A 102,474-nucleotide genomic window follows, 5' to 3' on the forward strand; every position below is an offset into this window, starting at 1 on the left:
TTCTACGTGTCGTGGAGACCTTGATCATGATCAGTTGTGACACCAAAGTACATCGAAGTTACGTAATTTCCCAGTCCTGATGAACCAGAAATGTCAACAAATAATCTCTCTCGAACACAAACACGGAAATCCCCCTACCCCAACTTCATCCGTTGCCGCGCGTTTATCTTTCTCACTACAGGATGGAAGTCGAAAATGTTTTGTCTGGAATGAATCGTTCTCAGTGATAGCATACTGGTGTGAACGTGATAGGGGAGTTTGGCGCGTTTCATGTTTTTTTTTTTCAAATGGTTTTGGGACAAGTATCTCCTAAAAAACACCTGGCCATCCGCTGCTTTTGTAGTAATGCAGACCTTCATAGACATGTAATTCATTTTGTTTTTCTGTCATTGTTGTATTTACTTTAAATTGTTGTACCTTCTATAAGTAAGCCTGTCTTTTTTAATCGCTATGTACGTGTGTTGTGATGTGGGTGACTGACGTTGTATGTGATATTTGCACATGTTTCCGTCACCAAAACTTTTGTATGTTCTTGTCCTTTTATTGTTTACTTTGGATAAATATGATCTTCTTTTTACCTCCATGGTATACAAGGCAACTAAAGTAAAATGAATACATTATATGATTTAGGCCCAGGCCTACACAACAGTATTTGAGTCGGTATTTGAATCAACGGTATTCACCACACGCTGAGCACGCTGACAAACGGCCGGTCCGATGGCAAAGGCAGATGTGCCCCCTGGGACGTCCTCTGCCCCCTCCTAATCCTTCTCTTTTCCCAGTTACACACTTACCGTGCACCGTTCCCCTGAGAAATTACGAGATGACATTATTTTGCATGTTACGGTTTCACTTATTCTGTTGTCATTTGTAAACGTCGCCAACCATTGTGCGAACGTGTTGTGTATGCATGCAGAGCTCTCGGGGAACGCAAGCACCACGGTTCCCGTATCGCGTGCTTGCGCACTTGAAAGACTTCACTGAAATGTAATCGAAACAGGCCACAGATTTATAGACCGCGAAACGGCTTGGATACGGCACTGTCTCTCATGCACATTTGTCTTCTAGATCTAGCTAGCCTGTTCAGTACACTGGTACATGACGTCCAGTTTAACCATAACATGACCCGCAAATTTGCATTAGGTCAGTAAAGGGATCCCAACCGAACTACATATATCCAAGGGGTGTGATGTCTCCCTTGCCCAGTGGCGTTCGATAAAACTTTTATATTTTTCACTCAATATATAAGAAGAGCCCAACGATATTGATATTTTTCCGAATATTTAAATCGAAGTGTCATCAACACACTTGTTTCTCCTGAGTAACTTATTGTAAACCAGTAACATAAAACATAACACATCTCCAAAACTTTGGAATATCCCAGTCACATGGTATATGTCGTCATACATTTTCCGTGGACGTGAAATAAACACCGTCTCCGCGCTAAAGTATTCCCATAACATCATTGCAGGTACGAGCTCGTGAAGAAGAAAGCAGCAGCAATTTTCTGTTAACTGTTCGGTTAAGTCAGTCGCTTTTGGTCGAGGGTAGTGTGATATCATCCCTACATGTTGTCAGCTATTCCATTTGTCTGAATGTAGGCCATATTTGGATCGGTAAGTGCAGTTTTTTCTTACGGTACGAAGTACAACAGATTGCATTTGTGATGTGATGGCAGACATGTCAATTCGATATCGTGTTATTTCGCACAGCGTGTCTTTGTTCAGGCCCGTTTTGTTGTGACGGTACATATTTCGTTTTTCTCGGGGTAGTAACTCTACTAAAACACCTACATATTGGAATATCGATGAGCTCGCGACCACTTGAAGTCTTTATCTTTGGATCACATTCGGTTGCGATCGTCGACCGCGCCGACCGTTGCCGAGAAGCGAGAACGAATATCTGCTGTCAGCTGGTGACGGAAACGGATTGCAGTTGTTGTTGTTGTTGTGATGAACGTTCACGCAGTATAGGGATTTTGTATTAGCCCAAAATTCGTCTAACGCATGGCTGTGCAGGCCTCACGTTTTTATAGTCAAGGATCACCCGTGATTTTCTACTCTGCCCAAACAAAAATAACCTCGATCAGGAAACAATACGCCAAAGTTTTGAAGGCCACAAATACAAGTGCCGTCCAAAGCGTCACAATAATAGGCTGGTTCACAACTTGAGTGTTTTCATAATATACAATTCACAATTCTTTTGACAAAGAATTAAAAATAAACCCTTTCATGTAGGAGAGTATTGTTCCCAGTTGAATGTTTTACAATTTTTATATCACAAGCAGTCCAGGGGAGTTTGTCGAGGTTGCAAGAGAGTCTGCTTGCCAGATGTTACAAAGGAAGAAAGTAGTCCATTGCATAGAACAAAGCAGTAGCTGTTAGATGTACATCTTGTCGTCATCGGTCAGCAAGGCAGAGTAATGTCATGTTTCCTGCCCGTTTTGATAGTGTGTATCCGTGGCTGTCTCTCTAGGAGGAAGCCCAAAGCCAACCTAGTGATATGATGAACTGGAATGGACAGATGAGGGAAGGGTTTTACAGCCTTGTGTCTACATTTGAATAATTTCTTTTGTTGTTGCAAGTATGAACAGATAAAATAATTTGTGTATTTATCACGTTTGCAGCTATGTTGTTTACGCTTTCGTGAAAATTCTTGTTGTTTTCTCTTCGAATCGAGCCATGCTATGGTAGTAGAGGTAGAGGACACTATGGGGACCCTTGTGAACAAGACCTTTGTTATTGATCTGGCGTTAGTTAAATATTAACCAGACTTCATAAAAGACCAGGTTGCTGTCTGAAAAGGGACCCTACGATTAAATCCTATCGAGAAAGACCCTGTACCTTCGTCACACGCACTCATCAATATTTTGGTGGTTACTCTGATGGCTGCGAAGAAAAAAAGGAGAGCAGTATTGTTGTGTCAGTATAGTGTCCTCTTTCTGGACAGCCACTCGATAAGGGTCGCAGAAAAACACAATGATGTCATAGGGTTGAACAGTGCAACCTTATCAGTGTCATCCATCTAGGGGGAAGTTCCCGGTGACTGGTCATTGGCTGGCCTAAAATAAATACTCCAACATGAAAAATTGACTTGTTTACCTCGGAAACATATCTGATGAATCTCGCATTATCAGTCAAAAGGGCAACCTTGTCTAAAACATTGTTGTCTGACCTAGCAAAGTGTCCGTACAAATATGATTTGCATTTTTTCTTTGATAAGGAAAAAATGATGCAGCTCACCATGGCCAGATGGTAATAGGGAAGTCAAGATGCTCAGGTCTATCTATCGCATAGTTGAGCTTTTCATGAATATTTAGATTGCATTAGCTTGTTTCGTGGTTGCTTTCAAGGCTTATTTGAGATTGTTCTGTCGATTGGCCCTACATATAAATGAATCAAGATATAAAAATTTGTTCCCAGAAACTACTGTAAGTCACAATTTTGCAGAAAAGGTGCAAAATTTTATAGATACATTGAACTGAAATTTTTTTAATAATTTATCTTTGGCAGTTGTGTATAGGTCCATATTTTACTGTTGAACACTTAAATATTTGGTCATTTGTACCATGAAGGTGGAAATGAGATATTCTTCAGTGCTTTTAGCAAATATTGGATCAATTAAAGTTTCAACCTAACTGACAGCAGGATGTAAAATATCTGTGTAAACAAGAATTAGTGCAAGAGCAAGATACCAGGACCACAACTGTATTATTTTGTCCGACAACTTCTCATTTTAGAAGAGTCATACAATTTTGCTACCAATAAAATGCAGAACTCTGGTCAATAAAACATGTGAATCTACCATGCCAAATTTCTATTTGCTTGATAGGGAGATAGTTAACTGTTTGTCATCCCAAGATGTTTTTTGCCCCCTCATTATGATAACTGTGGGTCAGCTACTCTGTGAAAACATTGGCCAGCTTGAGACTATGTAAATAACACCCTGATGAGGGATTTCCTGTGCTGAGGTCACAGGGAACTCATCTCTTTCCCTGCAGTGTGATCCATAACAAATCTTGACATGCAATCTTTTGGTGGCCTTTGCCAGGATAAAAGGTTCATGGCTTCTGGTGTTTGTTTTCAAAGAGGTCATTCAGGGTGATACAAAAATAGCTGTTGATCTATCCTTGAAGGATAAGATTGTTATAAACTGTCAGACATTTGCAACAAATTATATTATTTCCACAAGGTTGATTTGCTTTTGTCTTCCCAGGAGGTTTTCATAGATATGGGGCTGTGAAAGAGATCATTCTTGTATGTCATCTTCATTGTTATAAGCCATAAGAGACTTGAGGAAAAGTTATTAGACAATGCTGCATTAAATAATTTGATGTCAGAATGGTATTATTTTGAATGTTTTGAAGAAACAGAAGATCTTCCGCTAGACTGTCTATGATCTGATATGGTCCTGTTGAATGAGAAATACCGTGATCGTAGTGGAGCCATTTATCTAAATTCTTTTTGAATTGTGCGGCATGAGACTCGAGAGTTTCAAATTTGGCCATGGAATGGGATCTATGAATTCTGGCATCGAGTATCTTGTGTGACGGTGGGCCCTTTTTACCACAGTTGCCGTGCTTTTGAGAATGAAATGACGCTCGTGACCAAACAGTAAAGCTAAATAGCAAGAGTGTACTGTTTACAGGGGGTTGGTAGGTTTGACTTACACTGCCTCACAGTTTGTCAATGTACCAGCATAAAGGTTTGCACAGGTGAAGTTTAATGTTTGAAACAAAAGGGTTCAACAGTGTAGCAAGGTTGATGGCAAGAGTTGAAATCCATGCCCAAGTTGCAAGCTTCATAGCAAGTTCTTTGTTTGTCTTTCATATCCAGCAAAGGTCATTTTATTTTATGTCAGTCATGTGTAGGTAAGCGGTTACGTGGATTGCCCTATCTGATGACTTAGTCTGGTGGCACATGCCATGAAAACAGAGAAAAGTGCTGGTCAGACAGTCTGTTGTTTGGTGCAGTGTGTCATTGAATAGACAAGTGCCATGTTCAGACAGGCTTTGACAACCCAGAATAGATTGCCAGTCTTTGTCTGGGCTGTAGTCGAAACAAAGAGTTTCTGGCCATGGATGGCTGCCAGCAACAAATGAAATAGGTTGGTTCTTTTATTTTTTTGTCTTAAAAAGTGACAAAAGAAAGCAATGAAATATCTATTGAGTATTCCTCATTAAAATGAGATTAACCAATCTATCAGCCTAGATCTAGTCACCCAAGCATAACATGATCAATGAGCAATTTTATGATATTTTGTGATGAGTTTATTTCTTTTGTTGATTTCTTTTATCAAGTGGGAGTTAAAATATATACTGGATATAACAAATATTGCAACTCAGACCAAAAATATTTTACAATAGTGAAAATAGTTTACGGATCCCACATTTATTAAATCAACTGCCTTCAGTTTGGTCAGAAATTTCATCATATGGGCTGTATGAAGTTCAACTCCGATAGTTTTTTGTAAGAGTGTTCATTGTCCAATATTTGGTGATGGAAATAGGTTTTTAGGTATGTATAATTACATCGATGTGTGTGAAAGCGCTTGTAGTTGTGTAGATACAGGGATAGAAATACTTTTTTATTTCTTGTGGCAAAAGTTTGCCACCGGATATAAAATCAGGTGGCAATTATGAAAAATCTGGTGGCAGTTTAACACATCATGTGATCGGTATAGTAAAACATTTTGTCATTGCCACATACTCATTCTAATTTATAAATTCTTGAAAATATGGTGAGTACACGTCACAAAAAGTCAACTCATACTGCAGGCCTCAAAAAAAATTTTTTCAAACTTACTAACCGTGGGACACGTGAATTTCATTTTTACTTGCCCGAGAGGAAAAATTACTTGCCCTAAATTTCTAATAACTGTACCAGTAATTTGTAACAGAGAGCAAGAGTTTGGCCATATGAAATGAATTCAAAGAGTGAAAAAACAGATTCAAACATGAACTACATCTTGTTAAAATGAAGGAATATTACCAAATCTGAAATGTCGCAGAAGAAATATAAGAATACTTTAGTCCTTTCTATAGATTTGGCCATCTAGGAAACATCTTTGAATTTGGAATTTTTCCACAACCTAATCCAAATTAAGATCTTTGCATGATGAGATAATAAGATTGTGTGATTTACAATGTGCATGGCTAGCTGCTGCTCTTTATTATCAAGCTGAGATCACAAACAACTGCTCTGCTAGTGTTTATCTGCCAATGCATACGCACATGTACATCTGCAACCCTTTTACCTGTTTACATGTTTGCTCACCGAGCACAGCAGGCCTTCAAAGTTTTATTTTGATAAATGTATTCGTCAAGAGAGCAGATTCAAGTTTCGTTTTGGTTACTATTCAGTGCAGATTTGTTTCTCTAAGTGAGAGCCGATCCCTAACAACCAAGGTCACGTAATTTGAAACTGTCTGCATCTCACGCAATACGTAGCTGCAATATGTGGCCTCCTTGGTCGACTGAGCCCGTTTCGACTATGATATGAACTTGTACTTTTTCAACTGGGGGTTGATTTACGTTGAACAGTAAGCATTGCCGAGATCCATGGCTTCGAATAAGTTTACATCCATTTACCAAGCACATGGTGCAATTACACTATCGCGTGAAGCCGATAGACTGTCATACGACTCATACACTTGCACAAAGAGACTGTCATACGACTCATACACTTGCACAAAGAGAACGGCTACCACTGTCAAGAGCATACCACTTTACGGCACACATACAAAACAGTGAGTTCACTCCGTGTCGTCGGAGGAGAACATGTCGCAAAACTCTATTTTTATGACTTTTTGTGTTTTACAACAGCAAGAACGATCATTTTGCATGTCGGGCGGATGTTCAAGGGTTTTCAGAAAAAACTTCTGAAAATTGAAGGACTTACAATGATTGTAGGCGTGTACAAACCTAATGAAATACGTTTTCAAGCTTTTCAGAGCTTAGTCAATTCAACCGCTGGTGCACTTGCCCGCCGGACGGGAAGCATATTGATTGACTTGCCCGAACGCAAAATTGACTAGCCACGGGCGTCGGGTGATAGGAATTTTTGAGCCCTGTGCTGGCTAATGAATTGCAAGTATTTATTATTATTTAATTCATGCAGGCTGCAGTTTGGCTTTGTTTTCAAAATGTCACAACATGCTTTTATCTCATGCCGTATGACTGCAAATGCGGCTATCACAGAGGGCAACAACATGTCAAGTGTACAAAAGCTGCTGTCATCGATATGGAGATTAGCCAATCACAAGTTTGGATTCACGCTATGTTTTCATTCATGCCAAACTGTCGCAGTTAGTTTGGTTTTTTTTGCTAATGAGTTTTTCGCCGTCAGACAACGCGTGTTCCTTCAGTGTTCCTTCATTCAAGCCGTAGGATCGATGACATGATGACCCAAAATTTAGTGGCAGAAAAATACCACCAGAAAAAAATTTGGTGGCAGACTGACAGTTTTTGGTGGCAAATGCCACTATTGCCACCGATTATTTCGAACACTGAGATAGAAGTTACAAGTTCAAACTTTGCAAAATGAAGTACACATATATACAGGAAAATACCTGATGCAATTCACGTCATTACCATTTGCATATTATGACCAAAAGACTTAGTTCCACGGCCCCATTTTCATTCAGCATCAGTTTACGCTGTAAATTTGCAAAGAGGAGACACTGGTGGGTATTGTGAAGCTGGTAACAGATTTTGTTTTCTGAATCTAATCACATACTAGGGCAACATTGCCTGCAATAATGTATACAGGGCTTTGCTGGGCTTTTCAGCCTGTATGCAGAAACCATCAGTGACGGCAGTATAGCACATTGCAATTAACATGTTTGGGCCATAGACCCTCGAGGGTCTATGGTAGGGCAGACAATTTGCATACCTAACATCGATTTCTATCAACATGAAAAAAATTTCACAAACTTGGAAATTAATTCAGTAGTATGTTAAAAATTATACCAGATAATCGTGATGCTCTGAATCTACAACGCAGACAGGAAAACGTGGGCTGTATATTCACTAATGCTAATTAATAGGCATGGACAGGTAATAAGCCAAAATGTAGTGACAATCCTTTGTATATCGCAAGTGACAAGTCATATCAAATGAGAAACTATAATTATCTGTAGCCAGGGGAAAGGTTTTCTGAGGACGTCATTTTCTGTTTCATGTGAAGACATTATTGACATGCTTGTGTGAAGACATCAACATATATATGCATTATTTTCCTGGCAAATCTGATTGAGATGCGGGCTAGGAGGGACATTGTGAGTATGTCATGGAGTTTTCTTCCATTGTCAATAGTTTCACTGCATCAGCTGTTTGCAAATATTTCGGTGTCTAGTAATTAGCATGTAATGTACAGTGCTTCAACAAAGCACGGTTATTATGGCAATGTTGACATGTGACCAATTACTGCCCCAATTTGGTTCTCCTAATTGCTTTCATCTTCTGATGTTAATGAAGGGTTTGTTGCATGACTGACGCAAAGCTACTGATTAGATGTATGACGTAGCACTGAAAAGAACAAAAACCATAGGAAGTCTTTTTATAGGATTCAGAATTAATGCCCATATATGCATAGGGAATTATAGTGTCTTCATATTATAAACACTGATGACTGGAATGTATCAACTTATGCAAGCAATGATTATCGATTAAGCAAAAATAAACCCACTTCAAACAATTATAGAAATTAAAATGTCTACCAGATATACATGTAGGTAGCGTCTGAGAATGTATTTCTTTGTACTCGGTTAACCCATGACCTTCAGTTAGTATTGCTAGTGTAAAAATGTATTTTCATTCATAAGTCATGTACAGCACTTCAATACCGTGCTTCAATTCATGTTCAGTATTTCTTTATGGCACTGATGAAATATTTGAAAGCCAAGATACCAGTATGGAATTTTTCTGTGATGAAAAAGCGTCAAGTTCCGGTAATGCTTGTCCAGTGATGAAAGCACGGCAAAATCTAATATCTGTCAGTCAGATTAAATTTCTAATCGAGAAATCAAGATTTCAATTTCTAATTGAGAAATACCAAAGTCCATCCTGAATTTAAAGCTAATAGCAGACGTACATCTTGTAATTTAAAAAGAGGAAATAAATATAACCAAATATTGACCAGAGACACTTCTTGATTTCATACATGTTTAAGTTCTCTTTTCATTATTCCACCACAAGATTTTATGGTATGTTGTTTATGAATTTTCATTGACAGTTCTGCGTGTCTATCTTCATGAAATCTTTGAGAAAAAAAGGTTTCAGAAAGAGCATATCTCTCTATAAAGGTCAGTTTGTCTTAAGATTTCACTGACTTTACTTGCTGTCCTTTCACTAAAAATAGCAGTAAATAATCTTAATCCATGATCTAAGGCAGTCTCCATTTCTAACCAAAATATTTCTAGCTCCAGGCGTAATGTTTTATTTGTAATGCGTGGTGAATTTAGGTTATTAGTTCTGCAGTATAATCTGAATGTTAAAATGTATACAGTTTATGCAGAGTTCGACCATGTTGAATCAGCACTGTTGTAAAGATAACATTTTGATGAACAATTATTTTGATTAAAAATGTATTTCCAGAATGTTGGAAGAAATATTAGTGTTTAGTTAAAATATTTAAAGGAAGGCTCTCAGTTTATATTCAGGGTATCCAATAGAGATTAAGAAAGTGAAATATCTCATTAAAGGACTTGATCCAACCATCCTAACTCATAGGAGAAGCAAAATTATTCATGTACTCAATAACTATCATATAGGTTTCGGTGACTTTCATCAGGCAAAGGATTTTGTGATAAGAAAGTGGAAAAGTGTGATGATAACATTGCAGTTACAGAAATCTGACTGTAGATTACACTATAAGTATTTGGCAGAAAAGCGGTTTGAATATGCACTTTTGATACGATATTCATTTAAATGACATCCACAAATGCAAAATCTGGCACAACATTGAATTTGTTTGGAGTATTCAGAGACGTGCATAATTACGTAGAATATTGTGTGATAAAAAGAGAGAATGATTCTTTGTTCAAAAGGCGTATTGAAAATTGTTCTTAAACGATAACACAAAGTTTGAAATTTATGAGAGTGGTTCTGAAAATTGCTGTTGAGATTGAAAGCGTACTATTTTGAGCACAATTTGCTATACTTTCGCAAAAACTTTGCAAACGGGAAGTTGATTTTTGTCTCACTTCCTGGTGCCTTTCAAGGTAATTGATAACCTGTCGAAACTCCTTTATCCGTGTGACAAATCAGTTGCACATATTAAAATTTTACAAGTTGCATGTGGTAGCAGCATTGGAGATTATACTAGTTGTGTTATGAGCTCATCTGTGATCTTCTGATACCAAGATAGAGTTGATTGCATGAAAATTTTGTTCTGTGTGATTCTATAAAGTGCAAATTACGGGTTGCCTGTTAAGTTAGCCTACCAATGACAGGAGAGGCTGCGGTAAATATTCAACAGTGCACGGAGTGAATTGCGTGAGAACTGACAGCGTGGAAAAGGGTCCAGTAATTGCTGACCTTTTCAGTCTGAAGGACTTGCTGATTCTGTGGCAGTCTTTGGAGAAGTGAAAGTGATAGCTCTTAGGTAAAGGTCGTCATCCCGGGATAGAAGCTTTCCTCATCCCGTAGGCCATTTACGTACAAAAAGCTGCAAACAGCTATTTGAGCTTTTAACTTCATTGTGTTGTTGAATCTGCACATTTGGGCAAGTTGCTTTCCTCATTCCGTCAACAGAGGCAACAAGTTTAAATTGGATATTTGTCATGAATAGGAATGTCTGGAGGCTTAGAAACTGCAGATCTGTTGATGAATGAGAAAGCAAGTGCAACAGCTGATGCTGGTAGCAATTTTTTTACAAAACCTGTGTGTATTGGAAAACTTATTGAAAAGAGTGGAAAGCGCAAAGAATATGTGACATATGTACGTGTATCACTGATCGTTGGTTCTTGGCAGACCAGACAACCACAGCACAGCATTGGATTATGATAAGAGGGAATTACCCCGTAGTCTGGTGACTGCAGTAAAATCGCATGATGTCATTCATGCGGTGACTATAACCTCATGATATATGAAGGATATGTATGATACTGAGCCTCTTTGCAACCTACATAAGATTGTGTTTTTAAGACAAGACATGCGGCCAGTCGACTTCCTAAAATTGAAAATTTAAAGCTCCGTGATGGCACCAAGGTTCATTAATTAATGAGAGTATACATTGAAAAGGTAACACATGTGGTTGTCATGGTGATCACTGTTCTGATGTCCTTCTCCGGCAGTTGTGGCAGTCACAACGGTTGGTTATCATATCCTTGATGAAGAACGATTATTGGAAATATGCCAACAGCTGATAAAGGTCATTGGTGCAGAATAGCAAAAAATATGGGTGGTGTGATTTTTTTCTCAGAAAATTGATTAAATGGGACTGTCCCAGTGAGTTACTGTATGCCCGTATATTGAGTTTCACTCGCATTGTTTTACCATAAAATTTAATCTCCCTTTTGTAAACTGTGCAAGGAAATGTGACCATATATACTGTAATATTTATGGCGATTTATGCATTTACAGTAAATATTAATCGCTGCCTAAGTGAGATATTTACAGGATAATATTCAATGAACTGTCCAAGCCAACTCTATGAACACCACTGAATCAAGGCTTTCAAGTCAAGAAAGTCATGTAACAGTTGCTGGTTCAGAGCATGATTGGAAAGTATTCCTGGAAATTCCCAAATTTGCGCAGAGAATTCAGTAATCTAAATCAGAGGGCATGCTGGGATTGTACTTGACAGAAAAAATGACGCATATTTGTTTTCCTGAGAGTTGCACATTTTCAACAAGATTTCGTAACAAAGGAAAAGTGAATTGGACTGAATTACAATGACAATCATGTCATCTCATGGTCAACTCATCTCACTTATCACTTTTCACTGATGATAATTAAGATACTGCCACTGATCAGGTTTGCTCTGTACGTTCTCAAGGGTCAAATTTTATCATGCTTGGCTTGAAGTGTGCAGGAGGCATGCATAAATTTGTTTACGTGCAAACTGTGATACACTTTTTGCTCATCTGATTGTGACCTACTCTATTTTCTGTTGCTCTTCATTGTTGAAATAGCTGACGGCAGCATGAAAGCTTGACAATTTAGCCATGGATGACCTATGCTGGTATCTGGTAACAGGAGTCATGACAGATTTCTGTCTTGTGTCTTTAGTCTCCAGTCATTAAAGTCAAACATATGCTAGCTTTAGAACACAAAGATACACAATAAAATGCATGCTAACTGCTGACAGAAGCAGAAAATTTGATAAGACATCGTGGATAAAAATCCCTGTGTTGTCATGACCAGCTGGGCTGTTTCCATCCTGAGCAAATATTGCAGTTTCTATGAAACACCTATAATGACCCTTTGCAGTACTGGGTAGTTAAAGTCTGTAAGCTTGGTAGAAGAAGACTAATGTGATTTGCTGTTCTTGAGTTTCTGCAACGCAAGAATTGGTTAATTCTATATGTTTTTGGCTTTGCAAATAGTGTGTAAACCTTGTATTGCAGTTTCTGAAATGTTTCCAGCCAGGTCACATTGTGAAGCTCTTTCCAGTCATGAAAAAAGAGGAAGAATGTGATCTTTAATATCAATCCCCCAAATCAGTCTTGTTAAGCACCTACTCCAAGCCATGATTAAAACAAGTTAAAAAAGTTCTGCGAATTTCATCAGTATGGTCATTGCCATGGCTGGACCAGCATACACACTCAGATTACACCCACATTGTGCTATATTACCACTTTAACCTAGATCCCTTTGTACAGGTCCTCACCATTGAAAACCCACTCGGTATAAATTAATTGCATGCATATTGTCTCAATACTTCCTCATACTCTTTTCAGTCTTTCCAGCTCTCCCTTACCCTAGTTCCCTTTGTACAGATCAGTCAATCCTAGCTGAGAAAAAAAGGGCTCTACCTACTGGCAGTATGTAAAAAGTGCAAGGTGCATAACCCATTGTCTTCTGTGGTATTCATTCAAATGGTAAATTTTTTTCCTGGCAGGACTGATCAAGACAAAGGGATGCTGAAGGATTTCAGATCACTGTTTTTCAGTCTGTTTATTACTCCAGATATCCACCACTTCCTTTCATGCAATTGACTATCATTCATCTCCATGGCAATCAATCAGCTGGCACAGGGAGAAATACTTTCAGGTTGTCCTTACAGCATGAAACGTGTGTCCGTGAGCATTTGGCCAAAATAGAACATCTCTGTAATGGCAACCTTGGCTACATCCTGTCTTGTACATCATTTTAGAACCACAGAGAACATCATTCAATTAGTGTAGTGTATTTTCCATGCCAGATAAGCAAAAAAACTCAGATTCTCAATTCTAGTCAAGAGTGGATGGAGAAAACAGCCGTGATTATTATTGCAATACATGTACCTTGGAATTCATGAATTTGTCCAGTGCAGTCAGTTCTGATTTATATGTCATTTTCCCTTTCCATCCATACAGATCATCCGCCCATTAGCGTATGTGATTCATTGGACTGGTAATAGCCGACAGACGAGGTCGTCATAGTAACCTGCATCAGTCTATGTGTCATCTCTTTACATAAGAGGAGCCTTTCGTTTCAACTGGCTTGGATCCTCGACATACACAGGCAGAACCTGTGTTTAGCCTCACCTCAACAGAGGACAGAGCCTGGCGTGAGAATTTTGTTACTCATTCGAAGGGACAAATTAAAAAAAATTTGGGGTTTTAATGTTCTGCCAAGTTTAAGGTGATCATTACATATCAAGGTGAAGTGTCAAAATGGTGAAGAAGACATTTCAAGCTTACCTTCCTGAATGTCATCGCAAGTACAGCTGTGTTCACTGCAGAGCTCATCTGGCCAATCATGATGAGCTTATTTCAAAGGTGAGCTGAAGTTTTTGGGCAAAGAGCAAAAGCGAGAGAGAGAGAGAGAGAGAGAGAGAGAGAGAGAGAGAGAGAGAGAGAGAGAGAGAAAATTACAGCTGTAAAATTGGGCGAAGGGCAGAAGTGGGGGGAGAGAGAGAGAGAGAGAGAGAGAGAGAGGGAGGGAGAGAGAGAGAGAGGTTGGGGTTGGGGGATGTTGCTGAGAATTAGAGATGCAAAATTTCAACTGCAAAAACGTACTCACAGAGACTCTGAGCATGTATGATCAAGCTCTCTCATATCTGCATAGACTTTGTGTCAGTGTTACTGTACCGGTATATCAGTTCTAAACTGTGTATTTAATGAGCCGTTTGATTTGGCTATGGTGTAGTACAAATAGATACTGAAACTCAAGCCGATCAATAAAGAAAATATAACAATATGGAAAAGAAATTCAAATATTGATTTGTTGGCACTGTGTTAGGATCGCCATGGAAGTATGATATGATGGGCATTAGACTGGATTGTCCACATTGGCGTTGTAGCAGAGCGGAATGCTAGAAAGTATTTGAAAAACACATACCGATGCTAAAAGAGACAAAAGACAGATTGAATAATGTGCAGATATCAAGTACATCGTATGAGTCAGAGAATAGCAGAGAGTTAGAGATTTCTGGGGCAGTGCAAATAATTTTTAATCATACTGCAGAATGCACTTAGTGTGGTCATAAATTTAATGATTAATTTACCTTCGATGTCATTAAACCATCAATGACAAATTTCTGCCTGTCTGCTGCAAATGATAGGTTAGAACGGTTGTATGCACATGAAGCTGTGCATTGTAAAATCAAAACCAGTGGCAACATTGTGAGTGCAGCATAATTTGTAATCCCGTTTGGTTTAATATTATTAATGGCAAATATTTGTAAAATTGCTGTCTGCTGCACTATCCATTGACCTGTCGACTGCCTGAGCCGAATATGAATTTATTTGGTAACCCTGGCAACCTGATCACTCCACTGATGCCATCATTAGTGCTTGTCAAAGTTTACATGCAATAGTTTATTAACTGATATAAATAATACCGTGAACATTCGATACCGTAGTTTTGTAATGGTGTAGATGTCATCATGTTAACATGCTGTGATTAACCTGTAAAACATTTGTACAATGAAATGGTAATGTGCCTGGTACTATGTTGCTGTGAATGTGATGGATGATGTTTATATTTCATCTTTTGTGATGCAAATTACTGTTAACTTACAGTTTCTGTTTTATGCAAATTGTATATTAGTATTCGTGTCGCTCCTCCAGTGTCTTTTTTCGAAAGCAAAAGTATGAAATTTCTTTGAAGAAAACTGCTAAATAAAGGATAAGTGTGAAATTCAGAAATCATTCGACAAATTATTTGAAACAGTGTTATCCATGATGCGTTACTTGATGACCTGTTCATTCTGTAATTGGTAGAGGAATATTCTCAAATCACTGCATCAATGGTGAAGCTCCTCTCTCAACCATGATTTGTTATGTTGTGTACAGCTCTATATTCTGTACGTCTCTGAACAGACCATTTGGATTGTCTGTCTTAGGAGCAATTTTGTCAACAAGCGCTAAAATTGTTTGCAGCCTGTAACCAAGCAACATGTGTTCTAAGACTGTGTAAACATTTTTTCAACAGTGTACTAAATATTTTGCAAACATATTTGTGTCTCCACCAGATGGTTTTATCAACACCCTACAGTCTGTGTCACTGTTTTGAGATTTTGTGATTTATTTGATCTCAGGAGCAAATATCAAGGCTATTGTAACATAGCCAACAACTCTGCATGTGTCTCAATACTTGACAATTGTTAAAGTTAAAAATCACAAAAATCAAGAAATAATCAAGCCAAATAAGCAAAACTGAACGTAATACCCTCTTTGGTTTTTTGTTTGGATTTTGTTGCTCTGAATACTCATATTTTGTTCCAGTAATTTATTCACAATTTGATAATGAAGCAAATTTTTCTTGTAAAACAATATATTATGTAAATTATGCATTAGCATGCAACCCTGTTACATCTGCTTAACCTACTTGTATTATCTCGTCCGCAAAAATGCTAAATTTTCCTTGTGATGTAACAAGAAAACGTAGGGTATGTAATAATTTAAATGCGTTATAAATCTTTGCTCTTCATTTCTGTTTAAACTTAATAACAAAATTTGACTTAAGATTAATTTGTTAAGGGGTTTACAGTTCATAAGTACCATAAAGATACTGGATTTAAAAGCGTGATCAATATTTGATGTACATGCAGATCAAACCATCTTCCATAGTTTCATATTTTCGGGATGCTTTATTCCCATGAGCAGTGTTTAATGTGGAGCTTTTTCCATGATCACAGTTCAGGAAAAAATTCTCAGTTTCCAATTTTTGTTGTGGAGACGAAATTTCAGCAGAGTGCAATGACCTTTGCTCTGGCATGAAATTATTGATGATTGGATAATACCATCAGTCATGTCGCCCATGAACCTTTGTATGTTATTGCAGTCGACGCAGAAATGCACAGCCTGACTGGCCTCCTGTGAACCTTTGTGTCCTTTGAATAGTGTTGCATATCAGGGTAAAGGCTGACAGAGTATTTATGATATACTTGTTGCCAGTCAGTAATACTGTGGCCAGCCTAAAGTCATGATTACCTGTGAAAATTTGAAGAGACATCCGTCATCAGCAAACCAAATTCAGATGATTTTTCTCTGAAATGCGACGTCTGTAAATATATATATATATATATATATATATATATATATATATATATATATATATATATATATATATATATATATATATATATATATATATATATATATATATATATATATATATATATATATATATATATATATATTCATTCCGCAAAATATGATGTATGGTTCACAGTTTCTGCAGATTGTGAGCAAGACAGAAATTTCTGTGATTTCAAAAATTCAAGAAAGAGTTTATTTTCCCAAACAGCAGCGAAATCCTGTGAGCTTTTTGTGTGCAAGGATTTATGATTTTGAGGTTACTACAGTTGGAGACTATTAGATTTGCTGTTCAATATTCACTGAGGCTTGATCTGTATAAACGTGCCCAGAATCCCAATATTTGTTCTGAATACGCAGTGATAAATGAACCTGTAGATTTGTTTTCAATCTGTGTACAAGGGCATAATCTGAAGTGGGCACATTCAACATGAACAACACTACCGACCAGATGTTGTTAGTGGAGATGTGATGCAAATATGTACTGACTACAATTCAAATATGGTACACCGATATTTTATTACCAGCAGAAATATTTGTGTACCGCCTATAGTTGTCATGAGTATAAATGCATACACTTTAATTTTGTTCATTTGTTGTGTACACAAAGAGAGGTTGGCATTGAGTGTTTCCTTCTGCCTCAGACATAAAAGTTGAAGATATTTCGTTGCTGCGGTATTTTTCTATCGGCATACGATTGTTCTCAGATTGTGATATGAGTTAGTTTGGTTTACTGATCAGTTTTGTGATGTGCGTTGATTTTCATTGCTACATTCATCATCTGAATCAATTTAGAAAAGAAATACTGTGATACACATTGACTTCAAAATGCAGAGGGACATGAATATGATCAGGTTTGTTGTTTCAAGTACGGCAGATGCCGCTGACTTCCCAAGTCCCTGTGGATCCATTCCATCTGCATGGTATTGAGATATTTGCATATTGGAAAGTTACACCTGGGTTAACATATGCTTTGTGTGTGTCTGATATTTCTCAAGAGATACAGCATAATCACTGAGATTATAGATTAGAGACACAGTACTCATTCATATAAGTGAAACTCTGTGTTTAACATGTAGGCCATTGTACACAATTACATGTCTATCGCCCAGAATAGTGTCACTGTTTACAGAGAATTTGGGTGGACAGGTTAATATGTGGTGAGATAATTTACTCTAAAATACTCATCTATAATTTGTAAAATGAAAAATAGACAATGAAAAATATGAAGTATGTAAATTAAATCACAAAATTCTCTTATTTCAATATTAGATATATACAGATTTCAAAAAAATTTGTACTCTAAAAGAAAAAAACAATTGTATTAGATATTTGCTTGATTTTGGTCTTGAAAAGTAAATTGTAAAAGAAGATTTTTGAAGCAGAAAGAAAATTTGGAAATTTATGAAAAAAGTTTCAGTCAATGAAGGTTTCAATGACAAAGCAATGTTGTGCATACATGTATCATGAAGCACAGAAATGTCTAAAAATAGAGTTATTTAGACTTATTCACAATGATGGGAGAGTTTCCTTGCAGCAGGTAAACCTCTTAAGGCATACATGTCCTCAGCATTGTACACTCTCCAGGATTGTCTAGTCGCGCTGGCGTGAAGTATACTTGCGGTTGTGCACAAAATATCTTTTGATATGACGTATGCAAGCAGCTTTCATTGCTGTCTACAAGTTTTGAGATCTGTTGACGATAGACCATGGTTCATTTTCTCCCTTGGGAAAGGCTTTCACAATCGAGATATACAGTAGGCAGACCATATTCCACCCGGTACTTCACATGTATGGAGTGGTATGGAAGTCATTTCTGTAATGTGTAATTGCATACAGCCCGTTTGAGATAAGAGATTCATACAAGGTATCGGCAATTACTGAAGGCTTGTCCTAATCACCCTCTTTGTTTGGATGTTTTGTTATCTGTAAGATGATTTAAGATCCCCTAGTACACATTTTCCTCCCCATCTCGTTACTGTTGCTTCCTGTGCAGAAATTGCCATGGCAATAGTGGTGTTACTGTGGAAACAGATCGATTAAAAAGACTTGGCAATCTGTCTATGTCATCCATAATTGCTCGATCCACCCAGGGCAGGCTGTCTCATATGACAGATACTTGCAAGTCGGTATTGTCACCCCTGGACGGATACTTGTAAGTTGGTAGTCTCACCCAAAGCAGTTGTCTACACGTTCAGTGGTAAGCTCCCAACCCACCACAACCCTCACACAAAGATGGCAGAATGAAAATATGACAAGCCGATCTAGCTCAGTAGCTGTTACTTTTGTGATACATTGACTTCGTTATCAGAAGAAAGAGTATTTTGTGAGAAGTATCAAAGGTTCCCAAGACAGGCTAAGTTATGGATTTCTTATCTTGACCTTTTTGCCACCATGGTTCTGGTAATGTGCAGTGTGTCAGATGCCTGTATGTGACCAGTAGATTGGCATTATTCTCAGCAACTTACAAAGTCTGAAACTATGGCTAATTTCAACCTTATTGGCGTTTCCAATTAGCTACTTAGAAATAAGAACAATGAGCTTCAGCCATCCAACTGGCTAAAAGCTTCTGAGACGCTGCACATTAGTCGCGGTTTGGCTTAAAGCCGTTGTTATCAATGCTGTGAGTGTGGTTCTGTTTACAGGGAATTGGGGGTGAACAGGTTAAAACTGTATGGGAAAAATCCTGCCTCAAATGAACTTGTTCAGCATTTCTAGTGTCTTTCCCTTCAGAAGATTTTTCAGTAATTTCTTTTTAACTTTGAGAAACCCAACATTTTAACGGAGCCTATTAGACGAGCAGTCAGCATTGCAAGACCCCAGACATGAGTCTCACAACATTACAATGGCTTCCCTGAATTCTGATGTATGAGACAGAATCTGCCATCACCATGGTGACGGCTGAACGAGCGAGTTCTCTGTAAAACAAGATTAATACAATATTTTCCATCCCAAGGTTATGATTAAAAAAAAATTGCACATGCAATAAAAAACACTTTTTCTTGTTGTCATGGCAAGAAATCATTTTTTGCAGCAGGTACCGAGTACCATATAAGGTCGACTCATGTAAATTGTTTATGGCTTGTCAGTTTCATTATCCAGGGTTCACACATTTTCATTTTCACACAAAATAAAAAATAATTGACAGATATTCTCTAAAGAGAACATTGCGCCTGTACTAGTGGATTTCATTCTAAATATATGGCTTTCAATGTTGTATTGCAGACATCATCAATAATGCATGCATGCAATCTTTCAAACCATCGTTTTCTATATGCACATATTAATAGCTTGTCCCGCAAAACAGGCCCTGTCATTTCATACATCTTGTCCTGTCACATAGAGAAAAAAACACTCGCCAGATTGTCCCTGCGTTCATCTTTTACGCATTATCCATGGGGGAAAAATCTGAAATAATCCAGTCTGGGAAATGAAGACAGACGATGCAAAAACTAGTGAGAATTGGGATGCTTTGCAGCGTCGTAAACTGAAACCAAATCTCTGTGATACAGATGAGAGATGAGTTCAGTGACTCATAAAAGCAAATATGTTACTATGTGATGAGAATAACAATTGGATGGTATTGTCAGAAATAATTTTGCAATTTGTCAATATTTCAATTTTGTTTGAGTCCATGAGTCAACTAACTTTGAATATGTATATATATATGTATATATATATATAGAGAGAGAGAGAGAGAGAGAATGTCATGCATGCATTTATAGAAGTATACATGTACAGGTATACATATTGCTGTAATGTGAAACCCATAGATAAGCATGTATTTGTTTAAATTAATGAAGGTGAATTGATTTAGAACTCATCTACATGTATATTGTTGACCACGCTCTTTCAGAAGATTTCTCGAAGGGGCATATGCTGTCTTTTATTGTAAACCTCCCCTCTGACTAAGCCAATTCACACTTGTACATAAGTGGCTTACTGTGTTTATGGTGGGAGATTATTGTCCACTGAACCAAGACACTGTGACATCGCAGTGTACCAAAATACTGATCAGCTGCATATGATTGACGATAACACAAGTGTGATATTTGAGGCTGTTTTTACATCATCTAGTAATAACAAATGCAGCGTCCATAGTAGGCCTTATGTACAGGAGGTTTTGCTGTGGTACTTCCAAAAAAAACCCCGTAGGGTAACATTTTGATGAAGGCCACATATGCAAAGGAACCACATCTAGTATTTAAACCATAGACAATCTGTTATTCTACAGCGAAACATTTACATAACTAAATTACTTGATATCGAAAATGCTATGAATAAATTCTTATGGTAATAATAATCATATAATATAATAATAATAATATTAACAACAACAACAACAACAATAATAATAATAATAATTACAATAATAATAATCTTTTATCCTACAACCACTGCCCTTTATATGAGTGTTACTTGAAGGAATTGGCAGAAATGAGATGGATGTAAAACTCATTGCATTGTTTCCTCTTGTGTTGCACTGACGCTAATGTGAATCTGTAATAACAGTCAACCTACCCTCTAAAAAGTGGAATAACCACGATATAATTGCCCCTTTTACTCTTCCGTTTAACTGCGACCCATTTTGTTGTAGGGTGATAAATTACCAACAATTTTCATAGGCAGTTTAATTGAGATATGGCGCAGATAGTGAAAGTGAGTTACAAATTATACTTTTCAATAACAAAAAACAAAAACAAAAGAAAATCTGATAAATATCTGCACATCCTGAAATTTCAGTTTAGTGGTATAGTTGATTTGAAAATTAGGTCATATTTGATCAAAAATGGAATTCTAGAACACAAACGAATTTTTGACAGGAAATTTTTGGCATCGGAGAATGTCATAGTGGCGATGGCATGGGGACTAAAATTCCGTGTATATATTTCTGTTTGCATACAGTACAGATACATTACATTGAGCTGTAACTTGATATTGCAGACAGAATATGTTTACATGCAGAGATTCCGATTACGCCACCACCAAAACAAAGCCTACACCCATAATAACATCAATAATGATTAAAATTAAATTGCATTGGTAACTGTAGGCCGCAAAATAGAACATCCAAAATCTGCTGGTACTGAGCATTTTGTACATGTGAAAATCGATCATTGAATATAGGACATGCTGCACAATGTGTGGGATGGTTTACACCAGCAGACAAATTGGATTGATACTGAGCCTTAAGTATGCAGAAATGCTAAAGCTTAATCCCAATAATGCGTATGGTAGTGTGAATGTATAGAAAAACCTGTTGAAATCATGAAATTAAAATTGTTCGCAAGGTGGATCTTTACAAGCATTCTATTTCTAGTCAGTTTACAGTACTCTAGCATTCGGTACAGGATAAATTGATCGATTGCCTGTGTAAATAGAAACTTGTATCAGCAAAATATTAGTATGCGATCAGTTCCATTTTCATAGAATAAACACAGCCTTCAACCTACACACCTAAAGTGTCATCCATCATAGTCTATGTGTTGTCTTAGAGCAGGGAAGTGTATGGGAGTGTGTCTTATATTGTGTTTGAAAAATGTATCAAAGCTAGGAGATTGGAGTCTCTCCATTGCATTTCTCTGCCATGGTCATTCCACACACTGTGGTGTTGGAATATTTTATACAGCTTATCCAGAACATGGAAAGCAGAAAATCTCTAAAGATGACAGAAACAGAATTTTTTCCTGTATTTTTTAGATGGTTACAAAATTTAGAAATATCACAGAATCGGTCAACCTTTGGTTTAGAGTCATTCATGTGACATTTCTTGCATGTAAACAGGGAATACACAGTTTGTTTGGTAGTCATTCAAATGATGTGAATAGCAAAATGTGACATGAAATTTGAATGTTGGTAAAATTCCTTCTAGCAAAATATCGCATGTAAATAATTTATATTAATGTATGTTTATGATTTCAATAGTTATCCTGTATGCTAAAATTTTCATACAGTATTTTATGCATTATTCATGACAGCCAAAAATATCTCAAATATCAGCTGAAAAAGATTCGTAATGATATCTAGTGTTGTCTAGAGACAGTAAAGCCATAAATAAATAGCATTTTGAAGTGTGTTTGCGATGCAAAGTGTTAATCCCAGCTATAAAAGCTAAAATATCAACAGTGTAGCAGCCGTGCTATCGCTAAGTAAGGCATAAAGTAACACAATTATTAACTTAGAGAAAGTAGGCTAAAATTTAACACTTACATGCCAGGCATATCGAGCAGAAAGCCGTACGTATTTCACCTACTGTGCATAGTATGTTATAGCAGATTTAGTCAATAGAAATCATGTGAAGAGCATGTACATGTATGTTTTCAGGGGCCTTCAAATGTTAAAGTTGTTGTTAAAATGCAATATACGGGACATGTTGCACTTCACTGGTTTTTATGCAACTTGACCTGGTGGTGACTTATGAACTTGGGCAAAGGATTAAAGTATACAGGAGGGTATTAAGAGAGCATGCAGTGGTTTAGTTGCATAGCAATGTGATTAACAGCGACCTTTTTTTCATTTCTGTTGCAGTCTTTCCAGGGTAGTCAAGGTCGTGCCTATCTCTTCAACTCGGTGTAAGTAATTCAGCTAGCCTGTGTCTCACTTTGATTTCCGGTCTCCCCAGATCACACCAGTGCTCGAGGAACCAGGAAATTAGAATCTTGTGATTACAATGTGTACAAAAAAAATCCCAGAAAGGGAGTTCGATGAAAATGAGATCCCAAACCAGGGACTTTTTAGTGTTACGAGTTGCTGACATTATAAAGCAAATATATATTGATGTCACACCCAGAATCATTTGTTGTCTTGTACATGGGGTAATTTCATGACTTTTGTGCATTTCATAAGTACAGATGTTAAAGTCTCGATGTGATTAAGTTACCAACCATGGTACTTGTGTATTCAGTGAGTTATTGTCAATGTCAGGACAGCATTTATATCCAGGTGGTCTTCTAAATATGATGAATTGCTGCAAATTATGCAGACGCTTTTTTCCCAGGTGTTCTGAAATGATTTCTAGTTTGATACTGAACAAGCTGACTTTTGGGGACTCAATTTTAGTGTAATCACCGTCCCTCCACCATTGGTGGAGGGACAGTGGTGTAATCAAATTCACACATGGTTGTGCATGCAGCAAGCCGGCCAGGGGGTGAGAGAGCAGTCGCTCATAGAAGAAATTGTGGCAAACATGTTGCTCCAACACTCCAGCAGCAGCTGTTTGAACTGAGCAAATGAAGAATGATATGAACTTCAGCATTTTGGATTTCTTGACAAACACAAATTACTTATGCTCACAATGCATGGCCCATTGTCAGCACACAATACAAATAGACAGGACGTATCTGTTGCATAAAACTCCTTTGAAATTAACAGACATTTTGACCACGCAATTATAAAATACTAGTGTATTGTGAAATATTGAATTGAATATACTTTAGGATGAAGTCCACTTACGTAAAATATTAAAATACATGTGTAAAAGTGAAATAATTGTAGCATTGGTAAAAAAGTCATTTTCCACGTTATGGTAAATAGTCCATTAAATTTTGTATGTTGTTTACATTCATGTACACAAACACATATAATTGCGTGTGCATGTTGTTAATGACGAACCCAAATTTCTATTTATTTCTTTTGATGGCAAGCGTTTACTGTTTTGTTCATGTACGTTTTTGCATTGTCTTTATTTGGTCATTTATATCATCGTTATTCATTTTTTTGCATACAGAGTGAATGTTGGCTGTGGCCCAGCAGAGGAAAGAGTTCTTCTCACCGGCCTACATGCTGTTGCCGATATTTACTGTGAATGCTGTAAGACTACCTTGGGATGGAAATATGTAAGTATTCTCGCCAAATTTTTGAAATTGATGATGTCCAGTGTCAAGGGTCAGAGATCATACGATCAGTCATGCGTCTGTATTTCCACTTTCCATGTTCATGATTAAAGATGGTATCAAACATAAAGATAACTGTATATCATCTATTTTGAGAGTTTCTCTTCCTACAACATTCCATGTTTTTCATGTTTTCCGGAACTTTTTACTTGATCAATATTTGAACGGCTGCATTGTCCCTTGCCTGGTCAGGGATGTCTGAACTCAGTCAGGTCCGGGATCTCGCCTCAGGAATCTCAGCTGATTCTCTGGGACGAAGCTCAATCAGGGATCTCAACTCAGTCATGTAAGTCAGGGACCGCAGCTCACCTGATTTGCTAGCCTCTGTAAAGTATAATAAGGAAAAGAACTCCAGGAAACAACAACAATATTTCATTATCGTCAAAAAGTAAACAAGTATTGTTTTCATCTTTTTCCCCACCGCAGGAGCATGCCTTTGAGACCAGTCAGAAGTACAAAGAAGGCAAATACATCATCGAGTTGGCTCACATGATCAAAGACAATGGCTGGGATTCGTGAAACTTCCCACCCATCCTCCCAACACTGGAATGGCTACAACAGGAAACGCTCAAAAAAGACAAAGAGGACATTACTAAAGGAATTATGCCTGTCTGAGAGTGGATATTCGCTTGTGTTGACATTACATGTAATGTGAGTTCTGCCTGTCCGGGCTTTTGTGGTCGCTGTGTTTTCCTATGGTGTTGTAATGCCAGTACCCAGACATTACCTGTTGCACTGAAGAACCGCGATCACTGTTTGTCAACTGTATAAAAGGAGACTCAGAGAATTTTTGTCACCTTTTTTTCTTTTGTTTAGTTTTTTGCTATAAAAGTTTATTTATGTGAAGTTTTTAAAGAAGAGATTCTATTTCCTATTTATAAAGACAGTTTGAGAAACACACTGAGAAAACACACCAAAAAAAAAGGAACGTGTTGTTGACGTGCTTTTTGTTCAGTCATGATGACGTGATCTCGAGAAGTTGTCTGGAACACGTGGCTGAAAAAAGAATGTGAACAGAAACTGAATTATGAAAATGAAACTACCTTGAAGTGCAAATATTTATATTCTGTATCATGCAGAATGGATGGTGTCATTTACTTAAAAGAGACAGAAGTTAGCTTCAAAAATGTAAGCTATCATGTGATTGGTTGATTTGTGTAACGCGAAAGCGAGGATCTTTCAGCAGTAAGCAGTCATCTGATTGGTTGTTTGCTGTGCATCGTGCATGTCCATGGATGTGGACTGAAACTGGAAAATGCAAAGAAAGTGAAGTGGAAAGCAGAAAATGAAATGAGCTGTTGGTGTCAAGCTTCCGCTGAAGGTGTACTGTTGTCTGTAGCGAAATTAGCAGAGCCACAACATGTTTTTGAATTCAAAGATTCGGAAGATAGTACATAAGGGAGACGGTATACGAGCCAAACAAGAACCAGTCATGTTAAGACTGCGCCCGTATGCCACTTATAGTATCATATTTTCTTTGTGTATATATATGTAGTCTTTGAAGGATTGTATGATGGAGTTAGCCGTCTTTAAAGAAATAAGATACCTGTTGTACTTGATGTTCAGCCAGATTGCTATTAACCTCTCTGTGATCAAAGCTTAGGTTAAAAAGAAACCCAATTACCAGTGAAACACCATTAGCTGGACCAAATAATTTTTTTGGGAAAAAGAAAAGTTGGGGTATAGTATTCTGTGTTCATAGTTGATACTCTGTTGTGATTGTTACAGAGATTTCGAAGAAGTCTACAGGACGTTAGTGTTTTCTTCTGGTCACTGCTACATGTATGGTTATTTGTCAACCTGTGTTATGATCTTTTCAGAATTTGAGATATCTTGTTTTTCCTTGATTTTAAAGTCGTGCGAAGCTTGCCCATCGTACTCTGTCCTGTTTAGCTTTGATGCCGGAGACTACTCACTTGGATCGTGAAAGTTCTAACCCAATCTACATCTATGTGTGCTAATCTTACTAGCTGTGAAGGCTTTTTGTTACTCAGTGATGGCTGCTGTAAATGTCTTTTTCTCATATGAAGCATGTCATTGGTTGACCTTTCAACTCTGATATTTGATTGGTCCGTGAATGAGTTGAAAGGTCGTCGCACCTGTAATTCAACATTCCACTTTTCAAACTCATCCAATTTCAAAGGTGCTTTCTAGCTTGTAGGGGATAAATAGAAGTCATGGATTTGGCAGTGTCTTCTAGTTACATGTGCTTCTGTGTAATTAATGGAGACCAGAGTCAGTTAACAAGACCAGTGTAATTGAAATCTGTGCATCAATTATTTAAAATTAACAGATGTTTTACAGTTTGCAGCATCCTATGTATTTTTTGTTTGTTTCCCTTTTATCCATCTGTCATCCCAGTTTCAGACAACCTGCTGTAACAATAAGAACAAATCTAACACGTAGTCAGAGAAATCAGCTATATTCAACGTCAAACCAGACAATCAAAATATCCTTGTGTTTGGAGCTTGCTCTTCAATCCTACCTCATGTCAGATATTTCAAGACATCGAGATGTAACATTAGTTGAGGTGTTGATAATATTATTTACGAAGCAGTCGGCAACTATGGATCATTTATTTCTGAAACAGTGCCTGTTAGCTAAATTTCTGTGGTAGAGGCTGTCAATATGAATGCCCATCCCAGCAATAGATGATGCCTCTCCACACAGGGTCAGTGCACTCTGGACTGACGCGTTGCGTCTAAATTTATGTGTAGTGGTGTTGCAATTGGAAATTCTTGTACTCTGATAATGCCATTCCTTCTGTCCATCCATTGCGTAGTCAAACCCATTCAGAGGTATTGATTGGCTAACAGCTACGTGGATGTTGATGATTTCGATATTCGATGAGGCCACAGTGTGGCGTTTAAGATTGTTGATGGTGGCTATTGCTCCAACTCGCCTACGCATGGCGTCATGCACACAGATAGTCAAACATTCTCATAGCAACATGATCAGCTGAAAGAGATACTTAAAACAAAAGGAAGAATGTTGAACTGTAGGAACACAATTTATTCCCTGCCGTTTTATGCTCTCTTCCCTAACTGTAAATCTCTTCCCTAACTCTAAATTCCATTCTTTCAAAACTGTAGATTAGCTATTTTGGAATGGTGAAATTCAAATGATTCGTAGATTCGGGCTGTAGGTGTTCACCCTTTTCCTTGTGCAGAATCCAGCCAGTCATTTTGACAGTTGCTCTGATTCAACTTTTTTTGAGTCGACAGAGCCATGAGATACATGGCTAAATCATAGGCTATCCATTTCCATAAATAAATGCTCAAATTTGGTGTGATTTTCCCAAATTTTTGGTGATGAAAGTTTTTGGATTACATTCCATCCAAAACTGTAAAACTGGCATTTTTTTGAAATGAGGAGTTCATTGAGATGCAACAAGTACGTCTCCAACTTCATACCAACAACTTTAATCTTTAGAAGGCGTAGAAGAACAAAATACTTTCAGGAAAGTATGATAGACCAGGGTGCATTGACCGAGTCAGGCAATGTTTATTAGCATTCTGTGATGGTGATAAAGCACAATTGCATAACCAATGAAAAGCAGAGCCCAGCCAAGCCTATCTTTGCTTATGTGCCCTTCAGCCTTGTAACAACAGAATAGCTTCCTCCCAGCATTGTGGCGCATGTGTGCAACCATGTGACGGGAACGGTGGCGTTCTCTCTGTTTACAAGAGAAGAAGCCATTGGTCCTGCAACGTGACATGCTTGTCAAGTAGCCAAGGATAAATCAACAATGAAACTGGGCACAAAGGAACTTCTCAATAGTATGAATGGAGATGTGTCCTGACAGATGAAAGCCTCTGTTTACAATTGTCAGTTATTTTTTTTTCTCACCATTTTGAATACTACTATAAGTGGAACCGTTCCAACAGTGATTCACTTTGCGTTAAACATGTCAAAAGTGAACATGTTAGGTATGGTCAGTTTTACAAGAGCCTCAAAATTTCATTGATGAGATGTAAATGTGTAAACAGCTATTCGTCCTGTATTGACATTTTTTCCCCCACTTTTCGGCCAATCCAGGAAAACACCATGAAAAACATCACTGAACTACCGCTGACAGATTTTCTAAAAATGAAATCAACATTTCACTCGTAGTTTATTCTGAAGATGATTCTGTTCTTACTGACTTCAACAATTGCCATTTTGACAAGTGAGCAAACTTCTTTAAATTTTCTTTTTCTGCATTTTTTTTTTGGCCCAAGCTGCCATACTTTCGTGCTTCAAGACACCAGGGATGTAGAGACATTGTTGACGTTTATGAATTACACGATTACTCATCTTAGACTTAAAGACATGCAATGCTAACAGTACAAAATAACACCAGGAAGAGATTTCCTCAACCTAACATGATATCACTCCCACTTGCCTCTCACCCTTAAAGAAAAGGAAAGATTTTTTCAACTGAGCCTGACCAAGCTCTGGCAAATAAAGGGACATTTTTCACAGCTTTGAAAGATAATATACCTCGCTAGCTTGTCCTGACATTGTAAGATTTACATTTATTTCCTATTTTAGTGTCTTTCCCCAGAAACTAAACGATGGACAGCATTCTTTCGTGATCAGTCTGTTATATAAATAAGTATTTATACAATAGATGTGCGATTTTGTATGCAGTGAGTTAAAATATTTTGTCACAGTGTTTAAAGTTCTATGTTTTTATTACATTAATTGTTATTTTCCTTTTTTGTGTACATTCTGTTGTCGTTTTTGCTATTTAAGGAAAACTTGATAACTCCTTTTACGTACAATTGAATAGAACATTTTTGCTGTCAACATGTACGCAGTGTACCGAGATGTATGTTTACAGCTTTTATCTGGAATAAAAAGCCTTACATTCTCAAGTTAACCGAATGTTGCAGATGTTTTATTTGTAATTTGTACTTCTTTGTAATTCTACTGAAATCACAGCCGAAAGCATAATAGTGTATCTCGTCTGATATTGCTTTAAATTTCAATAACAAATTTGCAATAGTTTGTCTGGAAAATGACAGTTTGAATAGAAAATCATCCTTTGGAATGACATGCAACGAGCAGAGTTTCAACGTGGCTGATCACAGCGCCCTCAGTGTTAGTATTCTTTCGTTTTAATGGCTACCGAATATGACCGCCGCAATATTTCACACGTTTTTGACCGTCTCCTTGTCTGGTAATTTAAACAATTTGGTAAGATTGACTTCAAATACCAATGTTAATTGGTAAACTCTGTAAGTTCTTAATGTAAACCTAAAAAGAAGATACTTTTATCAGTGTGTACGTCAATGACTGCCCCCACACCTCACAGATACGGTCGAGTAGCACACCGCACTGACCAGTCGATCGGTCAGTGCGGTGTGGTACTTTACTGTCAGTGTGATCTTTCAGTACTGTCTCCTAGTTCGGGAAAATCAAGTTAAATGTCCTGTGTGCATTTATTCGCATATATATTGACCTTCGTGAGAAGGAAAGTGTTTACATTTGTGCGAATTGTCAAGTTTTAATTTACGGAAGGTTTCTCCACCTAAGATGCATGAAGGTCTATAGGCCTAGTGGTAATTCAAGTTTTTTTTGTCGACGAGGATAATCACTCGATTTTCTAATTCTCAAGTATTATTTAAACGAGAAACCAATGCGACTGTTTCATAGCACATTGCATATTTAGTCATTTTGATAAGGTAGACGTTCTTTGACAGACAATCCTGCGTCCATCTACAATAATGTGTCGAGCCTATAGATTCGGCCGTGGTAATATATCGAAACTTTCTTGCCTAGAACCTCTCGCAGTAGTTGAGTATCAACTATCATGCCAAAATTTAGCCATAGCATCTCATCGTCGTCTTTTTATAGGCTTCGTCCATAGGGCCTAAACACGACATCAAGATGTAAAACAAGCCAAAACTACGCCCTGCAGCTCTGCATGGCGTGGCAGGGCTGTGTAGCGGCTACGCCTAAACATCACAGATTACTTTGTTTGAACAAAGAAATTATTTTTTGTCAAATTTTGCTCAGATATTTTGGATTAAAATAGTGTTTAAGCTTAAACCTTGAACGGTCTCACTTTGTACTATTGTACATTGTTACTTTTAATAAAAATTTGTCTGGACGTTCCATATAGCCAATTGAAAAATAATAATAAATAAACAAACACATGTAACAAAACGTGATTTAAATTCCTTTTCTGATAATGTGAGGTTCACTCTCAACGTAAGCTTATTGTAGCAATAACGATAGCGATAAGCATATGAATCAAGGAGACGGCGCTGTAAAACCGTTCATAAACTGTCTTTTACATCTTTTACTTTTAATCTTTTTTACCTTTTACTATCTTTTTTTGTAATTTGATAATCAGGGGATAATTACGGAGTCCCCCGCTTCGGGTGATCGCGACGGTCAACGCGCCCGAAGTGCAATGGTCAGGCCTCGTCCTGAGGAACTTTTTCGTAATCACGCAGTTGTAGGGCTTCTTTTTGACTGTGGTTTCACGACGATGCTGAAGTTATTTTCGTATTCGTTTTCGTATTCGTTTCGTATTCGTATTCGTATTCGTATTGGAGTCACTGACAAAATTTTTTATTTTTAGTCCAAATTTCGTACGTATTATTTAAAAGTTCTGTCTTTACAGAAGTTACAAGTGCTTTTTATATGACAATATATCAATACTTCAATATTTGAGAATGTAAGTTGAAAAAGATCCAATCTTTTTAGGCCCTAGATTGAAAGATATCGTTGCTATCATTAGAGGAGAGATTTTAAAAACAAACGGCCAGTACACAGGCACTCCTTAGCTGGGTAGTCTGTTGAATAGATCGATTTTCGGCTCGATCTATCGATCCCGTAGTCGATATGCGCGCCATTGTAACCAAAATACTCACTAGGTTACAGTGGCGGGCATACTGACCACGGGATCGATAGATCGAGCCGAAAATCGATCTATTTAGCAGACTACCAAGCTATTAGCGCCTGTGGGCCAGTAGTAGTCTTTGGAGGAAAGATTTTTTAAACAAACATCATTTTCGTATTCGTATTCGTATTCGTTTTCGTATTAACTTCTATCACAACAACCAACTTCAACATTCTGTTGACATCATTAGTATCGATAATGGAAATTTAGCTGACCCGCCCAATTTGACGAGTTGTAAACTTAAAAGGTAATTTTCTTGTTTTAAACTGATATCTCTGAGAAAGTGATCGTCATAACGACAGTGAATGCAGGGCTCAACGTTATCGCATGCCCCTAAGTCGAAATTTTAGGGGCAAACCTTGGACCTTGAAAATATTAGAGGCTTTTGTAGTGTCACGAAAACCTTAAAAATTATATATATGACATGCTATATTTAGACTGCTGTCGCAAAGAAAATATCATCTCATATGATGTGGGAAAGCGTCATAAAAGAAAACGAGATGATATAAAATGGTATCATAGGCCTATGTCCCGATCTGTACATTTGTTTCCCTAATAAAGATTAAATTAATGTGTGAGCTGTTGTCAGAGTCTTTATTTGAGTACGGCCCATCTCTTTTTCTTTCCTTGCGTTTGCGTCAACTGTCATTGCCAGAACATGTTGATCAACTTGCGTTATGATAAGATACACAAGAATGCATGGAAATTAATTTGTATCGCGAAATATCGAGAAATACCTGTATTCTATGATAAATAGGCTTCAGCTAGTCTAGAAGCTGTCGCAACTGGCTCGATCGGTTTCCGTATTTGTTACTGTGCGATCCAGTTTTAGTGTTACGCAGTTTGCCCCGCTCTACAACTCCGTTTTGCAGCATGCAGGTCACTCCAAAAACTTTCAGCAGTACTACTTTGAGGGACCAATAAGCCGCTAGCCGTAGATAGCTACTTTTTTCAACAAAAACTCTGAATAGAAATGCAGCAGCTATCAACTTTCGATAGATATTTTGTAGGCAAGAGAACAAAACTCAAACGTATATGCGCATTAATCCTAGCTGTGATATCGCAGCGGTACTTGTGGCGTGTATCGAACTCGCTCGGGTCATTGAGGTCATCGCACAGTCCCATCGCATCCATCCATGGTCGACTGTTCTACATAATTGCAGTCGCTACCCGGCCAGATTTGCCATGATATTTCAACAAAGTGCTTGCTATTTTGGAAGAACGGTCACGACATGCGACATGCGACCTGCGACTTCAAAACTGCGACCTGCGTCCCGCGAGTTTGAAACATGCGACCTGCGACTTCGGCATTTAGACCTAGTGTAACCTGCGACTTCACAACAGCGACCTGCGTGTTTGTCAAACTGCGACCTGCGACTTCACAACTGCGACATGCGACAACAACACGTAACGTTTCATGGTGTTTTCCTCAGTATTAGATTGGAGGCGTCTTGCGTGAACTTTAATCCTTTGAGCGCCAAAGTCTATTTTTGTCCCCTTATATAATAAACCCCTGTCAATTTTTCTCCAATTTTTGCAAAAAATTGGGAAAAAACTGTAGCCAATGAAATGTGATGTCGATTTGCGTCCAAAATTATCAAAAAATTACAGAGAAAACTAATACATGGTATTTATCCTCATTTCACTGTGGTATAACCATCTAGCTGTCTGTTTAATTCATCAGTTGTCCCCCCTGTATCATAATTGCGTCAGTGTCATTGCAAACATTCGAATTTTCAGTTATTGTCGTTCATTTTCTAACATTTCCAGTTTTGTTCCAATTCTCTAGTGATTGATCATCGGATGTTGCCATCTTTTCGTCTAATTTCATTTTTACTTTTCGTCAAAAATCGAATTGATCCAACTTTTGTTCAGTTGGAAAAATAAAAATATTCTTACTGGTTAACTTCGGACTACATTTGTCTACACAAATAACATATGCAAAGTAAAGCAGTTAAAATAATACTGATATTGACAGAAGTGCAAACATATTTGCTAACCATGAATAGCCAGAGACCGACTCAAGTTCTTTATAGATAACGCGAGTTAAAACTGTAAAACAGGACATAATTAAACCCTCCTACAATCCTATTTTCAGTCTTTAAGCCTAATATGTACATACTATAATATGTACATATTATTTTTTGTGTGTATATAATATTTTAGATCATGTAGGCAGAAAAGTTCCAGAAACTATTAAACACTGATGTAGACGTTTAAAACCCTATTGCTATTGCATTATTTCAGATCGGTTTGCCTTTCGTAAGAAGGAAAATAAATTTGTGCTCTTCGTTTGTGGAATTCTCTACCGTCACAGCTTCATGCACTTCTATCGCTGGTTGAATTCTTTCGCTGGCCGATTTTTGCGTAGGCCAGCGGTGCGAAAATAATGCTCTGGTCGCGAGAATGCGGTAAACCGGCTGTTTTAATATAGTGCAATGGTGTCCCTCGTGTTTTTCAGGCTCGTGTTCAGAGCAATGGTGCGAACAAATCAAGACTGATATCGCAGTTTGACAAACACGCAGGACGCAGGTCGCTGTTGTGAAGTCGCAGGTTAGGCCTACACCTTGGTCTAAATGCCGAAGTCGCAGGTCGTATGTTTCAAACTCGCAGGACGCAGGTCGCAGTTTTGAAGTCGCAGGTCGCATGTCGCATGTCGTGACCGGTCTTCCATACTATTTAGATCTGGCTGAAAACAAAAACCTTTATGAAACAGGCTAATCCAGTACAAGCTTGATGAAATCGATGCTTTGATCTGCTTTCCAAAGGACGATTTCCGGAAATGGTCTAGCCGGTCACATGCCACTAACGCAAATATTCATTACGCACGTGAACGCATGAAACATGTTGCAGTTATGGTCTGTTCTGGGATATTTTGACAGTTCATCCAAGAAACATCAGCAGACACATTGGCAGCGCTGTGCAGTGGAGAGAACGCGCTCAAACCTCTGAGTAACTCCACTCAACGGCTATGCTTATTCAATGCGTATTTTGGGGTCGTGGCCTTTCAGGACAATGCTCCGTGAACACTGAGCGAATACAATTTGATCACGTATACGTATCATGTCGGTATGGAGAAATGTCTTGAAAAAATTCAGTCACAATCTCATAAAATTTGGTCGCCTTTGCGACTGAAAATGGTCGCTACTTTGAGCCCTGATTGAATGTATACATGAATATCGGTCGGTCCGGTTTTATGTTATTATTGCTCACATGTTTACTCTGAAAGATAAACTACCTATTGTCATTATTTCTGTTACTTTTTCCCCTGTAAGCAGCACGTACAACTTTGTCGTAACTTGCAATTTTGTAATTTTTGCCTTACCGCACTCCTGAGTTTTGTAAAGTATTGTATTGTATTGTTATTATAATTTATTTCAGGTCTACGTAGAGCCATATCAAAATCAAGTAAAATACTTGAAATACAAATTGTAAATGGATATGATCATTCTAAAGTGAGTCCAAAAGGATGACCGGATATAACAATTTTCACATTTTTTATTCAGATGGTTGTCCTGGACAAGTCCCCCGTTCATCATAGCTTTCAAACAGTCACCCGTTTGCAGCGCCTCACAAAAATCTGCCCTCCCCGCAAAACAATGGTACAGTCCAGGGCAGCTCCTTTGCATCCGCTCTCACGAGTCCCATTACTTGGCACTGACCACCTGATTTCGGGGTGCATCCAGCTGCCCGGTCAAGAGACATTGGCAAGCGAAGATGCGCCTTACCGATCCCAACCGATTTTAAGTATTTTTCAAATAACCGATTTTAAGTATTTTTTTTCAAATACAATGAGGTGAACAAAATTCTTTAAAATCTACAAATGCAAATTTATGTAAATTTAACCAAATTTGGCAGATGAAATTACGAATCAAATTATCACAATATTTAAACGTCAGTAAATATCGTATATTGCACGTTTCATATCTGAAACTGGACTAAAAATAACATTTTCTGTCAGTGACTCCAATACGAATACGAATACGAATACGAAACGAATACGAAAACGAATACGAAAATAACTTCAGCATCGTGGTTTCACGGTGAGTTACAAGTAACGACAACCACGGTAGTAATATACACTTCATGCAAACACGTTTGCGCGCTAACGGGAGGATTTTATTGGTAATGATGCCGTAGGAAAGTGATACATGAGGACATGTTATTGTCAGTATCAGCAATGATCAGTATGACATGTACGTCGATCGTCTCTTGTAAGCCGCAAACTAAACTGTGAGCGCTGGCACGGCGGCATGCCGGGCAAGCGCGAAGCGTGTGTTACAGGAAGTGGATTTTATACCAAAATTTGAATAACAAAAGGGTCATATTAAAAATCACATCAAGGGGGTTGGCAATTCTGTATTCCTATTGGTTGTCGTTAACTCACCATGAAACTGTAGTCAAAGTTTCAAAGTCTTTGAATAAGTATCGAATGAAGCCCTACAATTGCATACTTACCTGGCACAGAGGTTAACCGTGATCACGTAGGCGGTTCCTCCAGGGCGAGGCCTGTCCATTGCACTCCGGGCGGGTTGACCCTTGCGATCACCCCAAATGTGGGTGACTCGGGTGCATAATTTCTGGTAGTGGGGGACTGCGTTCGCGCTATCCCCTGATAATTAAAGCAAAAGACAGAACTTAACCCACTCAACTATCTCCACATTGCCCGTGGAAACTTATGGCGGCTGCATTCGCTTGTTGTACGTGAGCCTCACATTTTATTTCCTCTGAATATGGAACAAATCTCTGAGCAAAACGGACAAAAACTGTTCAAAACAAAGCAATCAGTTTTTCATCAGTTTTTCAACTGTTCTAACATAGTTCATTTTTTCTCGTTAGTGCTATGTACCTTGACATATTGTTCAAAGTTCACGTCTGAAGTTGAGAGTAAATGTGCATCTTTTCAAAGACATCTTCAAGAAAAAGCTTTCAAGCAGAACTTCTGCATGACCTCATGCACTCTATTAGCTAAAAATTCAACATTGATCATGAGCCATCGAATGTTTTGAAGTTTTGTGGGAAATTTACTTTTTTACATCAAGGGACAATTCGCTGAAGAAATCCGAGCGAGGCGACAAACAGAAAACAAGTGACGGTCAAACAATAATAGAGGGCGCTTCATGCTGACACAGGAAAATGCTCATCTCTAATACATGCAGGCCACTATACTTCTTGACAGGCGTAATGAAAGAAACGTGATTGAAATCATTTAGTCTTTCCAATCCTTTATGCTATTATCTATTTCTTTCCAGATGGTTACAGCTCATGCCTCACAAGTTGAATTCAGTTGAAAGAAGACCCTCTCCCCCCCTGAGATTGCAGTTCAAAAGCCTCTCAGAATGTTGGAGATCTATGATTCTGAAACATCAAAATTACTTTTAAAAGCATTCTCATCAATCGCATGGTCTTACTATACACAGTGATGTAATTTTCAAATTGAAAAATACACCAGCAAAATATACATCAAATACTGTACACACCTTCAAGCATCAAAGTCTCCGTTTGCGTGCCTAGATTTACTCCCAGGCTGGGGGACTCCCCATAGAAAAGGTGTACCAGTATGTGCTGCCCAAATGGTCACTTTTTCAAGAAAAAATCCCTAAACACTCGTCGATCTTCATCCCGTTAACATGGGTTGATAACGAAGCAAATGTCCCATGCATTAGGAAAACCTTCGCATCCTACAGAATAAAGGGTGAAAATTCCCCAAATTTGTCAAGGAAATCTGTAACGATGGGTCATATTTTTGGAATATACATGGGTCAATATTTTCAACTTTGGTGGCACACCCCCGTATGAAAATATCAAGAGTACCCCCTACCAGGTTTACTGCAGTAATGTTGAATGCACTTATACCCAGGACAATCAAACAGCAATCTCTCAAACAGCATTTCAAAGACAACAGCACACATATAAACTGAACTGCAGATGGATAAACCACAGACAATTACCTGTTCCCAGTGACAAATACAACTGTGATATTTGAAGAGTGTATAGGCACTGAAGAGCAAGTTTCTAGAACTGTCAGTAAATTTTCACTTTTGATATCTGAATTTATGAGGAACTTTACCCTGGGAATCCTATCATACCAATCATATTTCTCTCAGTGCATTTGATCTCGGATTTGTGGAACTTATACAGGGATCTTGGGAATAGCATGCGTTTTACAATGATTCAACTTGGGCCAGAGGATTGGTAAATTGCAGGTCACTTACAACGTATGACAAATCTTTGTTTGTTGTCTTGCGCCACATTACTGTTACACTGCATTTTGTGTGAGCCAACATTGTGTGTATGGTGGATGACCAACCAGAATCACCTGTTTGAAGCTCAAATGGTATTACACTAAAACTTCATGGTAATTAATAGAGACTAATTATTTAATATTACAAAGAAATGTATATTTCTTTTGTGTAAAGTTTATTTACTTCATAGGCATGAGAAAATGACAATGACATTCTCCATTACATACACGATGTCATTGCTTTAAATATTCTTTATTTCAATGACATTCAACCATAAAACTGAAAATAACTTGACAAAGCTATGAAACTGGAATGGCACAGATTCTGCGCACTCTTTTTTATTTAAGATTGATCCAGGTACACAATGTAGTTCTTCTGTAGAAATCAATGAGGGGTTAAAGGTCAGCTTTCAATCATTTTGACTACAGAGTGCTGTATGGTATTAAAGCATCTTCAGTCTTATCAATTGTGTATTTTTTTTTATCTCTGATGCAAAACCAGATTTTTTCTCCATAATTTAGCATCTCTGCTTGCAGAGAGAGTGAGTCAGTGTTGCCTTTAAAGGACAAAGTTGCTCATTTTTGAGTTTTTTTCATCAATTTTTTTTTTGAGGTGAAAAGTTGCTTGACTTCTTGAAACATGCTGAAATGATAGTCAACTGTACACAGTTTCAACTCTAATTGCAGCCAGACAAGGGTGAACATTCAGCGAAACATTCTAGTCTCTACCGTAAAGCAATTTCAGTGTACAACTGTCACCATGCGTGGCTGAACATACACTGTTACAAAAGTTTGAATATCATGCGCAAGTTTTTGTAATGAGATCTTGATTGGCGGTGCCTTTCATGTAAAGAAGGACAGCAGCTTTGATTTACATTGTGGCAATGTTTATTTGTCATAGGAAACCACGTTGGCATGGGAGAAGTTCGTATTGTCTCGACGTCACAAAAAATTCACTGTTTACATTTAGCAAAGAGGGAATTTTTGACAATTTTGCACTAATGAATTGTCGTCATTTTGTCAACCGAGTGACTTTATGTATTTTTGATATCACAAAAAGGTAAAAATGAGCAACTTTGTCCCTGTAACTGAGCAAACAATGACTCCCTAGGTCACTGTAAACAATGACTCCTTAGGTCACTGCAAACAGCGACTCCTTAGGTCACTCAAGTCACTTTTATGTCATTAGACAACCAACATTATCCAGGTAAACATCTGGGCTCTGACGACATCCATCTGAAAAACACCATACCAACCAGGCTGTATCCTTCAGAGAATGGAATGGTCCACAAAGTGTGTAACATAACAGGATGGGCTATCACACTGCAATAATTAGGGGTGTTTCAGATGATCATTACTCTGCCAGTGCTGTCCTATTGACCTGTTGTCCACTTTGCAATTGTGGAACTTTGTTCCGTTGCCGCAAATGTTCAATTGCAGAGTGATGCATTTGTTTTCCCGCATTTCCGTCCACGGGGATTGGTGGCGATGATTCCGGATTCGTTCCAAAGATGTTCTTCAGGGCCACTCTGGTTGCTTGATCTTCAGCTTCCAGCACAGACTCACCAGGAGCTGGTGTTTTGGGGGAAAAAGTTAGATAAACAATGAAACTTATTCAATCAAAAAATGTTTGTTTCCTTAACTTATCATACCTGGGGACCATAAGCCTCCTTTGATCAACAGGTTTTCAGATACTGTAAACTGACACAGGGGCTGACTATTTCTTCACAACTTTCACTAAAGCTATGGACATCAACATGGACAATGTCCTGAGAAGGTATGAAAGTCGGACATATTATGCTAGACATAGGATATGATTATTATAAGGAATTAGTGTGAAAAAATTACAGCCATATTTGTTTTTATAAACTATATTTTGATTTTCTATTTTATTGTATTACAATTCTTCAGTTTTTCACTATTGATTGAGTACAAACTTTTATCTCACCAGCCTCATCCCGATGAAGGCTCCTTGAGAGTTGCCAAAAGATCACTTTACAATGAAGATTTTCCAGACTAGAAACATGTCAAACTGCGTATTTATAATTTCAACTTTTCTGTTATGATTCTGGCGCATTCCCACACTTCCTTGACAACTTAAATGGTTGTGGTTGGACTGACTCTCCTTGGATAATTATTGAGAGAACTAGCATGGTCTACTAATAACTACGATGAGGGTTACCACTTACCAAAACCCAGCAATTTCTTGTCACTGTAAATTCCTACCATGTACATCCCAACCAGAGTTGATGAACCAGTCTGTCGTATCATTCTGTGGTTGAAGCAAAGGTAAGCTAAGTATTCTCATTGCACAGACATATATGGCCAAGAGAATGGGGTTTGATATAAGATTCTACATAATACATACAGTGAACAATCTATGGCCACACTTTCCATCAAAGCCAGACTTTCCATTTGCTGACTTTGTGTAAGGAAAACTTTGGCTAACAAAATTTCTCTGAGATCACTTTTATTTTCTCTGAGTTCTGAATTGTTACAGGTTTATTTATTATCAACTGCCCCTAATCTTGCACTATCTTTCACCATATACTGGTGCTACATTACTTCAATCCACACATACCTGGCTTCTGGTAACCCTTGACCTCTTTGTTCCAGGATATTCACCAGGATAGTCATGGGATCTTCAATTTTCCACAGGTCATTGATGTCCTTGCCGATCAGTTGTGGAAGGAACATATCACGAACAAACAAACCCGCCCTATCTGCTCCCTAGGATGGCAAGACCATGAAAAGTTTATGATCACGTCTTTAAATTGATGCTTACGTAATAATTGTAAACTTTCTTGATCATTTTACCACTGGAGTAGTAGCAATGCAAATTTCAAAATACTACAAGTGACAATAGACATAAATGGACATCTTTATTGATCTGACATCAAATGTTTCAATATGGAGTCTGTACAACTTTGGGTGGTGAGAAAACCTAAATCTTTACTTCTCAGAATGTTAAAAGATAGTGTATTAAACGAATTTTCATCGCAACTGCCTTTCTACTGGTACAATGCTTGGTGAAATTGTACCACCATTCACCTGAGTTTTGTCTTGACTGGCAATTGCACAAATTATGCATTTCGAGCCATTGTCGCCTGAAAATTTCTGACAGCATAGAAATAGCGCACAAATCACAGAAACAAAGACATCCATACATATGAGGGTGACTCAAGCCACTTTTGTGGAGTGACCATGCCCAAGTGCATAGTGTAGTGACCTGTGAATTTGCTGTTGTTTCTAGTTATAATACTCCCTCAGAAAAGACAAAATATCACCTGTCATACAGCTTTGGTGACATGCAGATTGTGGAGTATACGCATCCAAAAGAACAGCCAATGATGTGGTGGCAGTTCAGTCTCCATGGATACTAGTGCAATTTCATGTTCATGTTTTGTGATATGGGTCAAGTTTGAAAGCAGAACTTGAAACACTGTGTAGATAACAGGATTATGAAAAATCTAAGCGGATTGTGTAGGTGTGCTGCAGTGACGATCCTGATCGCAATAAAATGTAATCGTTTGATTACTGTAATGATATTTTGGAAGCGCTTCCTAGGAAGCCAAAATAAACATCAACAGTGACTGCCCAAGTGACAAGGTGTCGCCTTCAATGAACACGCAGAGAAAACACCGATTCACCATAATTATCATGTCAAAGTAATGCTGGAAGTTCATTTATTTTTGTAAGAGCACTCCATTACCTGCTCCAGAAGTGCTCCAACCACAGCATGTAGTGTTTTCTGTACAACTTCCCTGGGGTATGGATAGACCTTTGGAAACAGAAAATATGCAAAGTAAGACAACAGAAACAAAAGAAGCAAGTGGGAAATTGTTAATCTTCTGAACACAGGAAATTTCTTTTTTTTATATCGTGGAAGATATATCTAATGAGCAATGATGCAACACTTTCAGCTCACAATGTTTTTGTGAAGATTTTTGAACATTGTTGAATGGTTTGAGATCATCAGTAATATTTCTGCCTTGTTTTTGTATGACTGAGTTTACTGTATCTGCCCTGGGGAAGCCACATACAAAGAGCTTGAAACCCTATGCCCTATCATGACCAAAACACTAACGTAAGTTGGGAAATGTTATCAGAGTCCCCCAGTCATCTTTGGTACATCAATGCAATCAGATTGAGCTCCAACACAATCACTGTAAATTTATTGAATACAACACACAAATTCAGAGCATCAGTTGTTTTTCGTAGTCTTTTTTTCATCTGATGTCGAAAGGCATGTCTTTTGTACTTACGGGATACTGGATAAGATCTTCAGCTCCAAGGTTACTACCAATATGGGACGTCAACTCCACTCCAGTGAGGTGATCACTCACAGATCTGTAGGGGAAAATAGTACCATTTCCATTGGTTGTGGTCACTGCTGTGAAAATAAAGTCTATGCTATCCGTCAACCTTGACTCAAGCAGCCGCTATTGTTTTTATTGGCTCACACAGGATGCAATGTACACTGAACTGTTTGGCAGTTTGTGCTGAACAGTATGCCTACCTTAAACGGGAAGTTACAGGACCGTGGGTGCACAATAGGGGGATTACTGATGACGCAGTCATTTGCATACATGGGGGGGGGGGAGGTTTTGAATTCTCATACATACATAGCATTGCTTTGACCGTATGATAATTTGAATAATCATGATGGGCACTTTCGTGACATATGCAAAAAAGGATCAATTGGTCGTACAGGGAACACATTTTGACAAATGCGTTCTCCAATAAAAAAGAACATTTTTTCAGTTTATTTTTTACTCGTTTAGTACTACATATTTACAAACATCATTTGCAAGATTCGATGACGATGAATGCCTGAACATGGCAAAATTTGGGATTCTGGACCAAACATGGCATGTCTGATCAGTAACACGGCTTTTTTACATTGTGTGCATTTACGATAATCCGCTTTTATAGGGGAAGTTTCTGTTTTTTAAGGCTCTGGGTTGGTAGAACACCAGTGTTCTCCCTAGGCCCTTCAAGCATCACGTCTCCGTGACGCTTGCCTTGATTGCCGTGACGCTTGCTACAATGCCGTGACGCTTCAGATTTTTCCCGACACCCTTGATTGACAGCCCCACTTGACAGCTCAGTGTATTCATTGGCATGGAACATCTGCCAAAACTAGCCTTATCAACATCGTTTTTAGTCCTGAATAGACTTTTTCATGTCGATTGACGGGTTTACATTAATCAATTGACACGTACATAGGTGTTGAAAAACACCGGACGAGCAGCACATCGGTGTGGCCGTGACTTTGATCATGTTGGTTGAGCGCCGTGTTAATGGCCGTTTATCGTGGGAGAATTTACAGTGACGTCGACGCCGTGAAAATGCTGGTGGTCAAAGCTATCGGTCAAAATAGCGACCCTCAAAAAAGGTTTATAAGGCGTCTATACCTGATGACGGTTTGTCTACATGAAATCTCCATGGCAGCATTGCGAATGTAAATTTGTATTTTAATTATTTTCTGTTCTTGTTGTTGAGACAACGGTGAAAGTATCAGAGCAAGCAAACGGTAGAGGCTTTATACGTGTACGTCATATTACGCTACGCTGACTTGACCTAGTTTCGCGATGTTGGGGTCACTGTCATTTTACAAGGTTTTTTTTGGCTAATTCCGCAATCGTTCTTTTGCATTCTTGTCATCTTTTTTTTTATTTCGCACAAAGTTTTTAAAAAACATGAGTTTGGATTAACTTTTGGTCGCGAAATGATGTCTACTGTGCCATGTGACGTAAACAGGTCGGGCGATTTCCAAGATGGCGGTCGATGTGTGGGCTTTGAGCGTTTCGCGCTGTTTTCAAGTTCAGGTCTCGTTTCAGGTTCGCTAAGGAGGCAAGTTATTAAAACGACAGGTGTTTCATGATTTTGGTGACGATCATCCGTGTAAATACGTCTGAATTTTCTGTTATGGTAAACCGTAACAGTTCCTCTATTCATTGGGACCGTGACCGTAACGTGTTATATGTGCTCAAAAACTCGCTGGGGTACACAGCCCTGATTGTGTGGCTTCGTTGCTCTGTATAATTTCGTAAACAAGTGACGCAATGTTTCATCGCAAATGTTTCTCCATGCAAGGAGAGTACGAGTTGATTTTTACAACTGAAGTTGGACTGTTGTATGAATTTATTTCAGTTCATGGTGCCCCTGATATGTATGTTCATGCAGCAGTAAGTGAAATAAAAGGCATATTAAATGACTACAATTTGCAGTGACTGTTTTTATGTGTGTATGTATTTAAATATATGTTAATGTATGCATATTAATTATGTAAATTTTATGCAAATTTCGACATGCTTGCCCTTGATCCTAGGGAGAACATGAACACTGTGTTTTTTTCCAGAGTAGAACCATTACAGAGAAATACTTACTTGACACCCTCGTCTGGAAAATTTGGATATACCAATCTCAGATATGATTTGATATATTCTGAAGCAAAATCTTGGCCTGTGTTGAAAAAAAGAATAGAATACATTAGTAAAGTAGCATTCTTGATGTTGTAGTAGTTATTTGATTGCACTGATTGAGGGCGCTTTCACGTTCTTTCCATACTCAAAAGGGCAAGACTGGAGTTTGACCTACCATGAATAATTTTACGAATAAAAATAATCCTAGGGTGCATGACTATGGAGTGCCCCCTTGAAAACCACATTTATTTTCAGAAGGAAGAATGGCCCAGTCTCCTTCAGGTGCGTCCTGATGTGTTTGAAAGTTTTAATGAGACTCTCTTTATATTTCCATACTTTGGTACAATTATGTCATGCTGTTTTCAATGGTTTGCTAAGACCTTGACACTGAGAAAAAGGGGCCTTAGAAATGACTTGTGAGTACAAAGCTTACCTACTTCTGCGAGTTCTTCATTATCCTGCAAATTGAGTTCTGTTTGACTGCTTTCCATGCCTAATTCTCTCCTTTTCTCAGCTTCCTGCTGTACAAACTCCTTGTGTGTGAAAGCGACTCTCAGAGTGTGTTCATTGAAATCTTCGCCAAGCCTTTTGCCAAAGCCATACAATTCACTGTTGTAATCCCTATGGAAATTTATGGGATAAAGCCTTGTTAATGCCTGCCTGCCTTGATGAATTAATGTTTCATTAACATTTCCAGTTACACTTTGTGAGACAGAAATCACAGGCACATGCTGCCCTACATAAGTCCTATGGTTCCTGTCATTCATAGAGTTGATCGGTCTTCTAAGAGTCCCCTGAAATTCAGAAAGCGGCACCAGACTTTCTTTGTAGTCATCAATCATTCAAATTACACGACTTTCTGGCTTGATCTAATATTTCCTATAAAAGACCGACATTGAATGTTTTTCATTGGATGAACCAAGACCAGCATTACAGATTCATTATCAGTGATCACAGTCACATATTCAATGCAAAAGAATGGAGTTGCTCAATTGGTTGTTGCCATATCGTACTTGCACGTAAACCTCCAACACAACCCCTCATATTATACACAATCTGGCTACATGTGGCCCTGTCCTTCACCTTGTATTGGCATCTACAACTATTGAATTTTGTTTCATAGTCTGACTAAGAAATCTGCCTGTAGGCCTCAATGCACTGATCTGTTGAGGACGCACTGTTGTAAGGCTGAGATCAAGGGGCTTCCATGACATCATGTGAGAGAATCTAACTTCCACTCTACAACCACTTGATACTGTGTATCAGTAAAACAACATAAAGCTGAGTCCTCTGTCATATATGGATTATGTTGAACAGTGGTTGATTTGCAAGGATGTCAGTCATTAGTTTCTTACCATGGTAACTCTATGTGCTCTGATCTTGGCACTGGTGGAGGAGGTCCAAATTTCCTTTCATGCTTCCTTCTCATTTTCTCCAGATACCATGTGTATTTTCTCAGCCAGTGTGACACACTGCGTACACTGGGTTCTGAAAATAGAATATTTCACCCTCAGACTTTAAGGCATATTACCGTACGGTAGCTGTGAATACGCAGAGGAGCTGTCGCATATCTATCATGCTTGTGCCAGGGGTCATCGCCACAAAACCTCCGCGAGCAAACCCATGGGCTTTATCTGTAGTTCACAACGACACTGATGGGTATCACTGATTTAGTTCACAAATAATATAATTTAATTATAAAATATATATTTGTCGGAATAAATCAATCTGTACCCACTTTATCATTGACTACCTACAACTCATCCTCTACTCCTGCTAACTACCTTGACAAAAAGATTCAAAACTAGCTGTTCAGAAGCTGGGTTTAGGTTTAATGTATAGCAGTCTTTTTGCTCTCTGTTTCCGTGAGCCATTGATGGCTCAGGGAAATGGTTGAAAATGCACATTCTTATTGATGAGGTAGCTTGCAGGAGCAGAGAATGAGTCATAGACAGTCAATGATAAAGCGGGTACAGGTTGATTTATTCAAAGATTAATATATTTTATTATCTAACAAGCTAAATCAGCGACATCAATCGGTGTCCTAGTAAACTACCAATAAAGTTTATGGGTTAGCTCGCAGCAGTTTTTTTGCCGAGCATCATGGATACACCACAGCACCGCTTTCTCACAGCTATAAGGCATAATTACCTATGGATAAACTTATTTGATTTATGTCGTTCATTAACTCTAAGGTAAAGATAGCCGCATAAATTGAACTGTTTTCCTTATAAAACTTACAGTAAAAACAGTGGAATACTATATCAGTTGTTATACTACTTGTTTTTTAACCATATGACACAAGACCTTGCACTGTCATGGTGAACACATGGACTACTAGTATAACAACAAAACTTCAACTGGTAAAGATAAACTTTAATATTGGATATATATATATATATATATATATATATATATATATATATATATAAATGATCATTACAATTTACAGGCAATCATGGATGTACAAAAATAGACGTCCATGAGCCATTCTCCTTCTGAACAGCTAGTTTTGAATTTCAAGTTAACGAGAAATATAGATGTTCGAATCATACACTGAGACACTATGGAAGATGTGGTTGAAAAATGATACAATGATATAAAAGGAAGAATGATTTAAGTATGCACACTAGCGCGAGAGCATACTGAAATTTAGTGTACAAAGCATAGTCATAGAGTTATTGTATCAGCTTCAGAGCTTCAGCTGACCTGCCTCCCTCCAGCCAACCGTAACGGCGAATACAGAGTGCAGAATGGAAAAGAAAGACATTGATGCAACATTTGAGGAACCCTCTTTACCTGTTATTATCGGTTTAGATGTTCTCAGAAGTGTCCTGCCCAAGAATTGTCCTAAAACTGTGGTCCTCGATCTACAGACACATGTGCACATGATGGCAGCCATTTTGTAATGTACAACGCCCTCACCGGTCAAGGTAATCAACCAACTCCGCCGTCGAATTTCAACGTACGTTCAGGTATCATTTCCATTCCGTCAAAATCCGGGGTAAAATCACTCGTCCTTTTTTGTGTTATTTCAATATTTAGAACATTAAATATTTGCAATAAAATACTTTAAATTCGATTTGTACTACTGCAAAATCAGATACAAATACAGCTTCCATTTCATCAACTTTAGAACCATGTTCTGTCTTCGGTGTCAATTGGCTCTGGTACTCATTTTGATCAAACCGCACTCATTCACATTTAAGAAATTTTACTGAAGAATTCCACATGCAACAACGGAATTACCATAATATTAGATGATGAGATATGCTGTCCATACATACCATGGCATGCAATAAAGAAAGCTAAAGACCTAACACATTATCATTCGGTTTGTAATATTAAAAGTCTTGTAGAGTCCTTTTACAGGTTTTGGAAAACACAATCGGTATATGAGCTGTTACACTGTAGGATCATAAAGTTGGCAAACTTCGCAATAGAATTTCTTCTTAATAAACTGAACTTTTATTACAACGATATTGTAAACCTACTCAGTTTTGAATTTAATATTTCAACAACTGTGAGTTGATGATATGTAGGTCAAAGTCAGTTTTCTGAAAGAAACCTTTGTCAGGAGTCGGGGTGATACTCAGTGAACCATCTTGACACAGATGGTGCTGCAGAATATATGTATTCAAGACATCAAAGTAGGTGATCACTTCCTTGCTTTTCAGAAACACATCACATTGATTAGACAGTACAAAATCAAACACTTTTGTGTATCAAAATTTATTTATTTGGCATGACTCATCATTGAGTCATGGTTTTCATAAAGTCTTTATTTCTTTTTACACTACTTTAAAACTTGCCATTCTAGAACTAAATATATGATTGATCTGTACAAATGCAAAGGACACACAAGAAAATATTGCCCACTTCTCCTGGTAAAACAACAGACATAGGATCCAGCGTTCATTATCAAAGTTTGTTGGTTAAATAGGTCTGGCGCAATTCCTGTGGCAATTTCCAAATCATTTCTTTCAGTGATGTATTTACACATGTACTATAATAATGGAGTTTGGCATAGCTGTCATTGCAGAATCTATGTATGTTTTATGCAGCCATTTTCACAGCCTTCCTAGACTCACCAATTGTGGACATGACCCTGAATTTCAGATCATTAAATAATACGGTACTTTCAAAAAAGGCTAGAAGACTGCTGTACGCTTTACCAAACCTAGATTATAGAGTGGGGGACATGTACAGTGTTGACTTAATGGGTATCCACATTGAAAACTTAAAATAATTTCTTTTTCAGGTTAAGGTGGAGAACAAATGGTGTTGTCAGCATGTTGTTGTTGTAGCTGAGCTCAAAATAGAAGTATGATCCATCACTGTGTATTATTTTCACTGACAGTAATTATCTATCACTACTACACACACTGTATTACAATCTGCAGTGGATTCTGTACAGTAATGGCACCCTTTAACAGCAAAAATCCCTCTTCATAGAGAGATGTAATTTGTAGAAAGGTACAATTCTGTTAACCTTAAGTTTCAACTTTTAAAAAATCTGTCCTTACTGGAAAGTGTCCTGATTAGAGTGGTGTTCCTAAAGACAGATTTTTACTTTATACTCTGCTTCAATTGATGGTTAAAAAGTCATATATCCTCCCTGAATTATGTTTAGGCTATTCCAACTTAAACCAAACTTCAAATATACACTAATGACAGAAGTCTTGTGACTTTGATGGTACCATACACACCACACAGGTCAATGTCACAGCCTGTGTCATTTGAGGTTCACTGCATAATGCACTAAACCCATCTGAAACTTAATTCTCTCTTTCTTCTAATCCCTATTTGACTTTTTTCATGTCAGCTTTCTTGATTAGGTAGTGGCTTGTGCCAGTCTTCAGGTGGAGATGTACGCAGTTCCCAGACTGGAGGGCGTTTCCTCTTTTCCTCTTGTCTCTGTGACTCTCTTTCCATCATTCTCTCCTGTGATGAACATTTCAATCAAGGATTAATCAAATTTCATTAGAAAGGAGCTTCAACAGCGAAAGCTTTGAGCAACTTTCCATGCTGTGTTACTTCTTGCTTAATTGTGATGGTAACCTAAGCTACATAACAACATTTCCGAGGGTCTATTGGCCTGCTTGCAGCAGTTCCATAGCTCTCAACTTGACCTGGTGATCTTGGTTGGTCACCCAAAATTACGGGAGCAAGTTGATGGGCTGCAGAACTACAGCAATTAGCCTGCAAACACGTTTTCACTTAATTACTAACTATTGGGAACATACTCTACCACAAACTGACAAACTTACCAGTTCATTAGCTTAAAAATAGCCAAAGAGAAAGTTGAAGAAAATTAATTCTGGTTTGTTGAAATCCACTTATGAAATTCTTTGTGTTGCTATTTATAAAACAGCAAATACTGAAGAACCATATGCTAGGCATGTTTGGTGAATCAAAGCCCTCCTTTTCTTAAGTTCAAACCATAAAGTATTTAATCAAACGTTGTCTGAAAACAGGACTTGTAAGCTCACAAGTTAGGGCAATTCTAATAACAGATACACCAATAACTCATGTGTTTATTGCCATATGCAAACCTATTGGTGCTTTGTAAAATTTTTTACCTGAGCTTCTTCATCACCCGTCCTTTCCCATATTTTACAAATTTCATAATCCAGTTTCATTTGATCACATTCTGGTGATTTTCCGTACACATAGAAGGAATGGATCCAGTTCCCTATTGCTGCAAACATGCAAAGATAGGAAAATTTGGTAAGTACTACATACAAATGTGTGTGACTGTGATGTAAACTGTGCAAGTTGCTTGAGAAACTCACTTTTGTTCTTTGAGAGAGCCACCTACCATTTGGACAGGCAAATTCACCACAAGCCAGCATGTGTTCAGTAACAAAATACACCGACTGATTGATGTGAACACAGGGGAGAATAGCTGCAGTGATGTTGCTGTGACTTTTTCCTGGCGGCCCCGTTTCCCCCTCTACTAGCCCTGCGTATCGTGCTGTGTGTTCCCAGAGTTATGCGGCCTCCCACCACAGCCCTGCTAACTCTCATAGACAAATCTGGCGGACACAGTCCAAACTACCATTTCTAATTATTCGGCCGAAATCAGCTCAATTTCGCTCTATGCCTACCTGAATATCTCAATTGCTCGCAGACTGCAAAAAAATTTGCTCTTATGATGTCCCAAACCGTAAGTTTACCAGCGATTCACGGTGAAGGGTCCAGTGGCCAGTCATATCTTGCTAATGACTGGCCACTGGACCCTTGACCGCTTTACCGCTAAAACTAATGGTTTTGGGACATCATGAGAGAAATTTTTTTGCAGTCTGTAAACGATTGAGTTATTCAGGTATGCATAGAGCGGAAAAAGCTGATTTCAGCCACAAATAGTTAGAAAAGGTAGTTTTCGTGCGTGGTCCAAATCGGGACCGCGTCCGCCAGATTTGCCCATGAGAGTTAGCAGGGCTGGATAACGCCAGGAACACACAGCACGGTACGCAGGGCTACTCCTCTACATAAATATGTCATTGAGAATAGCAGGCTGGATCTGAGTTCTGCTGATCTGCTGATTAACAGGATAGATCATTACAGCAAGATACCAGTAGGATCTGATATTATTCTGTTGTGATAGCAATACTATAGCAAAAGCTGGAGATGATTTAATGTACTTTTCACTCACATTTACAATCTGTGAATCGCCTCTTGTATATTGAGCAAGGTAGAATTTTCTGTAAAACAATAACAATACCGTGGTAGTATAGATACAATGATCGTTAATAATCACTCTACTCTATGTATCTGAGTGACTTCTAGTTATATTCAGTTGGGATACAGTGGTCTAAAACCAGGGCTACTTGTAGTACTTTGTTTTACTTTAGGCCAAGGTTGTAACAGATATGGCTTATGCCTGCTTCAGCAGGTCTGAATAACAGTATTGTAGCCTGATGCACTACGCTTGCCTCCGGAGCGTTGAGTGTAAAGATGGTAGAAATACTGTAGACTAGCATTAGCAGCTTTCCTTTAATGTGATTCAAGACACTTTGCTGCATGCCACAATGCCGTAAGGGACTGGTCAGTTTCTTCGGCCGGGGATGGGGGGGGACAGGGGATTACTTTTTGCTGACATCAATAAGTGGCTGACCCCTATTCAAACTTTTGAAAACAGGGTGACCCCCCCCCCCTGCGCAGGGCAAAAGTAAAACAAAAGGTGGAATATAAATCCATAAATATATATATATATATATATATATATATAATATATATATATATATATATATATATATATATATATATATATATATATATATATATATATATATATATATATATACATATATATGAAATTATTGTTTTATCAGTTGTAAGATAGGAACTTAAAAGTGTCAATTCTTAAGTTTGAATACAGTATTTTGAATGAGCTGTGAATGTATTCCACACTTTTATGCATAACCAGATGTCAAGAGCTGTTGTGAGAAAAATGTGATGGTGAAATATTAGTGCATGTTGCTTTCTACTATTGAATTCTCATAGAGAAACAGAAAAGTATCAAGAACTTGTCATGCTTTTCATATGAACTGCAGATTTCATAATGATTAGTAAACTTTTCAAAACAGACTTTCAATTTACAGACATCACGATATTTTTGACATATATCTCTGATATATTAAAGTACCGCGACCAAAGGGTGCAACAAAAAGTATTAAACATCCAGATATCTCTGATATATATCTGATATATGAAAGTCATGTGGCTGAAGAGCATGCTGGAAAATATGTTTGATATTTTAAAGTAATGCACCCAAAGGGCGTGTTGAAATATTCTAAACATGCATTTTAGGCAAGCAAGTATGAGCCAGTGTCAAAAAATAAAAACACACTGGCTCCCTATTGGGCATTTAAAAAACATGGTGAGCCCTATAACCAAAGTCGATAACAGGGTGGACCCCACCCCCCCCACCCCCGCCGAAGAAACTGATCAGTCCCTAAACCGTGTACATGTCGCCATGCGCGCCACTGGCATGCACTACACGAAACTCAAGGCCGAACAACGGTACAATGCACATAAGTTCAACTTCAAGCGCTTGTATTACGCCGGTGTATGTAGTGTACCACGTCGAGTGCCTTTGATTTACGATATACCTTAGTGTGGACCGCGATAAATACTGTATCTAGTTAAAAGAAACAAACATCTGGCGTACCGTATGCTTTGCGTGTTTTTCACTGGAAGCTAGTCTGGTTCCCTGACCCATTTCCCGGTAGAGGGCGTGGGGAAATATAGGGTCAGGTACCGGGTAGCCATCTTGAACAGAATTTTGTTCAAGATGGCGGAGGTTAGTCACCTGACAGTCACCTGCTACAACAAATATGGCTGCTACCATGAAAACGCCGGTCAAATTTCGACTGGATCAGAATTATGTTCGAACACTGGTATCCGAACCAAAAACATTGGCACACGAGACGGGAAACATAAACTGAAAGGATTAATCCAGAAGTACGGGGAAATAGAGGTGATTGAAGGCTGGCTGTGATATCGCAGCAGTACTTGTTGCGTGTATCGAACGGTCATTGAGGTCATCGCCGACTGTGGCGTGACCCCGATGACCCGAGCACGTTCGATACACGACACAAGTACTGCTGCGATATCACAGCTAATTGAAAGCAAACTTTGTTGGAACTGTGAACGACGATTGATTTCGATGGATAGAATGGTGTCCGAATTTCGTGAAAAATGCCAGGCATCATGTCGACATTCTAAAAGTATTAAGAGGTGTGCTTACAGTGGCTAAATCATGGAGGTAGAAAGACTTTCTTTCTACCTCCACGGCTTTGTGGTACAAACAAGAAGTTGGTGTCAAGTGAGCCTGAAAGTGCGAAACCCAAGAAAGATGAGAAAAAGTTACAAGTGTTACTTTCATCCAATCACAGCTTGTTTTATTTTAGCCCAATAGCGTCCATGTTTACATTAGCCGGTACCTGACCCTATATTTCCCCACGCCCTCTACCGGGGAAATGGGTCAGGGAACCAGACTAACTGGAAGCCTCCATTTTGAATCTCGTGTTTTCTCGTCAAGGACTGACTTCCGGGTCGACGCGTCATCGTATTACATTTCCAAATCGTCCAGGAACTCGTAACTCGGACAAATACTGGCCAAAATTTGGCTGTACCATCAATTGACAGAAGTCTCAAAGGTACTTCTTGGTGAGTTTGTAACTTCCTCTATTCATTCTAGCGTTAAGAGTAAATGAATAGCCATAAATTTGAACAAGTTAGATTTTTTGAGTCAGTGTTTACGTGTACACTTTGCGAGACTCGGTCACTTTTAAAATGTACACTTTGGACTTTCGATTCTTCTTTTCTTTTTTTCTATGTAGTTTCAATATGTCCAACTTGTTATTGTTCACCAGTTAGTATTGACGCCAGTTTTGACATTATCATGTCAGTGTTCCGGAACATTTACTGTACACCGTGTTCAGTCATCTCATCAAATTTTGAGACCAGACGACACAAAACTCTTTCAAACGATGAACTGAATTAACAACTGCCACTATCTTCGAAAATTCCATCGCAGATGATGGAAGTCCTTTCATCCTATGTAAATGAAGTTAAAATAAAACTTTAATACATCGATTCTTGCTGTCAAAACTACAGCTTAATGGTCTGGGATGGTATGGAAATCTGTATGCTGAGGATGAGTTTTATAGTACCTTAAATAACACCCAGTAGAGAGGACTCTCTGTCCTGTCTTTGGTTGGTGAACTTGAAGCAGAAAGTAATTCCATGGGGAGTGAACTATAGCAGCAAGGGGAGGGGTCCACGAAAGATGGGGCTTTAGGAGCAATTACCAATAGTACTGAACAACGACATTTTTCAAAGCAAGAAAGCCCCCAAATTCTAGTCATCTATACTTGTTGAGCCAACACCTGTGTAGCTTTCGGGATCCAGCATTCAACCCAGTCCAAGCATAGGGGGTCCAATCTCCGATGATGACGATGATGATGATTAATATTTAAAAATGAAGATAAATAAACATATTTGGACTCAGTAAATTTGTTGTTATTGTTGTTGTTATTGTTGTTGTCGTTGTTGATACTATTTGCAGAAAAGAACAAAGTATGCGCTGCAAATTTCAACACAGCCTAACTATACATGTGCGTCGCAAATTCAATACAGCCTAACTATACATGTGCGTTGCAAATTCAATAGGCCTACAGCCTAACTATACATGTGCGTTGCTGCCTAACTATACATGTGCGTTGCAAATTCAATACAGCCTAACTATACATGTGCGTTGCTGCCTAACTATACATGTGCGTTGCAAATTCAATACAGCCTAACATTACCCAAGGGGTGTCACTTCATTGCCCACACACTTTTTTTCGATCGCCAAAAATGCACCTAGCATGCATCGAAATCGGTAAAATTCGACGTAGGGTCAAAGCACATTAGTCCTTCTCAATAATACTCCAACATTTTTACCTCTTACCGATGAAAAGTCGAGAAATCAGCAAGTTTTTCAGCGTATCTGGACGTCTCTTACATTTCAGATTTAAAAGGCGAGGCAGTGTATTGAGTCACGTGGGCGCTTTTCAAATCGAACCAATAGCAGAGCTCGCCAAAATGCACCCAGCAAGCATCGAGAGCGGTAAAATTCGATGTAGGGTCAGAGCCCGTACTGAACGAATGGGCCCAGCGTGAAAACCCGGCAGTAACGTAAGTTTCTCACGTCTTTGGAAGACTATGGGTGACACTGTCTGCGTGCGTCTGCATACGAGATTCTGGTAACAGTTCCAGTTCACCCGCAGCAAGAGATCGTTCTTTCCAAAGATGTGAGAAACTTACGTTGCCTCCGGGTTTTCACGCTGGTCCATTCAGCTCTGCTATTGGTTCGATTTGAAAAGCGCCCACGTGACTCAATACACTGCCTCGCCTTTTAAATCTGAAATGTAAGAGACGTCCAGATACGCTGAAAACTTGCTGATTTCTCGACTTTTCATCGGTAAGAGGTAAAAATGTTGGAGTATTATTGAGAAGGACTAATGTGCTTTGACCCTACGTCGAATTTTACCGATTTCGATGCATGCTAGGTGCATTTTTGGCGATCGAAAAAAAGTGTGTGGCAATGAAGTGACACCCCTTGGGTAATGTTAGGCTGTATTGAATTTGCAACGCACATGTATAGTTAGGCAGCAACGCACATGTATAGTTAGGCTGTATTGAATTTGCAACGCACATGTATAGTTAGGCAGCAACGCACATGTATAGTTAGGCTGTATTGAATTTGCAACGCACATGTATAGTTAGGCTGTATTGAATTTGCGACGCACATGTATAGTTAGGCTGTGTTGAAATTTGCAGCGCATACTTTGTTCTTTTCTGCAAATAGTATCAACAACGACAACAACAATAACAACAACAATAACAACAAATTTACTGAGTCCAAATATATGTTTATTTATCTTCATTTTTAAATATTTAATCATCATCATCGTCATCATCGGAGATTGGACCCCCTATGGTCCAAGTGATGACATTCTCAAAGTCACTTTTGTTCTCCAAAAATCTCATAAAATGCGTTAATATCACAGGCCCTCATTAGGTAATACATTAAGTATTAATATTGTAGAAAAACTTGGGAACAGCTGTTTCTTTGTTAACATGCCATACCATGTAATGACCGGTCAACACAACAAGTGAAAAAATAAGTCAAATTATACCACCATATTTTAATAATCATTCAAAATTAAAAATACTATGAAAACCTTTTTATGACAGTCACTCACATGTTTGTGACCTCCGTAAGCTTACTGCATGTTAAATGTCCTTGAAATTATAACTCTTCTCTTTGACATTTTCGTAAGAAATAAAAATGTTCATTGAGAAAACATTAAATAACTTCAAAGTAAATTGTATGTTTAATTTATATTAAACATGAAAACCCCTAAATATTTACACTGATACTTGTGATATATAAAAAGTGTTTATTTTAAGGTACATGTATTATGTGTCTCGAAATTGAAAGACTTTAAATATTGTTCAAACTTTCAAAAAGGGAACTTTAAACCACTCCTTTTCGAAATCAAGAATAAAAATCAGGACTCATTGTGCAACTTTCAGTACCAGAGAAACAAATTTCCCAATATTTTGGGACTCGTGAAATTCAAAATGGCTGCCTTTCCTGTATTATTAATTATAATTCATAATTCTATCGGGAAAAATGACATTTTCGATTTATAGTGAAAATTTTATTTTCTCCATGTGCTTCAAAATGAGCCCCAATAAGTAGTAGATTAGAGAAGGATTGTAAAAGTTTCAGAGTCAAAATATCTGTCCCTGAGGCGCATTCTACCTAAATGCCTGCCCCACTATATAAAAGTAAGCTTTGTATTTTATGACCCGCACCAAGTGTTTGGGTGTGGTTATAGAAATTGTGTCACCTGACTGACCAGAAACCATTCAACCAACATGTAGCATGGTCAAAGAGAGAAAAGCCAAGTTTCGTGTTCAACGCTATACTTATTTTGAATGGTTTGCCCTTCAAAAGGCTAAAACTTACGGTAATATGCATATCTTTAAATTGATAGTCTCAACCCTTGCCAAGATATTGCTAAAGAAAATACTGGTATGAATTATACCTTCTTACAATCTGTATGATAAGGTAAAATAAGAATTACCCTGGAACTTTAAGAGAACCCAATCATAAATTAACCAGTTCATACCCGTAATGAAAGAATTTCTGCTTCCCTGCTCAAGTAAAATTGTTGAAGATGTTCACGTATACATGCAGTTGAACTCCTTTTTTTCCATTCAAATTTTATTGTTTTCTTTACATTTTGTCAAAAAGCAAGCATTGTGGTAGTGACCAGTATATTTCTTTTTCTTGTCAAAATTATTGTTGTTAGGAGAGCACTACACTTATTTGAATCACTGCTTTTGCTACCAGTACATGTATTTCACATGGTACTTTGTATTTTCTGGATAGCTTTTGCCTGTCTCTAAGGAGATAAATAGTCACTCTACAGACGGTTGACTTTGCTGATATGTGCTTTGCATTCCTTGTTGTATACTTGGCAAATATAGACTGCCCAGTATTCATCTACACTGATGTGGACAAGAGTTTTTGAACCCCATTGTCAAAAAGTTGAAGCGCTTTTCAAGGAATAATAGTTTCAGAGGCTGTATGATAAGTATACCACCTTTTAACCCTTTCACCACCATAGTTTAGCCAAAACCCATTGTTGTCAATGATGATTGTGGACCCGTTTACTGGGAATTGGGTGTAAATAAGATAAAAATAGTTTTCAATACTATAATACTAGTTAATTCATAATACTGAATACTACTATTGTACCGTAATACTGGTTAGTTCATACCTCCTGACAGATAACCCAGGTGCACAGTAGATTCCAAGGTCTGGTAAGATATGCATTCAGAGAATGAGAATAGTATAGAAAGAGGATTTTTTCTCCAGAAACATAAACGATTATATATATAAAAGACCTTAGATACAATTACTTTTATTAGCCGTCACAATAATATGATATTAAATTATTGTGACACTTTGAACTCATTTCAAATTCTATTTTACTGCAGAAAGTTTTACGTTTAAAGATTCTAGATAAGTACTACCATAAACATAAACATAGCTGAAGGAGTCTTTTATAGAAGCCACAACTATTTGTACCTGTTGGTAGCAACAGGGTCAGAGTTATATTCTATCACAGACAGTAGAAGCAATCTTGCTTCTACTGTCTATGGTTCTATCCAGGTGAGAGAGTTTACCATGTAAGATGTGTCACGTACCCATTAAAAAGTCTCTTAATCATTTCAATCGTTACTGGACAAATCACAGGCAATTACAAGCGGTTGGCTCAAATACAACACTGTGTCTTGTCGTTGGTTGTTATGATAGAACAGCAGTCATTGTTATGATATGACAATGGGTTTTTATGACCTGCCCGTTACTTTGCTTTGTTGTTCACAGACCAGAGGGAATAAATGACGCACATTAGATCAGTATATATCTCTGGGAAAGAACTGAATAGCTGTCAGAGCTCTGAGCTTTTTTCAACAAAAAGTGAAATTATTTCAGTATTATTCACAAGGATAGGATTTTGCATGTCAGTGTTATAAACATGATGGAAGGAGAAACTGAAGGTGGAAGCAAAGTAATATCAGCAGTGTTCATAGCAATGCCATATTATTGACCTCATGAGTGGCTGCATTTGGTAATTTTTACCAATGAAATGTCAGCCTTGTACATAATTTCCTTGCTAATCAGCGTGACGAGTGCAATGAATGTGAATCCACCTTCTACAGATGATGTAACTGATCCTCAGACCGTTCTTGTATTGAATTTAAAAAGCAAATGACCATGGAAGGTTTCAGCGTGTCTACTACTGATAAAAAACTTGAAAAGGAAAATCACCCATGATGCATTTCTCTCTTCTCAGAACCAGACATTGAAATATGCAGACTGACTGTACTTTACTTATATCCTCATATGGGATCCAGCTTCTGCTCAAAGCTGGTTTACATTAAAACTAAATATAAAGAAAACAAATTTCTTTTAGCGTCTGGTGAAGTGCATGCCCTTTTAGGGTCACATAGTCATGCTAACCTCGATTAGGAAAAGTTTGCTCAGAACTTCTAAACGCTGCCCTTTGGCAACTAACCAACACTGACAGAATATCTGTCGGAGAAGTTCTGTAAGAAGAAAATACACAAATTAGTATGATGACCATGAAAGTATTGTCCTAATAGACATTTTTATAGCTCACTATTTTCAATGGTCACACATTAGAAATTAAGGTTCTGTCACAATATCTTCCCTACATGTCTTCCCTAAAAGCAAGGAGTCCATTGTATTTCTGAAGGGGATTTAGTTGAGTGAATAAACTAGCCACCATTTAGACAGCAACATAAGACATTTGCAGAAAGAACTGGCCATAGCAGTTATGTAACTACTGTAATACGGTAATACTTTTTTCTATATTGGTTACCTTCATCACAGGTTGACTCAAGTAAAATCTATGTTTTGTAGAAAAAACATCCATTTAGTTACCAACATATTCTGCTTGAATATGAATCTCTTTGTGATTAGACTTTTCCAAAATAAAGTGCTGCCTCTACTTTCAACTAGTGAACCTACATTTATAAAAGTTTTGATGGACTCATTATCAAAGTATACAATGCAAAGTTCACAATGTTCATGGATATTTGTCACTGCAGTGTGACAGAAAGTTGAAAATTATTGAATGTTCAACTTGTAGAGAGGATGTGACTCAGACACACTGAAGCAAAGTTGGTCATGCCTTTCTTCACTCTGGGTCAAAACACTTTGAATGAATTGCATGCTTTGTTTTACCGTTGTTGGATTTTCAAGTACAATTGACAGATTGTTGATTTAGCTGAAAAGACAGGGAAAGGTTTAAATTAGCTGCGCCTTAAATTAGTGAATAGATAGATTTAGCTTAATTTTCTAAAAACGGATACTAGTTACATGTAAAAAGAAGTGTTTGACAGGGCTTAGTAAGGTAAAGAGTACATAGAATTTCAATCAGTGTGGGTTACTCTGCATTTCATGTACAGATTGTAGGACTCACAGTGTATTTTTTATTTCCGTATGATTGCTATAAAGCACGGAAATTAACTGGAGTACTTAGATGAGTACAAAAATATTGCACTTGCAAACCTTAATTCATGAAAAAGTTACAAAGTTACAAAACCCCATGAAGGAACTGATAAGTTACATAAATAAAGTTATTAATTTATTTGTAATATAGTTTTGGTAAAGCCTGAGGTATCTGTGGATCAGGATTGTTTGGTTATTTTGTCTACCACATTGGTGAGCATTTTATCAGATTTGAAAATTGCCTATTTGGCGAGCCTTCTTTTTGCTGCAACTCTATATTCTTTTTTCACTGTTTTCTTTTTAGCTGATGGTATGGTAGGAGTGCCAATCTGCGTTCATGGCTGGGCCATGATGTGATGGACCCAGTGTACTCGTTGATCGAAGAAGAAATCACACAGGAGAGTGACAACACTTTACCGGAACAAGCCTTGCAGGACAGACTTAGACTCTTTGATGTACTTGTGCCTACGACACTGATATACAACGTTGGCACAGACGTCGGAGACAAAGCAGCAGCTCAGGAGATTCAGACACTGCATTGAATTCAAATATTCCGCATAGGAATCAGAAAATTCCACAAGCAGGGATTAAACTTGTGGAAAATTATAGCAGTTCCATTGGCAGTGATCATTTTAAGGAACCAAAGTCTGAGGAAACTTCAAGTGAAGCCGAGATAACTTCAAAGCACTTTGCTAGAAAAGTTCCTTCATCTCAACTTGAGAAAGTTGCTGAAAATTCAATCTCATTGATAAGAGAAGTTCAAAAGAGAACTCCCAACAAAACTGACATTTCAGGCTCTCTGACCTCCATTGACCCCAATAGTGTTGAGGTCAAAGGTCATATGTCAGAGGCCAGCAACCATACAGATAGTGATTCTGTGGTGAGTGGTAGTGGTGGTGAGGGTGGTTCTTTAGGTGTTTACCCAGGGTTTGCGGTTGGCAGAGGTCCTGATTCCCCTTCAGCTCACAGTCACACCAGCAGTACCAGCAGGAGTTCAACTTTTGGGTTTGTAAACTAAACCAGCCAGACAGCCAGCCAGTGCACTTTGACACCAGCTATTTCCCCCAGCGAGACCTTCATCACTTGGCGGAAGAGGTTAGAAGGAGATTGTCAGTAGAGAATGTGCGGCGAAGCTCTGTTGGTTCGGTAGGTAGTGGTGACGGTGTTTCTTTGGATAGTGCTAGAAACGGTGAGAGAAATCCACAGGGTAGGAGGGACAGTCGTGACAGCGCAGTTTTCCAACCCATTGCACTTCCAATCACAGAGGAGGGCGTCAGCAATATCACTTTAGACGGTGAACCGGTGGAACAGGTGATACCAAGGGACCACAGGCAACAAGCATCTAGGTCAACAGGAGAACCTAAAAAGCAAAGTGTAGAGGAACTCACGCAAGAACTCAGTGACTTGGAGAAGGAGATCAAACGTCTGGTTGTAGACTTGTCAGTCACTGAAACTGCATCTAGGGAAACAGAAATCAACCTTGAAATAGGTGGGATTGAAACAGGTGACAGGGAAAGTAACAATACCGCAAACAACATGGAAGCTGTTGTAGAATCACCAGGACAACACAACATCAGTAGTAAACTTAATGGTAAGATACTATTTATTTATATATTTATTTATTTACTTATGTATTTAGTTATTTATTTTATTGACTAAAATTATTTATTATTTTTCACCCCAGACCCCCTTGCATTCCTCTCAGCTGTGAAACCTCACTTACCCGTGATCTTCCCTATGATTAGAAAGTTTTTTTCAGGAAGTATTTTTCAACATGTTATATCCCACAACAGTCTTGAAAACAAAAAATGATGTAGTGTAGGGAGACAAGTATTTGTCTTCTACAGAAAAGGCAATCAAAATTTTTAGAGATATATTTTTCAATGTTTTTACATAAAGCAAGGCACAGGACAATGTGTGCTAAATTCTGTGACCATCCCCAAACCTATATTTATCAATATTACAGAAGAAGGGTAAATAAAGACTGGGAATATTTCTAGTTGACTTACTGACTCTGAAGACTGGAAATAAAATGATAACATGAGTTTGTATAGAATTTATCACTTTTCAGGATTGCAGTGCTATAAAAACATTGAGTTCATTCAAAATATGGCAAATTTCAGTTCACAAAAATCCAGAGGCTACTACTAAGGATGATAACGGTCAATGAGATCATGAATTTTGAAATGACCTTGATCTATTCTGTGGAATATCCATTAATTTCAATATGTGAAGTGAATGGCCAAGCTCATCAATGCCAGATCGATTGATAGTGCAGACACAGATGTACCCATTGATGCTATTTTAGAAATACGTGTATCGTCTATTGATTGATGACAACATTGCTAGGTGGGCCTTTCAGCTGGAGATTTGGCCAGCAGCTTGGTAAATATTTAACCTGTGGTCAGGCACCTGTTCTGTGAAAGCACTCAGATTTGAGTGTCAGCAGAGATCATCTGATCAGTATTTCCATGTTTTAATATGTTATATGCTGTGTTAAGGTAAGGTAATGATGCAATAGCAACAGGGATTACTATTGGTGTGAAACTTGCACATAAATTTAGATGCCAGCACTGGTAGTGGACTCACCATAGTACTGTAGTAGACGAATATTAATTGTATTCAGTCATATGTGTGTGCGTGTCTGCACAAAAACAGAGTTTCTCTTTCCAGACTGCTTCAAGCACAGCTTGATGTTGTTGTTGATTCGGGAATGATGTCCAAATTGGTGTAAATTATTTTAGGAGATACTGGTGCTGTTGGTCCTTTCATTTTACCAATACCCAGGATAAAAATAACAAATTTTTCAAAGAAGATTATAATTTGTGTATGTACCAGTACCATTGCATGCACATCTCCTTTGTTGACCCAATTTCTAAGGCTCTGAGGCAATATTGTCGAATATAGTTTTGATGATATGCGGGTGTGACGGTGTCTATATCTGGGAAACATGATTTGTTATGGTTTGTGTCAAAGAGTATACATGACCTTTCTTTGTACTGATGAGAGTTTCCAGTCTGAGTACTGCAAGATGGCTGTGGGTTATCTATGGAAGGGCTGTGTAAACAGAACTGTCCTGTATAAGGTTGGGAGTATACATTACAGGAACAGGTCTACAAACCTCAGCTGAACCAGAGATGAAGAATTTAAATTGAGCTGTGGATCATTAATTTAATTCTTCCCCATAAATTGACCATATTTTCTTCACTGTGGTAATTAAATTTTTATGGAACATCCACCGCAGACATTGTTTTTATTGTGAATTTGCATTTGATTGAATGTTTTTATCAGAGGTCAAAGAACTAAGGTAACAATCAATAGTGATTACATAAAAGAGTTCAGAGATAGTGCATTTTGCAGGACCAGAATGGAGGCATTGGAGTCTACTGAAAACCAAGGCATTGTGTCTTACATATCTTGTGTGTTCATGTTGCTGAGATTTTGAAATGAAAATACCCTTTTCATGGGATTTTGCTGAAGTCTTTGTCATTTGTCCTGTACCTTGGAGAGCTTTGAGTTGTCTAAATCTAGCACTGTACAGAAAGAAGATCTCTTTTTGTTCGTCAACTTCGACTGCCTGTATAGAACATGATAGGAGATATCTCATGGATCAAAGGTCTTGCTTGTGATTGAAAGGAACATTGGTGGATAAAATTAGCCAAAAGCATAGCTTTTTGACCTTCTTTTCCAGTGTTCTTATTTTTTTCTTTCATTTATTTTCTAGGTACTGAAGGTGACATACACAGCGACAGTGGTGGCCCTGAATCGCTTGATGTGTACAAGAATGCAAATGTAGACATTTCAAAACTGGTACACTCTGTCATTGCAGGTAAAGTATCCCGTGTTTTGGGAATGGAATTCAATTCATTATGCAGCACACAAATGTAATTCAAATACTCCCCTGTGAATTATGATATGTTTATTTACACACATACTAGTAAATGTATTTGGTCATTTTGTATGCATATATAACACATTCTGTACTCTTATTGCCTGGTGAAAATAACATTTTAAACTCCAACTTTCTGTGTCCTTGTTCTCATATTGATGTATATTGTACATTGTTAAAGTTTATGTTCAGTATTAATTGAAAGCACACAGTAGAGAATCTTTGCCTCACTGGAGCTTTGTAAAGACAATTTATTACATTCTATGTGAGCAAGATAATCTGTGACGAATAGCACTTCTTTGTGTAAAATATTTGTTACAGACTGTGATATTGCATGGTTTGTGAATGTTGCTATCACTGGAATGATGATTCACAATTCTTACTTGCAAGCTGAACAAAGAAAACGGCTAGTGTTTATTCAGACTGCAAACCAATGCACAGTGCATCCAGCAAATTGCACAAAGCCTGTGCAGTCTCTTTGCTAAGGGTAGGACTGATTGCCACCACCCCAGCCCAAAATACGGCAATTTTGAAGATATAGCTCACATAGGAAAGAATAGAAACTGTATAGAATAAGTCCTTTAGTCTACCTAAATACACAACAACATATAGGACAGTCTAGAAACATGTATTTGACAGTGAGAATGATCAGTTGTTTATCTCATTGAAATAGTCAAATTTATCAGGACATCAAAATATTTAACTTTACCAGTACACCAACTCTATCTCAGCAATGAACAAAAGTGCAGTCACCCCACCAATATTATTTCCCAATACTGGTATATGATATCTTTTTTTGTGTTTTTCTAAAAATCAACATGGAAATTTTCCTTTGAAAATATTTCACATTTTTCAACATTTTACTCAATCAGTGCCCCACATTAAACTTAACATCAGTAGTTACAGTAATTTTGTCATGTGTACTGAAAAATTCATTTCAAATAAAGGTATCTCATACTCTTATTTTAGTGACAAAAAATGCTGTGAATTAATTCAATGGAAACACATTAGTTTTTGTGTATCAGCCAAGGCATAATTTTACCGAATAAGTTCTACATGTACATCACATTGCTATGTTGAGTAGTTTCAGTGTTCAATATTTAATTCTTGGAATGTGACAGACTGTCATATGGTCTTTGACACCAACTGAACTCTGCATGAAAAGCTATTCATAAAGCACTAGCAAGATGAATACATTAACATCAAAAGGTAATGATTGGTGGAACAGAAGTATGCCACAAATATTCCTTTCAAAAACAATGTTTAAATTCACACATCAGTAATATTTCCCACCCAGCAGCGTCCAATCCCTCAGTAAAAATTTTAACATTGTGAATTTTACCACAGTTACTTGAATTAAGACTGAAATAGAAATGTGCCTTTCTGTCGCCTATGTGTACAATGTGTACGTGGCTGGCAGTTGTACAGGATTAGTATGACAAGAAGATAATCCATCAACAGATGATGACACTTGGATTGGACGATATGAAAATCATGCTTTTCCATATTATGTCTTTTCTAAATTTAGCTCACACCATCTTTCTAATATAAATGCGACAACTGAGTGAATGGAATCATCCTGGCTCATGAAAGATTGGCCTCTCTGAAATATTGCGGTGTCCCAATCAAAGATTTATAAGTGCAATTTACTCTTTATGCATGTCAAATGTTTAGCTGACATAGAAAGAAAAAAGAGCTGATATATTTAAACTTCATTCCAATGTAACCTTCCAGTTTAAATGTTGGTTTCCAACATCTACATGTACTAATAACAAAGTAAAATTTCAATGTTTATATTGTTATGTGATTTTTTAGTTTTTACCTTCTCGTGTCTATTTATAGACAGAGAAGGTATTAGAGTTGAAAACCAGTATGCTGCTGTCAAGACTTCCGTCTGTCAAGACTTCCGTCTGTCAAGATCCGTTGACGTCATGCCATTGTGATGGGTCATATCATAAACTGGTGGGGGTGTTCATGGCTCAGGTTGAGGTGTGGGAGAACTATTTTGAGCTGTGACAAAAATCAAAAGGGACTTAGCGGCATAGCCACAGTGTTAAGCCTTTCTCCAAGGTTTCTTAGTTGACTACAATCTATTACAGACTACTGAGCTGACGTTAGGGGTACTCACTTTGTGTTTGCTCACTCTGTGAGCGCTAGTGTTTGGTACTGAGTTGCTTGGATATCCCCTCATGGCCTCACGTGATATGGGCCTGTTGCATAATCTGCAGAGATGATCATATGCCTCCGAGTCTGAAAACGGTCATTGTGTAAGCCTGTCGGCATTTTCCTTGCATTTTTTCTCATTTAATTTTGCAAAACATCGGCGAGTACCTCAATATTTCAAGATAACCCTTTCTTCCCAATCATTTCCTGGAGTTTCAGAGTCATATGAACGAAAATGAGTGAAAGTTTTAGACAGGAAAATCGGACGTCGGCCATGTTCAATGTTTACAGTACTATCACGTCGAGGAATTAACCAACAAACACTGTTCATGATGCCCGCCCTCTAGAGGCAGATCTTCCTATATGAAGTACCACATTTGATGCTTGTGGAAAGCTTGACCACACAATGGAGCATTTAAACTTTTAGAAAATGACAAACTGAATAAGAAGGTATTCAGAAAATGTCAAATACTGAGGAAAAATGCGCAAATATTCAAAATAAACAGGTTAACTGACTGGTCAGCTATAAAAAACAATGAAAATGTTATGATCAAAAGTTTTTGAGATACGCACATTTTAACAAATTTATACAGAAATTATTAACATTAAAAATATAAGACCAAACTATTTTTTCAGGGATGGGACAGGTTGGAAATGAGGGGTGAGAGACAAAGGCACTCCTATTGCTGCATGTGGATGCAGCCACACCATTTCATTTACAGCATACTTATTCACTGTGTTGTGTTCAAGTTCCATATTGTACTGACTGTCATACAAGGATAACATAAGCAAATCAAATCAAATTAGAAAAGGATCAATGCTGTTGTGTGGATTTTGCTGAACATGGCTGATTTTAATATTTCGCCCTATATATTTGGTATCCAGCAAAGGCATATTTTGATGTAAAGTCAAAAATAACACTATATTGCTGACAATATATGTTACCGTTTCTGCATGAACTTTTCTTTTTTAAATTATAGTATATTAGTACTTCAAACAGATTAACAGTTATCGTGATGTCAACCCATAATTTTACATCACAAAGACTGTAATTCTGCCAATGTTTTTTGTTTTTCAGTCATTTTATAAATTTTGCACTACACAAGATGATTGAACAAATTGCAATGTTTGAATTTGTAAACTCAAAGAATAAAAATCCTTTGGTCACAGATTAAATTATTTTTTGAACACTTTTAGCATATATTCTTTACACGGTCATGTATTTCAAGGAAAATATGCCTATTAAAAACAGTAATTTCTTCACTTTCAATTTGTTTTCAATACTATGACAATTATCAGCCATGAGGTTATACAAACACAAGACCAGATAAGCGTTTTTCATCATTTCCACAGGACTCTTTGGAAAATCCATTAAAAACAGTTAAAAGTGACTTAAAATGATCACTTGGTATACATTTAATTTACAGATGCCAGGTTGTGTATTTCACATGCACTCAGGTCAGTAAGGAAGGAAGTGCGTCATTACTATTTTGGACTGTTAATTCTTATTTCTGAATAATTAACTTTTTTTCCACATTGAACTATCTTTAGGCAGTTTATACTGTAGCTTAGAATTTTTTTGAATTATGTATTTGATCATCTTTTGGGTTCTTTGGGTCCATATCCCACCTCATGCCCCTACATCATCACCTATTTACCAACACCTCCATGCCAACAACCAACTACCTGACCTGGCCACACATTAGAGAAGGTACAGCGTCATTGACGGTATTTTTAATCAAACATAACTCAGAATGTAATTTTCATTGTTAATGAATACACATAAATATGTATTCACATGAGGCATTTATATCACCTAAGTGTTCCAAGTGCAGATATTCAGTGAAGGTAGTTTATTCCCAATCCACAGTCTATGTAGGACTTGAAAGCTCCTTAAATTTTAGTACTTTTTTAACAGTTATGCCTCAAAATTGGTTTCCATCCACCTCAGGACTGTTGTCTTACTGATTTATATGAAATACAAGTTTGCCACAACACAATAACCAGATTGACACATATCTAATTTTTTTCCATTTCTTGTAAATGATGGTAAAACTGTCATCAGTCCGTTTAACCACAGACCCTCTATGGCATTTTGAAAGAACTAAACTTGCAAGGTAAACCTCAGTGAGATTCAAATTCCAAGCACAAAAACTAAACTCAGAAGAAAATGAGAGAACTGGAAAGATTGTTGTAGTAATGTCACTGTTCACTGATTTCCAAAGCAAATCACTGTTTCAGGACAACAAAAACTTGCAAGCTTGAAAAAAGGATTCATATTATAAGATCATGTCATAACCGTTTGCTAGGGTATAAATAGTAAATGCTTGAGAAAATGGAGAAATATATGTATGCAGCGGATTGGTTGGGTGCCCTATTCCCATTAGTCCTATCCAGAATGTGTAATTTATATCAGTATAATTCTTTCTAATTATCTCTTTTCTCGCAAATTTTGATAGGAAAATGTTTGAGGACCTTAGGAAACTTTGCTGAAAAATGTGCATGCAGCCTCCGAATGAATTTTGTGGGATGCCCCTATCCGCAACATGTAATCTATGTGAGGAAAATTCTTTCTAATTTTTCTCTTTTCTCATATATTTGTCATCTGAAAGGTTAACTCTGACTACATGTCACTACAATTTCCATCAACCTGACTAACAGCTGTCATTTTCTCTGTTCTATAAATACTCCCCAATTCTTCTATATGACGCTTACATTTAAGACAACATGAGATCTGGCGATAGTAGTCAGAGAGAAGAGCGCCCTCTATCAGCAGGGGCGACCAATGACACTCTGCAAGCCCTAGCTCGTACATCAGGATCATTAGCATTGCAACAGTCTTCCATAGGTAACAAAGCCACACTTTTCAATTAATTTCCGTCACATTGTCTCTCCTGTCTCTTCCAAACTGCTCTGTACAGTCATTAACATCATTGGATGTTTCGGATAGAAATTTGGCATGTGTGATCTTTAGTAGTTTAGTGCACGTGTGCATGCATTCATTGTAGGGTAGAACAGCCACACTGACATTCTTGTCAACATCAAGCACATTTTGTAGCCAACACACCTTATCATTCAGTCAAATGGACTTCATTCTGTCAAAAGGAACATCTGTGTGACGTTCAAGGAGTGCATTGGCCAAGTGGTGATAAATACAGTAGAAGGGTGTACACCATTGATGAATCAATACCGCAGATCTGGTATCACCACACAAATACCTTTTAAAGGCCAAAAAAAAAGATAGCAATGCTAAGTTTTCCATCCATCTACACAACTATCAGCTTTTATTTTGTTTTGTAGTGGTGCTCTTTCATAACAGTGAACTACTTCACACACATAAAATGAATAGTTTCAATTTCCTTGTGAAGTGCATTCTCTCTGTCATAAATTTGGCTTGACTCTTTGCTCACATGTTGTCTGATCACCATGATTTCATCAGAGCTTGATACTAGCCAGCCAGGTGGATAATTCTTGCCTAATAGGATGAGGTGCATGGAAAATGTTATGGATACATGTTATAGATATGATTAAAAAAAAATAGCATGTTATGTACCATAGTAATGGTTCCATTCCGGAAGAAAAAAGGACGCACTGTGTTCTACAGACTCAGTATGTCCAGAATATCTTGGATGGTGGTACAAACAAACCCATGTGTGCAAAAGCATATGGAAATACATGGATTTGCTTGTACCGTGGTCCATTTGAATTCCGGGTTTAACCTATTAGGCGTGCATGCTTTGTAAAATTAAACTGCTTGTACATTGAATACTGTGTGTTATAGCAGCTCTATTGCTGGGTTGCCTGGAAGGGGAGTAGCATTGCAAAATAATCTATCATTTACAGGTGCAGTACAACAGAGCTCCTCAAAACATGGTACAGCTCCTTGCCCAATCAATATTTCCATCAGAGATGAACTTCCAAATGTGTTGTAATATCCTATCATGAATACGGAGCAACTTTGCAAAGTAATCCTCGAGTGATGATACAAACTTTCTGTCATTGTTTAATTTAGGCACAGTTATGAACATTTCTTATTTATTTTCAATTCTTTAATCAGGTGTTATGCTTGTTAAAATGTTTGAGGGAACAACAAGGTGATGGCATATCACAGCTTTGCCATATTTGTTCTACTTTTCGGAAATTTAAGAAATATCCAACACAAAAGTGTTGCATAAAATCCTACATGTTTTCCGTTCGACTGAAAACTGCTCCATTCCAGACTACCATGGAATGTCTTTTTCAAGATGATAGAACGTACATGACCAAAATCAAACCGATGTCAAAAAAAATCTAATTAGATTTCTGTGGGACTTCATCCTGTAGGATTCCTGTGTGATATTTTTGTGAGGGATCTAAAGGAAGACCAGGGTCACTACAATCTACATTTCTTTGCAAACAAGTTAAATTTAATGTTAAAAACAAATCGAGTGAAAATGAAAACTGAAAATTTTGAGATAGTTGATACTAAAAAGGGAACACAGAATTTTTCGAAAAAAAGTACAAACTACAGCTGTTATCCTTGGACAAGATTTTCAAAACTAAGTGAAAATGTTTGTTAAAATTCATATCACTACATTTCTTCTGGTGTCAGAGAAATTACCGTCAGCTTGTGGCTTGCCAGTGTAGGCTTGCCGGCATAGAGTCTGTCAATCCTATGCAGATTACAGTGCATGTCTTTGTAGCACATCGCTTGGCACAGTAACAAGACATCACTCTGCCCAAAGGCTATATTGTTGCCAGTCTGTCAATAGCCCGTGGTGTAGAAAACATAACCTTTGCAAATGAAAATCATGCCTGTTTTTTATGGAATTCATATAGTTTTGCATGGATAAATATGAGTAATAAGAATAATAAGAGAAGCCATTACCTAGATTAATTTCACGATTTCTAAATTAATTTTACAATATTTATGGTAATTTATTAGATGTGATATATGAGATATTTGAAATATGGATTGGCATGGCGTTTTTGAAGTTTTGTTGTCATATAGCCCATAGCATTAATGATTAATGAGATTTTCATTTAAATATTGCTGAATAAGAAAATATGCCAATGTCGATGGTGCAGAAAATGTTGAATTGAAATCAGCAGCTTTTGTTCACCAAGAATACCATGCAGAATTTATAATAGTTGGTTGAAATATCAGACTAGGTAATATGAGCGATGGTCATTGGCACCTTTTTGATGCACAGTTGCTGTGAAAAATTTGCTAGTTAAGGTAGAATGTGCCTCGGGGACAGATGTTCAAGACTTTCAAATTTTTATACTTTTTCAGTCTACCACTTGTTTGGGCTCATTTTGAAGCTCGTGAAGTAACTAAAGGTTTCACTGGCTTTTGTGAAAATCAAAAACTGTATTTCTTCTCAGTGAGTTAACACAGGGATTGTGGCCATTTTGAATTTCAAGTATCGGTAAATATTAGGTAATTTACCCCTCCAGTACCAAATTTTGCACAGTGAGCCCCCATTTCTATTCCCAATTTCAAAAGTTAATGATTTAAAATTTCCTTTGAGAAAGTTAGAGCAAAAGTTTAAAGTCTTTCAATTTCGAGGTGCATACTACCTTAAACAACAGGTTTGAGGTTGTGTTCAAAGTTTTGAAGATACTAGAAAACAATCAGTGACAGCCTATTTACAACTCTAATTGTCTTGTTGTGTATGTTCTTCAGGTAACCCCAACATCAAACCAGCCACTGCTGAACAGATTGCCGTGGTCATCGCCAATGCAGAGAGAGAGTACAGGGAGAAAAAACAACAACAACAACAGACACTGCAAGGAAAGGAACCACAACAGCAGCAGCTGATAGGAGACACACAGACAGTGGCTGAAGCCGATAGCAGGACAAGCAATAATGAGGTACCATTTTGAGAAAAAACTGGCTCCTGTATGAAATACAGTACCTTTTATTAAATGTATTCTCAAGCCAGCTATGAGAAAATTTGTATTCCGCAGAAAACCTCATTTTGTGAAAGACTCACCAGTCATCCTAGTGCACCATAGTGAAGACCAGTGATAGTGTAGCCATCAACAAATGATTAGATGAAAATGTTCCATACTGTGAAATTGTTGTAGACTCCCTATACAGCTGTATAACAAACATTCTGAGAAACTGTCCCACCGTTGGTACCAAAAGTGATAGCAATCTCGATGCTGCATGAAAGATTGTTACATACACTTGCTACAAGCAACAAAAAGTTAAAATGGAAAGAAAGCAGAATTGCACACATTGCTTCACAATACCATCTTTCAATATTATTATCTTTGCATGTAAGCCTCATTTACCTGACTCGCTGTGCTTTCAAGACATGCAGTTGTAGTAACATGCCAATTTCCAGTCCATACCATTAATAGTTACCATTATTCATACAACCGTTCTGTTCACAGTTGGTCGGTAGTGTCCATGAGCCGCCAACCAAATTACCTGCACCGGAATCATTCAGACCTTTACAGATGCAAGTCGACGTCTCTCCTGGGAAAGAGGAATTATCAACAAATGCAGCCAGCAACAAGATGATGCAGACACCATCAAAATCACAGCTTGAAGCAAGTAACCAGAACAATCCGACCAAGGAGGAAGGGCAAGCAAGTGGACGGACGACGCCAAAAGCAGCCCCTGCCACCATGAAACCGACACCAACAACGTTAATTGGTCAGAACACCGGGCTTGCTGTCATGTCCGCCATGGGATCAAGGTTTCAACAACATGAGGAGAGTAGTGGTGCTCTCTACCGCAGTCCTGTCGAATCCATCATTGCGACAAAGAGCGTCAAAGACAGTATAATCAGTGGAGGTAAAGATTCTACTGAAAAGTCTTCCAAGAAGTCGAAAAAGTCTCACAAGAAACGCCTCAAATCCACGGAGATCACCAATCTTAATCAGGCTTTAGAAACTATGTCCAATACCAGCGATGCTGGCAGCCAGGTAGGGTCAACTGCGCCCTCTAGAGATAGCAGTATTGCAGGCAGTGCCCCTCACTCACCCAAGTCAGACAGCAAATCTCGGTCAGGGTCATTCTTCAGTTCGATTTTCTCATGGCGAGGGAACAAAGAAGAGGGGCAGTATCCAATGAGTCTTCCACAAAATGAAGCAGACAGACTATCAGCCGGAGACAGTGAGAGTAGTGAGAGACACCCAGTAGTGTCAGTAACGGATGGCAACCCAGAAGTACCACACAATGAAAGCCACAGTGATTCAGGAATCGATCTGAACCAAGCCAACACTCCAGACCACTCTGAAACCAGCTCTCACCCAGGTGATGGTGCTATGTCAACTCCAAGGTCACAGCAGCGATCTGGCTTCAGACACGGTCTTGGACCTGGACACGTCATCCCTGGACAGCGACTTTTTCCGAGTGTACAGAACACTAAACCTGGCAAGAGTGCCCATCCACTTCACACTGGAAGTGGATTTGAAAATCACAGTCAAGACACGTACACCCTGATGCGAGAGAAGGCCATGCTGGAGGGACAACTAGAAACTCTGACATCCGAGGCAGAAGGAGCCATCAAGGAGAGAGCCGAGCTCCAGAGTCAAGTCGCAGCTCTCAAAGTACAGCTTCGAAATCAAAGCTCGTCAGCCGAAAATGCAGCCCATGAGAGATCAGCCCTTGCTGTAGACTTAGAAACTCTGAAACAGAACAGAGCTCAGCTTCAGCAGAAGGTATTGGAACTTCAGAGCAACCTGGAAAATAAGGACAGCAGCATCAGAAAACTGACAGCAGAGATCAAGTCAGCACAGGAGGCCAATGAGAAGCTTTTCCAGAAATTAGAACAGCTACGGATCAATATCACAACCAAAGAGACGTCCGTTTCCATGCTGAAAGAAAAGATTGCCACACTACAGCATGAGCTTGCGGCAGCTCAACAAGAGTCGTCGCAGTCGGCTGGTGAAATTGCCTCACTGGAAACTGACATGCAGGCGCTGGTGAACACCAAGGAGTGGTTCCAAGATCAGCTGCAGCAGGCCCAGGAAGCCAAGGGAAAGCTACAGCAGGACCTGGCCAAGGCACGCACCAATGCAGTAACACAGGGAACAAAGATCGAGAACCTGAAAACCGAGAATGCGCGAATCAGGCAGCAACTCACTGAGACACAACAGAGGGCGCTGCAGGAAAAGGAAATGTTGGCCAGGCACCTAGAGGCCATTGAGACGGATATGTTGAACCGAGAAGCGGCCTTTGAGCAAATGCAACGAGAGAGACAGGCAGCAGAAGAAGCTGTCAGTTTGAAGATGATGAAAGTGGAGGAAGACAAAAACCAACTAACAAACCTGATTACGACATCAGTCCAATTGGAACAGCAACTGGAGAAAACAAACAGAGCATTGTATGTGAAAGAAGCAGCGCTAGCTGTGTTGGAAGAAGAAAAGAAAGAACTTGTCAAGCGATTGACACTAGCACAGGTAAGGAACAACTGTTTTGATTTTATGTTGCAAAACAATCCTATCAAACTTTCCGTAGAATGTTAGTTCCTCAATATGTCAACAGTCGATTCCACATCTTTAGTGTTGAGACCATGATTCAACTTTTTTTGTCTTTCAGGAATCAATCACTTCAAGGGACCACCAGATAGAGTCACTGGAAACCAAATGTGTGGATCTCGAGGTCAAGTTGAGGGAAATGCGAACGGAGACCTCCAGTCAGGATGAGCTGGTACAGCAACTGAAGGAGGAGAAGATAGCACTGGAGACAGCCCTGGCCACCGCAAACGAAGAGAAGAGATCGTTTGATTTAGCCTGTCAGAATCTACAGACAGATATGGTGAAAGTGGAGAAGAGTTTCAAACAGATGAAACAAGAACTACAAGGAAGGTGACACGGTTGGAGGAAGTGGAGAGAGAGAAGCAAGAGACCATAGTCAGATTTGAGGAGGCCAAGCAGCAGTTAGCTGAACAGAAGAAGACAGCTCACAGTTACAGTGTGGATGTACAGGGAAAGAGCAAGCTGGTTGAAGAGCTGAAGAATAGCAAGGGTTCGCTTGAAGCGGAAGTGACAGCCATGGGAAGAGGATCCAGCATCTGGAAAACAACTACCAGGCAGCGCAGCTGGAGAAAGAAAGCCTGGAAAAGGAGCTGCTGAGAACACAGGATGGAATTTCCGACCTGAAGTCAGAGATGCAGGCAGCGTTGGAAGGAAAGGCACACCTTGAGGACAGATTGAAATGATGAGTGCAGAGAGGGAGACATACGCCATTCTGATTGAGGAGAACAACTACCTGAAGCAGACACTGGCAGAGCAGCAGAGCAGCTCACACAGAGAGATCGCCGACCAGAAAGCACGGCTGCTCCGTCTCAACGCAGATCTCAACAATGCACAGAAGGAGCTCAGAGAGAAGCAGAAGTCATACGACTCCACTGTCAGCACGCTGACCAAGAAACTGAAAGAGGCCATGGAGAACAAGCAGAGAGCAGAGCTGGAGCTGCAGAGTGTGCACAGCCAGGTGCAGAGTGCAAAGGCCGACAAGCAGGAAATGCTGGAAGCCGAGGTCCAGTCCCTGAAGGTGGAACTGGAAACCGTGTATATCAGGAAGCAGACTCTGGAAACAGAGCTGCATGAGCTGCAAGTCAGGATGGTGGATGACACCAATGAATACAGCAGTAAGATTGCCAGGCTGGAGAGAGATCTGCAGACTGCAAGAGAACAGAGCGAACACCAGAAACGAGCCGAGGATTTCAACAGGAAAATGGCATTGGAATTAGAAAGAGAACGTGGAAGGTTGGCTGGTAAGACTCTTGTCTATTTTCTGTATCATCTTTAACCCTTTGAGCACCAAAGTCAACTATTGTCACCTTTATAAAATATACTCAAGTCTATTTTTTTCAGAGTTTTGACAAAATTTTGATCAAAAACTTTAGTCAATGAAATGTGATGTCCTCTTGGTCCAAATTTACCGTAAAAATTACAGTAAATTAATAAAAATTGGTGAAATGTTGCCCTAAAGTTTTGGTGGGAAAACATTAAATCACTCAAAGGGTTAATCCATAACAAACTCATGTGAATAGATATTTGTTATTCTGGAGACATTGTTAAAATTACATGCGCTAGCTGCTGACTGCAAACTAAATGTCAGAACTGATCTTAACTTTACAATAAATGTATATCAAAGTTTGTATGAGTGCAAGTGAAAGATAGACAAGTCCAACAAATTATGTAATACTCTTTGTCTACATAGTTTGTTTGTGTACATTGGTAAATGTATTTTCTTTCCTGTACCAATGCATCATTAAGTACATCAAGTAAGTAATGTATGATCACTTGCTCTTGTGTAATGGGATTATCGATATGAGTAATTGGGACAATTCTCGTCAAGAATTGTGGCAAATGACCTGTTCACCTGTCATTGTGCATCGTCCAATAAGTATTTCTCACAATCACTGATGGCCATGGCGGTTACAACAGTGCAGTAATTGCAGTGTTGTCTCTGATCATTACTCCTCTGATGTTGTGCACTGACAGGTGTCAAGCAAAGCCATGACGCTCTGAAGCACCACACATCAGTGCTGGAAACAGCGCTGGCTAGGAGGGAGTCCTCACTCACTGAAGTGGCCTGCCAGCTGGAAACTCTAAAACAGGAAAAAGAGGAAGAGGAGAGAAAAATGTACGAGAGACTGGATGAATTAGAGGAGGAGTTGGAGAAAGAGAGATCTGGTGCTTTGGAGTACAAAAGAAAGGTAAGAAAGCTTTCTTAAGCTGGATGAGGAAGGGAGTTAGAGAATAAAAAAAAATTAAAAAAAGGTATGAACATTGAAAAGTTAGTTGTACATGAAGACCTAGAGTCAGTCGAAAGCCTTAAAGTTGTGAAGTTAAGACTAAATGTGCCTGTTTGACTTAACTGTACAGCCATGCATGAAGTTCTGATGAAATCTTGTGAGTGTGATTTGGCAGTGAAAAACTTGCTCTGTTCTCACTCTATGAGTGATGCAATTTGTAGCAGTGTTCAACACTGAATTTTTCTACCCAGCTGACTTTAATTATAGTGATGTAATCCTGTAAACTTTCCATATCCTAATTTCTAAAGACGTTCCATGTTTTCCAGCTCAGAACGTTTCCCACCATGTATATTATACTGTGAGCAACATCCATTTCGGGAACACCAAGATCCTGTATTTTATTGAAATGAAAACCGATGAATGGCTTATTTTTGCACAGATGAATGTAGAAATTGATGAGAAGAACAAATATCAGAGGCAGGCGCAGGCAATGACAGCAGACTTGGAACAGTTACAGCTAGAGCTTGACTCCAAGACCAAAGAACTGCAAAACACCAAGGACAACATCGTGAAAGCAAGAGAGGTTAGAAATTTTGAGTATAGGTTTTCTGACTTTATTTTATTCAGAATCCGACGTGATCACATTCACCAATTGAATCCTCCAGCGACTATCCCATTGTCAGTTTCACTGGAGGATTGTTATCAAGATTTGTAAAAGACATGACAGGTTTATTGGATAAATTTTCCAAACCACAACACAGCAAGTTTGGCCAACGCTTGGGAAAATTTCCGTGTGGACTTTTCCTCAACAATTAGTCTCTGTCCTTTGGCAAGCATTCAGCACAGTTTGAGTTAACATCTCATGTAGTGTGCTAAATTTGTATACACACATGGAATTAAGTTTTGTAGGTCAGGCTTTGAACATCATTTCAGAGAACCGCCACTAGGGTAACTATGTTTCCGTCCAGTTTCCCATACAATTCAACAGAAGAAGGCCTTTGTTTCAGGATATTTGCACCATTGCCGGTGATGTCTCAGCCATTATCCTTTACTTTTTTGCCAATGTGCAGGGTGAGAGACAGCAGAGAGCTGAGAAGGAACAACTCCAACTTCATCTCAAGGGAAGCCGCTTACAGGTTGACAGAATGAAGAGACAACTGGAAGAGAAGGAAGCACAGGACCCTGTACTGCACAACCAGATGCAGGTAATCTATATCCACCATCAGTGATACTGTTTGTAAATCCCCTTGGCTTATAAAGCTTCTGTTGAAGTCGTGTGATCAGTGCATTTCAAAGACTATGACTGTGAGGGCGCTATATTACCTGTGATCTTACTCGCTGTATGTAGCTGCGGTGTCAGACCTGGTGACCTCTCAGGATAGGTCAGATTGTCTGGTGAGGAATTTTTCGCTGTATTGCTGCACATGAATAGAACCAGCAATGATAAATGAACTGACAGTAGGAAAATAAACATGAAAAATTCATTCTGTCATATGAAAATTTACCAATTTTTTCTTGCAGTGATCGAAACTGTATATATCGTATGCTCCCAAATAGCTCTATAGAAGGTGATATGAATTTTAATTTCATTGAAATGTGCTTCTGGAGGACTTTGCTTTTACTCGCTAAGCATTAAGATCAACTGAAAATTCATAGTACCAGCATAAGGGATTTTCTTCCAGTCAATTACACAGCTAGCCATGAGAGGAATAAGCTATTGACGTTGTCAGTCTGTTCTGTATTGTGTACCTTTTGTGACCATTTCTGTCGTGATCAGAGTATTTGCTCCTGCTTGCTGACATTCATGAATGTTGATGTGTATTTTTGTCTCTGAAAAGTTCAGCAAATGTCAGCCAACCCACGCATGTTTTCAAAGCAATGACTTGCCACTCCAGCATCAGTTTATCGGAGTATCTCTGAATATCATACAGCAAATAAATGCATAAAAACTGTATCATGTAATATGGTAGGTGACAGTGTGTTTGTAATTCTCAAAGTGGCAGCATTCTAAAAACAGAGCTTATAAAAAATGCTGTGCTCGCACAGACCAGGTGATAAACAAGGCAGTGACCTTGAAGCATCATTGTCAGGAAGTAGCCACTCTAGAAGATTGAAATTGTGCCCTTATTGTGAATGTACCCTGAATAGGGATGTCAAAAGCAAATAATTTGGGTGACTTTGCCCTTTCAGTTCAACCACACACAGTAGAGGGGGTTCCCCCTCTGCTGTCTATGGTTCAACAGAACCTGTTTATTTGGTATGGTCAAATGACTGTCCTCTGGTGTCCAGATATTACTGCACCTTGCTTTTCAGTAGTCTGACAAAAGAAAGCGAGAGAAAACAGTTCTATCAAGCACTATTTCAAGATGATTCCTGCATGTTTTCTCAAACACTTTCAGTTCTCAAAATGGTTGTAGGCAGAGTAAGAAATGAACACCTGTCCAGGGCAAGTACATTTGTGGCCAGGCAGGTGGAAATGTTTACAGTTAACCTGCCTAACGGGCAAGCCACAGCAATTGTCAGCTTTTGATTTGCTGGAGTCAGAGGTTAAATGTACTAGGGGAGTGTATGCATAACATTCTTATCAGGGCAGTTATCGTTTTTCTCAGGCAAGCAACTCGTCAAATTTAACTGCCTGGACATCTGCTTGTTATTTGCCACTGTTGTTTGGGTCCATATGAATTTACTTTGCTGTCCTAGTAAAGTGCCACAGTAAACAGTGGCGTGGAAGACTGACTGTCTTTGGTGCCACAAACTGATGATTTCAACACATGTCTAAAAAGAAAATTATAAAATCCTATTTGGCGTATCACCAGACTGATATAAAGCCAACTCCAAAAAAAATCACCACAATTTTTTCAATAAATTCAGAACTGCTGCAAATTAAGTGTAGTTCAGAACAGGGGGCATTTGTGAGTTGGTCACTGCAATAGTTGTTTGATGTAAATAAAGCCAACCATTCATCTGTCAAAGCGAAGATAGACAAACTAGATGTTACCGTGTCTGTGAAGCTAAAATGCTCTCAGAGACATTCAGACTCAAACTTTTACAATTATTTTCTGATCTACCACTGGTGGGAGCTCATTTTAAAGCTCATAAAGCAAGAACAATTTTCACCGTCATACTCTTTTTCAAAATCGAAATGCTGTTATTCCTTGTAGAGTTAACACAGGGACGGCAGCCATTTTAGGTTTCAAATAACGGTAAATGTCAGGTACTTTGTTTCTCTAGTACCAAACTTTGTGCTGTGATCCTTGATTTTTGTACTTGATTTGGTGAGAGAACAGTTAAAGGTTTCACTTAGGAAAAGTTTTAGCAAAAGTTTTGCATGTTTGAGGCCCATAGTACCTCTAAAAGGAATGTAGCATAAAATGACATTTCAGCTGGATAAAAGTTTCACAGTCAGTAACCTAAAGATGTAGAGTTGACCACAGCTTGTCATCAATGATTTTGTAATTTGCAAGTGGAGTGATACCTCTTTCTATCAGAGGATTTACGGTAAACTAGTGACTCACATTTTCATTTTGCATTTGTATTTTGTATTCTTTAGACACTGTCATGGGAGAATGAGCAATTTCAACACGAGGTGGAGGCACTGCGTGAACAGCTGTCATTGGCTGAAAAGAGACAGCAAATCGAAGTGGATGGCATTCGCAGTTCCCTGCAGGTTAGTTTCATGACACTAGTCAAGGAGTTCAGGGGTTCAGCCCCAAGGGATATCAGGTTTACTGTTAAATTTACAATAGGAACAGCCAGGAAACTGGCTTCAGTATATTTGAATGGGGATAGTATTATTGTGTAGATTGCAGCATAGACCCTCAAGAAAAACTTTATGATTGCAGTGGGCTTTATTGCTTGGAATATCATTGCTGTACTGGAAGCTGTGACGTTATATTGTACCCCTTCAAAGTCTACATGTACATAATTATATACAAGTAGAGTGGGAGAAAAAATCAGTTATTCCCAAACTTTTCTTGTGAAACAACGGATGCGGTGAGGTTAACTGCTTTTACTAATCATATCTGATAATTTTATGACAATGGAAAATAAGGAAATATACATCGCTGGAGAGAGACAAACAATGAATATTAATTTCGATAAATTTAATTCTCTTTTCAATGAAAATAGGAAACAGTTGTTGATGAAGTGTTTGATTCAAATAGATAATTAACTGCAACTTTCAATAAATTTTTTCAATATTTCATGAGGCTGTCTCACAATGTATAATAGAAACAGCATACTTCAAATGATACAGTTGCTGCACTGTAGAACGTCATATCCACTGGACTCATGCCAGCTACAGCTTGTCACTCAAACAACATTATGGAATGCATGATTGGGTGGAAAGAGGCTTGATAAGATTTCTCTGCAATAAATCGTAAAACCATTGCAAAAGTTATCATATGCTATTTCATGGGATTTCCTTTAAACATTTTTCCAAATCAGTAAATACAGTCAAACTTGTCTTAGTGGTCACCCTTACAGAGCAGTCACCTCCCATTAGTGGTCATCTTGTGGCAGTCCTGTAAACAATTTGCATGTTAAAGGCCCTCTACAGAACAACCATGTCTCTTTTGTGTGGATAGTGACCGCATGTATTCGCTCCCAATTTGGTACAAAACCTGTGTATAATGGTCAGCATATCTAACTTTGAACGAAGTCTTTAAAAAATTTCTGAATAATTTTATATCTGCATTAAATTCTTTCTGAAATTAAATGCTTTATTATTGCTATTACCTACTGTACCACTCGGCAAATTACCTACACTGTAATGCCTCACCCACCCTCTATGGAAAGGCCACCTCCATACAGTGATTGTGTTTTCTCGGTCCCTTGTGTGACCACTATACACAGATTTGACAATAAAGAAGATGCTGATTGTGGATTGTTAAAATTATGTATTGTTTTATCTGAACTGTGGCTCATGCATTTGAACGCATACACATACAACCTTTGGAAGGCAAGTATACATGTACAATCGTGTTTTTTCTATTTTTGATAAATGCAGATTTTGTGAACAGAAAACCTGAATATGTTTATCTAGATTGATTAAAAAGGTCCTTCAAGGCAAGAATAGCGCTCACAAAACTTAAAATTGTCATTGAAAAAATCCTTCCTTTGACAAAAAATTGTGGTTTCATTTTGAAATAACATGTTTGCCCTTCGGCATTTCCAACCGCAAAGGAACTTCTCCACCCACACCAAAACCTGTCAGTGAATTAAATACAATGTAGGTATTACTCTTTTGAAGATTTAGAAAGGAAATTTTTAAATGCAGTTTGTTCAAAGAAGGGTAGTGACAAAGGGATGAGGGAATCCTGTGGCACTGCCAACGTTGATGTGATTCAAAACATAGACCTGTACCAGTTTTTTAACGTCACTTAAGTTGCCAATTGCCAACTACTCACTAGTGTATTATGTATTCATACTGAAGAGAATACAGATGGGTTCATAATCTGACCTGAATTTGAAGTACTGTACAAGATATCTCTGTGAATAATTATACAACGAACTGGGTTATTTGAGGATGTATATTTATACTACCCGTGCCAAAAAAGTATATAATAATGAAATTTGGTGTTTAGAATGAAATTGATATCTATAAACTAGTTATTTACCGTATAACACCTGTTTTGTAAACCAAGGATGCCAGAAAAAGGTGCAGGAAATTGTACATTTATTTCCATGTAAATTAGTGATTCCTCTGTGGCTTTAAGTTACGGACATACATAAAGCTTTCAAGGTCCCCCAATTTTCATAGAGTATGACCATTACAATAGTAGCTCTAATCTTATTTTTGACAGATCGCTGACTTTTCTGCCCTAGGGGAGTCAAAACAAATCCTGTAGGTTTTTTGTATTGCTGGATGTGTATTGCAGTAATGACTATATCCAAGAAAAACAGTGCAGCCACTTTGTGATATTCTTTTGGTTGCTTCACCATCCTTCATCAAAATACTTCTTACAGGTAACTGTGCCGCCCCAGATTTATTGGCAGTGATCACAAAAAGCAGCATTTGCTCTTTTACTTGTCATGTTTTTCTCAAAAGAGTTCAACTTTGGAAAATGAACTAATTGTTGCTGAAGTTCAAACATGTTTTAAAACACACAGCCCATCCAACACTGCTCCTGGGTTTTCCACGCCATCGTTAATAGGGTAGCGTTTCAAAACTAATTTTCAACTGCGCTGCTCATTCTTACGTTTAATATGTGAAGTTCTTGCAAATTTTTTTTTTTTTAAATGTACAAGGGATACCACAGGTTTACCGTGACATTTAAATTTAAATCGCCCACATCAGACTGATGTATTGAGTTTGAGTACATTAACCCTACTTAAGCCATGAGCAAAAGGTTAATGTGACATGCAAAACAAACGTGTTTACAATGTAGCATCAAAATAATAGCCATGAGTGGTGCCTCTGCTGTGAGAAATGAATCCATTGCATACAACTCACAATGTCAATGTCATCGCCAGTGGCAAGCTGAAGTCTGCAATTTACTTGATGTTGAGTTTGTTTAGGTATTCAAAAAGTACATGGACTTGTGTTGTGAGAAGGTTTAGCATTCATAGGAAACAAATTCCTCTGAGAGTCTCATACAATATATCAGTAAGTTTGCTATAAAGTTACGTGGTACAGTGTTATTTCCAGCTTTCTATCTGCTTACATACCAGATGTCATAATTTGTTTATGGTCTCAATATGTGTGCATTGTACGTTTGTGTAAAATTGAGGTTTGAAAATAGCATAAACTGAACTCAAGTGATCATGACATGGAAAATCACTCTCTTTCAGAATGAAGAAAATTGACTCCCTAAGTTTGTGATTTGTAATACTAGAAAAAATGTTTGATGTTCTATTTCAGGGGAGTTAGAAAGCTCTACTGAATCCCAAATTTGATTGATACAGTGTTCCAGTTCAGTGAACTGTTTGTTAAGTCAGGCATTTTATTAGGAAGCAGACATATGCCTCCATGCATGCAAAGTTGTAGTTCATAATGAATCACAGTTGGTGGGTATTTTTGGTAATGGCTGTCATGTCTCCCTTGGTATATGCACTGGTCACCGCTTCCGAGAACAAAGTGGCTTCACCTTTGAGTTCGAATGCATGGTGTCTGTTCTATGCAGCCAAGCGTGATATAAGAGGATAAAGCAATAGGCGTCTGCAAGGCTAGGCATCTTTTCAAAGTATTGCACTTCTCCAGCAGCGTCTGTCCGTACGATCTAAGAAAGTCTTTGAATTTCAAGCCTTGTGGAAAGTTCGTGACAATGAATTTGATGTCCTGGAAAGACTTGAAAAATTGATAATCTACCCACAATTTTCATAATGACTTGATGATCAGTCATGATATCATAAAATTGATGCAGAAAATGATGTGCAAAAATACTCTATTTTCAAAATGATCAAAATGATATCTGGACAATGTTATTTTGGACTTCAAAAAGTCCTTGAAAATTTTAGTACCTGTCAACCTTGTTTCCCATGTAGTGTGGGGGTGTAGTCATGCAAAATCAGCAAATCTTTCCAAACTTCCTTGGAGTTTCAATCCTGAAAATATGATATGTGAAAAGCATTCTTGACCTTCTTATTATGGCATATGCCCAGAAGACATATTGTTTGAAACACTCGTATGTAGAAGCATTGTGGTTTCTCTACAATCACTTTACTGTCAAGAGGGGTTAATGACTTAAATTCTTATCACTTTTACTGTTGGTATAGCTGTTACTGCCTTCTCTGAGTTCACTTGGATCTCATTGGCACCAGAGAGTAACACATTCTCACTGACATTTTTACCTCTTCAGTTTGGTGAGTTGTATTTTCTCTTATGTGCTTTTTCATTTGAGGAAAATTATGGGTTGAAAGATTGAGAGGTACAGATTTTTATTGTTTATTTTGATGAGAGAATGGTTGAAAGTTTCATTTAGGAAAGTTGAACTCTTTTACCCCCATTTCCCTCTGTAGATGTCTAACTTTACCATAGGAAAGAATGGGATTGGTACAAACCATGGTGGTGAAAGGGTTAAACAAAGGTTTAAGTCTTTCACCTTCAAGGCATATACATGTACTACCTTAACACTTTCGTACCCCTGTGTTCATATCTCCAGCATAATATCTTCAGGATAGTCTGCCTAGGCATAGCAGTTCACAATCAATCCATACGTATCCACCATTGAATAGCAAACCCAAAACTAACATATATCCGGTAACATCATAAACTTGATTTTGAAATTTAAGCAGGAAGGACACAATTGAATACAGAAGAACTGTAAGTGAGTTAACATGAGGTGTAACTATCACTTGCGTGATTGTAATGTTAATATTGAAAATTGGAAAACTTTAATTTTGTCAAAGAACTGCTAATAAATTTTAAACCGATTTCTATGAGGATTCAATCTGTGATTGCAAGGGAATTACCATCTTCATGTCTGTCAGAATGTGACAAAGTGAACAAGTATTACTATTGTCAAAACGTTCTAATGCTTCACTTATCAATTGTTGACTCATTTTCAAACCTGTTGGGAAAATTTACTTTTCAAAATCTTTGTTTTCCTTCTTTTGAAAATCTGAAATTTAATTCTTCCATTAGTGCCAAATAAAATAATGATGTGTTTCCTAAAAAAAATAGCTTTGGTCTGAGGAATTTCTCTTTTTCTCTTTGTTTGCTGAGACCCATAAAATATGGCAAAATTTACCCGAAATTTTTTGGAAATGCGAAAACAATATCTAGGGTTGGCGGGGTTTGTTAGGGTAGTTTGGTTACTGGAAATATACATATTTTTTAATTGACCTTAAAGTTAACTTCAAGGAAGGCAGTTACTGGTAGTTCTAATCTCAACCATCTGTAATTTGTGGTAATTTGCTTCTCTCTAACCCTACACTTTGCATAGTGACCCTGTATTCTATTGATAATAGAGAGAAGAGCTGTTGTATTCAGAAGTATAAAATTTCAGAAATTTAAAATTTTTCACTGAGGTGTTTGTTAGCTTCCAAGAGCATTGAAGAAAGGAGTGACTTCCAGTCTAGACTGTAACATTCAGACATGAAGTATACATTTAGCATTAAGGTGTGTGTGTGCGCTGTCTTGTAATATATCTATGCATTGCTTCAAGTGCGTGGGTAATGAACCTATATTTCCATTACCTGCTTCATGCTTCAACTCATTCAACAAACGCATGCTAATCCTGATATTGTCTCCCAGAGGCCTGTCTGAGTCACAGATGTACTGTTAGAACATGGAACATCAGCCAGTAAATAGGACCTCACTTGTATCAGTGTAATCTAGTTTCAATTGAAATAACTTTAACCAAGACCTGAAACCCCCACCCCCTCAACATAGTATAGGGTAATTCAGGGAAGTGGTCAGAAAGTCAGGCCTGAAGAGGTGTAATGCGAATTTTATTTGAAATTTTGAGGTAGTGAAAATTCGTGCTACAAGCTCTTGTTAACCCTTTGAGCACCCCTTTATAAAATAAACCCCAGCCAATTTTTTCCCAGATTTTTGCCAAAATTTTGAGAAAAACTGTAGCAAATCAAATAAAATCTCCATTTGGTCTAAAATCATAACAAAAAATTACAGAAAAATTCATAAAAATTTGTAAAATGTTGCACTAAAATTTTAGCAGGAAAAAAATACAGCACTCTAAGGGTTGAAGCTGTCCTGTACATGGTAGGTTTCAACATCTTAATGGGGTTTGGTACATGCCAGAGCAGACTACAGCGTTGACAATTGGACTACTGGCATGAGGATTGTTACATTCAAAATGCGTACAAATTTCTTTCAAAGCTAACCATGGCATGCCAAACCGTAAAAGCAGAACTAATTGATTGCCCAGGTATTTGAGCTTATGGCTTTGTGTGTATTTGTCAACAACCAAGAGGGAATTGGGAAGCAAATGAAAATGCCAATTATGGACTTGTCAAAATCAAGCCTTTTGTTTGTTTAATTTTTTGTTCCGCTTCTGATGTGATTCAGATGCATTATTTGCAAACATATAATGCTACTTGAGTCGGGGACATGCATGTGTGTGAATATGAAGATCAAGAAAATGTGTGTGGAGAGAGCTATTCTAAATCGAATCTTGTATTTTCTCAATTTGTTTGTCCAGCTACTCTTATAGTCCGATTCAGTTATCTGCTGACATTTAACGCTCCTTGTGTGAAATGATGCGCATGTGTGAATTGAGAAGAAAAGGAATTCATCTTGTAGTAGCTATTCATGTTCAATTTCCATTCATTTTTTGGGGGGGCAAACACTCTTCAGATGTCATAGTGAAACTAGCTCATCAAATTTCATGATATTGTTCTCACCATTGGATTGTAGCCCACAGGCCAAAGTGGTGTGTTTACCCTGGTTGCAGTGATGTGATGAGGTTTTTTCTTTCAACTCTATTCATTGATAAAAAATCATTTGGAGACGGGCCTTTTTTAGCTCCGCCACACCCTCTTGATGTGACTCACAAATGTATATCCTGACAGCTGTGCAAGCAATCATCACTCAATACAGATAATTAATTGCCATTTCTGTACAGTCTGTTTTGATTACCACGGTAACAAGCCCTTGTAACCGTCATCGCCCATCCAGCGTAGGTCATCGATTGCACCTCAAAGGTGCTGTGAGGAAAGTCTTATCATATATTCATAGCCTCACATCAGGGAGGACGATATGGTACACTGTTTACTTATCTTACAACTTGGCTACTTTACTGTGACAAGATTAGAATCAATGTTTTCCACTCACAAAAGTTAAGAGCTATAAGATTAGAGGGAAAATCTGAATTTAAATAGTGTTTATAGCAAACATACTGCTTTCATGAGCTTTCAAATAACCCTCTGAAGTGACTTTACCAAATAAATCATGTTTACATTGCTCGATAGGGCCAAGTTTTCAACAGAGATACATGTTCTCACGTCACACCTGGCAATCTTTGAGGCATATTTTTGACATATTTATTTTCATACTCTTTATTGGCCTTTGTGTGTAATCTTTCCTCTAAATTTTATCACAATTCTTATCATGTTTTTTTTATCAGTTGATAAGCAGAACATTTGTAGATGCAAAACAAGAAACCAGGTGGAATAAGAGAATGCCCAGTTTCAGCCTACCATTTCTGTGCAGTATTCAATCCCAATTGACAAAATGAAAATAATTTTTTTTTCAATTATTTTTTTTTTTGTCTTTTCAGACCTCCAAAACCGAGTTGGAATCACTGCGTCATGAGCTGTCCAGCACACGTAAAGAGAAGTTCATGTTCCAGGCCAAGATGACAGAGCTGAAGGGCATCCTGAAGGCCACAGTACAACAGAATAAAGTATGCCAAGCAAATATCCTTGCTTCTTTGTGTAATGCTCCTCAGGGCAAATATTCATACTCAAATCTTAAATTCTTTTCTGATCTATCACTTGTAAGGTCACATTGCAGTAAGAACAATTTTCATCGTCGTATTTTTGGAAATCAAAAAAATTATTTTTCACCATAGAGTTAACTCAGGAATGACGGCCATTTGAATTTTCAAATATCGGTAACAGTTGGGTAATTTATTTCTCCTGTACAATGCTTTGCACAGTAACCCCTGACTTTTATTCTTGATTTGGTGAGAGGATGGTGAAAGTTTCATTGGAAAGTTTGAGCAAAAGTCTTAAATCTTTTACTTTCGAGGCGCATAGTACCGTAATTCACATGTGCACAACCGCCCAAGCTTTTCATCCCATTCTCTACATTTCACTTGAGGGGTTTGACCTAAGGGGAGTTACAGGAAATGAGGGATGCTTGGTATCATGAACAGTAATCAATGCCGTCAGTCCAGATGAAACATTCTACATGATATGTGTTTAACTGTCTTCATGGTCAGACCTCTGAATAAAATGTCTTTATAGCGCCATAACTTGTGAAGTGGTCCACAGCTATACGCAAGCAAAGCAAAACTTTTCAATACCTGTACACCAATGCTCTGAAATTTGTCACAATTAAACACTCCCATTGGATAAATCTCTTTCATTGACCTGAATCTTGAAAGCAAGCCCCTCATTAACAGGTAGGGGAAATGGTTTGACCTTTAAACAAGAATAACCTCCCCAGGGTGAATAAGTTAGGAAAATGTTATCAGTTTGAAGAGTGGTTGGGTTTTTATGTCGTTTACAGTTTGCCAGGTGTTCTTTCAGACAGGTTATTGGAAAAGAACCAGGTGTCTAGCATATACGCACTTCATAAACATGTGGCAGGATTCTGTGTTAAGCTAGTGACTTATGTTCAAGGTTTCACTTCCTTAAGGTAGCATGCGCCTCGAAAGTGAAAGACTCAAACTTTTGCTCAAATTTTCCTCAAGGGATCTTTAAACCATTCTCTCTCAAAATCAATATTATAAATCGGGGGTCACTGTGCAAACTTTGGTTCTGGAGAAACAAATTGCTGACGATTTACCATATTTTAAATGCAAAATGTCCGCCATTCCTGTGTTATCTCCATGGAGAAAAATTAAAATTGACTTCGAAAAACCAAGATGGTGAAAAATTTTTTGTACACAAAGACCTGTAAAATGAGTGCCAACAAGTTGTAGATCAGAAAAGAATTGTAAAAGTTTGAGAGTCTGAATATATGCTCCTGAAGAGCATTCTGCCTTAAAGTATCAAGGTGACATCTATTCAAGAATACTCTTGAAACTGTTATGACCCACTCTTTCTAAACTTTATGATACACATATCAACCTTGCAATCTCTGATTCACTTCTGAAAGTCTTATCTCAAGCAGTACAGTTACACATTCATGAGTTTATTTCCTGTTTACATGGGTTTGCACCAGCCACCCTATATCGCTTTTAAGTTTTATTACCTCAAAGCACAGGGTACATATGGAATGTCTTAACCCTTTGAGTGCTGTAATTTTTCCCACCAAAATTTTTTGAATCAGTTTTCCAATTTTCTATGAATTTTTCTGTATGATAATTCTGGACCAAATGGACATGACTTGTTATTGGCTACAGTTTTTTAGCTCATATTTGGTTTAATTATAAATACCAAAAAGAGCTTATATGATGAGTCTAAGTGGCGTCTGTATGTCTGTATATTTGTGGGTATGTGCGGATGTATGTCCGTCACACACAAAGGCTCCCATACCGCCAAAGCCACAGTCTCGGTATTTGGTGTACAGGTAGATGTAGGGGTTGAGATGTGAATTTGTTCAAATGAACGCATCAGTGTCAAAAATGTGCAAATGAGGTAAGAAAAAGCGAAATTCTGAAACAGGCTTGAAACAGGCTTACTCCACTGACTTGAGTCATTTCCTGTCATTGTTTATGAACTGTTACATATTAACAGACCTGCCCAAACCATAGACAGTAGAGGGGAGGAAGACCGTCAGTAGAGGGGAGGAAGACCGTCTATGGTCAAACTAAGGGGGGCTAGCTGCCTTTCTGCTATGCATGCTGCTAAAATTGACCTCCAGTACCTAAAGTTTCAGACCTTAATTACTTTTGTCATTCTTGTTTTTCTGGTTTAAATATTTCTTGTTGTTTTTCTGGTTGTACTGTGCAGAAATCATTGTCATAACATCAACGTAGAATTTTCCTGCACTGAACAGATAGAAACAACATTTATTGTTGATCTTTGGTACCCATACTGGTATGTACCAATTCTGATCAAATTTGAGCGACACCGTATAATTGCGGTATTTTTATCAAAATTTAGAGGGATCTGAAAAAAAATTGCCTGGAACGGAAAAATATTGTCTGCATTATATTTTATAAAAGCGACAAAATTTGACTTTGGCACTCAAAGGGTTAAAGTTACAGTTTTACAAAGCCTTCAGAAGGCATGATCATAAAAACGTTACATGCTGTGAAGCAAAATGCTAACCCTATGAGACTTTCAAGCTGCAATGATATCCTGGAATTTCCATTCTTTAGATTGCCATTAACAGCCGTGTCAGCATAATTCGGTGTACACTCTTGCTTACAAGTTTGGCACTGGCAAATTAGCAACGTATATATTCACAATGCATACATCACAGGTTCTGTCGTATTAAAATACAGAAAGATAGGTGGCCAGCCACATACCAATAGACTGACTAACAGGTACCACTAGCCAGCCTGACATGCAGGAACATACTGTCACACAGATCAACATTCAGACAATGAGATCGACACATGCAGGCAGACTAACAAGAATGTACAGAGAAATAGGCATACGCATGTGCGGGCAGACATGACAGGCAGGGGCTTACAGGCAGATGGTCAGTACTGATGACACATACAGAAAAATAGGTACATCCATTGAAAGACTGACTGACCTACACACAGTGGACATATACTTGTGCACTACAGACAAATAAACAGCCACATACAGCTTAGACTGGAGTGAGATATTCTTGGAGAACAAAATTAGAACTCCAGAGAAAAAGTTATGCAAATGGATGAGCTCTGCTCCCATATGCATCCTGTACAATGGGGTGATGTGCAGCGTCTCAGAAGCTGATATCCGATTGGGTGGCTGAATCTTACTGTTATAATTAAATTATACAAAAAGACTCCCTAAGTTGCTGTGAATAGTGACAATTGACCAATCAGACGTAACCTTCTGGGCGCTGCACATCAGCAGGGTACAATGTTCTTCACAGCTTGACAAACAGAGATGTGATCAATTTACAGAACACCGCATAATTTACATATGCTTTTATGGTGAAAATGCACTCTTTAGTATTGTCATTAACATATGAATAGAATGCTCCAAAAACAGAGGGGAGGCCCACCCCTCACATGCCCTCCTGGAGAACTCTTCATCCTATGTGAGTTTTGTTAACAAAATCAATCAGAAAACTTCATACCTAGCTGTAGTGTTTGCTGTAATACCTCAGTGATAAGCCATGTGATATAACATCATCGTACCATGTGAAATGCACTTTGAGAGCAAAATTGAATTATAGAGCTCTGTTATTATTTCCTAGATGTTGAAATCCCAGCTGCACAGTCAGTCTAGTGTGGATCATGTGAGCACTGGCACACAGAGCCATTTGCCACAAACCAGCAACCAGGAAATGCAGCATGATGGAGAGGAGAAAGCAACACCTGATGTCCCCGTGCCGGAGTTGACCTTGACAGCTGAAACAGCCCTGCAAGCAATCAACACTGACCAGCTCATCACAAGCAAAGATGACAGCAAGTAAGTTGGATTCTGAAGTGTCAAACAAAATTGCTGCCATCTTCTGGATCAAGCTTCAAGGGTTTCTTCAAAGAAGAGCAGCATTCCAGTCCATTCAAAGGCCTGTCTAAAACTTTGAAGTGTTACAGTCACAAAGCACTGTGCAACAAATTAAGGTGCAGCTGCATGTTGCCAACAGTGTTTTTCAAAGGAATATTTCTCATCTTAGATGACAAGGAAACCCTCTCATACTGTATAATTTAAAACAGCAGAGAATCTAAAGTTTAATATCATAGCAATAGTTTACTCGAAGGATGAAGGGGTGTATATTTGGGGTAAAAACCCTCAAGTTTGGTATTAATGATGAAACTTAATTTAAGTAAAAAACTTGATACTATTTTCTGAAATATAATATTTTATTTGAAAGAAGAGTATGTGTAGAAAAAAACACTTATTGTCTATCCTCATTCTAAAATGGCATGGAATGAAAGACTGACACTCAAAAAAGTTATTAAAATCAAGATTAGCAAAATTAAAATGGCTCTTATTCAAAATGTAAGAACTTTATTGCCAATAAAATAGTCATTTTTTTATAGCATTAAAAGAACATAGTGTGAAAATTTGAGAAAATTTGACTCAGCCAGGTTGGAGTTAAATTCTTTGGAAATATTGAAATTGGGAGAAAAGAGAAGCCAGAAAATTGGGTGACTTGCATAAATTTGCGTAAATTACCACTTCTGTATCACGTAACTTAAGATTACTGTAGAAACTCAAAGGTAAACCCTACAAATATTTTAATCTTGGGTCAAAAAATTAATTAAAATTGAATGAATATTTGCAAAAAAGTGATTTTGGATCAAAATACACTGTGTTGGGTGCAGCGCCCCTTAACCCTTTCACCACCATGGTTTGTCCCAAATCCATTGTTTTCTATGGTAAAGTTGGACCTGTATACAGGGAACTGGGGGTGAAATGGTTAAGAGTCAAATTGACATCAGATGAATATCTTTGCACTTCAAAAAACAATCTTGCCAACTCTGCTGTGTTCAAATGTCCAATTGCTTGGTTGTGCCAATTTCGTTGAAAAAATGCACTCGCAGGGATTGGGCGGTGAGACTATATTAACATATTGAACTCTGTCACCAGCAATCTCCTGAAGGTAAACCCTACAAATATTTAATCTTGGGTCAAAAAATTAATTAAAATTGAATGAATATTTGCAAAAAAGTGATTTTAGATCAAAATACACTGTGTTGGGTGCAGCGTCCCCTTACCCTTTCACCACCATGGTTTTTCCCAAATCCATTGTTTTCTATGGTAAGTTGGATCTGTATACAGGGAACTGGGGGTGAAATGGTTAAGAGTCAAATTGACATCAGATGAGTATCTTTGCACTTCAAAAAACAATCTTGCCAACTCTGCTGTGTTCAAATGTCCAATTGCTTGGTTGTGCCAATTTCGTTGAAAAAAATGCACTCGCAGGGGATTGGGCGGTGAGACTATATTAACATATTGAACTCTGTCACCAGCAATCTCCCTGTAAAAAAGGTCGTGTTTTCTTGAATATTTTCAAAATATTGGCAACTGTTGATTCCTTCACAACTTTTCTAGTGGATTTGCCATTCAGCCAAAGCTGGATTATTTCAGACCAGACATTTTTGTCAACTCTCTAGTTTGATGACATTTTTGCAAGGGCTTGACAAGACTACCTTTGGTTGATACCATTTCCAGTAGGGTGGAGGAACCTGAAATGGTGGTGTGAACAAATGGTGTATGCACTGATACCTTACTGTGCAACTGGCAGTAAAGTAAATTGATGAATGAGCACATGGAAAATAAGGGAAATGAAAAAATGACCCTCAACGAAATTTAAAAGCCATAAAAATATAAACTACACACAGGCACCATTGACTTCATAATAGTTTATTTGGGCATCCCTTGTAACAAAGTGCAGGTTTCTTGCCTTGTGAAGGCCATGATTGATCTCTTAGGAATTACTGAGCCTGTGCACAATCCCCTGAGGGACCACGACTAGACCAACCAAGAAAGTGTGCATTGCCCTTGCTGATTATTACGGTAATTGCATTTGAATGTGAGAACATCCCCAGCAGCTTTCTTATAGTGCTTGAACTTGGGTATAGTACTAAATATTGCGCCAGGAATAAAATGTGCATTTTGTTTCATGTATTCTTCCAGGCCGCTTCTAGCTCTGAAAAGTTGCCTGAGCTCTTTGAAGGACCAGATGTCCCTGTTACAAAGCCAGATGGACGAACACACCAATGTCGTACAAACCTCATCACAGTCCTGGAAGTGAGTGAAAAGATCATGTGTCTCCGTTTCCTCTCCAACCCTGTTCTCTCAATTTTCCTTTTGAGTTTGAGACAAGAAAAAGTGATGGATGTAGTGCCAACAACATGTTGTTCCTTTTTCAAAAGTCTACATGAGAAATATTATCATTTATCATGCGCTGACAATAGGTCCAGCAGTGTGGTTTGTCTCAGTAAAGCTGATTGCAACCCCTATAATGAGTGGTTTTACTGAATATAAAAGAGTCTGTCTTAGGGTACTACTCTGCCAACATGGCATTAGTCTTTGCATCGTTCTAACAGTGGTTATTGTTCAACTGTAAACACATGAATGCTCACCTCTTTCTGTGTGTGTTTCTGTCAAGGCTGAACTACTATTTGTTCCAGCCAATGTTTTTTATTTACATCTCTTTTCTGTGTCTCATCTGGAGAGAGGTGCGAAATAGGAATGAAAAATGTAATTAAAATATCATCTGAGATTTCATTGAGGAAAATGAATTTGAATAACAGTGAAAGGATTGACAGGAAATATTGAAGTCTGCCTAATGACTTATTTTAAAAAAACTCTGGTGAGATTTTTAGGAGACTCTTTTAAAAATTACTGATTCTTGTATCCATCCCAGGAACCATGAAACTCTTGAATGTCATTTCAAATTCGAACAAATCTGACAAACTGAATTGGTAAGTTTCATTTCATGCGTTCCTGTTAAAAACAATAAAAAGACAAGCGCTGCATGGATGGGATGGTATGAGGCAGCATCTGAGACTGGTTCACATTTATTCGCCGCATGTCTTAGTACAGAGATTCTCTGTATCGGTGTGTGTCAATAGGTGGAGAGTGCTTGAATTTCACTGCATAGGGGCAGTGTTTTATGAGGCATGGTGTAAATTATCCACTTGAATCAGGCCCGCCTCCTTATAACAAATGCAACATTGTTACTCTGAAAATGTCAAGAGGTCTAGTACTCGTAGGTGTGTTTGCATGTTACCGTTGTCACCAAACGCATTGAAAGGCCTTCAACCAATTGATACATTACCGTCCTTTGGCTTTGGAGAAGGTTAAGTTTTCATTCTTTCTGAAATGTTGATACAAGACCTAACACCAAGTTGTGAATACATCACCCAAGAAGACCTCTTTGAAATTTAGCTCATTTTGAAAATGCTGCTTTATAAGGTATAATGCTATCATTGGTTAAGCATGGCAGTGACATGTCACGTGAGCTAAAGGCGTTTCACCCTGCGAAATATTTTTTTGCTAATTTCAACTTTATAAATGCAGAATTTTGATTGCCAGAAGTAAATGTCAGATCACACCCGATGATGTGCAAAGTCTGGGTCGGTTGGATGGAAAGTGGACAAAGATTTGCCTGAAATTTTTCGAGTGAAACCGATTCTTCAAATTCTCCCTTTCAGCTATGTCATCAACACAGTCAATGCCATCCCTCTCTTTGAAAAAGTAAAAGTGGTAGACTTTTGGCATTTCTCCATAACTCCACAGACCTTTTTAAGGTAGCTATATACCTTTTAGACACTTTCAGATTTTTATTTTTTTCTCAATTGAACACGACCCAAACCCCAATAAAGTATACATTTTCTGAAAGCCCTGATATAGAGCTATCCGACCAGCACAATACACGGTCATTATTTGCATAAGAGTCACGTGACAAGCGTTTTGCTGAACCTTCCAAAACCCGGTTTTTTCCCGCCTTATGCGAACACGCTGCAAGATTTCCGTTGGAATTTCTTCATTGACAAGCCTTGACAATATCCTTCAAAACCGTGTCTGGGATTTTCTTTATATGCCTTTGTTTTTTTTTAATGCGCTCTTAAAGGTTTTAGATGAAGGTGCTTTTCAAGGAATTTAATTATCACGCCATATAATTTGAATGGAGCCTCCGGGAAAAAATCGCAGACACGGTTTTGAAGGATATTGTCAAGGGTTGTCAATGAAGAAATTCCAACTAGAAATCTTGCAGCATGTTCGCATAAGGCGGGAAAAACCGGTTTTTGGAAGGTTCAGCAAAACGCTTGTCACGTGACTCTTATGCAAATAATGACCGTGTACTGTGCTTGGTCGGATAGCTCTATATCAGGGCTTTCAGAAAATGTATACTTTATTGGGGTTTGGGACGTGTTCAATTGAGGAAAAAATAAAAATCTGAAAGTGGCTAAAAGGTATATAGCTACCTTAAGAATGGGGACTGGATAGGCTCCTAAGCAAAGGGTTGCAGGCACAGCCTGTCATTTACTGGTGAAAACTGATGACAAGAACTAGACTACCAACACACAGTCACTGGGAAGGTGGTGAGGGAGGGAAGGAAAGGTGAATGCTTCAAACAGTGCAAGTGAGCTAGTAATGGCAGGATGCGGACAACATAGCCTGTTAAGGTAGCATGTGTCATGACTTAAAACTTTTGCTCAAACTTTCTTTAATGAAACTTTCAAAAATTCTCTCACCACAATCAAGAATAAAAATCAGCGGCAAAGTTTGGTACTATAGAACGAAATTACCTAACATTTACCGATATCCAAAATTCAAAATCGCTGCCACCCCTGTGTTAACTATGTGGGAAAAAATAAATTTTGTGACTTTAGAAAAACTGAGACTGTAAAAAAGTTTCTTACTCCAAGAGGTTTAAAAAGAGCCCCCACAAGGGGAACACCAGAAAAGTATTGCAAAAGTTTGAAAGTCTGAATAATTTGTCTGTAAGGCACAAAAGACTTTAACACATCTTCCACTGGTAGTGTATGAATGGTACAGTGAGCATGGAGAATCCCAACCAGCAACCTAAATTTGCAACTTTACTTGAGAACTGAAAAGCGACAGTGTATCAATTCTGGTGGTGCCCTCGCTGTAAATGGTGGCATGACCTAGCTTGTCCAGGGTCAAAGAGAATGGAGTGTTGGTACAGTACTGCATCTGGAAAGCGAGAGTGGTGTTTCAGAATTGCATGCTTGGAGGTTTAATCTGGTTTCAGTGATGAATGAATGTGAACATTTCAGATGTTTCCTCCATTCAACTCTGACTAGTCTTAATTGTAGAATTAGCTATGTACCAAGACAAAAGAATGTATCTCTCTCTCTCTCTCTCTCTCTCTCTCTCTCTCTCTCTCTCTCTCTCTCTCTCTCTCCCTCTCTCTCACATAGCTGTAGTTCTCAATTGTACTCATCAATAGACTGTGTGATGTTCTAAATATAACGTCTTTGTCTCTCCCTGTCTGTCAGTGTTACTACAACATTTTAGCAGTTTGGTGTCTCAGTGTGAATAATGCGCAGTGATCTATGCGTACAATTTGTGAGTTCATATTTGCTGAGTGGAACCTAGCCTCTTCTTGGTGAAGCATATTCACGCGTGATGACAGTGAAAAATGCATGGAGCATTTTAAAAATTTCAGTCAATGTTTTGGTAGGATGTCATGTTTGCTACACATCCTTAATTCTTGCAAATCGCAGATAGTAGCTGCACAGTTCAAAATGCTTCTCATTTTTGACGCTGCTCTTACTGATGTCTTTCGTTCCTCCATCCTCTCTCTCAACAGGCAAGTTGACAATCAAGTTCAAGCGTTACACCGTACCTGTGCAAGCAGTCCCGTCTCCTCCCTGTACGGCAGTTCACCAGCAAGCAGCGTACCGTCCAGCCCAGGACTCAAGTCACAAACATCCACCCCAAATTTACCTGATGTCCAGGATCTGTGAAGATCCTGCTACTTTGCTGCCAATCTGTACATACATACGTAGTGCCAATTTAGAAAAGGAGAGAAATAAAGGTGCTCCAGGCCCCTGTTCTACGCTTTTAATACAAATAACTTTTTCTACATCTTTATTCTTGGGGTTGATTACTGTTCTTTTCTTCCAAGAGAATTCTTCTATGAAAGATTTATGAGGTCCCCCATGATGTGATGGCTCTGAGCATGTGCAGTAGTGATACTGCCAATCCTGAGTGCCAATTACATGTGTATTGTCAGAGTTAGGAGTTCTTGGGGCAGAGTGAAAAATTCACTCATTGAACATGAACATTTTAGGACAGGAAACATCATCTTGTTTGTTCTGTTCGTTACTAGCATTGCCAGACAAACAAAATTTGTCTCCTTCGTGCCTAATGGCCGATAGCAGCCATTTGTGTATATTACACATTCTGATCCTAAATGAACGCAAGGCACTTTCAGCATATGTCAAGTCTGGTTGACTGTAAGTAAGTGGTTTCTTTGCAGACTCTGTAAATGACTCAAAAGGACTACAATTTTGATACGACTTCTGAGGAACAAATACTTGTTCACTAAGCATTGAAAGACCCTTGAACGCCAACCCTTAGATACAAGCTATTGTACAAAAAGGGGGTTTGGGGGACCCCTAGCTATGTACTCTATACTGGCCCCAACCCTAATGACTCCCTAGGTTACAAACGATTAATAAGAAAACTATATGTGAACAGTGAGATGTAGTACTTCACTTTTACTTACTCAGGATATGAAGGTCATTAGCAATGTTATAGATAGCTTAGCTTTGATCTGGAAGGGCAGTAATAAGAAAAGTTTTTGTTTCTACTGCAGGGGATTGAGGAGCATATTTAGACACCATCTGAAATATGGAGTTGATATCCACACATGAATTTGACTGTATTACCCATGTAACTCACTCAGGCACTGAGAACAGCAGTGTTAGGTGGTTGACAGTAGAGTACATTATCTCCTCTAGTGACACAGTCTATAACTTTCAGAGTACTCTGAATTTCCCATATTTCTAACCTTAAATTGTTTTAAAAAAGTATGAATTTTAAGGTGACATTTTTCCTAGCTCTCCTGGAGAAGTATATTTACCATGACACAACTCACCGACTCCTCAGTTCTTCATGTAATTGGCAATACCCAGAAATCCCATTGTCTATGTAAAATCCACCCTCACATTTTAATGCTAGATCACAAACCTTGTCACATTTACATGCAATGTAAAATATGAATTTCAGAAAAATTCTGAGTTAGAGGTGAAAGGCCATTATTGAAAAGTTGCCAAACGATGTACGGGATAAAGCTTGCCAGGGCCATTAGCTGTGTTCATGTAATGTAAAAAAAATTCTGCAATAAACCTCAACTGCAGTGTTGGAAAAAAAGCAATTTATAGCAAGATGCATGCATTTGCAGCATCCATTGTTTTGTGTCATAATGACCCTATGTATTGCCTTATGGTTTTATTTGTCTTCATATTGCTTTATTCTACTTAAATGTTTTTCTTTTAGATATCCTCATGTACAAAGGGTAGGAGGTTGAATTTCACACTTGAATATTGTATCAAACAGCTTGTATATTGGAGCACACTTTATTAGGATAGTAGAATCGGGAGTATTTCAAGTTTTTACAGATAATAGCCAATGTATCGGTGACTATACAGAAAATTAAAAAGCAATTTAATTTTATGGAGGACATTATTCAAGACTACTCAAGACCTGTTAAAGGTCACTGGAACAGCAATCTGTTCAGACTCACTGTTGTAAAAGTTTGGAGTGGCTTGCAGCATTTGTCAAGCCACTTCAAAGGTAGTTCCCGCATTACAAGAGGAGATGTACTTTCAACTATGTCACCTTTGCATATCCGGTGGTAATGGTCTGACTCAACAGTGTAAACAAATTAGGATTGTCCAACATTTCCCTTTGCAACAAAGCAGATGTGCATGAAAAGTGCACAAAAACACAATTTTAAAAAGTTGTAATTATTGTATCAGATAGAAAACTGCAATGGCACTATTTGTGTGTGACTTTTAGAGGAACGATTCCAGGTTGTAGAATTGCACTGCAGCTGTGCCACATCCAGTGATGTAATATTGTCAACATTTCTGTTGTCATGAAACTTCCGGGTCTTTGTCCAAAAAAATCAAATCTGTCCTGGTATCTCCTCACAAGCAAATGAACATGCCCAGCAGTACATGCTTTGAAATTGAAAGACTGAATACTTTCCCTCAAACTTTCTGTACTGAAACTTTCCATCATTTCCTTTCGAAATCAGGAGAATAAAAAAACAGGGTTCATACTGGAAAATTTGGTACCAGTGAAACGAATTACCCAATATTTACTAGAAATTCAAAATGTCCACCTCCGAGAGAAATTAAATTTTTGATTTTTGCAAAAAAATATGCCACTGAAAACTTTATGTATTCAGTAAGCTTCAAAATGAGCCCCCACAAAGGTAAACTAAATGAAGATGCCATTCTACCTTAAAAGAATTAAAGGTTTACTGTCACCTGTTCCAATTTTGCCACAGTTACCATGGAAAGAGAAAATCTGACCAATCACAGCTTTTAAGCGGGTGGCTGCTTTTTAAAAACAGCGCCCTCACATGGGCATTTTGAATACCAAGGAACGCCCCTTTGACCATATATGGGCATATTTAGATTACAGGTGACTGTATACCTTTAAATATAGCTGACAGATTGCCCTATAGATAAATGGAAGTTGGTTGTTTGTTTGATGTTGACTCTGTTACTTTATTGATTTCCCGCTCTGTATCATCTGTCCCTTTACCCTACAGCACGAGTCTTACAAAATTTCCACAGGAATTGTTTTTATGTGATCCCAAATGTTGAAATATGCAATGAGTGTCTTTTGGGGAAACCACTTTTTTCAAGTACACTTAACTGTAGAATCAAAACTCTGTTTTCAAGTAATTGGAATATTTAAATCTATCTCAAAGTAAGAAGGTATGAATAATAAAGATGTGTTATAAATACATTTACAGTGCACGTCCCACCCTAAAAATAAATGCATGTTCAATATTTACGGAGCCTCAAAGTAACCAGGTTATTATTAATATCCAAAATTATATATTAATTTATAATAATAGCACTAGAAATCTAAAATTAAATAGGTTGATGTTTTGGGTTACCAGTAATGAGATATATTGATACACCAGAAGAGAGAGAATTTTATGGTCAGTTGTAGGGGCGGCGGTATTGTTTGAATGGACAAGATGGGGAATGAGGGCTTTGCACAAACATCCTACTCCGGGTTTTCAGCTATGAATACCAACATTTATCATTTTGGAGGGCTTTTTGCAAACAGTTTACAGTCTGTTTTCAGCTATGAATACCTAGGTATGTCGTTTTTGGGTAGTAATAAAACTCTTGAATTCACAGACCTCCAGGTGTGTGGTGTTTTACCTTTCCCGGTCATGCACATATTTATACACTTTGTCACACGACCACTTGTTCATTGTGTAACGGATCCAGGGAACTTCCACGCCCTGTCGTCCACATTCCCGCCTCGAAACGGAGTTTTGTCTGCTGACGGGACTGTAAGCAAGATTACAGGTATTCTAACAAACTATGATTATATCTTCACCTTGTGTTCGCCCGTTGCAATTCTCGATGTTTTCGTCATGAACAAGTTAATTAGTTACCCCATGGCGAATCAAAAGTTCGCATTCTCGTACTTTGGTAAATGCTTTAATGGTTATAATTATTTTACAGCCAAACTTCAGCCTAGCCATAATTGGCTATAATATGCTGGCATATCTCACATATGTGTCTTTACAAACATTCATTATAATGTAGTGCCATAATGTGTGCGTGCATATGTGTAGTGGTCTCGACTAAATTAAGTAGTCTAAGCTTATCAAATGTACTGCGTCTTGGCCACTGAAAAAAAAAAGATGACAAGAAGTGTGAAACAAAGCTTATAGAGAGTGTAACCAACGGGAACCAAATTTGGCTGAAGAGGGTATTGAACACGGTTTTGGCGCCTTTATAAGCGATCTAAGGTGATCGATCATCCAGGCAACGCTGCGAGTACCTGTAATGGGAACGAACCATCGTCTGGTCGTGATAGGGGTTGAATGCCCAGCATATGTTACAGTATAGGACACAAAGTATTGCACATACGCGACACGCAACAGGGATGAAAATTAATAAATTGCATTAATCTTGCGCAGTTCTGAGAGATGGATACTTATGAAAAGCAAGCAACTTACAAGAATATGAAAACAGTTTTGTGCATTTGTTTGTTCGTCTGAAAGGACAGAGAAAGATTATAAACTTTCCTTGTTGACATTCGATTATTTTCTTGATCAATGCATGAAGCGACTTTTTTTCAGAAAAGTCCATCCTCGCCTTCAATATAACATTTTCCAGCCCTCCGACATTATAGGTTGCACCCATCATCTGTGAGAAAATGTGGTTTTACTACCGACTTGGGAGGGGGTTTTAGTGTACAGGTTTCACCATGGGAGATAACAGGCCCAGTCGCCTGGCTTTTCTCGGACGTATGCAGCAGATACTGGCTGACGCGATGGCCATCGCGTTCACTGCACGATCTACTCTTTAATTTACTCAGTTTACTCTGTTTTGAATCAGATGTTTATATGCTTGCAGACTTGAAGGAGTTTTGGGGAAGTCAAACCCTGGTTCTCGCATTGGTACGGTGCTTGTTGACGCGTCGACTATTTGCCTGTTTTTGAGTTTTTTCTCATTTACATGTAAAAGTTGTGTCCAGTCATCCAGTTTGTTCAGAGATAAAGCGGCTGAAAACCCCAGCCCCTTTAA

The 102,474-nt window shown here is 38.2% G+C and overlaps 4 protein-coding genes and 1 non-coding gene across 5 annotated transcripts; 3 read left to right on the top strand and 2 right to left on the bottom strand.

Annotated features, from left to right (window-relative positions):
• Positions 1–1,456: 1,456 nt before the first annotated feature.
• Positions 1,457–25,536, top strand: LOC139144905 (protein yippee-like 2). The gene is made up of 5 exons (XM_070715732.1): positions 1,457–1,616; positions 13,522–13,926; positions 23,218–23,261; positions 24,416–24,524; positions 25,008–25,536. The coding sequence occupies exons 2-5, from the start codon at positions 13,822–13,824 to the stop codon at positions 25,098–25,100; spliced, it is 351 nt and encodes a 116-aa protein (XP_070571833.1). The 5' UTR covers positions 1,457–1,616; positions 13,522–13,821; the 3' UTR covers positions 25,101–25,536.
• Positions 25,537–35,926: 10,390 nt separating this feature from the next.
• On the top strand, positions 35,927–36,091 carry LOC139146898 (U1 spliceosomal RNA). The gene has a single exon (XR_011555605.1). It is a non-coding gene; the product is annotated as a U1 spliceosomal RNA (small nuclear RNA).
• A 1,788-nt stretch (positions 36,092–37,879) lies between these two features.
• On the bottom strand, positions 37,880–47,077 carry LOC139146026 (large ribosomal subunit protein mL44-like). Its single transcript, XM_070717474.1, has 9 exons — positions 46,948–47,077; positions 45,504–45,636; positions 44,582–44,769; positions 44,113–44,188; positions 41,986–42,070; positions 41,433–41,501; positions 40,302–40,450; positions 39,910–39,992; positions 37,880–39,292 (listed from the first exon to the last, which is right to left on the bottom strand). Exons 1-9 carry the CDS (start codon positions 47,048–47,050, stop codon positions 39,075–39,077), a joined length of 1,104 nt encoding a protein of 367 aa, XP_070573575.1. The 5' UTR covers positions 47,051–47,077; the 3' UTR covers positions 37,880–39,074.
• Positions 47,078–47,861: 784 nt separating this feature from the next.
• On the bottom strand, positions 47,862–52,663 carry LOC139144906 (synaptic plasticity regulator PANTS-like). The gene is made up of 4 exons (XM_070715733.1): positions 52,325–52,663; positions 50,807–50,855; positions 49,731–49,849; positions 47,862–49,092 (listed from the first exon to the last, which is right to left on the bottom strand). The coding sequence occupies exons 1-4, from the start codon at positions 52,502–52,504 to the stop codon at positions 48,970–48,972; spliced, it is 471 nt and encodes a 156-aa protein (XP_070571834.1). The 5' UTR covers positions 52,505–52,663; the 3' UTR covers positions 47,862–48,969.
• A 527-nt stretch (positions 52,664–53,190) lies between these two features.
• LOC139146027 (golgin subfamily A member 3-like) lies at positions 53,191–97,701 on the top strand. The gene is made up of 17 exons (XM_070717475.1): positions 53,191–53,325; positions 60,063–61,349; positions 63,483–63,587; positions 68,533–68,658; positions 71,479–71,666; positions 72,195–74,210; positions 74,350–74,618; positions 74,847–74,931; positions 74,962–75,529; positions 76,263–76,477; positions 76,956–77,099; positions 77,587–77,721; positions 80,067–80,183; positions 87,697–87,822; positions 91,449–91,663; positions 93,839–93,952; positions 97,488–97,701. Exons 2-17 carry the CDS (start codon positions 61,295–61,297, stop codon positions 97,642–97,644), a joined length of 4,635 nt encoding a protein of 1,544 aa, XP_070573576.1. The 5' UTR covers positions 53,191–53,325; positions 60,063–61,294; the 3' UTR covers positions 97,645–97,701.
• The last annotated feature ends 4,773 nt before the right edge of the window (positions 97,702–102,474 follow it).

This window comes from Ptychodera flava, chromosome 12, assembly GCF_041260155.1.
Source record: "Ptychodera flava strain L36383 chromosome 12, AS_Pfla_20210202, whole genome shotgun sequence".
NCBI classification, from domain to species: Eukaryota; Metazoa; Hemichordata; class Enteropneusta; family Ptychoderidae; genus Ptychodera; species Ptychodera flava.

Excerpts from the sequence above, each read along its gene's own strand:
- LOC139144905 (XM_070715732.1), top strand. The coding sequence starts at position 13,822 with ATGGTGAAGAAGACATTTCAAGCTTACCTTCCTGAATGTCATCGCAAG. Across the intron at positions 13,927-23,217 it reads ATGATGAGCTTATTTCAAAG|TCTTTCCAGGGTAGTCAAGG; the intron begins GTGAGCTGAAGT and ends TTTCTGTTGCAG. Across the intron at positions 23,262-24,415 it reads GCCTATCTCTTCAACTCGGT|AGTGAATGTTGGCTGTGGCC; the intron begins GTAAGTAATTCA and ends TTTTGCATACAG.
- LOC139146026 (XM_070717474.1), bottom strand. The coding sequence starts at position 47,050 with ATGGCTGCCATCATGTGCACATGTGTCTGTAGATCGAGGACCACAGTT. Across the intron at positions 45,637-46,947 it reads ATCTAAACCGATAATAACAG|AACCCAGTGTACGCAGTGTG; the intron begins GTAAAGAGGGTT and ends TTCTATTTTCAG. Across the intron at positions 41,502-41,985 it reads AAGATCTTATCCAGTATCCC|GTCTATCCATACCCCAGGGA; the intron begins GTAAGTACAAAA and ends CTGTTTCCAAAG.
- LOC139144906 (XM_070715733.1), bottom strand. The coding sequence starts at position 52,504 with ATGGTAGCAGCCATATTTGTTGTAGCAGGTGACTGTCAGGTGACTAAC. Across the intron at positions 50,856-52,324 it reads AAAAACACGCAAAGCATACG|AAAATTCTACCTTGCTCAAT; the intron begins GTACGCCAGATG and ends ATTGTTTTACAG. Across the intron at positions 49,093-49,730 it reads CGGGTGATGAAGAAGCTCAG|GAGAGAATGATGGAAAGAGA; the intron begins GTAAAAAATTTT and ends TGTTCATCACAG.
- LOC139146027 (XM_070717475.1), top strand. The coding sequence starts at position 61,295 with ATGGAAGCTGTTGTAGAATCACCAGGACAACACAACATCAGTAGTAAA. Across the intron at positions 75,530-76,262 it reads AGAACGTGGAAGGTTGGCTG|GTGTCAAGCAAAGCCATGAC; the intron begins GTAAGACTCTTG and ends GTGCACTGACAG. Across the intron at positions 91,664-93,838 it reads ACAAGCAAAGATGACAGCAA|GCCGCTTCTAGCTCTGAAAA; the intron begins GTAAGTTGGATT and ends GTATTCTTCCAG.